This window comes from Eumetopias jubatus, unplaced genomic scaffold, assembly GCF_037043125.1.
Source record: "Eumetopias jubatus isolate StellerSeaLion01/CBP00866 unplaced genomic scaffold, mEumJub1_p1.0 scaffold_7, whole genome shotgun sequence".
Classification (NCBI taxonomy): Eukaryota; Metazoa; Chordata; class Mammalia; order Carnivora; family Otariidae; genus Eumetopias; species Eumetopias jubatus.
Window position 1 is genome coordinate 61,615,798 of NW_028274813.1, and position 139,646 is coordinate 61,755,443.

Below are 139,646 nucleotides of genomic sequence, written 5' to 3' on the forward strand. Positions count from 1 at the left end.
GAAGTCCAACACAGGTCTCACTGGGCAAAAACAGGTGTTGGTGGGCTAGGTTCCTTTCTGGAAGCCTCTAGGGGAGAATCTTCCCTTCCCTCTTCCAGCTTCTAGAGACTACAGAGTTCCTTGGCTTGTGGCCTCTTTTTTTCTATTCCAAACCAGCAACATCTCTCTAGCCTTTCTTCACTTATGTCATCTGTCTCTGACCACACTCACGAAAACTTCACTTTTAAGGACTCAAGTGATTTGATTGGACCCACCTAGATAATCCAGGAATACCTCCCCATCAAGGTCCTTAACCTTAATCACATCTTTGAATTTCTTTTGCCTTGTAAAATAACACGTTCACAGTTTCCAAGGAATAGGCTGTGGGCTTCTTTGGGGCTATTATTCTGCCTACAACACTGGAACTGAGAGTGTGGTCTTTCTTTTAAGAGGGAAATTTGAAATGGGAAAAAGAAAGATGTTTAGTATTTGTATTTTATTCTTGAAATAGGCAAAATGCTTGCTCTGGTAGATAAAATGGTTTCTAGATGTCAGGTACGTAGTGTCTAGATGCTAAGAAGTTATTGAGAAACAGTTTGCTTGTAGCTTAGAGTGAAATTTCAGTTATGCTAAGGAAATAAGAGATGGGTGTTTTGACCTAAACATTTAGACTAGAGAAAATAAGGTAGTAACCTGTCTCCTGGGTTCGAGGTATAATGATGGCAACAGAAATAAAAGGGAGAAAACCCTAAATATGTTCGCTTATAGGACCTGTAGCATTAGAACATGCTTCAGCAGGAATTCTTAGATTAGAATTTAGCGATCTATTCAAAACTGGTGTCTGAATTTTAAGTCTTAATCCTCTTTCTTCAACCATAATTGCCAGGTAGTCTATACATACATAAAATATGGGGTTAGTTAATTGGTGTCAAACTTGCAGTATTTATAATACCATGCTTCAATCACATAAGATAATTGGTTAAAAAAAGATACGGTCCTAAAAAAATTGATATGGTCCTAATTATAAATATTACAAATTGACTATTATAAATATTACTTAAATATTATAAGAAATAGTAATACAAAAGTGAAAGATCATAATACTTTTCTATATTATTATATCCTATTACTATTATACTATTATATTTTGAGGGCCTGCTGTGTTCCAGGCATTGTAGTATATATTTTTTAAAAGATTTAAAAAAAGATTTTTTAAATTGTATGGTAATACTTAAAATGATATCTGAGAGTAGGTTATAGCCTGAGCAATAAAGGAAAGGTGAAAGAGAAACAAAATATATTCCAGTATTTTATACTCCAGTATTCACAGAAATTAGTCAGTAAATGAGATGATAAATACTAGTGCAACTTTTATCTGATGGCTAGTTTACAGATAACTAGTTTTAGTTTACAGATAAACTAAAACTTAAAAATTAGTTTTGCAGTTGGTAAAAATAAGAAAAAGAACCCTCCATTTCACATTTTAAAACCTTCTACTTGTTCTTTATATGTCTTTTTAAAAACACTAATAAACTATTTGACTGAACATAGTATGATCTGTAAATTGGTATATAACTAATTATTAACATAAACATTCTAGAGAGACTTTTTTTGGTAACATATAATCTAAATTCTATCTCCACATTAAGATGAAAGCAGTCATCCATCCAACTCTATTTCTTTCACTGTAATCAAATGAAATTTGTATTTTATATATCCATCTAACCATTATTCATCCAACAAAAGTGTGTTGAACTCCTGTCATGGGAAAGGCACTATGCTAGTCCCTGTAAAATATTTAACATAAATATTTGTACTTTTTATTTGCAGTTCTAAACTTATTTCCAATTGTGAGTGAGAGACTTTATTATATTACATCAGCTATCTGTCCCAACCTGCCTCCTTACCATCTAATCTCTGTATCTTACACATTTTTATTCATATTTCTACTGTGAGAAGTCTCTCTTCTATTCCTGTCCCCTGGCAAATCTTCTCCCAGAGGGAACCAGTATGTTATTTTTCTACATATCCTTCCAGATGCATCTTATGCATCAAGAAAATGCATATACATATTAAACTCCCCATACATATTTTTCTGTACCTTATCTTTTTTTTTTCAACTCCCTCACTCTTTCTTACATCTGCATACTATTCCATTGTATGGACACATCGTTTACTTAATTATGGGTATTTCCATTAATTTCAAAATATTTAATTTAATTTTAATATTAGTCTATTCCTAACAAAGCCAAATAGTCTTATATTCAAATATATTTGTGGATATCTTCCTAGAGATGGAACTTGTAAGGTACGTACAAGTATTTACTTGTAATACATTCCTAGAGATGTATTTGTAATTTTGAATAAATATTGTCAATTTGCCCTTCATAGAGGTTGTGCAGTTTCCCCACACACTTACCAACAAATGATGGTGATCTTTGCAAATCCGAAGGATGAAAAATGTCATCTCGGTGTAGTTTTAATTTGCATTTATCTTATGATGAGTGAGGTTGAGAATCTTTTTATATATTTTAAAGCCATTTGTATTTCCTTTTCTGTTTCTCTTGGGTTGTTATACAATAAGGCAACAGGAAATTATTTACGTATTAGGGAAATTAGCCCTTTGCAAGTGAGTTGCAAATATGTAATTTTTTCCCAGTTTGATAATTGTCTTACAACTTTGTGGTAGCTTTTGTCATGCAAAAATTTTTAATTTTTATTTTATAGAATTATTTTTATAGATGGGCTTTGTGTTATACTCAGGCTTTCCCCACTCTGAGACAATTTTTAAAATTCTCCATGGAGGGGCGCCTGGGTGGCTCAGTCGTTAATCGTCTGCCTTCAGCTCAGGTCATGATCCCAGGGTCCTGGGTTCAAGCCCCACATCGGGCTCCCTGCTCCGCGGGAAGCCTGTTTCTCCCTCTCCCACTCCCCCTGCTTGTGTTCCCTCTCTGGCTATCTCTCTCTCTGTGTCAAATAAATAAATAAAATCTTTAAAAAAAAATAAAAAAAATAAAATTCTCCATGGATTCCTCTAGTACTTTTCTTTTCCTCTAGTACTTTTATGATTAACATACATTCTTAATCATTACAAGTTCTAAATTGTTTAGTGCATAAGATCAAGTTCCCTGTTTCAATTTATATCTGAGCTAGATTACCAAATCAGTCCCATGAAATATAGTAGTAAGGAGCGTGGACTTTGGAGTTGATAATTTGGGTTTTTCTGCTTCTGGGCTGTATGATATTGAGTATGCTACTTAATTAACCTCTCTGAGCCTCAACAGCTTCATCTGTAAAATGGAAATGATAAATAATACTTAGTTTTTTGTGAGAATCACGAGATGATTCATTTAAAGCCCTTAGGTAGGACAATGCTTCACAAGCTACAATCATTCATTAAATGTAAACTATTGTGATAATGATGATGGCCATAGACTATTCTTTCAATTGCTATTACCATCCCATAATTCATGACTTTAATCACAAAGGGTTGAATAAAAAAACGCATCCCAAATTTGCCAACATTACCATGTTAGTATCCAATCGCCTCTAAGCATAGTTCTCAACTTTGGTAGGATATTAGAATCACCTGAGTAGATTTTTCAACTCCCAATGCCTGGGTCCCTACCCCAGGTATTGTTTTAACTGACCTGATGTATGGCTCAGGCATCAGTGTTTTTCAAAAACCCCTCTGGTGATTTCAATGGGCAGCTAAGGTTTAGAACCATTATCCTAACATGAGGCCAGTGGTTTCAGATATTAAGGAAAACATGTTCATTGCTTCTAAAGAACAATACATGGAAATTTTTTGTAAGTCAAATGCCATGAATTAGTGAGGAAGACATTAAGAGAACATAAAGAGTTGAGACTGATGTCAGATACAGATATTGAGGAAAAGAGTAACAAAGTTGAAAATATTCCTTGTATATACTTCTAAGACCTCTTTCTCAGAAGAGCTCAGGGCAACTATACTTAAGTACTTTTAATAACTGCTCCTTAGAGGTAAGGGATATAAAGTGTTTATACTTGTTAGGTGTGTTAACTGAAACAGGGAGATAGGACTGGTCAGCTCTTCAAAGTTAGGATTCTCATTATCCCCATTCTCAAAGATAAATTCTTGGATAATTCTCAAAAATAAATTATTATCTCTGATCATGAGTAATATAGCTTATCCCCTTACACATTTTAACAGTTTGGGAAGGATTTGGAATGGTATTTTAGCTCACTTATAGATACAGTGTGAGATGGGTATACAAGAAAATTAGATATTATCAAATCCAAGGGGAAAAGCAGTGTGGTCTAAACAGACTGGACAGAGTCAAGAGGCCTAGATTTTATTTCCTGAGCTTGAGTTTCCTCAGCTGCAAAATGAGAGAATTAAGAGTTCCCAAACAATTCTTTCAGCTCTAAGTAATTACTGTGTCACCAAGCCACCTAAGTACAGCCTTTCTTAATCAGTCAATAGATGACAGGAAAAGTATTCTAGCTCAAGCTTTTAAAATAGATATTTCGTAGATTTGTCTTGTTTTTACTTACATAAGGCAGTATGCTTTCTCAAATATTAAACTATGTCTTGATGATATTAGGCTAATATATGTCCTGCCTAACTTGCATATTTACATTTTACATTTAAGCAGGGGCAATTGGTGTCTTCACCCAGAGGGATGACTAATAGAGGGTGGGGGGCTGCATCCTGAGACCTGTGAGGAAATGCTGGAACATGAGCTTTCTGTTGTCTTTCAAATCTTGCGCCGTATAAGATGACTTGATTTGAGACAGATCCTGGGTCCTCCTTCTATACTTTCTTCTAATCTTTTCTACTTCTCTTTTTGCATTATATTACTCATGATCGTTAGTACTCACACGATTCTTGTTTTTGTCTTTCCTGTAAGATGTACATTTTTTAAAAATATTTGATTTATTTGAGAGAGAGTGAGAGAGCGTGAGCAGTGGGAGGGACAAAGGGAGAGGGAGAAGTAGAGAATCCCAAGCAGACTCCATGCTGAGCCCAGAGCCCCGATGCAGGCTCAATCCCACAATCTGGAGATCATAACCTGAGCCGAAACTAAGAGTCTGACGCTTAACTGACTGAGCCATCCAGGCGCCCCAGACTGTACGATTTTTAAGGCCAGGATATATTTATAGTGTATCCCAGGAGCTAGTAGTGTCTTAGCACATAAGAAAAGCCTGATAAATGTTTAATTAAATTGTTAAAAAATTAAATGATTTTAATTTCATTGCTTTCTTTTTTATGTGATACTTTAATTTTCAGTTTACAATATTTCCAATTTTTTGTTACACAAAGTCTTATTTCATGACAGTATCCTTAACTACCTCCTGAAATAGCAATGAGCTTTTCATTCTCAAAAGCCTAGAAGTAGTAATAAAGAAGTAATCATGATACTAAAATATGAAATAAATACTTTAGGTAAGCTTTCAGTAATAAATGTGTAGGATAACTTTAAAAGAAGTATTATTTTGAGGTAACTTAGAAAGGCTATCAATTTGATCAAGTAGTATAAATACACCAAAACTAAACTAATGTTAATTAAAATTTACTAAACTTACATTATTTTGAATTAACAATTAACAACTATATAACATTATTAAATATCACAAATCATTAAGATAAATCCTATGTATGTAACTCAGAGAATTGAGTTATGATGGTATGACTATTGAAATCTGCATATGGTAGTAGGGAAATAGTATTATGATCAAGTAGAATAAAATTTCAATTTCAAATTAGTACTAAAAAGAATCCAATTGTTTAAAAATTTATATTTAATAAAAATAAAATCAACATTTTTGATCATGATTTTAACAAAATTTTAACACCTTATCAAATAGTGAGCTCTAAGACTCCGGGTGAGGTATGGAAGTGTTGAATCATGATATTGTACACCTGAAATATTACACTGTATGTTAACTAGAATTTAAATTAAAACTTAAAAAAATAGTGAGCTTTAAAAAATACAAATATTATATATTCAGAGAAAACTTCCTCTGTTTTTAGCTTACCAGTTAAGTTGGGATTTTGAATTGTGAGAGTAATGCTTCATTAGCACTTATAAATTTATCCATCCTCCATGATCCTCTTTTGAGATTACCTTTATGGGTTCTAAATTTTCACCTGGAAAATCAAATACTTTCTAGGTAGGGAATTCTAAATTGTCACTCAAGTACAAGGCCAGTTTAAATGAGTGCATAATTTTTTGGAGAGTTTATCCAGACTAAAGAATATAGTTAGTACTGAGAACATTTCCAAGCCTCTGCGATTTCTATATCCGTACAGTAAGGTGCATTAATTTTACTAATGATTTTTAAAACACTCAAAGTATATTGTGTCTTCCACAAATTTTATTTTGCTAGCTGTCATAAAAGTATCTTGAAAGAAATTAAAAAATTATAACTTGCAATTTGAATAGATCCCTTACATTTTCTGCTCCAATGTACACATGTACTTAATTTGAAGATGTAAAGATGATCCCACATTGTTTCTATAACTGTGATCATTTCAGTATTGGTACTTATGTCCTTCGTTGAACGACCGTTCTTCAAACCTACCGTCTTAATAGATTCATTCTTACATGTTAATCCACAAATAAGCAAATGTCAAGGGCAGTAGCAAAAAAGACCACTTAAAACAAAGCTGGCAAACATTTGGAATTATTTGTAGTTTCAAAAATTCCTTTTAATTCAAAAGTCACATGTACTATGTGCATTAAAATTAGTTTCACAAATGGAAATTGTGGATATGGGAAAGTTGCTTTAGGGGAAATTTCACTAGTAAATCCATAACCTTCAAAATTCTGTATGACTGAATTGAATATTGATACTTTGCAAAATATTTCCAGCGGCGTATTACAAAATTACTTTTTTTCAAATATTACTTTTTAAAGGTGTGTTTTTTCAGTTTTAAATGTGTGGGGGTCCTACAGGCATGATGACATTTTCTAACATACTTTTTTGGTCTTTTCCTCTGCTAATCTTTGACTGAGTTGCCCTCTTTAAATGTTAACGAGAACTGCTGTCAAGAAAGGTATTTTCTTTTCAAGGAGGATGTTTACACAAGCAAAATATTTTTTTAGACATGAAAATTCTAATTTGGAGTTAAATATCAAAATACTATTTTTTATTCCTCATTTCTCTTCCCATCTTTAAAATAAAAGTTAAATCTTAATTGGAATCCTTTCCCCACCGTGAAACCAAGCGATGGTGCCAGACTTGAAGATGAAGGCTTTACTTTGTTAGCCATGTGTTTATGAAACCCCAGCGCCTTCCCTAGATCTCTTGGCTGATAATCTCAAACATGGAGGATGCTTCTGATTCTACACAAGGGGTTGCTCCATTAATTAATAATGTAGCTCTCCCAGGCTCTCCGCCGTCTCTTCCTGTATCAGTGACAGGCTGTAAAAGTCATCGAGTAGCCAATAAAAAGGTAGAAGCGAGAAGTGAAAAGCTCCTCCCAACAGCTCTTCCTCCTTCTGAGCCGAAAGTAGATCAGAAACTTCCCAGGAGCTCCGAGAGGCGGGGAAGTGGCGGTGGGACGCGATCCCCCGCGCAGAGCCAGGCCGTGGCAGCGGGAGAAGCGGCGGCTGGCGGCGCGGCGGGGCCGGCGAGAAGCGACCCCCCGGGAGGACAGAGACTCCCCTCGCCCACTTTGTAGTTGAAAAGGTGGAGAAGTGGCAGTCGGCGTGCTCGCAGGTGAGGGGCTCCGTGTGGTCGTTCGGGAGCCGGCCGGCGCCGGCAGGGAAGTGTAGGCGAGCGGGGGAACAAAGCGGAGCGGCGCCGGGGTCCGCCCGCAGCGAGCTCCTCGCGGCGTCGGGCCGGCCGGCTGCGCGCCAAGCACGTTGCGAGCCCGAGGCGGCGGCGGCGGCGGCGGGCTGGGAGCCGGCGCTGGGGGAGGGGGCCGTCGCCGTTCCCGCACCGCCCGCCCGCGGCGGGGCGTGCGGCCCCATTGTGAGCCGGCAGCCGGGCGTGCGGAGGTGGGGCGCGCTGGGAGGGCATAGGCGGCGGCTCGGCTGGCTCAATACCCCAGTAGCGGCAGGAGCGACCTCGGCTTCGGTGGCAGCCGCGGGCGCGTCAGTCACACAAAAGGCAGTCGAGCTTCCCCCGGCGCGCGGACTGGCCCACGCCGCCGCCGAGCGCTCCCCACCTTACCGGCTTTCCTTTCCCTCCAATTTTGATAGGGAAGCGGGGCCGACGCGGGCGGCCAAGGGTCCGGGTGAGCCCGCGGGCGGACAGGAGATGCCGCTGCTACACCGAAAGCCGTTTGTGAGACAGAAGCCGCCCGCGGACCTGCGGCCGGACGAGGAAGTTTTCTACTGTAAAGTCACCAACGAGATCTTCCGCCACTACGAGTAAGGGCCGGGCCGGGCGCGGGGGGTGCGAGGGAGTGTGGGGACTCCCTCCCCAGCGTCCTTTTGTCTCTCTCCTTTTCCTCGCCTTGGGCTTCTGGCGGGGCGACTTGAAAGTGACGGCTGACCGCGGGCCCGCGTTTCTCTGTCCCCCGAGCCCGACCCGGTGACTGCGCGGGGTCCCCGGGCGGCGCGACCGGCCGTGGCGCGCGTGGGGAGTGCGGGCCGGGGCCGAGAAAGCTGGGGTCCTCGGCCGGCCGTGGGGACCGCTTCTAGCCGCGGCTGCCGCCCGGCCGCCAAACAGCGGAAACTCCCCGCCTCGCCCCTCCCCGCCTCGGCCACACGCGCACTCCGGGGCCAGTTCCGGGATCCCCGCCCGGCGGCCGAGGGGATCCCCGCTCGGGTCAGTGGCACGGGGCCCCCGTCCCCCGGCCGGGAGAGGGAATCCCCGCCCCCGGGGGCAGGAAACGGCCGGGCTGGGCTCGTCTCCTCGGTCGACAGTGGAGCCTGACGTTGGAGCTGCCTAAGGGAGGGGAGGGGAGCGAGGGAGGAAGGGAGGGAGCGGAGTTGAGACTCCGGGAAGGAGGGGGCTCCCTGGCGGGCCAGGGGCAGTGGGGCCCGGGACACGAGAGCCTCCACTGGCGGCCTCTCCGTCCGGTGCGGCTAGGCCTCGGAGTGTGCGACGCGAGCTGAGTGCTCTGTCACCACCTCTTCTTGGTGACTAACTCCCTGCCCCGGAGAACTCAGCGTCTCCGCCTCCGGGAGACCTTGGTGAGGAAGAAGTCGGGTTCGGGCGGGGGTGGGGGGGTGTGGAGAGAAGGGGGAGAGAGCGGGGCACCGGGCGCCCGTAGTTATCACTTTCGCGTAGTACCAAGGGCGGCGGTGGCTGTTGGGGGAGGGGGTTAAGACAAGTTCAACTCCAGCCTCAGCCAGTCTCCTCTTTTTATCCCCCTGCGCATGTGGGCTGCCTGACATGTGCCACTCGCTATTGTTTTGATAAGAATCCGGGAGCTGCTGCCTGTGTAGTTTCAACTACTAAATCCTCAGCACCTCGCCTGGTTTATCCCAAGAGATCCCCTTGTCCTGTGACACCAAATACTGGGGTGTTTTAGAGATGTGTGTTTAAACAGGATCTCCAAGTGAGATCCTGAATTGGTCGATCAATAAAACAGCCTGATCTTCCCTTTTTCTTGTGCTTTTTATCCTCTCCGCTCAGAAGGAATCCCTTTGTGGCTTAGAAACCAAATGTTATAGCGACGAAATAAATTGTGTGTAGGAGACACCTTTTCTGAGAGGGGGCTTGATCGAGGGAGGGCTTTAGGCAAAGGCTGCACCTGTCGGAGAAATGAGCAGTGAGGTTAGAAAAGTCAGTTCCTTTGAGCTTTTAAAGTAAGGCTGCTTTTTCTTTAGCTCCACAGAAAGAGTTACACATAAACTTGTTATATCTGGAGAAGTTTTTCAGCCGACTGTACTTTTAAATAGGAGTGCACATCTTAACTCTGCTCCTGTACAGACTTGTTTTGTTACTCAAATAGAGTTCACTCTTGTAACTACTTAAGTGAATTTGGATTAGGTAACTTGACAAGGATGATGTCTTTTTTTAAGTTTAAATTAAAATCCTCGGTAATAATTCCCAATTTATATTTAAGAATGCCAACAAAATAGAAAACAGGCTTAAGTTTCAAACTTTGTCCCTTCGAATTAAGCAGTCTTATCTGTTTAAGAGACTTTTCTCACGCTAGAAGGGTACATGAATATGGGCTGTATCCTTTTTTTTTTAAAGATTTTATTTATTTATTTGAGATTGAATTAAACTTTTTGTATACTTTGGTTCTTGATGACTTACTATAATCTCCACTAGGATGTGGAGAAATCTGAAAAATTTGAAATGCCAAAATAAAGGAAGAGATTTTTGGTATTCCAAACCTACTGCCTTCCACTGATATTAAGGAACTGTGTCCTTTGTAGTCTTATAACACTAATGAATTTTTCTAAATAGTTGGTTTTTTTGTTTTTGTTGTTTTCTCTGTGATGAAGTATGTGGGTTTTTGGAATTTCACAGTTCTGGAAAGGCAGTTGGTTTGGGAGCAAAGATATTTAATCATTTACCCTGAACAAAACAGAGCTACTAGTGTTCGTAGGTATCAATTTTTGTGACTTTGAATTGGCAAAAAAGGAAGAAGACTGACATTTAATTATGTTAAATTTTGGATTACTTTCTCTCTCTTAGATGATTACAGAGAGAGCTTTCGAAAACTGCATTCATGGTGTATGGTATACGGTGATCCTTAGTATTATGGTAATCTGACCCTTGGCACAAGTCTGGGAGAAGGAAACCTCTGTTTTCACTCATTCATTAAATCACCAATTGGTTTATGTGAATTTGTTTGAAGATTACCCTTTAAGTGCATTATATGAATATTTGTCTTTTGTAGGGGTGTGAAGACCACTATGCTCATCTATTTGCTCAGGTTTTGATTTCTCCAATATAACCTTTTTAACCTTAATCAATCTCAAAGAGATTTTCTACACCTCCCTGCCTTGTTCCCTTTGCAACACAATGCAAAGTAAATTTTCCCTTTGATTCTGGATCTTAGAAGTTGCCAGTGACCTTTTAATTGTTAGTTTTCTGTCTTTATCTATGTGATATAATAGCCTAACACTTTCTCCTTTGTCCTAGGCAGAAATGATCATCTCTCCATTTTGTCTAGTGTAAGATGGTAGTTATTGCATGGTAATGCAATACATTTGTTGCCTCAAATTTTCTCTTTTCCTAGACGCTGAATTTTTTGAGAAAGGGACTGTGACCAGGATGGATCCTTAGCGATTATACAGTACAAACTCCTTTTTCTGTTTGTTTGAACTACATGCTCTTTAACTAATTGCTAACTCTTGTTCGACCTGCTTTCCATAAGTAAAGAAGACTCGTTAAAAATAGCACATTAACTGTAGGCAAATGCGTAAGCTAAAGCATAAAAGAATATACTGGACCACTGTTTTTGTGTTACACACAAAAATAAACTCAAAATGAATTAAAGACTTTAACGTAAGTTTTGAAACCATAAAACTCCTAAGCGGTAAGCTCCTTGACGTAGTTCTTGGCGATGATTTTTTTAATCTAACACTGAAAGCAAAAGCAACAAGAGCAAATATAAACAAGTGGGACCATATGAAACTAAAAAGTTTCTGCAGAGAAAAGGAAAACATCAAAACAAAAAGGTGACCTACTGACTTGGGAGAAAATATTTGCAAATTATATATCCAATTGGGGCTAATATTCAAATTATAAAGAACTCATACAACTCAATAGCAAAATAAAAAAAACAACTAAAACATGGGCAGAAGATCTGAATAGCTATTTTTCTAAAGGAGACATATAGATGGCTAACAGGAACATGAGAAGACGCTATACATCCTTAATCATCAGGGAAATGCAAATCAGAACCAGTGAGATCCCGCCCCACACCTGTTAGAATGGCTGTTATCAAAAAGACTAGCATAAGAGTTGCTGCCTAGGATGTGGAGAAAAGTGAACTCTTCTGCACTGTTGGTGGAAACAAATTGGTGCAGCCACCCTGGAAGACAGTATGGAAGTGCCTCAAGAACTTAAAAAAATAGAACTACCAAATGATCCAACAACTCTGTTTCCGGGTGTTTATCCAAATTTTAAAAACCACTAATTTGAAATTATATATGCACTCCCATGTTCATTGCAGCATTGCGTACAATAGCCAAAATATGGAAACACCCTAAGTGTTTATCAGTGGATGAATGGATAAAGAAATTGTGGTGGATATACAAAGGAATATTACTCAGCCATTAAAAAAAAAATGAAATCTTGCCATTTGGGACAAAATGGATTGACCTTGAAGTCATTATCCTAAATAAAGTAAGTCAGACAGAAAGGGAAAATACCAACAATCTCTCTTATATGTGGAATCTAGGGGAAAAAAATGTTACAAAAAATACTAAGCTCACAAAAAAACCCTCAATTCTATAGTCAGTGATGTTGTAATACCAGTGTTACGGGACAGATGGTAGCTACACATGTAGTGAATATAGCATAATGTTTAAGCTTGTCAAATCACTAAGTTGTACACCTGAAACTAATGTAACATCATTGTATGTCAGCTGTACTTTATTTTTTTTTAGATTTTATTTATTTATTTGAGAGAGAGAATGAGCTAGAGAGAGAGAGCACATGAGAGGGGGGAGGGTCAGAGAAGCAGACTCCCTGCTGAGCAGGGAGCCGGATGTGGGACTCGATCCTGGGACTCCAGGATCATGACCTGAGCCAAAGGCAGTTGCTTAACCAACTGAGCCACCCAGGCGCCCCTGTCAGCTATACTTTAAAAAAGATTTTATTCCCCCATCCCCCTCCAACACACACACACACACACACACACACACACACACACACACACACACACACACACACACACACAAACACAAACTAAGCTCATAGGCAAAGAGAGCAGAATAAAGCATGTGCTTTAATCTCTTAGATAAGATAAAAATTTATTCTGTAATTTGGTTAGCTGACAGTTTTTTATTTATTTATTTATTTAGGATTGTGGATTGTTAAAAAATGGAGCAGTCAGGTCTGAATACTAGGAATTCTAGAGTGGGGGGATAAGGAAGGTGGTTTGTTGTATTACTGAATGACTTCATTTCCCAAATAAAATAACTTATTTTTTTAGCCACTTAGACCCTTGGAATTGGAATGTTTTTACCATCTTCGAGTGAGTTACACTTTTCATACAAAATGTAGGAACCTCTTCATTACTTATAGTCCGGCTTATGTTTCAGCCAGGCTTTCTAGTGAAAGGTGTTTAATCTGATTTTCATAGTTAATCAGCTCCTCATTTGTTAATTCAAGCCTTTCAATAGCCCTCTTTTACAGATAAGGAAACCGGATTTGGTGTAAAGAGAGTAAGTCTGAGATCAGTGTCGAAAACCACCTATCTAGCAGTTGGTGACCCTGGACTTTTCACTCACATACCTAAGACTCTAGAGTTAATGTTCTTATTTACTATGCACATGGTACATATTATGGAGAATTTTTCCTAATATTTGTTGAAGCTTGCAGAAACATGCACCAAGAACATAGGGCACTGCTTTGAATCAAGCTCACTTCCTAGATCTTTGGGTAGGCACCACTCTGTTGTCTGCCCAGACATTTGACTTCTTTACTATGTCCCCAATGATTAAGCTCTAGATATTAAATACACAAACTAGAATGCCATTGGTTTACAGTCAGGAAAAATGTCTTTCATACAGACCAGTTCTCATACTGATAATTAGGTATGTGTGAAATCTAATTATTATCTGAAGGCCATTTGGTGAGCATGGAATTTTTAAGGAAAATCAGATAATCTTCATAGCTAGTATCTTCAAATTAGGTTTTCAGCTCCTCTTTAGGAATAAGTCTGCTACATGATCCCAATATTTGGGTCTATGAGTCTTTTTTTCTTAGATGGTGTAGCAGAGATTCCTAAATGCCTTTCCTTTAATTTTTATCCACTTAGTAGGCTACCATGTTTTGTGTTAATACACTCTTTCTTCAGACAGAATATGTCTTAACAGTTATTGTGTAACGAGCCATCCTAAAACTTACTGGTTCAAAATAATCATCCATTTTATTTGCTCACTGTTCTGTGGATTGCCAATGTGGTTTCTCCTGGCCTGTGTGCTCACTCATTTAGCTATAGTTAGCTAGAGGCTAGGCTGAGGCTGGATAGAGTAAGAGGTAGCCTCAGTCATATGTCAGGGACCTCAGCTGGGATGGCTTTTCTTTCTTTCATGTGTATGTGTTACCTTTTTTCCCCTAGCTTTATTGAAGTATAGTATAACAATAGATTTGTAAGGTATTTAAAGTGTACAATGTGAGGGGCGCCTGGGTAGCTCAGTGGTTAAGCGTCTGCCTTCAGCTGGAGTCATGATCCCCCGCATTGGGCTCCCTGCTCTGCGGGAAGCCTGCTTCTCCCTCTTCCACTCCCCCTGCTTGTGTTCCCTCTCTCACTGTCTCTCTCTCTCTGTCAAATAAATAAATAAATAAAATCTTTTAAAAAATAAAGTGTACAATGTGATATATTAATACTGAGATGGCTTTTCTTAATCATGTGGTTTTTCATCCTCAGAAGACTAACATGGGCTGCTTTAGGTGTTGGTCTCAGGGTTCCAAGAGGGTGAGAGCAGAAGTCTGTCAATGTCATTTCTGTATTATGTTGGTCAAAGCCAATCTCAAGGCTAGCCCTATTAAAGAGGTGGTAAAATAAACTATCTTCTTGTGAGAAACAAGTATCAATTATGTTGCTAAGGAGCCTCCATACCTTCAGCTCTCTTTGGAGAAGGCCTACCACTGAGCAACTGGTAAGATTTTATGCCTGGTCTTCCTGATTGGATTTTGGGAGTCCATTGGTAATCTCTCTGCAGTTAATCCCTCTTGGCTACCCTTCTTCCCAATGCCAAACTTTTTTTTCCAAAAATGCTCAAGTCTTTCATGAGTTCCTCTGACAATGTTCCTCTATCACCCTGGTTATTCTGTGTATTTTTCTAGGATCTCTTTGCAAATATGGTACCTGAACAGTTAGAATTGATGCTATTTATTGAGTGTACATATACTGGGCATACAATATTATTATCTTACTTAATTTTCATATTAACTATTCATGGAAGATATCCCCATTTTATAGAGGGGAACCAGGTTCAATGAGGTTGTGTAATTTACCCAAAGACACATTCTACAAGTGGTAAACTGAGATTCAGACACTTTTCTCTCCTTCACATTCATATGTATACTTTCTCTGTTTAGATACACATAAAAATAAATGTGGGCTGCCGATGTTAAAATACAAACATGTATGTTTGTTCATTACTCTTGACAATATGCTTTGGAGAGTCTGGAGATACTGAGATAATTTGTCCCTCTAGTGAGGAATGAATGTATAACACAATGGCATAAATCACGTGTGCTATGGAGCCTGTGTAATGGGACCATAGATAATGGAGCTGATAACTGCTGGGGAGTTGAGGAAGCGCTGGAATAAGGAGAGAACATCTGAGTTGGGTCCTGAAAGATGGAGCTATCAAGATACCGAATGGAGGGGCACCTGGGTGGCTCAGTCATTAAGCGTCTGCCTCAGCTCAGGTCATGGTCCCAGGGTCCTGGGATTGAGCCCCACGTCAGGCTCCCTGCTCAGCAAGGAGCCTGCTTCTCCCTCTCCCATTACCCCTACTTGTGTTCCCTCTCACTTTGTCTCTCTCTGTCAAATAAATAAATAAAATATTTAAAAAAAAAACCAGAATGGAGAAAAAGGGCATTCTAACCAGAGGATGCTCTAAAGAATACTTTTTAAGCTGAGGAAACTATAGAAAGGCATAGAAGTATGAATTTGCAGTTTCCCTTAAAATTTGCCTTTTTTACATTCATTGTTAAGCTAAGACTTTTGTTAAGCTACTATAATGTTTTACTTTTGTTGATTTCTATTTAGGGTTTTTTAGTCTCTAGATTTAAAAAATCTTTATTGCTATCCCCCACCTTAGGGTCATCTGCAGATTTTAGGAACCTGCCTTATATGTCATTATCTAAGTCTGAGGCAGCACTAAGTAAAGTGCAAAGTAATACGTCTTTAATGGTTTTTTAAATTAATATATTTTTAATTAATGTAACTTTCCTTCTGACCATTTATGAATAAATGTAATAAATGTAATTTTCATCTAGCTGATTTTTCTCTAAATAACATTAGGCATGTTAAGTCAGCCATGCCCAAGATCTCCTAATCTGCTCTATAGAGTTTAGTGATTCATCACTTAAATACAACACCCAGTGCTCAGCACAAGTGCCCTCCTTTTTTTTTTTTTTAAAGATTTTATTTATTTATTTGACAGAGAGAGACACAGCGAGAGAAGGAACACAAGCAGGGGGGTGGGAGAGGGAGAAGCAGGCTTCCCGCTGAGCAGGGAGCTCGCTGCAGGGCTCCATCCCAGGAACCTGGGATCATGACCTGAGCCGAAAGCAGACGCTTAACGACTGAGCCACCCAGGCTCCCCCACAAGTGCCCTCCTTAATACCCATCACCCATATAACCCAGCCTCCTGCCCGCCTCCCTTCCAGCAACCTCTCAGTTTGTTCTCTGTAGTTAAGAGTTAAAACTGGTTTGCTTGTCTCTTTTTTCCCCCCATGTTCATTTGTTTTGTTTCTTAAATTCCACATATGAGTGGAATCATGGTATTTGTCTTTCTCTGACTTATTTTGCTTAGCATACTATAGTTCCATCCACGTTGTTGCAAATGGCAAGGTTTCATTCCTTTTTACGGATGAGTAATATTCCAGTGTATGTGTGTATACCACATCTTCTTTATCCATTCATCAGTTCATGGACATTTGGGTTCTTTCCATGATTTGGCTATTATTGATAAGGCTGCTATAAACATCAGTCATGTATCCCTTCAAATCAATATTTTTGTATCCCTTGGGTAAATACCTAGTAGTGCAATTGCTGGGTCATGGGGTAGTTTTTTAGGAACCTCCATACTGTTCTCCAGAGTGGCTGCCTCACTTTGCATTCCCACCAACAGTGCAAGAAGGTTCCCCTTTCTCCACATGCCTGCCAACATCTGTTGTTTACGGTGTTGTTAATTTTAGCCATTCTGTATGTCATGTCATTCTTAATCTTATTCTAGTAGATTTTTGGTTTTCCAAATAACCCTGTAAGTTAACAGTATGTTGCCCTTTGATCCTTAGTTTGTTCCCCAGAGTGTTGGTTGACTTTATGTTAATTAAAGGTGTGTTCTTGCTGGCAGTCGAGCTGGTAACTCAGAAGCAATTTTTTTCTTAAGAAATAATGATAAAGAGCAGGTCATCAAACTTTTTCTTAAAGGGCCAAATAAAATCAAATTTTAGACTTTGTAGGCAGTGGTGTCTCCTGTACATACTGAACTCCATAGGACATAGTGAGAAAGCAATACATAGACAATACCTAAAGGTATGGGTGTGGTTGTGTTCCAGTAAAACTACAAAAACAGGTGGAAGGCTAGATTTGGCCTCCAGGCCAGTAGTATACTCATCTCTGGTAAAGAAGATAGTTGAAGGGGGGCGCCTGGGTGGCTCAGTTGGTTAAGCGACTGCCTTCGGCTCAGGTCATGATCCTGGAGTCCCGGGATCGAGTCCCGCATCGGGCTCCCTGCTCGGCGGGGAGTCTGCTTCTCCCGCTGACCCTCTTCCCTCTCATGCTATCTCTCACTCTCTCTCTCTCAAATAAATAAATAAAATCTTTAAAAAAAAAAAAAAAAGAAGATAGTTGAAGGAATATAGTAATAAATTGGACACATAATCTATATTAGCCTAAACATATTCATATAAAACAGTATTTTTTTTAAAAATTTTGTTCACAATAGTAAAATGTACTTCTTGTAAAATTTTCATGATCTTATATTCTTATAGAAATTGAGGAGGCACTGTTACCTACCCCCTAGAGTTCACTATTGTTAACAAAATCCTACATATTTGAATGTGTATGGCAAATGGATGGAGAGCAGAATTACAGAAGTGTGAGAAAGTGAAGGTATAAAATGTTAGAGATAGTGCCATGCTGGTAGGAGATAATGAATCAGGAGAAATATATTCCTTGGGCCTTTTTGCTTGCTTGTTTTTTTTGTTTTTCTTTTCTTTTTTTTTTTTTTTTGCTTGCTTGCTTGCTTTAAAATGACCGTGTCCTTGTCTCCCTCCTCCTGAGGGTAGATCTTTGTACACAGCAGGGCTATAATGTAACAACTTTGCAGGGTAGATAGACACAAGGGAAACAAACAGTACAAACATGTTGCAAGAGGAGGTGGAAACCTGGGTATAGAAGAAGAGCCATATGTACAACAATGGTTACTGACTATCTTATTTTTCTGCGTTGTAACACATGTTTAATGGAGGTTTGTGGCACTTGTGCCATTGCTCTCTGGTATTTTGAACAATGTCAACACATCTAAATAGTGCATCTATCTACTTATTGCATCTAAGTATAAAGTCTGTCTCCCTGACATGGCATGAAATACCCTAGGCTATCAAATACCAAATCACTATGGTTAGAGCCGTGCTGTCCAACACCAGAGCCATTACTTGGCCCCAGGGGTTATTAAGAACTCGAAATGTGACTAATCAAAATTAAGATGGGCAATAAAGGTAAAATACATACTGGAATCTGAATACTTAGTACCCCCCCAAATTTAAAATGTTTATTAAAGAATTTAAAATTGATCACATACTGAAATAAAGCATTTGGGGATGTACTGGGTTAAATTTAAATAAAATATGTAAAAGTAGTTAATATATAAAATTAGTGTTTCTCTTTAAACTTTATTTATTTATTTTTTTAATATTTTATTTCTTTATTTGAGAGAGCATGAGAGGGGGGAGGGTCAGAGGGAGAAGTAGACTCCCTGCTGAGCAGGGAACCCAATGTGGGACTCAATCCTGGGACTCCAGGATCATGACCTGAGCCAAAGGCAGTCGCTTAACCAACTGAGCCACCCAGGCGCCCTCTTCGAAATTTTTTTAATATGGCTACTAGAAAATTTAAAATTATATGTGTGGCTAGTATTTTATTTCTGTTAGCACTGGTTTAGAGACTAGTTAATGTAAATTTGAAATATATTTTTCTTAAACAGCATTAAATATAGTTTAAACTATCAGAAAACCTCACATACACCATGCGCTGATTCTGTGTTGGCTTGTTAACCTAAGTATTACAGATACGTTTGTCCCAATAATAAAAAGTCTTAAAACTTTTACAAAGCTTTCTAGTGAACTGCAGTTTTAGGCAGTAAAACTTAAGACCTCTTTCAAGATCCATCCATTCTTTCATTTTACTCTGCACCATTGATGACCACTTATTGGGTATATCTGTTGTCAATCTCTTAGCTAATAAATTGTCTATCTGATATAGATTTTCTTGTTTATGAGAACCATATTACATTCATCATTTCTCTTTCTGGTATTTCTCCCTACAACCCTACTTTTCCTTTATTACCTAACTCTTAATACCACTTCCTCCAAAAAACTGTTCTAGTATTTCTTGATCATTTTTGCCTGTCTCTCCTTCCCTTCTTCTCAACTCCCAAAGGATATCTACCTATCTTTTAATCACTTTGTAATTTTAATTTTAATGATATACATCCATTATCTCCTCTACTGAAAGGTACTACTCAAAGGATCTTTGTACTGAATTAGGCTTATGTAGCTTGGCATGTGCATCTACCTCTGTAGATCTCATTTATGTTAGGATATGATTAATTTCTCTATTTCCATAGATTTCATTTTTGTTTTTGTTGTTCTACAGATGAATATACAAATGAAACTATGTTAAAGTACACCAAAGTATAGAGGAAGGAAAGACATTTACCCCATATCTTACCACTTAGTGGCAACCATTATTACCCTTTTTGTGTACGTCTAACATTTTCTAAAATTTGTTGATTATAAAAATAATACAAGTACATGCTCATTATACAAATTCAAGCAATATAGACATATTCAGAATAACAGATTTTCCTTTTCCTTCCTTTGCAGTCCTTCCCTTTCTCTATAGGGAACATCTGTTTATAGTATTTGTATAAGTACACATTTTTGTTATTCTAATTAATGAACATGGGATTGTGTTATTCAGTGATTTGAGTTTTTTCTACTTAATGTACCTTAGAAATCTTTCCATATTATGGATCTCTTGCATTTTAAAAGTGACTGGATAGAATTTTTGAAAAGAAATAAATGCTCATATTAAGAAATTCCAACAGTGCAGAAAAGCACTCAGTATAATGGTCCCCCAGGCCCATCCCTACTCTGTAGCTATTGCCTTGTTTTTTGTATAACATTCTAGAAATCTTTTATGCTTCTTAGGCTATCTTTCTTTTCCTGCCTTCCTTTCTTTTTCTCTCTTTCAAGTGGGACCATATTATATATATTGTTTTGGTAAGGTTTTACTTTCAAAAATATAGGAGGAAATCAAACTGGAAAGTGGTTTTTTTTTTCCTGTGAACATGTTAAGAACTCTCATACTTTTTAATGCCTATGATTTTTCATTATATGAAGTACTGTAATTTACCTAAACTTTGTCATCATTAGATGCTTAGATTTGCCAGTTTTTCACTATTATGTTAGAGCTTTTTAAAGTTCATACTTAAGGGGCGCCTGGATGGCTCAGTAGTTGGGCATCTGCCTTCGGCTCAGGTCATGATCCCAGGGTCCTGGGATCGAGCCCCTCATCGGGCTCCCTGCTCCACAGAAAGCCTGCTTCTCTCTCTCCCACTCCCCCTGCTTGTGTTCCCTCTCTCGCTGTGTCTCTCTCTGTCAAATAAATAAATAAAATCTTAAATAAATAAATAAAGTTCATACCTAAGTGCTTAAATTGTCCCTAGTGTTTTGGCTGCTTTGGAACAAAATTTTGAAGATTAGAAGAAAAAAGAAAGGTTGAGTTTATTTTCAATTTCACTCCCAATTTCAGAAGTGATGGAAATTAAAGTCCAATTTTAGCTGAATGAACCTTAAAATTGCAAAATATAAATGTCTAGTTTAAATATACTTTTTCTTAGGTTTGTATTAGTGTGTAAGTTGACCAGTTAATAAATCCTTCCTTGTTCTATGATTCTATATAAAATTTTGCAATGAGGACACAATCGTTTATCAGCTTTTAATGTAAAATTTGTGAAATGATAGGTAATGAATGGATTTTTGTTTTTGTTTTTTAATCAGTGACTTTTTTGAACGAACCATTCTGTGCAACAGTCTTGTGTGGAGTTGTGCTGTGACGGGTAGACCTGGACTGACCTATCAGGAAGCACTTGAGTCAGAAAAAAAAGCAAGACAGAATCTTCAGAGTTTTCCAGAACCACTAATTATTCCAGTTTTATACTTGACCAACCTTACCCATCGTTCACGCTTACATGAAATTTGTGATGATATTTTTGCATATGTCAAGGATCGCTATTTTGTTGAAGAAACCGTGGAAGTCATTAGGAACAATGGTGCAAGGTAAAGTACTTTTTAATTTTTTCTTTCGTTACGCATACATTCACATTACTTAAAATTCAAAGTACACAAAAAGGTAAACTGAGGAAAGCTTCCCTTCTCTCCTCCCACTACTCTCTCACCCTCCCCACAGACAGCCCTAATGTTAGTATATTTTTCCCAAGTTTATGTCTATACAGACCACCAAAGACAAATACCTATGCATAGGTATTTGTACACATGTGTGCATGTGCACACACAGTCTCCCATCCCTTTTAATGCCAAAGGTAACATACTTGATACCTTTTTCATTTAAAATATCTTGAAGATCAGTCCATTGCTTTATGAACCGCCTTTCTTCTCTTTTTTGTTTATTGTATAGTAAGTTCCATTGTATGGAAATTGCATCTTTATTTCCAAGTTAAAAAAAAAAAAACCTTAAAGATACCTATTTTGTCCTCATTATGTTACCTAATAGTTTAAATATGCGTGTATTTCTTGCTGGGTTTTAGTAGTTCCTCTGATAATATGAGGACTGAGTTTTATATTCTCCACTGAGTTCTCTCTTACCCAGCTCTTCAAGAAAAAAATGAATTTTTCATATGCAAAAATTTTAAATGGCATTAAGTTAAAAATTATTACTGCTTTCCTAAAGTCTTAAGTATTTGTGATTGGCTAGTCACTAATATTTATCATAATAATCTTTATTTGCATTAAAACTTTTTATAGCCTCTTGGAATTATATATAGTATCCTGTGTTCTTTCACTTACTGTATTGTTTTCAAAGTTTATCCACATTGTAGCATGTATCAGTACTTTATTTTTATTGATAAATTATACTTTATGGATCTATCACATTCTGTGACAGACATTTAGGTTGTTCCCACTTTTTGGCTATTATAAATAATTCTGTTACAGGCATGCATGTACAAGTTTTTGTGTGAACGTATGTTTTTAGTTATCTTGGGTATATACCTAGAGGTAGAATTGCTAAGTCATATGGTAACACTATATTTAGCGTTTGAAGAACCTCCAAACTTCCAGAGCAACTGCATCATTTTACATTCTCACTGGCAGTGTATGAGAGTTGCAGTTTCTCCACATCCTCACCAAGACATATCTATGGACAGTTTGTTGTTGTCCATCTTTTTTATTTTGCCATCCTTGTGGGTGTGGAATGGTATCTTTTGGTAATTTTCATTTACATTTCCCTAATGACTGTCAAGCATCCTTTCATGTGCTTACTGATCATTTATATATCTTTTTTGGAGAAATGTTTGTTCTGGTCCTTTGCCCATTTTTAAATTGGGTTATTTATCTTTTCTTTACTGAGTTGTAAGAGTTCTTTGTGTTTTTGGATACAATCCCTTATATGATTTGCAAATATTTGCTTCCATTTATGAGTTGTCTTTTCACTTTCTGGATGGTACCATTTCCAGTACCATCTCCCTTTGCTTTTAATTTTTGTTCCTACTTATTAATAGTATATACCTTTTGTTTCAATCTCTGGTAGTACCTACCAATGGTCCTAAAGACTGCTTCATCCACCAGAATTAGATTTACTGGAAAGAGCATGCTAAATTACAGAGAAATGCAATAGAGGCCATTCTTAAGTTGAATTAGTCAGTATAGGTACTCTGGATCTTCTCACCTCAGTGTTCTTTTCTTATTGTCTCATTTACCTTTAGGTTTTCTTTCCCTCTTCCTTGTTGCGTTTTACAAATATAGGTTAGGTGCTTCCCTCCTTACCAAGACTTTCTGTTTTGGAAATAAGCAATCAGCTAACAGATTCTTCTAGAGATCCTTTGTCACTGGTATGGTAGAATAGCAAAGAGAACACCAGACTACTTGACTGAGGCAACAGTTGAGCTCTTTACCCTCCCAGTCCTTATTACCACCCAGCTTGCCTGCCGGTTGTGTAGACATTTGTTCTCTGCTACTTCCTTAGAGCCTACAGAAGTGAGAGAATCAGTGGTCTTATGTAAAGAACACTAAACTAGGATATTATATTATATTATATTATATTATATTATATTATGTTATATATCAGCAGATACGACCTCATTGTTTCCATTTACAGATGGGGAAATAGAGGTCCAAAGAAGTCAAAGGTTTTTTTGGTGATGTTTATCAAATATTACTGATCTCCTGCTTTTGACTTGCACTGTTCTAGACACTGGAGTTATAGCAGTGAACAAAACAGTCATGGAGCTCCCATTCCAGTCTTACAAGTAGTAAGTGGTAGGATTTAAATTCAAGTAGAGTTGACTTACAAAATCATTTCTTTCACTGTATCATGGTCTCCTTAGTTTCGGATTCTGCCATTTATTTGCTCTGAGCAAGTAATTTAAACTCTTTAAGCTTTAGTCTTTTTTCATCTGTTAAATGGACCCCTACCTTATAGGTTTGCCATAGAGGATGAAATGATACAATGAATGTGAATTTTTTTAAGCTGTATTACATAATATTGCCATTTGATACAGGTGCCTTGTTAGTATTTGAATGTGTATAGTGGGGCCACGCAGTTTGACAGGATTTTTTTTGTTTTTTGAGAGCTATCAGTAGTAATGTGGGACTACAGTAACTGCTTGGACCACTGTAACTAGGAATCCAGTTTCTCTATTGTAGTTCTGAGAGGAAACCCCATAGTTAACAATTTCACTGTCTAAGAAAGACATAGTTGTTTGTTTTTGAAGATAGTCATCCCACTTTTGTACGTGGTCTTCCAAAAAAATGCTACACAAGCAGTTTTAAGGCGTCTAAGTTTCAGTTAACTTTATCTTCTTTTTAACAGCCTTATTATCATTGTTCAGTGAAGGGTTGGGAATATGGTGACCTAGAACTCAGTGCTTACATGATAAATTTGTCTTCTCCACTCCCTGCCCACCCCACTCCCCCCACCCCCCAGGTCTGGAATTGGAGAATTTAATCAGGAAAAAGAAGGTGGGAATCACACAACAAATAACACATTTGGGATTGTTGAGTCCTCTCTCAGTTGAAGGACAGACAGGGCTAGAGTTTGAGAGAATCTGAAAAACTGAATCAGAATATAATTGTGTATTTGGCAATTTTTTTTTAAATTGGGCTTTGGGCAACTTGTTTTCAGACATTTTACAGTCACAGTCAAGATATTCTTGGAGTTCATAGGAGATTTGAAGCAACAGATATGAAGAGGCACCTCTAAAAAAGTAGGTATACTGACAGCAAGAAGTGGTACCTGATAGGAAAGAAGGAGATGGAATAAACATTAACAACTGGTTAATGGTTAAGTATACTGGCCTGACTTAGTATATAATTTGGTAGCATTAGAAGACATTGCATAATTGAAAGTATACTAGCATTTATTGAACCTTTCCTGTAAGCTAGGTACTGTGCTAGATGCTTTCATTTTAATTCTCATGATACTGATAGGTGACCCAGAATTTTCCAAAAGTTGTATACTCCTTGGTATTTACTCAAAGGAATTGAAAATTTAATGTCCACGCAAAGACCTGCAGTTGAATGTGTATAGCAGCTTTATTAATAATTTCCAAAATTTGGAAGAAACCATGTCCTTCACTAGGTGAATGGATAAATAAGCTGGTACATCCAGGCAATGGAATATTATTCAGTTATAAAAAGAAATGAGCTATCAAGCCATGAAAAGACATGAGGAACCTTAAATGAATATTACTGTGTGATAGAGGCCAATCTGAAAAGGCACATATGTATGGTTCCAACTGTAAAAGGCAAAACTACGGAGACAGTAAAAAGATCAGTGGTTGCCAGTAGTTGAGGTAGAGTTGGGGAGATGTGAATAGGTGGAGCACAGAAGGTGTTTAAGGCAGTGAAAATACTCTGTATACTGTAATGATGGATACATGTCATTATACATTTGTCCAAACCCATAGTGAAACACACCAAGAGTGAACTGTGATGTAAGCCATGAACTTCAAGTAATGATGATGTGTCAGTGTAGCAAATGTACCTCTGGTAGGGGGGATATTGATGAGAGGCTATGAATGTGGGGCAGCAAGAGGTATATGGGAAGTCTATAGATCTTCCTCTCAATTTTACTATGAATCTTAAAACTCTAAAACACTAAAGTCTTTACATTAAAAGTTATGTGCTCTGCTTATTAAGACTGAAGTTTATCATTTTTTAAATGTTTTTTTCCTATAAAGATTCATATATATCAAAGAAAATTATGAAGGGCGAAGTCCTAGAGTGCATTTCCTAAATGCTCCTTTCAGAGATAAGCATTGTCAAAAAATTAGTACATAGTTTTTTTTTCTATACTACACTAAATTTAAAAAAAAGAAATAGCAAGCAGCTTTTTCACTTAGTAGTGGTTTGGATATCTTCTTATATCAAAAGACATAGATGTGCATTTTTAATTGGTTTTGCATAAACTGATTAAAATATTGGTTCCTAAAAAGCTTACTTGCTTTTTCTGACGCTGGAGAAAGTTATTCCTTTTGCTAGCCTTATATGAATTTTTCCCTTTGAAAATTAAAAAAAAAAAAACTGATTTTTTTCCAAATAATCTCTGACCTGGGTGCCTGGGTGGCTCAGTTAGTTAAGCATCTGCCATCGGCTCAGGTCAGGATCTCAGGGTCCTGGAATGAGCTCCAGGTCTAGCTCCCTCCTCAGCGGGGAGTCTGCTTCCCCCCTTCTGCACCTCCCCTCAGTGTGTTCAGTCTCTTTCTCTCTCTCTCTCTCAAATAAATAATCGTTTAAAAAAATAATCTCTGACCCTTGACTGACAGACCTTTTACTCAATGTAGTTTAAATCAGTGAAATAGCAGAATTGGATTTGCACCAAAGAGTTTCAGTTATGGCCAGATTTTCCCAAATATTATCCCCATACTACTTAGGGATCTTTAAAATTTACAGTGTTACCTAATTAAGAAGCATAAGAGATTACAGTTCAATATTGTTTTTAGAATTGTCCTGTAAAAATTATAAAATTCTTTTTTTTTAAAGATTTTATTTATTTGAGAGAGAGAGAATGAGAGAGAGAGAGCATGAGAGGGAAGAGGGTCAGAGGGAGAAGCAGACTCCCCACTGAGAAGGGAGCCCGATGTGGGACTCGATCCCGGGACTCCAGGATCATGATTTGAGCCGAAGGCAGTTGCTTAACCAACTGAGCCACCCAGGCACCCAGATTATAAAATTCTTTTTAATCTTAGAAACTGGTATTGGTTTTGGCATTAAATAGTGACCAACCAACTAGAGATTTTAACTATTCAACTGTTGAAGTATATTCCCTGTAGCTTTCTATGTTTCATTGGTGGAATGCTTTAAGCACTTTAGTCTGATGAAGTAAGAGAAAATTAGCATTAAAACCTATACTATAGAAAGTAGGCACTTAGTATTTATTAGAAGTGGAAATAAGAAAATGAACTTTTAAATCTTGGGTTCTTTTTTTATATTGCTGGCCTAAATGGTATTAGTGAATCATAATTAAACTGCATTAATATTGAAGACAAAGAGAAATACTAAATATATTAAGATAGGATGAACATAAAAGATATAACTGAGGGCCAAATCTAGTGATTTTGATTTAAACATGCATGCTTGAATGTTAGTGACGTGATCCAGGTGGGATTAATCAAAGAGAAGTTTTTGGAAAAGGGTTGACTAGAAATTTGAAGGCAGAGAGAGAAAAATATAAATTAGTAAAAAAGGATTAAAGGAGAAAGACTTCTTATTTAGGTGTAAAGATAGTATAGAACTTTTATCAATGTGTATTAAATTTGTATTATAACTCTTTTTTTAAGATTTATTTATTTGAGAGAGCGAGCATACGCACACAAGGGAGGGGAGAGGGAAAGGAAAAGCAAATCTCAAACAGACTCCCCACTGAGTGGGGAGCTGGACTCCGGGCTCCATCCCAGGATTCAAGATCACAACCAGAGCCAAAATCAAGACTTGGACACCTAACTGAGCCACCTAGGCACTCCATGTTTTATAACTCTTTTTCAGAAAGAAGGCTTTCTATCGCTCAGCTTACACTACTGATCTTTTTTGTTTGTTTGTTTGTTTAAGTAGGCTCCACACCCAACATGGGGCTCGAACTCACAACCCTGAGATCCAGTTGTGTGCTCTACTGACTGAGCCAGACAGGTGCCCCAGTACTGATCTTTTAAGGTCAAAATTTCTGGTTCTCAGCCAAAGAGAGTCCTTAGCAACATCCCCAAATTGTTTCCAGTGACCCTCGTATGTTGATACAATTTTTAATACCAAAAAAAAAAAAAAAAGAAAAAGGCTGTTTGGGACAACTATTCTTTCTTTGGAATTCTAAGTTAAAGTGGAAACCACCTTCTTTAGATATATATTGTGTTTGTTGTATGTACCAAAGACCCAGACTTACAACCTGATTCCTAGATTGTCATTGCAAGTTCAACAGTTAAAATTTAGAATCCTTATTTACTTGCATAATAATGTAAATTAGGAGGACATCCTGGGAAACATTTTTATACTTTGAAAATCCCTAAGCAGTCACAAAAATAAATGAAAATGATTTTTTAAAGATTTTATTTATTTGTCAGAGAGAGCACAAGCAGGGGGAACAGGAGGAGAGGGAGAAGCAGGCTCACCGCTGAGCAGGGAGCCCGATGTGGGGCTCAATCCCGGGACCCTGGGATCATGCCCTGAGCCAAAGGCTGATGCTTAACTGACTGAGCCATCTAGGCGCTTCTGAAAATGAATTTTTTTTCTAAACAAGTTTATTTTAAATCACCTGTAAAGCTTATGTTGTATTTCTGTATGGACTCAACAAAATAGTTCAGCTCAACAAAATAGTAAAGTTTAATCATACAAACTTAACTCATTTTCTTTAGTATTCTAAGGGTCTTCAAGTTGCATTAGCCATTAGGAGCATCTGCCTAATGCCTTTCAAAAGTCTTTGAATGTTAAATGTTGTGGGTGAGGGTAGTTAGTCTCTGTGGCAACTTCTTTATTGATCCTTTGCACTAACAACAAGTACAGTCAGCTGAATCTCCACCAGGACTTACAGTCATTACTATGGGGGTAAGAAAAAATGATAAAAATGGGGAGTTGGTTAATAAATTGTGGTTCACCTCTTTCCTAACATAAAAGAGAATCAAATGTTTGTTTGCTTCAATTTGTATCTCAATGAACTGGTTAGTAGCAGGATGGTGAAGAAGAACAATAGTTCTGAAGTTCTTAGTTCCTTGTGGCGGGAGAATATTAGAGGCTAATATGACAAAAGAGGGGAGACTATGTTTATCTACTTAAGTGTCCTGAGATTGCTGTTAGAAATAAAAGGGAAGTTCATTTCTACATGGTTATTACACAGGTTCAGGTCTGAGAAATTTGAGCCTCTTCTAAATAAAATCTGTGTCCTGTATCTTTTCCTACCTACTTCGTGCTCTTTTTCATGTGGCCAATATAAGATCAGTTTTCAATGAACAGCTTACCTCATACAACAATTTGAATTTTTGTGAGAACAAGATAAAATTGTAGTTTGTTAATTTTCCATGCTGTTTTAGAGGCCAATAGTATTGTATGTAAGTGGAATTCATTTGACCTATGGTTCTGAATTACTATTTTAAAAATGGGGTTATCTATCTTAGACAAAGTCAGAGACCATCCAAAGATAAAAGTTAAAGGAGAAATGAGTGAAATGACATAAGTTAAAAAAACTTTTGATGAAAGGAAAAGGAGTGGTAAAAATACAAATAGAGGGGCACCTGGATGGCTCAGTCAGTTAAGTGTCCAACTCTTGATCTCAGGGTCATGAGTTCAAGCTCCATGTTGGGCTCCACACTGGGTATGGAGCCTACTTAAAAAAAAAAAGTACAAATACAATCTACTCATCACTAAAGGCCAGGCAAAATCCTTTGTTTAAATTAAAAACATATGCCAAGAGAATAATTCTGAGCAGAGTTCAGTACACTTTTTTTTAAATAAAGGGCCAGATAGTAAATATTATAGACTGTGTAGTTCATATGGTTTCAGTCACAGCCACCCAACTCTGCTGTTACAGTGCAAAAGCAGCCATAGACATAGAATGAGCATGGCTGTTTTCTAGTAGTTCTTTATTTATAAATACTGTAATTTGAATATCCTATTATTTTCACATATCACAAAGTAGTCTTCTGATTTTTATTTTAAACCATTTAAATATGTATAAATTACACTTAGCTTGCAGACCATACATACAAAAAAACAGGAGGTAAGTTTGATCTGGCCTATAGGCCATAGTGTGCTAATTCCTGGAATGAGGGAAGGGTTACTGCTTTAAATAAGGGTTATAGAATAAAATTCCAGAGATCCCCTTTTTGTTTAGAACCTCAGAGTTTGGCATGCAGAAGTGGCTTGGTAGGGTGGAAAAGGCCTTTGGAGCCAAACTGACTCTTGTTTCTGGGAATCTTCTTTCATAATCTGTAAAACTGAAGTAATATCTATATTCATATGGTGGCTGTATTAGCTTTTGCTGCATAACAAACCATCCCCAAAATTTAGTGGCCTAAATCAGTAAACATTATTCTCACAGTTGGTTGGCTGGAATGTTCTTATGGTCTGGGGCTGGATTATCAAGTCCTCTACTTTAGAATAGCCTTACTCACATGTCTAGGGCCTCAGACTAGGGTGGCTACTTTCATGCGGCCTCTCATCCTTCAGGAAGCTAATCCAAACTTGTTCCCAAGGCGGTAGCAGGGTTCCCAGCAGCAACAGAGGGCAAACTCCACTGTGCAAGCACATTTCAAGCCTTAGCACACTTTGTTTACTAGTATTGCATTGACCAAAGCAAATCACGTGAACAAATCCAGAGTTAATGTGGGAGGGATGGAAGAGGTATGATTCAATGGGGGCCATACCTGCAATAATCTGCCACAATAGATAGTATTTGTTAGTAGGCCAGCATAGTACCTGGCACATAAAGCACTCAGTCAGTGTTAGATCCTTCCTGTGCTTGTCAGAGATGAGTGAAGAGTCTCACAGCTGTGATGACTCATTTAAGTCAGTCCCTAATTTTCTTACATCATAGTCACTGTTCTTCAGAGTTTGCTACATATCATTTTAGGGAGATGATGACAATCCCTGTAAACTTTTGAGAGCTTACTACATGCCACACACTGTTCTAAGCTCTTTATTTATATGATATTTAATTCCCACAACAGCTTATGTAATAAGAGCTCATTTGCTCATTTTACGGTTGAGAAGTTCATACATAGACGTTAATTAATTAAAACTTGATCAAGGTCACAAGTGAAATTTCCACGTACAGGTAGTGTCAGAATCTGCTTCTGTTTGGGAGGAATACATACATACATACATAAATATTAAAGGATAGCACTTAAGCAGGATTAAAAGATTGTAGTTGAATGTACTCATTGATCACCCACTATTTACTTTTCCCTTTACCTGAGCATTTTATAATTTGTCTGAGTATGAAGAGAGATAGGATTATACATATGTGGTTAGATTAACTTTTGATCATTTGTTCTAAGAGTGATTGATACAGGTCATAAGGTTAAGTGTCTGAAAATCAGCATCATCTTTTGACCGTTGATTCAAAGGGGAAAAAAATTCTCAATATTTAAACAGGTTCCCTTGTTCTTTAAATTGTTTGTGATTGTTCTTGTCACAGGGTACCTTAATTTTTCTTTTTTAAGATTTTTTTTTTTGAGACAGAGAAAGAGCACAAGCAAGGAGGAGGGGCAGAGGGAAGGGGAAAAGCAGACTCCCTACTGAGCAGGGAACCCAATTGGGGGTGCAATCCCAGGACCCCAAGATCATGACCTGAGCCATAGGCAGATGCTCAACCAACTGAGCCACCCAGGCGCCCCCACAGGGTACCTTAATTATTTTACTTCTGTACTCCGAGCCGTTTAAGCTTTCTTCTTTTCAAATATTTTGCTTGCAGATGGAAGAATGCTATTTACTAACAACAAAAGGTGACTGCAAGCATAGGGAAGAATATAATTTTTATTTTTTGATTTTTCTATCTTTTCACATAGTTGCCAGGAATGAAAAATGCAATTATTTATGTCTTTTTCTTGGAGGTAGTAGGGAATATTCTAATTTAATACTTAAAGTATACACAAAGCTAAGTTTTATATGGTTCATTCAGTAAGCATTGTGTGCTCAGTTGTTACTCTTGTAGGTTTTGAAAGGAGGGTAGTGACTAAGACAAGAACTAGGGGCTTATGTTCAAGTGCAAGAGAGAGAAACACACAAATCAACATGATAATTCATTTGATCAGTGTTGTAAAGAAAATAAAACTTGATGGGATAGAATCTTGTGTCATATTTTTTTGTTTTAGCCAATTAAATTCAGTATTTTCTCCATAAACCACTGTGTTGGATGCTACAGGATAATCCAGTATGAGTAAAGCATTAGTACTTACTGTTCTCCAGCAGAACATAGGTAATAAGGATAGAGTTTGCAGGGCAAAGATAAGTGAAATACATATGACTGACCAACAAAGGATTGAATGAAAAATGCCATAAGGGACATAGAGGGGAGGAAGAATTGGAGGAAAGTAGTCAAAAGGTACAAACTTCCAGTTACAAGTTAAATAAGTACTAGGGATATAATGTACAACATGATTGTAGCTAACAACTGCTATATGAAATATAGGAAAGCTGTTAAATGAATACAGAAATCCCAAGAGTTCTCATCAAAAGGAGAAGACCTTTTTTGTTCTTTTTATTGTATCTGTATGAGATGATGGATGTTAGCTGAATCTATTATAATCACAGAATACGTACATCAGTTCATGCTGTACACCTTAAACTTCTACAGTGATGTATGTCAGTAATTCCTCAGCAAAAGTTGGGGAAAAGAGACATAGATAAGTTTTACTTTGTTAGTGAATATATCACTAACATTCAAATAGAATGAGTAAAAGATCCTGTAATGCCAAATTAATTTAGCACTCCAATAATAATTTGCTATGATTGGCCATTAGAATGGGCTGATGTTTTATCTTTTAGTTATCTTTATGAAGGTATGCTTGCATCTTCATCTGCTTCCAGTCAGTGAGTCAGTCAGTGTGTTGATTTTCATTGTTACCACATTAAGAATGTTATTGACCTGGGACGCCTGGATGGCTCAGTCGGTTAAGCGCCTGCCTTCAGCTCAGGTCATGATCCCAGGGTCCCGGGGTGGAGTCCCACATCAGGCTCTTTGCTCAGTGGGGAGCCTGCTTTTCCCTTTGCCCCTCCCCCTGCTTGTGTTTTTTCTCTCTCTCTCTGACAAATAAATAAATATATATATATATATAAATAATTTAAAAAAAAAGAATTATTGACCTTAAGGATAGTAAAAAAAAAAAAAAAAATTCAGGTTATTTCCTTTGAGCTTCCAGCTAGAATTTGGGAACACAGGAAGTAATTGGTATAATTTTGTCATCTTAATTTGTTAGTTGGGTATATAATAATTTCTTTGCCAATTCTTAGTTATTTTTTATGCACTGTATTTTGATGTGCAGAACCCATCTGACTTTGATTTGACTAACTCAAGTTGTAAGAGACAATACCCATATATTGAACTTCTTTTTTCATGAAGAATGGATTTTTAGATGAATTTTTTATAATTATTATGGTTGAGGTAGAAGCAAACTATAAAATAGGTGTTCTTTGACATAATTTTCTCATTACACAGAACTCTCTGGCCTTTCTTCTGATGAGTATCACAGGACTGATCCATACTTCACTGAGATCTAACAAGTAGACCTACTTCAATTAGCCTTTCTCATGTGCATTAATATTTTTAGAAAAACAATAAATGTTTTTCTTTTAAGCTAAAGAATAAATTAAATAACTTACATTCAGATCAGCCTTTATCCTAAGTAGTCTAAACTAATAAAGTTTTATTAAAGCACTACTTTACTTTCTTATGATAAAATTCATTTTTAAATGTATAGTTGTGACTTCTGACAGTTATGTAACCCACCACAATAAAACATAGAACATTTCTACTATTCTCCAAAAGTTCTGTTGTCCCCCTTTGTAGTCTACCCTTGCCCCCACCTCCTACCCTAGCCTATAGGACAACCACTGATCTATTTTCTGTCCTTGTAATTTTGCCCTTTCCAGAATATAAATATAAATGGAATCTTGGGCCTCTTTTTTTTCCCATTGATCTGTATGTCTATCCTTTTGCCAATACTACAGTGTCATTATTTACTATAGCTTTTTAGTATCTTATCGATTTTTTTCCCGTGATGTGAAATGAATGCTTTTAGGGTTAATATTTCCTAATGTTTATCATTAGTATTTTTAAATTAAACTTTCTATTTTGAGATAACTGTAGATTCGCATGCAGTTGTAAAATAATACAGAATTTCTCCCAGCGGCACTACCTTGCAAAATTATAGTACAGAATCACAACCAGAATATTGACATTGATACAGTCATGATAGAGAACATTTCTGTTGCTACAAGGATCCCTCATATTGCTCTTTGATCACCACAGCCACAAATCATAGATGTTATATTTATTTTCCTTCTTCAGGTTTTCAGTTTTCTGAAACAGATATGACTTGAAATCTGTATTGCCAGTGACAAAGTAACTTTCAAGTTTGAAAGTCTTTTTCAGCTTTATTGGTTGTATTGAAAAACACAGTACTGTGACTCAAAATAAATTTAACACAGATATAATGTTTATAAGCAGATCACTTTTTAATAAAAATACCTAGTACACCTAATAGATAGCTTAGTGTTTTTTCTTATCAGCTGAGATTTGACTTTGGTGCATATGATAGAAAGAATTTTAATGGCATAAGGAAATAAAAATTTTTCATGTAAAATTAAGTGCCAGAGTTACAATGGAGGGGTGGGATGCAAGTCCACAAAGTTGTCAGGAACACAGGTTTTTTCCTGATTTCTGCTCCATCATTCTAAGGTTGTGACCATTGTTTTCATTGTTCAGGGTGGCAGCAAGAGAGAGGGAAGGCAAGAAGCTTGCTTCTCTTCCTATGTCCATCCTTCACATTGCAGCCAATTTAAATGTTCTAAAATACGAAATGTTGGTGGAGTACCTGGGTGGCTCAGTCAGTTGGGTATCGGACTCTGATTTCGGCTCAGGTCATGATCTCAGGGTCATGAGATTGAGCCCCAAGTCAGCTTGAGATTCTTTCCCTCTGCCCCTCTCTGCCTCGAGCTCACACTCACTCTTTCTCTCAAATAAATAATTAAAATCTTTTAAAAAATAAATACTATATGTTGAAACAAAAGGTCACTTGCTGCTAAATCTGTAGTGGCACTTTATTGTATTTAATGTTTACTTGTCTCTGATCTTCATATGTTGGTCTTGCCTTCTCATAAGGCTGTCATGTCTTCTTACATGTTGGTGTCACTGTGCCAGGCTAACATAAAGCTGAGCACACAAACAATTTAAATGCCTGTTAATTTGAATATACTAGTTGGAATTTTAAAGTATTTTGGTGAATCTTTAATAAATTTGATTTATACTTCAGCCTAACTAACTCTTGTGGCTTTAAGATGATAATTTTGAATACTAAAGAGCTTAAATAGCATGCCGACAATATCCAGGTATTTGACACTTACGAGAAATACGTAGGATTTAACCCGTGTATCTTATAACCTAGGATTTTATTTCCAAAGATTTTCATTTGAACTATATATCTTTTAATAATAAATTTAATCTTTAATAAGAATATAATGATTTTTTTTTTTTTTTTAAGTAGGCTCCACACCCAGCAGGGCTTGAACTCAGTGCAGGGCTTAAACTCAAGACCGAGCTGAGATCAAGAGTCTGTCTGACTCTTAACGCACTGAGCGCCCCCGCCAGGCACCCCAAGAATCTGATGGTTCTTATTATCTTAATGATATTTAGGTTTACAATAGGTCAAATGCCAACTGGAAAGATAATAAGACCTGATTCTCTGGTCTATAAAGAGTCTCAGAACAGTTCAAAATGAAACATTCTTTGAACTACTCTGATCAGTATGTCTAAAAAGTGAGCAGTTAACAAAGCAACCTTTTCTGACCTCTTTTTCCCACTGACAAGTAATCAACATAATTCAGTCTTCTTGTTTGAAATAGCAGACATGTTGAGTGGTCTACTTTCCTCCACTTTAATTATCACATAACCACCTTAATTTGAGGGGTTTTTTTAAACTCTGAACTTCAGATTAAGCATATATACTCTGTTTCTACCTATAAAGTTGAAGTAAGTATCCAAGCATAGCATTTTAAAATAAATGTTATTGACACCTGTATTACAAAATAAAAGGTTAATGAGGCAGCACAGGGGAGCAGGTATAAAGTATGCCATATTCCATTTTTAGAGGAATGGAGAGAGAGAGACAGTCCCTTATGTCAAGTAAGTCTCCCCAAGTTTCTAATCTTCTTTTCTTCTGCTGTTGACTGTTTGTCTTCTACTCCAAGTACCTTGTAAAAACTCTGCATATGTTTCAATTGTAGAATGTTTTATAATTTTGCTTTAATGAATTTGTATTTTGAGATATAAATTGAACTATGACTGTTAAAACAAATTACTTTTAAAACAAAACCAACTTTTGGGGGGAAGAGGTATATACCATATTCTTATAAAAGGCTATTTCCTTGTTTAGTTTGTCACTGTTACAGGTTTATGGCTAACTTCTGCTGTGTCCTCATTCTGTGCTTACTGCTGTTCCGCAGACTTGCTTTCACTCTTAAAAGTGTTTAAGTCATAAGCACTTTAGGAGCCTCTTGACTGCCTGGGCTTTAAAGCTCTGAAATACCCTTGGGTCAATACAGTGTTTCTGTCTACCCGCCCCCCTCAACTCCAGTAATAGAGTGGAAGATTAGAAAATATATGGGCTTCAGAGTCAAAACTAAAGTTTTGGCTGTATCATTACTGATTGTATGATCCATGAGCAAATGATTTCACTTTTTTGACCCTAAATTTTCATCTTCTGGAAAATGTATAACTTGTGGAGTTGGTATGAAGACAGAAACATGTTTAAATCATGTACTTATCTAGCATACAGGAACTCTAATTATAATAAGAATCCTCTTTTGATTGACAGACTCCTCTTTGTCCTCAAATAATGGAGCATAACTTTAATTTAGAAAGTTTCTTTATCCTAAAAGACCCACTAGCTAGGTGTAGATTCGTGATTCTTTAACCTTTTTTACATTCCAATCTTCTTTGGACTCGCTAGAACCAAGAAATTGTAGCAAATGGATTTGAAAGACATGGACTAAGCCTAATTAGAAATCTATTAGAAGGTATTGACTTGACATCTTGAATAGTTAACTGAAGTTTAGCTTAGCACCAGCGAGAGGCCTGGCCTTGATTAGATTAGCAAGAAATGCTAAACCTGTGGTTTGTGCAAAGTTAATAACATTGCTAATAACTAGTATAATTTATGTATAAAACATTTCCTACATTGGCAGCTATGTCTCTATACTGTGCTGGTTTGCTTCTCCCTTATTCTGTCAGGGAATTATATTTCTGTTATTTTTCTGTTGTTTTTAAATAAATTAGTTGTTGAATTATTGTAGTTCTGTGGGCCCTACTGGGGACCATAGACTGTTCCCTTCAGTAGACTGTCAGACCATTTTAGGCACCACGCCAATCATACCTGAGCCTGGAGCAGACCCATTTCTTTGTTTTTCCTTCAACTTAGGGCTATTCACCTGGGCTCTGCCGGTGAAAACAATTTCTTTGTAACTTGAAGAACCTTGTCATAAGTTCACTGAAGAGCTTCCTTCATCACCACAGGGAACTCTGAGCAAATCATCCCTGGATGATACCCAGGCCCTTCAAAAGTAGGTCCATTTGAGGTAAAGGGTGTTAAGAGATGCAAACTTCTAGTTATAAATAAGTCACAGAAATGAAAAGTGCAGCATAGAAAATATAGTCAGTAATGTTGTAATAGCATTGAATGGTGACAGATGGTGACTACACTTACCATGGTGAGCACTGCATAATGTATAGAATCGTTGCATCACTATGTTGTACACCTGAAACAAATATAACATTACATGTCAACTATACCTCAATAATACATTTTTTAAAGTGGGTCCATTTAATTGATTCCTTGCATATTTTTGTGCAATTCGTGTCACTAAATTAGAGAACCTTTTTATTATTAGGCTACATAATTACCTAACATTTTTGATAGGATTTCCTGTAGTTGTTCCTCTTTAGAAACACTGGTTTATTTCTGCCAACCAATGGTGAAAGTCAGCCTGCAATTCTTTTTACATCATTTGCTTTTGCTACCAATTAGGCTTGATAATTGAGCCTTCTTAAGCTTTAGTGTTAGAACAGAAAAAAATTATTTAAAAAAAATGGTAAAATCAACATAAGATTTGCCATTGTAATCATTTTTAGATGTATGATTTGGTGTCATTAAGTACATTCACAATGTTATGTAACCATCACTACTATTTCTAGAACTTTTTCATCATTCCAAACAGAAACTCTGTACCCATTAAGCAATAACTCCCTATTTCTCCCTCCCTCCAGACCCTGGTAACCTTTATTCTACTTTCTGTCTATGAGTTTTCCTGTTCTGGGTACTTCATATAAGTGGATTCATACAATACTTGTTATTTTTTGTTTGGCTTATTTCACTGAGCATAATGTTTTCAAGGTTCATCCATGCTGTAGCCTGTATCAGAATTTCATCCCTTTTTGTGGCTGCTGAGTATCCCACATTTTGTTTCTCCATTTACCTATTGGTAGACATTTAAGTTTTTTCCACCTTTTGGTCATTGTGAATAAAGCCCTTATGAACATTGGTATACAAGTATCTGCTGGGTTCCTGTTTTCAATTCTTTTGGGTTTATACTTAGAATTGCTGGGTCATATGATAATTCTGTGTTTAATTTTTTTTTAGAACCACCGTATTGTTTTCACAGCAACTACACCGTTTTATATGCCCACCAGCAATGCACAAGGGTTCCATTTTCTCCATATCCTCACTAACACTCGTTATTTTTCATTTTTTGTTCTTTTAATAATAGGCATCCTGGTATAAAGTGGTATCTCACTGCAGTTTTGATTTTGTATTTCCCTTACGATTAATGATGGCTGAACATCTTTTCATGTGCTTATTGCCATTTGTATCTTTCTTGGAGAAGTGTCTGTTTAGATCCTTTGCCTGTTTTTGAATCAGGTTGTTTGTTTTTTGTTGAGTTATAAGAGTTCTTTATATGTTCTGCCATGTCTTTGTCTGGTTTGTGTATCAGGCTAATGTTGGTGTTATAAAATGAGTTAAGTGTTATATCCTCTTCAATTTTTTGGAAGATTTTGAGAATTGGTATTAATTCTTAGAATGTTTGGTAGAATTTACCAGTGAAGCTATGGGTTCTTCTTGTTGGAAAGTTTTTGCTTACTCATTCAGTCTCCTTACTACTTTGGATCTGTTCAAATTTTCTATTTCTTCTTGGGCCAGTTTTGGTAGTTTGTGTGTTTCTAAGAATGTCCATTTTATCTAAGCTATCCAATTTGTCAGCATACAATTGTCCATAATCTCTTCTTATAATCTTTTTTAGTTCCAGTAAAATCACTAGTAATGTCTCCACTTTTACTTCTCATTTTAGTAATTTGAGTCCTCTCCCTTTGTTCTCAATTCTTTAAGAGCAAGTTGTAAAGGAGTCACGTATGATACTTTTAATTGAACCTATGTAACACTCAGAATGAGGGAAAATGAGCCAAGAAAGATGATGATTTGAGGGCTGGATTTACCTACATAGTCTACATTTTGTCGATTCTTAAATCTTGGGGTGGTATAAAACCAATTGCTTTCTTCAATTTGGGTATAGTGCAAATATTTCCTAGCAGGAAATCCATGGTCCTTGTTTTCTCTGTGCCTAACAGTACTATTAGATATTTTAGAGTATACTAAAGATGTACTTCTAATGGAGAGTTAATAAGTACGTGATACAATGTACACTAATGAAAATATGTGCTATTATTTTATAAAAATTCACCAGCTTCCCAAAATGAGTCCACTCTGAATATACTGTTTGTCTTTCTGGAATTGTATGATTCTCTTTATTTTGGCTGTAAGTGACAAAAATTAATTTTGAAAAAAAAACAGAGATAAAAGGGTCAGTTATCAGTTTATTGAATCAAAGGAAAGATTAAATAGCTAAACCTGAGATGAGCAAAGCACAGCTAAGTCTGAGGAAGAACAGGAATAAGAGAATTGATTGCCTCTAATATCTTTGTCATCTCTCCTCTCTTCTCTCTTGTTGGCTTCATCTTCTCACTGCAGTTACATGCTTCTCATGGCAGGAAACATGGCTGCCAACAGGACTGATTTTTGCTTTCTAGATTCCAAATTTTAAAATCTTGGAAAAGATTGGGGCGCATGGGTGGCTTAGTTGGTTAAGTGTCCAACTCTTGATTTTGGCTCAGGTCATGATCTCATGGGTTGTGAGATCAAGCTCCATGTCAGACTTCATGCTCAGTGGGGAGTCTGCTTAAGATTCTCTCTCTCCTGTCCCTCTGAGCACCCCCACACACACACACATGTGCTCTCGCTCACTCTTCCTCTCTCTGAAAGTAAATAAATCTTTAAAAAAATAAAATAAAATCTTGGAAAAGATGTATTGGCTCAGCAAAAAGGTACCCACCCAATATCAACTAACTCTGGCCAGGACCCTGTGGGAACATGACGGCTCTACTAGCAGCCATGTGGAGGGAGGTGGGGTATGGGAAGAATGAAGTTCCTGGGAGAATGGGGATGGTGACTAGACAGGCAGTTTTATGAATGCCCACAATATATCAAAACTTGTTTATGGTACGTAGGATGACCAAATGAATGATACATAGCTAATTGTCTAATCTTGAACCACTTTTTCTCAGAGAAAAGGGATTTACCCCATTGGTAAATATAGGTGTATATATACTTAAGATACTCTTAGTTAATAAAACCTCCCCCTGGATTGCCTAAGAGTTGTTTTCTCTTGCCCTCTTCTCTTTTCTGCCCCCCAGATCCTGGCAACCGATTATCCACTTTCTGTCTATGGATTTGCCTATTCTGAATATTCCCTATAAATGGAATCATATACTATGTGGCCTTTTATTTCTGGTTTATTTCATTTAGCATAATGTGTTCAAAGTTCATCTATACTTCATTTTAATTTTTGTATTGAATAATATTCCATTGTAGATATACTACATTTTAATTATTGCAAATTGGCATAGTAAAAATGGGATAGAGAAATATTTCAATTGTGGTGAATATGTCTGAAGTTGCAGCCCATAAAATCCAGATAGAGTGGGCAGAGGTTAGGGAACTCAAACTAGAGGCAATAAAGAAATGGGCAAAAGAAATGAACAGACATTTCTCCAAAGAAGTCATCCAAATGGCCAAGATACACATGAAAAAAATGCTCAACATCACTCGGCATCAGGGAAATACAAATCAAAACCACAATGTGATACCACCTCACACCAGTCAGAATGTCTAAACTAACAAGTCATCTAACAACAGATGTTGGCGAGGATGTGGAGAAAGGGGAACCCTCCTACACTGTTGGTGGGAATGCAAGCTGGTGCAGCCAATCTGTAAAACGGTATGGAGGTTCCTCAAAAAGTTGAAAATAGAGCTACCCTACGACCCAGCAATTACACTACTGGGTATTTACCCCAAAGATACAAATGTAATGATCCGAAGAGACACCTGCACCCCAATGTTTATAGCAGCAGTATCCACAATAGCCAGACTATGGAAAGAGCCCAGATGTCCATCGACAGATGGATAAAGAAGATGTGGTATATATATACAATGGAATACTACTCAGCCATCAAAAAATGAAATCTTGCCATTTGCAGCAACATGGATAGAACTAGAGGGTATTATGCTAAGCGAAATAAGTCAATCAGAGAAAGACAATTTTATGATCTCACTGATATGTGGAACCTGAGAAACAAAAGAGAGGATCATAGGGAAAGAGAGGAAAAAATAAAACAGTAGGAAACCAGAGAGGGAGACAAACCGTAAGAGACTCTTAACCATAGGAAACAAACTGAGGGTTGCTAGAGGGGAGGGGGGTAGGGGGATGGAGGAACTGGGTAATGGACATTAAGGAGGGCATGTGATGTAATGAGCACTGGATATTATATAAGACTGGTAAATCACAAACCTGTACCTCTGAAACCAATAATACATTATATGTTAATTTAAAAAAATAGAGGCAGTAGAACTAGTGAATAGGAAATTTTATAGAGATCAGAAATGCCAACAAAAGCTACAGTGAGAATAAAAAAGGTTATGATCAGGAAAATTTCAGAATTTAAAATGTTGGATGCTTTGAAAAACTGTAAGATCCAATCCGTATAATGACATATTATGCCAGTATTTGATTTTCTAACCAGTAACTTTAGTTGTTAAGAATATAATTGCTGGGGGCGCCTGGGTGGCTCAGTCGTTAAGCGTCTGCCTTCGGCTCAGGTCATGATCCCAGGGTCCTGGGATCGAGCCCCACATCGGGCTCCCTGCTCGGCGGGAAGCCTGCTTCTCTCTCTCCCACTCCCCCTGCTTGTGTTCCCTCTCTCGCTCTGTCTCTCTCTGTCAAATAAATAAATAAAATCTTTAAAAAAAAAAAAAAAAAGAATATAATTGCTGGGACACCTACGTGGCTCAGTCAGTCGAGTTTCTGCCTTCAGCTCAGCTTATGATCCCAGGGCTTAGGATCGAGTCCCACATCAGGCTCCTTGCTCAACAAGGAGCCTGCTTCTCCTTCTTCCTGCCTGCCTCTCTCTCTCTCTCTGACAAATAAATAATAAAATCTTTTTTAAAAAAAGGAATATAATTGCTAAGAATCTTGATAAATTGACGTTTGCATTATTTTAAATTGTAGCTAACCTTTGCTTAAATTTGATGTTACAGATTTTCTATTAATTTGGTTACATCAATGAGTCAGTTTCTACAAAACAAAATATCTTTTCAGGAAGTTGTTCAGAATAATTAGATTGTTCTGAAATGCTTGATTATAAATATCAAATAATTTGTGTTTTTTAATGTATCATTTTCTTTCAGGTTACAGTGTAGGATTTTGGAAGTCCTCCCTCCATCACATCAGAATGGCTTTGCTAATGGACATGTCAGCAGTGTCGATGGAGAAACTATTATCATCAGTGATAGTGATGATTCAGAAACACAAAACATTTCCTTTCAAAATGGGTAAGTGATTTTTATTATTTTTTTAAATGTATATCAGATTGGCTAATGATACCCTATTGAAATAATTTTCTCTTTAATCCTTCCTTTTTTCCTTTGTAATCATAGAGTGTAAAATCCATCTAAGTGACGTGGTTCAACAACACGTGTTAGAATTTGCAAAATTGAAAGTACCTAGTTAACTCTAGTCAGCTGCATAGGAGCAATTGAAGTTCACCTCATTCAGTTACACTTAAACATTCCAATTTGGTTTACTTGGGAAAATTAATTCTGTGCTTTATTATACTTAATCACTTATGGTGCATATGGTAGAGAAACTAACCTTCTGCAATTCAGTTAGTTGACAGCCTGGGTCAGCTGAGCGCTCCTGGAGAAAAATCACACAAGCACATGTAGATTGGCATTGTCTACAGGTAAATTTAAAATCTGAGCTAAGTCTTCAACTGATTAAAAGTCTTCTTACATGCTTTAGCTCCACTCCCTCTGTTCTCCACAACTATCTAAATCTTTATTGCTCCATTCTGTTCCCTCTCTGCCTTTTAGGCACCTCAAAATTAAAAATGCTTTTTCCAGTCTGTCTTGTGTCTTTTTCTTCCCTATTGTCAGTGAACAGTACCATAATATTCTAATCAGAAACCTAACCCGAGGCTGCCTTTTTTTTTTTTTTGAGCATAGTTGGCACACAGTGTTATATTAGTTTCAGATTTAAAACAGCAGTTCGGGGTTCCTGGCTGGCTCAGTGTGTAGAGCATATCACTCTTGATCTCAGGGTCGTGAGTTCAAGCCCCACATTGGGCATAAAGCTTACGTTAAAAAAAAAAAAGACATAGTGATTCAACATCTCTCTATACTTATGCTCACCAGAAGTATAGATATCATCTGTCACCCTACAATGCTATTACAGGACCACTGATTATATTCCCTATGCTGTGCCTTTGTATTCCTGTTACTTATTCATTCCATAACCGGAAGGCTGTATCTTCCACTCCCCTTCACCCATTTTGCCCATCCCCCCCATCGACCATCAATTTGTTCTCCATGCTTAGGTCTGATTCTGCTTTTTATTCGTTTTTTAGATTCCACATACAAGTGAAATCATATGGTGTTTGTCCTACCCATGTTGTCACAAATGGCAAGATCTCATCTTTTTTATGGCTGCCTAAATTCCAGTGTGTGTGTGTGTCTTTACTCATTCAGTGGAGTAAATTGAGTTGCCATTGATGGACACTTGGGTTGCTTCCATATCTTGGCAATCATATATAATGCTGCAATAAACATAGGGGTGGGGTGCATATATCTTTGTTAATTTATGTTTTTGTTTCCTTTGGGCAGATATCCAATAAAGGAATTATTGGATCATATGGTATTTCTGTTTTTAATTTTTTGAGGAACCTCCATACTGTTTTCCACAGCGGCTGTACCTGTTAACATTCTTCTCAATAGTGCACAAGAATTTTTTTCTCCACATCCTCACCAACACTTATTTCTTATCTTTTTTATTTTTGCCATCCTGACAGGTGCATTTCCCTGATTGTTAGTGATGTTGAGCATTTTTTTTTAAGTAGGCTCCACGCCCAGTGTGGAGCCCAACGTGGGGCTTGAACTCATGACCGTGAGATTAAGACCTGAGCTGAGATCAAGAGTCACACTGCTTTAACCAACTGAGACACACAGGAGCCCCAGATGTTGAGCATTTTTTTTTAAAGAATTATTTATTTTTAGAGAGAGTGTGCATGCACGAATGGGGGGGAGGGACAAAGAAAGAGGTGAGAGGGTCTCAAGCAAACTCCCTGCCAAGCAGGGAGCCTGACTCAGGACTTGATCCCAATACCCATGAGATCATGACCTGAGCCAAGATCAAGAGTTGGACGCCCAGGTACCCCTTGAGCATTTTTTAATGTGTCTCTTTGCCATCTATGTGTATGTGTTCTTTCGAAAAATTTCTGTTCAGGTCCTCTGCCCATTTTTAATTGGATGATCTGGAGTTTTTTGGTGTTGAATTGTATCAGTTCTTTATGTATTATGGATATTAACTCCCTGAGGCCACTCTTAACTACTTTCTTTATCTCCTTTGCATCTGAAATATCAATAACTATCAAATTCTGTCTTACAGAACCTTGTAATTCAACTTCTAACTTGAACTATAGCATTTGAGCATTTGCTGTCCAGGCATTGTGCTAATTAGTCACTCCTGGAAGAATGTTGTTATCCTTATTTAACAAGAAGAACCTGAGCTTTAGAAATGTTAATTGGGGGGGCTTGTGTTCCCTCTCTTGCTGTCTCTCTCTCTCTGTCACTCACTCTGTCAAATAAATAAAGGGGCGCCTGGGTGGCTCAGTCGTTAAGCGTCTGCCTTCGGTTCAGGTCATGATCCCAGGGTCCTGGGATCGAGCCCCACATCAGGCTCTCTGCTCCGTGAGAAGCCTGCTTCTCCCTCTCCCACTCCCCCTGCTTGTGTTCCCTCTCTCGCTGTGTCTCTCTCTGTCAAACAAATAAATATAATCTTTAAAAAAATAAATAAATAAAATCTTTAAAAAAAAAAAAGAAATGTTAATTGGTATTGCACAAGGTCATCTAACTAGTACTCCAAAAATGATTTTTAGGTGAGTGAATGAAGCATGACATGGTCCTATGTATTAAGTCTTTTGATACATCTCATTTGGATCATATGGTATTTCTATTTTTAACTTTTTGAGGGACCTCCATACTGTTTTCTACAGAATAATATATCTCATTTTTTCTTCAGTTGCTACTTTATTAAGCAGAAAAAGAAATTTATAGGTCTTTTGTTTGTGTCCCTCATTGAATATAGGGTTTATGATGCAAAATTATTGAGTATTAGCAGCTCTGACAGTAGTTCATGTGTTTTGTTTGCAGTGTATGAAAGATTATATCCCTTAAATGGAGTTAATAATGTATGAGTTTTGAAGGGTTAAATATAGATTTGTACATAAGAGACATTACTTAAATTGATGTTTAAATATGGTAAGCATTGGGGTGTCTGGGTGGCTCAGTTGTTAAGCGTCTGCCTTAGGCTCAGGTCATGATCAGGGTCCTGGGATTGAGCCTCACATCGGGCTCCTTGCTCAGCGGGAAGCCTGCTTCTGCCTCTCTCTTTCTCTGTCTCATGAATAAATAAATAAAATCTTTAAAAAAAATAAATATAGTAAGCATTTATTTTTCTAAATTTTTTCGTTTTAAAGTGATTTATCATTTAAGCCTATTTTGTAGTAACTTTTTATTTTTACCTTTATTTTTTTTATTTTTTAAAGATTTTATTTATTTATTTTGGCAGGGAGAGAGACAGCAAGAGAGGGAACACAAGCAGGGGGAGTGGGAGAGGGAGAAGCAGGCTTCCCGCTGAGCAGAGAGTCCGATGTGGGGCTCAATCCCAGGACCCTGGGATCATGACCTGAGCCGAAGGCAGACGCCTAATGACTGAGCCACCCAGGCGCCCCATAATTTTTTATTTTTTAAGGATTTTATTTATTTATTAGAGAGGGAGAGCACAAGCAGGGGGAGAGGCAGAGGGAGAGGGAGAAGCAGGCTCCTAGCAGGGAGCCTGACATGGTGCTCAATCCCAGGACCCTGGGATCATGACCTGAGCCGAAGGCAGGCAGACACTTAACTGACTGAGCCATCCAGGCGCCCCTATTTTGTAGTGTCTTTTAACTTAATCTTCTAATTCTTGTAGATGCTGTGAGGTGCTTTAGGATGAGGAATGTCTAGACTCTTAGGTTCAGCACTCTATTATTCAGCTCATTAATGTCCTTTCTCTTCCTTTTAGATTTGAATATGAGCTACATGCATAGTTTGTAGCTAATTTGTTACCTTGAGTACAAAGCAAGTTAATTCATAATCCCAATTAGTAATAGTAAATATTTTACCTGTTATATGTGGCAATATATATTCTTATCAGTTCCACTTCTGCCACTTACAACAAGCTTATCACAGAGTATTATTGAATTTGACCCATAATTTCCTGCCTAAATAGGTTGTGCCTTATTCCATGAATATAAGTACTTGGGATAGACCCTAGGTATAGGAAAAGTGAGAAAGCTAATTAATTACTTTATTCACAGATATTGTAACCTGTTTGTGATTCTCAAAGAATCTGAGCCTTCTCTATACATCAACATCATAAAATGCCTACTTGTTTGTACAGTGCTACTGTATCCTAATATACCAGGAAGAGTGAAACATAATCATCTTTGGACCTCTGTTCTGTCATTTCTATTAATTCCCTAACCTAAGTGAGTAAGAAATTTACTTCTAGGTTGTTCCCTGACAACAAAATGTAATCTGGAATTTCTCATGTTTCAGTAGGTAGGTTGAAGGGATGAGAATGGAACAGTTACTTCTTGGGCATTTTCCATTAGTTGAGCTGTATAACAGCACCCACATAGATTCTCTTATTTTATTCCTCAGAACCATTCTATAAGGGTAGATGGTCATATTCTTTTATCACTGAGGAGAAATGGAAGTTCAGAGTTAGAAAAATTTTCCAGCATCACCTAGTTCATAATATCTGTGAGACATACTAAGGCAGCATATTTAGAATTAAGCCTAGGTGCTCAAAATGGTCACCAGCATTCCTGGGTTGGGGGGGGGGCATTAAAATGTATATAATATAATATTTTCTGTTTTAACCTTTTTAAGTGTATAATTCAATGGCATTAATTGCATTCACAGTGTCATACCACTATAACCACTATTCCCAAAAACTTTTCTTTACCCCAAACAGAAACTCTGTACCTCTTAGGTAATTATTCTACATTTTCCCCCCTCCATCTCCTGGTAACCTCTAATCTGCATTCTGTCTCTATGAATTTATGTACTCTAAGTATTTCATATAAGTGGAATCATACTGTATTTGTCCTTTTGTGTGTGGCTTATTTCACTTAGTACTATTTTTCAAGGTTCATCCATGTCGTAGTATGTTGAGATTTACAATAGAGCTTTTTGATATACCTGTCTGTGTTTTAGAAAGAGATGAGGGCATTTGTTATAATCATTCCTTTTTATGGGTGAATATTCCATTGTATGTATATACCACATTTTGTTTATCCATTCATCTGTTGATAGACACTCGAGTTTTCACCTTTTGGCTATTATGAATAATGCTGCAATAAATATTGATGTATGGCCTCCTATTCAAGTCCCTGTTTTAAATTCTTTTGGTTATGTACCAAGGAGTAGAATTGCTGAGTCATATGACAATTGTTTAACTTTTTGAGGAACTGCCAAACTGCTTTTTACAGCAACTGCGCCATTTTACATACTTGCCATCAATTTTTAAGGATTCCAGTTTGTCCACATTCTCACCATCACTTACTGTTTTTCGAGTTTTTTGATTATAGCCATCCTAGTGGGATGGCTAGTATCTCAATTTTTAAATTGGGTTATTTGTCTTTTTGTTCAGTTTTGAGAGTTCTTTATTTATTCTGGTCATCAGAATTTTTTAAATAGAATATTTTGATACATTTGGGGGAGCATATTGATTATTTTTTCAAAGTCAATTTTACATCAGTAAAAGTAAGAAATTAAAAGCTTGACTTTTTATAAAGTTGCATTCCCTCAGAACAACATATTATTAGCTTACTCATCAGTCTGGGCACTTACTGCAGAATCTGATTGAACTAAGCAGTAACTATGTATTTACCTTTGTAGGTCCGCTTTTGTTGATGGGCAGCAGTCAAGGTTTTAGGAAGCAGGTCACTTATTTATTTTGGAAGATGGGTATTAACACCTTAAACATGTGCTGCTGCTTTTTTTTTTTTTTTTTAAGATTTTATTTATTCATTTGAGAGAGAGGGAACACAAGCAGTGGGAGTGGGAGAGGGAGAAGCAGGCTTCCCGCTGAGCAGGGAGCCCAATGTGGGCCTTGATCCCAGGACCCTGGGATCATGACCTGAGGCTGACGGCAACCGCCTAACCAACTGAGTCACCCAGGAGCATCCTAAACATGTGCTTCTTAAACTAAGTTTGTGAAAGAGACTATGAGAAAATTATTACTCTTCTTATCACAAAGCCATGGACAAAGTCATAAACATAGCAGCCTTGGACATTTTAGTGCTCTCTGAATCTCAGCATTCTTGAAGTACTCTCCAATATCTTTGCCAGAACGGAGTTCTAGAGTAACATATGAAGTCATTTTCTCCTATCTAGCTGTTTACCATGGGATTTATGACAGAGTTTTGAATACCAATCTAAATATACTTTTTTAAAAAATTTATCTGAGAGAGAGAGAGAGAGCGAGCACAAGTGGGATGGAGAGGGAGAGAGAACCTGAAGCAGACTGCACGCTGAGTGCAGAGCCTGACGTGGGGCTCAGTCCCACGACCACGAGATCGTGACCTGAGCTGAAACAAAGAATCGGATGTTTAACTGATTGAGCCACCCAGGCACCCCCGAAATATACTTGAGAATGAAATGAGGCTAATTTTTGTACCACTAGGATACTTTGTGTAGATTGTATAATAAGGAATACTGTAAATTTAGAATTACTCATTTATTTTATGTATGTACAAGCAAATTTTATTTTAAAAATTGACTTGCTAGTATTTATAGCACTAAATAAAAGATTGGACTATGTTTTAGAGAAGATAATTTGCATCATATAATATTGAAGTAAAGAGATTTAGGGTTTTGTCTATAGTCGTACTCTGAAATATACATATTGTGTATCTGCTCTCGATGTTCCTCTCTTTACTCATCTCTTATGTTTGCCCATCAGGAGTGGGTTAAGTAAGGGTGCCTGGGTGGCTCAGTCAGTTAAGCGTTTGCTTTCAGCTCAGGTCATGATTCCAGGGTCCTGGGATCGAGTCCCACATTGGGCTCCCTGCTTGGCAGGGAGTCTGCTTCTCCCTCTCCCTCTGCTTCTCCCCCTGCTTGTGTGTGCTTGCTCTCTCTCTCTCTGTGTCAAAATAAATAAAATCTTAAAAAAAAAAAAAAGAATGGGTTAAGTAGTTATACTTATGTCTGCTGTTGTTCCTTTCCCTCCAAAATTACTAATAGATACAAAGAAAATTTATATTTGAAAATCCTCACTTGTTAAAATCACAATTTGTATAACTACTTGATACAGGTTTCCTTTATTTGAGAGCAAGAGAGAGCATGCAAGAGAACATGAGCTGGGGAGGGGCAGAGGGAGAAGCAGACTGCTTGCAGAGCAGGAGCCTGATGCTGGGATTGATCCCAAGACCCTGAGATCATGACCTGAGCCAAAGGCAGGCCCTTAACTGACTGAGCCACCCAGGCACTGCACAAGTTTCCTTTCTTTTTTTTTTTTTTAAAGATTTTATTTATTTGACAGAGACACAGCGAGAGAGGGAACGCAAGCAGGGGGAGTGGGAGAGGGAGAAGCAGGCTTCCCCCGGAGCAGGGAGCCCAATGCAGGGCTCGATCCCAGGACCCTGGGATCATGACCGGAGCCGAAAGCAGACACTTAACGACTGAGCCCCCCAGGTGCCCCCCACAAGTTTCCTTTCTTAATGAAAGAGCCAAGTAGTGAAGTTCATTTGCAATCAGAAAATTCTCTGAAAATTTAACTAAATTGATAGCCAGTACTGACTGAAATAGTCCTGACAGTCCTGAAAATACTCACTAGTTTACCATCTGATTTCAGTATGATTCAGGTATGCCAAGTACTGGTGAGTGTGTCTAGTTGCTTTTAGGATTTGTAGAAGAAACTATGGTATTTGTAGCAACTCAGGTTGGTAGATAGATAACACTTTGTTAATAATATACTCTGCTGTTGTGATTTAAGGCTATAAAAATTTAAGGTCAGACTGCTTTTATCCTCTACAGTGGATCAGAGTTTTATGGAGTCACCTGTAGGCAGATGCTGTTTAAAGTTTAAAATATCATAAAAATATTATCCTAACCTAAAAATAGTACATGAACAAGGATACATTTTTTTTTAAAGACACATTTATTCAGTGTCATGATCAGACTATTACATTTAGCAATCAACAGCATGGGTGCAAAAAAAAAAAAAATCTACATTAAAACCCTTTGTTGGAATGCTTTACACTTTCCACAGAACAGAAACTAAAATAACCTGTTATACAATTAGTCACAAATACAGTCCTCGAGTTCTTTGCCCATACACATGAGTATTGTCTAAAGCATGTCTTCTTTGTAGCGGCGAGGCCCTGCCACCACTGTGCTTGGCTGAGTTCACAAATCTGTTGTAACCTGTAGCTTCCCTGTCACTTCTCTGGCTCTCCTCTCCTGCTAAGCTTTGTTTCCTGGCAGTAATTAAAACCTTCTGCCACTGCCCTAGCTACTGCTGCTGCTGGAACCACCATAGCCACCTTGGTTTTGTGGTTTGGCAAAGTATTGGCCTCCACCACCATAGGGGCCAGAGCTTCTGCCTCCAAAATTTCCTCCTTTCATGGGTCCAGAATTTGAGGATTGATTGTTGTAATTGCCAAAACCATTGTAGCTTCCGCCACCTCCAAAGCTGCTTCCATCATTACCAAATCCGTCATAGCCATCCCCACGGCTACCATATCCGCCACCACCTCGACTGCCACCAGAGCGACCTTGCCCACTGAAGTTCCCTCCACGACAAAAGTTGTCATTCCCACCAGAACCACCTCCACGACCACCACCAAAGTTTCCAGAACCACTTCGACCTCTTTGGCTGGATGAAGCACTGGCCACCTCTTGCTTAGATAGGGCTTTCCTTACTTCACAGTTGTGACCATTCACAGTATGGGATTTTTGAATGACAATCTTGTCTACAGAGTCATGGTCATCAAATGTTACAAAAGCCAAACCTCTCTTTTTGCCACTGCCTCGGTTAGTCACGATCTCGATCACTTCAATTTTCCCATACTGTTCAAAATAATCTCTTAGATGATGTTCTTCAGTGTCTTCTTTAATGCCACCAACACAAATCTTTTTCACAGTTAAGTGGGCACCAGGTCTTTGAGAATCTTCTCTTGAGACAGCCCTCTTTGGTTCCACAACTCTTCCATCCACCTTGTATGACCTTGCGTTCATGGCTGCATCCACTTCCTCCACAGTGGCATACGTGACAAACCCAAAGCCTCTGGAGCGCTTGGTGTTTGGATCTGTCATTACCACACAGTCCGTAAGCGTTCCCCATTGCTCAGAATGGCTCCTCAGACTCTCATCGGTTGTTTCAAAGCTCAAACCTCCAATGAAGAGCTTCCGCAGCTGTTCAGGCTCTTTGGGAGACTCTGACTTAGACATGACGGCGATGGGAGGGGAGACTTGAAAGATGCTTACTCTGCAGCATCCACGGGCAGAAAGGAACAAGGATACATTTTTGGTAACATCTTATATCCTGGTGGTAATTTGCAAGAGCACAAGGAAAACTAATTATTTTAGGAACCTCAAAGAGTATATTGTGAAATACTATGCAACTGACTTCCTTCATGAAGTGTAATCTGGCTGTAATGATGATAACCTGCTTAATTATTAGTAAGATTATGGAATCTGAGTGTTACTTTTAAAGAAGTAGACCTAATTGTTTTGCTAATTGTAGTTCATATATGAAATTTTATGTATGAGAGGTCAGTTTAGCATTTTAAATTCCACAAACAAACAAAACACCATAAGTAACTATTTCTGCTAAAAACTTAACTATTTGGTCCTTTGTCATTTCTATTTTACTGCTATAGAAAAAAATTATAACTGCCTCTTTAGTATCAAATATTGTCCATGGGATAGCAACAAAAACAGTTACCATTATGAGAAAATAAAAGTGGAAATTAAATTATGTATATAACTAGGCGTATTGGGGTGCCTGGGTGGGCTCAGTCAGTTAAGCGTCCAACTCTTGATTTTGGTTCAGGTCATGATCCTCAGGGTTGTGAGATTGAGCCCCATGTCTGGCTCCGCAATAGAGCCTGCTTGGGAGTTCCTCCCTCTGCCCCTCCCCCCCCAAAAAATGTATGTATAACTAGGCATATTGAAATATGGTGTATTTATAAAATAAGTGATAAAATTTTGTGAATAAATCATTGGAATTGCAATCTAATTTCTATAAATATAATATTTGATGTTAATGTACCAGTGTAGAGCTAGTAACACTTGTTATTAGAAAATCAGTCTCTTAGTCACAGTCATGGCTAAGATCACTACATTCAATTTAGTATTCCAGCTATTTAGGCCTAGGCTTTAGGAAGCAAGGGAGAAAAATTATTAAAATGGGATTTCTTTTTAATACTATCTTTTAATTCTTATGTTATAGGTGAATCCTTATGACAAGCAGTTTGTGTTGGTCTCTAATAGCTGTACTTCCTTGGAAATAATCCAGTTATGATTTTATCCTATATAGAATTTATGTAAGAGTTATAGCAAAACCCCCATAAGAATATTTTCACTGATTGGAAAAAATGATTTTAATTCTGTTATGTTTTCTCTTCAGAAACGAATTTCATGATATAGCAAGAAAAAACAAAAAATAGTTTTATGTACACACAGAAATCACATTTTTATAGCCTTAAATCCATTAAGATAAACTCCATACACAAGTTTTCTATAAACAAGTAATATATAAATATATTTATGCCTTTATAATTGTGACTTAAAATATAATTATATACTGCAACTGGTAGTAAATCTTTTAAGTGCAATCTATATTATACTTGATCAACCCCTTATATGTATAAAATGGTAGTGATTAATTGCTAAGTTAGCACCAATTCAAAAAATGATATCAAGGTAAAAAATCAAGTCTGTTCTTAAACAACTGCTGTTGATTCATCAAAACCCATTTTTCTTTTTCCCTCTTTTCATTCCAAGAAATTCCTTTATTGGGAACTCACATCAGTATTGCTCTCTCAACACTTAGACTTCTCTCTTTTTTTTTTTAATTTATTTATTTGACAGAGAGAGAGCAAGCACAAGCAGGGGGAGTGGCAGGGAGAGGGAGAAGCAGGCTCCCCACTGAGTAGGGAGCCTGATGTGGAACTCAATCACGGGACTCCAGGATCATGACCTGAGCCGAAAGCAGACGCTTAACCGACTGAGCCACCCAGGCGCCCTGAACACTTAGACTTCTCTCTTTGATCGCTTCTTTTGGGACAGTGCTTTTCAAACTGTAGGTTATAGCCTCATGTAGGTTGTGAAATTAATAATGAATTTTAATAGAAGAGAAAATATTAGACTGCATTCCATATAGTCAGGTTGAAGGATTAAATATATCTCCTGTGTATACTGGGTCTCAATGTAAAGATCCTTGGTGCTCCAACTAGGAAGTTAATGCTGTTAAAGGTAAATACTTCAGTTTGTTTGTTTGTTTTTTAAAGATTTATTTATTTATTTGACAGAGAGAGAGAGACAGCGAGAGAAGGAACACAAGCAGGGGCAGAAGGGAGAGGGAGAAGCAGACTCCCCGCTGAGCAGGGAGCCCAATGCAGGGCTCGATCCCAGGACCCTGGGACCATGACCTGAGCAGAAGGCAGACGCTTAACCGACTGAGCCACCCAGGGGCCCCAGATACTTCAGTTCTGTGTGATTGTCTCATACATCCCTTCCATGTTGAATTTCTATAAAGACAGTGTATACTGTATTTATCACACTTTGGCCATATCTGACCCTCATTGCTAAATGTTTCCTTTATCATCCTTTCTTTTTTTTTTTTTTTTTAAGATTTTACTTATTTGTGGGCGCCTGGGTGGCTCAGTTGGTTAAGCGACTGCCTTCGGCTCAGGTCATGATCCTGGAGTCCCTGGATTGAGTCCCGCATCGGGCTCCCTGCCCAGCAGGGAGTCTGCTTCTCCCTCTGACCCTCCCCCCTCTCATGTGCTTTCTCTCTCTCATTCTCTCTCTCTCTCTCTGTCAAACAAATAAATAAAATCTTTAAAAAAAAAGATTTTACTTATTTGTTTGACAGAGAGAGACACAGCGAGAGAGGGAACACAAGCAGGGGGAGTGGGAGAGGGAGAAGCAGGCTTCCCACGGAGCAGGGAGCCTGATGCAGGGCTCAGTCCCAGGGCCCTGGCTGGGATCATGACCTGAGCCAAAGGCAGACGCTCAAAAACTGAGGCACCCAGGCGCCCCTTTTATAATCCTTTCATATCATTTTCTTCTCAATAACCCTTATTTACACCCCCATTATATATGCACTTGCATTCACAGAGGCAGCTTTTCAAGAATCCAACCACTTGTCTCTCTGCTGCCCCCACTACCACCGTAGTCTGTAACTGCCGTCAGTTCTCACTTGGTTCATTGCACTAGCTTTCTAATGGATGTCCCTGTTTGCACTCTTGCCCCACAGTCTGGCAGCCAGAGTGACCTTTCTGAAGTGTAAGTTATATCATTATCTCCCCAGTATTCAGTATCCTCTAGTGTCTTTTCAGAGTAAAATCCAAAACCTTTATATTGATGGCCTATAATCTGGCCCTTCTGCTTCCTCTCTGACTGGATTTTTTATTCTCCTTATTTATTCTGCTTCTTGTGCAAGCCATGCCTATTTCCACCTCAGGGCCTTTACACACTCTTTTCTCTCTTCCTTTGAACTCATTTCCCCAAGATTTTCTTGTGAGTTGCTCCCTCTTTTCTTTCAGATCTCTGCTTAAATGTTAACTTCTTATCAGGCCTGTCTTGTCAGTTTATCAGGATTGTCACTATATAAAATAGAGTACTTCCACCCTGCACTGTATTCCTTTCATAGCACTTACCTCCTACCCTGTTGTATATTTTTGTTTGTTTGCTTGCCTGTATCTCCCCCACTGTATTTCTATTTTGTTCACTACTTAATCCTTATTGTTTAGTTTTTGGCATATTGTAGTCTCTTAACTATTTATTGGACAGATGGATGAATGCATCCTCAAAGGAAAAACAAGATGAGAAGTTGGTGGAGACAAGGATTAAATGTATAGCCTCTGCCAATTCTTAAAACTGGGTAAACTACATTATCTCCACTTTTGCTCTTGCTTTACATAGCTATTAAGAAAAAAGCTTAGGGCGCCTGGGTGGCTCAGTTGGTTAAGCGACTGCCTTCGGCTCAGGTCATGATCCTGGAGTCCCGGGATCGAGTCCCACATCGGGCTTCCTGCTTAGCAGGGAGTCTGCTTCTCCCTCTGACCCTCTTCCCTCTCGTGCTTTCTATCTCTCATTCTCTCTCTCTCTCAAACAAATAAATAAAATCTTTTTAAAGAAAAAAGCTTAAAAGCGATTCCAAGAGCTGTTTGTTTACAAATCTATCTTACCTAAACTGGGTACTTTACTTGTGCTTATTCATCTTCAGTTAATTTCTTCACACAGGAAAATTCATTGAATGAGTAAAATACCTACCTAACATAAAATAGTGCTTTGTACTATTTTGGCTGATAGAACAGTGAGGGATGTCAGTAACTTATAAAATCCTAGTTAAACTAAAAATGCATTAGAATCTGTTACAGTGTGTTCTTAGAAACTATATTTCTGTTTAAAAATCTCACATTTTCAGGGGCGCCTGGGTGGCTCAGTTGTTAAGCGTCTGCCTTTGGCTCAGGTCATGATCCCAAGGTCCTGGGATCAAGCCCCGCCATCGGCTCCCCGCTCAGTGGGAAGACTGCTTCTCGCTCTCCCACTCCCCCTGCTTGTGTTCCTGCTCTTGCTGTCTCTGTCAAATAAATAAATAAAATGTTAAAAAAATAAAATAAAATCTCACATTTTCAAACAAATTATTGATTTGTATCTTTACTCTTTTTTAGGAAGAAAAAAGATGCAGTCGATCCCTTATTATTCAAGTACAAGGTGCAACCCACTAAAAAAGAATTGTATGAGTGTGCTGTTGTTAAAGCAACACAAATCAGGTAAAACTCGGTTATCTCATCTATGCTGGTTTCAAATAGAATAATTGCATTCAATTAAGATTTGCTATAGAACAGTGTTGCAAGTGATTGCTTCCCTTTTTAAAATAAATGTACACTTATAGACTGATTAAGTGAATCCTAATGGACTCCATGAGCCCTTTGTAAGTAATCCCAAAGAGTCTTCAGTCTAAAAAATTAAAAAGGATCCTATTTATGAGGCACTTCTCATGAGAGAACTCAGTTTCCAATGCTGAGAAGTCTGATGGTACTTACAAACACATCACATTTGTAGTATTTTATTCACTGGACACAGACATCTGATCAGTCTCTTCCATTCCTTAAAGTTAAATAATAACAATTTAGTATCTTTGAAAACTCCTGTTTGAAGGGTGCTTGGGTGGTGCAGTCAGTTAAGCGTCTGATTCTTGATTTCAGTTCAGGTCGTGATCTCAGGGTCGAGAGATTGAGCCCCAAGTTGGGCTCTGTGCTCAGCATGGAGTCGGCTTGGGATTCTTTCTCTCTCCCTCTGCCCCTCCCTTGCTCGCGCATATGCTCTCTCTAAGTAAATAAATAAAATCTTTAAAAAAAAAATTAAGTAAATAAAAAAATAAATTCCTGTTTAAGTCCTAATCAAAAGAGGGGTGATGAGTGGTTAATATTTAAAGGAATTAACTTTAGGTTACACAGATCTATTTTAGGACAATCCCTTTTGTTGCCTGCTGAGGTTAGGCCCTTAGTCACCTGAAAGTAAATTGACGTTATCAGCCAACTATCAACTTACCACCCAGTAGTCAATCTTGCATTTCATTTGATGTAAAATGCTTTTACTTGGGGTGCCTGGGTGGCTCAGTCAGCTAAGCGTCTGACTTCAGCTCAGGTCATGATCCCAGGGTCCTGGGATTGAGCTCCCCATCAGGCTCCCTGCTAAGCTTCTGCCTCTCCCTCTGCCTGTGGCTCTTCCTGCTTGTGCTCTCTATCTCTCTCAAATAAATAAATAATAAAATCTTTAAAAAATAAAATAAAATGATTTTACTTATTCTCATGTACCTCTTGCCTCATATATACTGATGAGTCTAAAGAAAAGTGGTAATAACATAAGTGTTGAGTGAATCCTGAGTCAAATATATTACTTTCTATAACTATGAGGAGGTATGTGTAGTTTTTTGTTTGGTTGGATCTTGGGGGTCCATCATTAAGAACTCTGGAGTGTATTGCATTTTATTATATGCTGAAAAATAGTATTCCCAAAATAATGCTCATAGATTATTCACACTTTTTTTTAACTTTTTTTTATAAGTAGGCTAGTGGGTGCTATGTAGGACAATACAATTCTTGAGGACTAGTATATTTATTCAATAGTCAAGAAATAATTAACCTTATTGTCATCTACTCTATGTATGGTGGTGGGATAGCACAGTAAGCCAATCCTTTCTCTCATTATGGTCCTTTCTCTAAGAAAAGAATATACATTTTTGAGGAGACTACTACTTTAAAACTCCTTTATTGTTTATGCACTCTTAGAAGTCTTTAACTTGGCTTTTCTTGGAAGGAATACATAGAATTCAATTAAAACATTTACTTTCTTTCCAGAACTTTTCCAGAAATACTTGGGTGTTTAGGGGTATTTTTTTTGTTTGTTTTGATTTGTTTTTGGTTGTGTTTGTTACCATTGTGGTGGTGGTTTTTGAATTTGGGGGCAAGGAAGAATCAAAAACAGCATATTTTTGGAATCTTAATTCTAATTCTCTTTCATTTTAATCCCATGAATTTGTTGGCTGCCATACGAAGTTTAAATACAAAATATTTTAGAAATTGAAACAACCTATGTTCAAGAACGTTCACATTATCCATTTGAATATTGACTTAGTGTTATGTGATATCTTGTAGCCTGCTGATTTTAATTTTTTAAAGAATTTCATTGGTGATATTTCTAGGAATGATCATCTAATTTTTTAAAATTAGGTTTACTCTGTAGTATATTTTCCTTGAGGTTTATTTGATTTCTAAGTGATTCTTATGCAAAAAATGCGTATACTATGTTTGTAATGGACATTTATAATAAATCCATTTAAGTTGATCTTATAACATTCCACATAAATACTTATGTATAAAGTTTCTCATAACTTATACATAAATACTATTGGAAAAGGAAATCTCTTTCTTTTCCTAAGCTTGAAATTGAGGTTATTGATTTTCGGAGAGTATAGAGTTCAAGTTGAATTTTTTGATACTAACACTTTACTCTTTCTCCTCCTTTTTCCCCTGGCAGTCGGAGAAAACACTTATTTTCTCGTGATAAATTAAAGCTTTTTCTGAAGCAACACTGTGAACCACAAGATGGAGTCATTAAAATTAAGGTAATCAGAACAGTGAAATTATTTATTGGAAGGAAGAAAAAAAGAGATAGATTGTTATAAACTTGAAATATTGCAGAAATGTTATTTCAAAGTTGGTTGAAAATAGTTCTCTTTTTATCTGGAGCCAGTTTTTAGTAATCTTCTTTCTATTTATTGAATTAAAACTATTTTTGCAATTGCTAGAATTGCTAGATGGCTCAGGTACTGCATTTTTTTTCCCCTTGTAAAAAAGATCAACCAAGACATGTAAGAAGAGATGGAAAACTTGGAAAAAGAAAATGTTACAGGGGAAGGGAACATCTGTATTTTTCTAAGTGGGGTCCTGGCTCACAAAAATAAATTCAAAGAACAATGCTAAAATAGATCCTACTAGTTAGGAAAACAATTCATATAATAAAAAGAACATCAGAGACCAATACCAAGCAGATGGATTATATTTTATTCATAATCATTAAGAGGGGGAAAAAAATGAAGTTTAGAAACCTCACATTGTAAAATAAATAAAAAGTTAAAAAAAAACTAAGACTAATTTTTTTTTAAAGATTTTACTTCTTTGACACAGAGAGGGTGACAGCTAGAGAGGGAACATAAGCAGGGAGAGTGGGAGAGGGAGAAGCAGGCTTCCTGCTGAGCAGGGAGCCCGATGTGGGGCTCGATCCCGGGACCCTGGGGTCATGACCTGAGCCGAAGGCGGACGCTTAACGACTGAGCCACCCAGGTGCCCCAAGACTAATTTTTTTTAACAGAAATATTTAACTCATATTGGGAGAAATACTAAGTAAAAAAGGAGTAGAATGGGTAGAGAGATGTATGCATGTGTCAGAAATCAGCTATATGCTTAAGATTTGTGTATTTCATCAAAAGGAAGATTTGTGTTACATCAAAAGAAAAGAAATGAAAAAAAAAAGATATGAGTTTATGTGAAAAGTACCATTTCAAGTCTCTAGAGACCAAGATAGATTATTTAACAAATAAAACTGGGACACGTGGTTAACTTTGGAAAAACAAAGTTAGAACCAACTCGAAGGGGGAAAAAAGGAAATGAAGTAATTCTTAATGTTATGCATTCTAAAGTACTTAGAAGGAGCAAGAGAAAAATACCAAGGATAAGACTTATCTGACAATATAAACTTAATGTAGGTTAAAGGGGACCTGGGTGGGCGCCTGGGTAGCTCAGCCAGTTAAATATCTGACTCTTGATTTCAGCTTGGGTCATGATCTCAGAGTAGTGAGACTACTTGAAGATTCTGCGCCCCTCCCGCCCCCCCCACCCCGTTGCACGTGCACGCATGTGTTCTCTCTGATAAATAAATCTTCAAAAAGAAATAAAAATGAAAATGTCATGAATAGATTTCAAGGGCAAGTGCTAAAGGAAAAATACTTTCAGTGAATACAATGAGGAGCTCAAATCAATTAGAAAAACATAAATATCCTAGTAGAAAAATAGACAAATAGGCATGATCAAATTCACAAAGGACGAAATACAAAAAATTGAAAACATAAGATAGAATCATCTGAAATAATTTTGTTAATGTGAGCATATTTATGTATTTGTCTTGATAAGAGGAAAAAGCTTAAATTGTGCTCAATCTACAGCATTGAAAATCACAGATACCCAGGTAAAAAGATGCTTACAAAAAGTAAAGGATTCAAATACTGTGAGAAGTGGCTAGAACAGTGCTGGCACTGGTAGGCAATCAGTCAGTATATGAAATGAGTTCTAGTACGTGTATTATAAATAGCAAGTTGACCAATTTCCCTAATTTACAGAAGTTTCTTACATATCAATGAACAAAAACAACAATTGGGAAAAAGTGGTAAAAAGTATCAGCAGGTTTTCATGAAGGAAAATAAACAGTCAGTAAACACAAACAGAAATTAAACTTTACTTAATAAATAAGTGAAAATTGGGACACCTGGGTGGCTCAGTCAGTTAAGCATCTGCCTTCGGCTCAGGGCATGATCCCAAGGATCCTGGAATTGAGTCCCACGCAGGGCTCTCTGCTCAGCGGGGAGCCTGCTTCTCCCTCTGCCTGCCGCTCCCCCTGCTTGTGCTCTCTCTCAATCTCTCTCTCTATTTCTGACAAATAAATAAAATCTTTAGAAAATAATAAATAAATATTAAAGTGATAGTAAACATTTTTCTCATAGAGTATAAAAAAATTATTAGTGGATAGTCTAGTGTACTTGCACACAAACCCAAAAACAATAGTTTAATACCCAATGTGGTGAGTGTGGTCTGCTATTAGGAGTACTACAAGAACACAAAGATGTATTTGTTTATTGTGTTATGTGTGTATGAATAAGGAACATTGGCAATTGATGTATTAAAATCTATTTTGACCTTTTTTGAGCATATATATTTGAGAAGAAACCACCCATATGCTTTATATTCATATTTAAAGGGCAATTCTATATATCCAGGCGTTATTTATATAGGATAGTCGACAACCATCTTAATAGACTTTAATATAAAATCTTAATAGATTCTTGATTTATTATGATGGCCAGAACTGATTGAGTTTTAAATGTTAAAAGTTAGGTTCTACCATGATTACAATTATCACACAGAAAATTTAATTCCTAATTGAAGTGTTTTTGTTTAATGATTTAAATTTTTGTATCATTATTTTCTTGTATATTTTCTGAAAGATACTTCTGTAAATGGCATGTTTTCTTAGAAAGAATGATGATCTTGGCTATTAGACCAAAAATAATCTTCAGAATTGCTAGCCAAAAATAAAAAGTTTAGAGTTGGACATGGATGAAAGGTGAACAAGTTTTGAAACTCTTTTGGATTTAGCAATTATCCTAAAACCACACAACTTCTGGTAAAACTGAAGTTGACTTTGCTGAACTTAAATTCTGAGTTGAAATTTGATAAGAATTTATCAGCATTTCTCCTTTTTGCCAGATCAGCTTTAAAATTTGATACATAAAGTCTTTAAGTTAAAAAAGTCTTGGGGCACCTGGGTGGCTCAGTTGGTTAAGCGACTGCTTTCGGCTCAGGTCATAATCCCGGAGTCCTGGGATCGAGTCCCTCATCGGGCTCCCTGCTCGGCGAGGAGCCTGCTTCTCCCTCTGACCCTCCCCCTCTCGTGTACTCTCTCTCTCTCTCATTCTCACTCTCTCAAATAAATAGATAAATCTTTAAAAAAAAAAGTCTTTATCACCCCCAATTGCAGGGAAAATCTAAATATTCAGCAGTTAGGAAATGGTTGAGAAAAATTTATTGGGTTAATACAGTGGACTTGTAAGGTTAAATATATGGATTATTTACATAGAAAATTCCATACAAAATTAGTCAAAAGCAATGCAAACCAAAGACGATTATCATATAAACATAATTTTGAAATAGTTTTATAATTTAAGAAACTGTTGAAGCATTCTTGCATATTTTATGGGGGGACATTCCTCTGAATTGTGGTTTTTTATCTTTCTGGTAAAGCTGATTAATAATAGATCAAGTAAACCAGCTAAAATGTGTATCACTGGATAAAGAATATTGGTGTGTGTATGCATACACACACACACACACACACACACAATGGAATATTACTTAGCCATCAAAAAAGAATGAAATCTTGCCATTTGCAATGATGTGGATGGAACTAGAGGGTATTATGCTAAGTGAAATAAGTTAGAGAAAGACAAATGATTTCACTCGTATGTGGAATTTAAGAAAGAAAACAGATGAACATAGGGGAAGGGAAGCTCATGACCTGAGCTAAAGGCAGATGCCTAACAGCTGAGCCACCCAGGCACCCCAATCATAAGAGATTCTTAACTCTTGGAAACAAACTGAGGGTTGCTGGAGGGGAGAGGAGTGGGGGATGGGGTACTTGGGTGTTGGGAATGACAGAGGGCACTTGATGTAGTGAGCACTGGGTGTTATCTGCAACTGATGAATCAGTATATTTTATCCCGAAAACTAAAAACAAACAGGAACATCTGGATGGCTCAGTTGGTTAAGCGGCTGCCTTCAGCTCAGATCATGATCCCAGAGTCCTGGTGTCAAGTCCCACATGGGCCTCCTTGCTCATTGGGGAGCCTGCATCTCCTTCTCCTTCTCCCTGCTGCTCCCCCTACTTGTTCTTTCTCTCTCTCTCATAAATAAATAAATAAAATCTTTAAAAAAAATAAAAAATAAAATAAAAACCATAAGGGAGAGAAAATTTTTAAATGTGTGTTACTGTTTATTAACACATGAAATTCTAATGTTTTTGACCTTGTCTTTAACAGCAGTCCTATGACATTTTAGAGCACATCTATATGTGGTTTCCTAATGGTGTTATTACTGTACCTTATGTCTTTTTTTTTTTATGAAGGCATCATCTCTTTCAACATATAAAATAGCAGAACAAGATTTTTCTTATTTCTTCCCTGATGATCCACCCACATTTATCTTTAGTCCTACTAACAGAAGAAGAGGGAGACCTCCCAAACGAGTATCTATTAGTCAGGTAAGTAGAGAATGGATAAAAACTGCATTGTAGCTCTTAATAAAATTGTTCAAAATCAAGAGCAGTGTTTGGCTCCCCTTGTGCACATAGCCTTAGGAAGGAATACAGTCCTTTGTATACAATGTGTGTGCTGTATGTTGATAACTACTTAGCAGTGAGGCTTGTAGGAGTTTCAAGTGTGAATTAGACATAGCTTTAATGCCACAGGGATTTTATACCAAAGTGGAAGCAAGCATATAAGCAGTTACTGAAATGTAAAGCAGGAGAAATACAGAGGATAAATTATGGGATTGAAATGTGAAGAGCATTTAAAAGATAAAAGATAATAAAAACATACTAAGCAGGTTATTACAGACCATTATTCTCCCAAGAAATAGAGTAAAAAAATCGTTTGGCATTATTTAACATTGACCATAAGAATGCTTTTGACATGCACCTTTTTCATATTTGATGTCTACACCATTTAGTTTATAAGGTACCTTGGAAAATTTTTTTTGTTTTTCTAATGCATATTTCTAAGGCTCTCCTTGTAGATCACTGGTAGTTTTTCCTAGAAGGTTTTTGAACTAATTTGTAGAGCTATAGAACTAACTCATATTCTCTATGTTACTATGATTAAAGTTATTAAAAGTTCAATTATGCTTAGAATAAAACCTTATTGTATAAAGGAAATATTCTTGATGGGTTTTAAAATTTTTATTACTGTAAGAACAAGGCAGACCATCAGTTTGTAAAAGTTGTGGTGTTCTACAACTTTAGTTTCTTGGCTTGTTTTTTAGGAGGACAGCGTTGCTAATAAACAGACTATTGCAGGTTATAGGAACAAAGCTATTAAAGAAAGAGACAAACTTTTGAAACAAGAAGAAATGAAGTCACTGGGTGAGTTTAACATTCTCTCCAAAAACTGTTTACATACAGGAAAGAATATTTCTCTGTGCTTGTTAGGGAGTGTTTCTGAAATGACATATTTCTTTTATTTGGGTTTTTTTTTTTAAGCATAAATAGTTTTCTCCCCTCAGGTATCTGTAGATTTTTATGATAAATGAGACCTGTGTTCATCTCTTAAAACAGTATTTGAAGGTGTAACATATCTCCTATTAAACCAGCCTAATGCTAGATTAAGCATAAATTGGAGTTTCTATGGCTTACAGACTGTTTGGGGCCACTTGTTTGATTCACACAGCTTTATAAAACATTGCTTTCCAGATTTGACTATATATATGAATCACTTGGGAATCTTACGAAGATTCTAAATTAGTAGGTCTGTGTGGGAGAAGAGATTCTGCTTTTCTAACAAAATGATACTTTGCTACTGGTCTTAGGACCACACTTTGAGTAGCAGGGCTTTGAAAGGCAAGTATATGTTTGTCCCAGTGCAGTAGTTTGTCTTAAACCCAGCCAACTTGCTTTCCCATTTTAATCACCTGCTGGCTTCCTCTAGCAATTTACAACCCCTGTGAGTCTCTACCGATCATATTTAACCATAAAATATTTTAGGGATTCTTTTTTTACATTAAAAAATGTGTTGTTTTCTGTCTGTGAACAGATCTAAGTTTGATCTTCTCCACAGCTTTTGAAAAGGCTAAATTAAAAAGAGAAAAAGCAGATGCCCTAGAAGCAAAGAAAAAAGAAAAGGAAGATAAAGAGAAAAAGAAGGAAGAATTGAAGAAAATTGTTGAAGAAGAGAGACTGAAGAAAAAAGAGGAAAAAGAGAGACTTAAAATAGAAAGGGAAAAGGTATTCCTTCAAGTATATTAGCTATGCTCTCTATATAAAAAAATAGTATGATTTACATATTTAAATTCATGGGGGACATCTGGCGGCTCAGTCAGTTAAGTGTCTGCCTTCAGCTCGGGTCATGATCCCGGGATTCAGGGATGGAGTCCCTCGTCTGGCTCCCTACTTCTCCCTCTGCCTGCTGCCCCCCCTGCTTGTGCTCTTTCTCTTTCTCTCTCTCTCTCTCTCTGATGAGTAAATAAATGATATCTTTGGGGAAAAAAAATAAATTTATGGTTAATTTTCAAATGCTTTACACTTTGACATTTCTAGTTGTATAGAGCACTGATAAACAGTTATTGGTTTCTCTTTTGCTTTGGAAAATTTAATGAATAATTTAAGGTTCAGCATATATATACATGCCTTTACACCCCAAAGCCTCTTAAGTACAATTCGTTTTTTTTATTCTGTTCCATTAGCCAACATATAGTATATCATTAGTTTGGTTTTTTGTTTTTTTAATTTTATTTATTTATTTGACAGAAAGAGACACAGCGAGAGAGAAAACACAAGCAGGGGGAGTGGGAGAGGGAGAAGCAGGCTTCCCGTGGAGCAGGGAGCCCGATGTGGGGCTCGATCCCAGGACCCTGGGATCATGACCTGAGCCGAAGGCAGACAGTTAATGACTGAGCCACCCAGGCGCCCCTAGTATATCATTAGTTTTTGATGTAGTGTTCAAAAATTCATTAGTTGCATATAACACCCAGTGCTCATCAGTTCTGAAGTTGATTTTCTTCATTATTTAGACTTGCAAATTTAGGGAAGATGATATGCATAAAACTCACAGAAGTAAAATATGTAATTAGAAAAATACAGTAAAATCTACAAATAACAAGAATCATTAGTGTTCTTTTTTTTTTTTTTAAGATTTCTTTATTTGACAGAGAGAGACACAGCAAGAGAGGGAACACAAGCAGGGAGAGTGGGAGAGGGAGAAGCAGGCTCCCTGCTGAGCAGGGAGCCCAACACGGGGCTCGATCCCAGGACCCCAGGATCATGACCTGAGCCAAAGGCAGACGCTTAACGACTGAGCCACCCAGGCGCCCCAAGAATTATTGGTGTTCTTATTCTCCTTGAAGAATAGAGTATCTGTAAAAATAGATTTTTCAGCAAATCTTTTATTATAATCTTTAGTGGTAGATATTCTTTAGAGAATTCTGTAGCTGGCTTTCTCCAGAGTCAGTAAGTGTCATTGGTTTTCTGGGCTATTCACAAGTAGCCCTAGCTAATCCTGTTACACCCTGTGCTCATTTAAATTGCCTATAGTTTCTTGAACTATTTCAGATAGGCCATTGGGATGGGTGTGGAGGTATCTAATACATGTACACTCCAGAAAATGTAGAGGACAAGAAAACCACGTGTAATCTAAATGTGATAACATTTAGAGATAGCATTTTTTTTAAAAGATTTTATTTATTTATTTGAGGGAGAGAGAGAATCTCAAGCAGACTCCCTGCTGAGTGTGGAGCCCAGCTAGGGACTCATTCTGAGGATGCTGAGATCATGACCTGAGCCAAAACCAAGAGTCAGATGCTTAACCAACTGTGCCACCCAGGCGCCCCTAATTTATTTCTAATCTTTATTCTGGGCCTTAAAAAAGAGATGTAGCATTCATAATTTTGTAATTTTTTTTGTTTTGTTTAACATTATTGAAATAGTCCTTCATGTTATTAAGTAATAAGTAAAGTCGGAGTTTTAGTGACTGCATAATAGTTAATCAAATAGATACAGGTAAGTGCTTTATAATTTTTTGCTCATAAATAATGATATCCTGTTCAAATTTATGAATAAAAGTCTTTACTGGTTTTGGATTATGTCCCTGGATAAATTTATGGGAAGTAGAATAATAGGTCAAAGGCTGGGAACATTTTTAAAAAAACTTTCTTTACACATACATAAGTATATGTTTGCTAAACATGTGCTTATTTACACTCTTAGCAAGAGTGAAAGAGAATACCCATCTTATTACATGCTACAAGAATTATTTGGGGCAGGGAGGGAAGACTTACTATAGCAGACTGTTAAAGCACAATTAATAAGTTCTGTAACTATCGTTATATGTTGAAAATTTGATAAGTGCCCATCTGTTACCACCAGTGGTCCTAAATTTCAAAGGAAGAGTATAACATTAACGTATGTTAAACATTTATTGGAAAATAATTATAAACTATAATAAATATAAAATATTTTATTTACACTCTGCTTTATTGGAGACTTTTTAGGGTCATTATTTATCTTCCAGTGTCAAATATCAGAACCAAGAAGTAAGTGTATCAAAAGACCAAGTGAGCAAGAGAAGTGGCCTGGATTGAAAGAAAAAGAAATCCACCAACTGTGTTCTGATATTTCTTTTACTTACTGGTCCCTCTGTCCCTAGGTTGTTAGGTTTAAATGAATCTTGAAAATAACAACTATATGACAAATATAGGGGGAGGTTTTATTTTAGGTACTCTAATAATTTGTTACTTTACTTTGTCAAGATTTAATTGATTTGAAATAGGAGAGCCCCTATAGGCAGGGTTAAATTGAATTAATATTTATCCATGGGCTCTTACGTATGAGACATTTTCCATCTTTGTAGCAGTAGTGTTAGGCAAGCATTGTTTTGATCAGTGATTCTAATACTTTAGCATGCATCAGAATCACCAGAAAGACTTATTAAAACATCAACTGCTGGATCTCAACCTGAGAGTTCCTTGTTCAGTAGGTCCAGGTTAGGGCCCAAATATTTGTAATTCTTACAAGTTCCCAGGTGATGCTGATGTTGCCTTATAAAATTCTTATAAAAAATTTTATTAACCTTTTGTTTTAGGAAAGAGAAAAATTACGTGAAGAAAAGCGAAAATATATGGAATACTTAAAACAGTGGAGTAAACCTAGAGAAGATATGGAATGTGACGATCTTAAGGTATAAGTATGTTACGTGATGTTTCACACCTATGCTCTATGTGCCCTATGTGGCTTTGCTGATGAAATTTTTCTTTTTAGGGGCGCCTGGGTGGCTCAGTCGTTAGGCGTCTGCCTTCGGCTCAGGTCATGGTCCCAGGGTCCTGGGATCGAGCCCCGCATCGGGCTCCCTGCTCGGTGGGGGCCTGCTTCTCCCTCTCCCAGTCCCCCTGCTTGTGTTCCCTCTCTCGCTGTGTCTCTCTCTCAAATAAATAAATAAAATCTTAAAAAAATAATAAAAAAAAATAAAGTGGAGATATTAAAAAAAAAGAAATTTTTCTTTTTAATAGTGGCTTCATATTTAACTAAGAGGAACTAGCCAATTAAGCAAATGCTATAGTTAGAGTTCCAAAGCGGCACTGTTAGTATTTTATAACAGACTTTGAAAATGATTCTCATTCTGTAGACATAATTGGTCATTTGTATGATCGTTGATAATCCAGTATTATCATTCATCTCAGTTTGTATGGAACCACTTGTAAATTCAACAGATGGATTAATTCTATTCCATATCCTAAGGAGATCCTGCAATAAAGATAATATTGACGCAGCTAATGCCTTGATCTCAGAATCTAAGTTAAAAGTCCCTCTTAACTAGAAAATGTAGTCAGTAGTATACATCAGCCCAAAGTTGTTCTTAGTTTGATAAAGAAAAAAGTCCCTAGTGACTATAATTTAGTAAGGCTGGAATAAGGCCAAGACATCTATAATTTTAAAAGTTCCAAAGGTGATTGTGATAAACATCCAGGGTTGAGAACCACTAGTCTGCCTGAAATAAATCTTATTCAGCAAAGTGTATATATCTACCTTTTACAATTTTCTGCACTTGGTTAAAATAGTTATATAAATTGTTTAATCTTTCAGGAACTTCCAGAACCAACTCCAGTGAAGACTAGACTACCTCCTGAAATCTTTGGTGATGCTCTGATGGTTTTGGAGTTTCTTAATGCTTTTGGGGAACTTTTTGATCTTCAAGATGAGTTTCCTGAGGGAGTAACCCTAGGCAAGTGCTATTGCTGTGTTAATAGTTCACCCTCATATTAGTGGTTTAAAACAAAAAATTAGTATCTCTCAGAGTTCTGTAGAGTCACTGGACCTAACTGTCCAGCCCTTTCTTGGAGTCTCTCATGAGGTTACAGGAAGTGGCTGGGACTGGAGTCATGTGAAGGCTTACCTGATTGGGTGTTCAAGATGGCTTCCTCACACACATGCCTGGTGCCTCAGTGCTCCTGATGTGACATCCCACTCCATCAGGGTAGCCTATGCTACTTGGTGGCGGCTAAGGGCTCCAAGAAGAGGAGGACAGAAACTGCCAGCCTTCTTAAAGGCTAGGCTTAGAACTGGCAAGTCTTATTTCTGTCATACTTCTTTGGTCACGCCTGCTAGGTAAATTTAAGGGCGTGAAGGAATAGATTCCTCTTCTCAAAGGTGTCATGGTTTATGTAAGTGTGAGAAAGGAAGGAATTGACATCAGCTGTATTTAGAGATAACTTATTGCCAACCTCTAATTTGTGATTCTGCTTTGACTCCATACTTTTACTTTGTATAAACATTATAAGAACTACATTAATTGAGAAGGGCTTTGGATCTCATTTTGGATTTTTAATTGTCAAATAGCAAAATAATTTTCTTAAAATCAAAATAAAGACCCTCAAAGACAGAATTATAATGTCACTGTTATTTTAATAAAAGTGTATTCTTCAGGAGGGCTTTCACATTCCTTCAATGTGAAGGACCTGGGTGAGGCATGAATCATTGTGCCTTACAGATCAAGAAGGTCTAGACTATGCTGGTTTAGGTAAGATAAATTAGATAACATTTATGATTTGGATACAATATTAAGATTATACCTCACACTTATGATTCTCTCTCCTACGCGGTAAACATTAATGCCCCACATAGCTCTTGAGAACAATGGGGCAACAATAACAAATCTTTGAGTTGTTATTCATATTAGAATAAAATGATAACTTTTAATATGTGCCTTAATTACACCTGAAATTTAAACTTAAAAGGAAATATGGTATTGATCTGCTGAGGCTAATTTGACTTTCTTGAATGTAGTGATTTTGGCTTATGATTTTATTGTGTTTTATTATAATCATTATAAATCGTTTTTTGATTTTGCCTTGGATAATACTCTACTTTGATAAATGGACACTTAAAATAATTACACAGGCTGTTGTTTGATTAAAATGTTTATTCCAATGGAGTTGTTTTTTCAGTACATGAACAGAACTTTAAATTCATTTTAAACATTTTATTCACAGAAGTGTTAGAGGAAGCTCTTGTAGGAAATGACAGTGAAGGCCCACTATGTGAATTGCTTTTTTTCTTCCTGACTGCCATCTTCCAGGCGATAGCTGAAGAAGAAGAGGAAGTAGCCAAAGAGCAAATAACGGATGCTGACACCAAAGGTCAGAATTCAGTGTTATTGCTGATTGATAGTAGCTTTGTAGCTTTGGAACTGATTTTTGAAGGTTATCTTAAAATTAACCTCACTTTTACAATTATAAAATATAGCTCTTCAAGTCCCCCAGTTCTTGAGTCATATATGAACAATACATTATCAGTTATTTTATAAAAATTTTGGTTTAATGCACTGTTTCTGATGACCTTTAAAGTATCTGCTCTCCCCCCCCAAATCTATCTTGCATTTTATTCCTTTAGATTTCTCCTATGATTTAGGAACATTACAGATGTCATTGACCAGTATCTAATTCCAAGAGAGTCTGCTAAATGGCACTGATTTTTTTTTTTGCCCCCACCTAAGGAAATACTTAAATAATTGTTACCAATACTTAAACTGAAAATACTCTTGTTGATTTCATTTGAGATGTGACAGTTTATAGATCAGAATCAAGTAAAATTTAATTTTTTTATTTCATCAACAGTTTGAACTAGAAATTTTGCTGTTTAAATTCTGTGCACTTAAATATCTAAAGTCAGCGTGTGGTACATATTAACGTAGAAATAATTCTTGGAGAAACCCTTTTTTATTTTTAAAACAGAGTATGTTCTCTGTTTTGTTTAGGACTTACCTTAATCAGAGGAATTGTTAAGCATGTGTAGTAAAAGATTGATTTGGCTTCCTGAATTTATACTCTCCGTGAACTTTGTCACATAAGAGATTTAGGATCAGAAGCCTTATTAAACAATACTTCAGTGTACTGCATAAAAATTCACAATAAGAAATAACTTTTGGGAGACATTTGGTTAGTAGTCTTGATACAAAAAGGTGTGACATTCTTGCATTCAGATAGTATTGTTGACCTTAGGTAATTTGAGCTCATTTTTTTTATGCCTAGTCCCTGAAGCAATAGGATAATGATAAGTATGAATCTGATGTTGGTTTTCTTTATATTTTACAGTCTGAGTTCAAACAAAATATATTCTTGAGTGCTAATCACCATAGGTCCCTTATCAAGGTCATTTTAACAGCATTGTCCCTTTGTCATCTCAGATGACTTAGTCCATAAAATGAGACTCTACTAAAGGGAAGATGGAAGAGCAAACCATTTATAAAAGTCTAAAGATTTTCTGAGATAGCAAGTACCAGCACTAAAGATGGATTATCCAAGACAGAAAATATGGCAAATATTCATTCTTTTAGCCATTAGACTGTCTTAATGACCAATAACATCACAGGGTTATGAACCAAATTCTGACCTGACAAAAAGTGGGGTGACAAGGAAATTATGTTGGAAAATCAACTAGTGTAAAGAAAATATATGTGTACTGGTGTTTGTATTGCCATTGCAGTTTCCTTTCATGATTGATCTGTAATTTTTATAGCTCTAATCCTGTAAAGGACTAATCTATACATACTAATACAAGGTCTACCTCTGAATAAGTATTGGTCATTAAATAAAGGTTTTAATGCTCCTTTTGAAGATACTTATTTAAATGTTAAGGGGAAAAAATATGCTTTGGAGTTTTTCACCCTTCTCCACTTCCCTGTTGTATTGACTACATTTTTTTTTAAGATTTTATTTATTTATTTGACAGAGAGAGACACAGCGAGAGCGGGAACACAAGCAGGTGAATGTGGGAGAGGGAGAAACAGGCTTCCCACTGAGCAGGGAGCCCAATGCAGGGCTTGATCCCAGGATCATGACCTGAGCCGAAGGCAGATGCTTAATGACTGAGCCACCCAGATGCCCCTGTATTGACTACATTTTACATAATTATTTCAGTTACAGTAAGGATCCTAGACTATTCTCCCAGGTTATTTTACCCATGTTCGCCTATCTCTGTAACAAAAAAGCTTTCCCACAGTTCTTTCTGAAAGCAAGTGATATAAGACATTATATATATATATAATTTCATTTAATGATCACATCATCCTTGTGGCATAGATAGGTAGGCATAGTAAACTGGTAGATTATTAATACTTATTTTCTGCCTTTACTTAGAAAAAAACTTAGACTTGAGGAGTTTAATTAACTTGCCCAAAGAGACATGGCTAATAAAAAAAAGTGATGGGATACAGACTCAGGCAGTCTGCTCTGGAGCCTCATACTGGCTATGCTATATTACCTCATAATATGGCAAAGATGTTGAAAATTTGAGTATTTGTTTCCCTAACATTGCCTATAAAATTATCCATCTTCAAGAAGATCTAAAATCTTTGGCCTCCTTTCTTTTATATCAAATCTTGGAAATTTGGACCAAGAATTTTTTAAATCTTACATTAAAAATTTCAGTTCCTCTCTTCAGTCTTATATGATGAGCTTAATAAATATAGGAAGAAGAGTATCCTTACATAGCATAGTTTTGTGTATTTGCTAAAGTATCATTGTTTAGTGTTGAAATTGTAGATTCTAGGTTACTGTGATAAATGTAACTTTCAGATAATCATAACATACAGTTCAGCTGTACAGGTGACCCTTGAGGGGTTAGGAATGCCAACCCTCCCCACCCCCAACCAAAAATCCATGTATAACTTTTGACTCCCCGAAAACTTAACTATTAGCAACCTACTGTTGACTGGCAGCCTTACTGATAATATAAACAGTCAAACACCACATATTTTGTATGTTATATGTATTATATGCTGTTTTCTTACAATAAAGTAAGCTAGAAAAAAGAAAATGTTATAGAGAAAATACATTTACAGTACTGTATTTTTACAAAAAAAAAAAAAAAACTACTTATAGGGGCTCTTGGGTGGCTCAGTCAGTTAAGCCTCCAACTCTTGGTTTCAGCTCAGGTCATGATCTCAGGGTCAAGAGATCAAGCCCCATATTGGGCTCCGCACTGAGCATGGAGTCGGCTTGAGATTCTGTCAGTCTCCCTCTGCCCCTTCCCCTGCTTGCTCTCTAAGTCTCTCTCTCTCAAATAAATAAATACAAAAAATCTTTTTTAAAAAAATATACTTATAAGTGGTCCCGCACAGTTCAAACACGTGTTGTTCAAGAGTCAACTGTATTCTCTTGGTATGATGTACCCAAGTGACTGTCTCTAAGCAAATCCTAGAGTAATAATACAGTTTCTTGAGAGTGCCATTTGATAGATAATTGAGTTAAAGAATACATATTTTGGGGCGCCTGGGTGGCTCAGTCATTAGGCGTCTGCCTTCAGCTCCGGTCATGATCCCAGGGTCCTGGGATCGAGCCCTGCATAGGGCTCCCTGCTTGGCGGGAAGCCTACTTCTCCCTCTCCTGCTCCCCCTGCTTGTGTTCCCTCTCTTGCTGTGTCTCCCTCTGTCAAATAAATGAATAAAATCTATAAAAAAATAAAATACATATTTTAACATGCCTAGTTTACAATTAAACAATTAAAAGTAAACTCATTTTGTTGGTTGTCCATTTCCTAAGGCCTTTATAACTGTCCTAGGAAGTTAAAAATTACTACAGATAAAATAGGTTGAATGTGGTGATTGGTGCAAAGGAAAAGGGCCAGTCCACTTTTACAGTTCTGTAACGAAGACTGGTGTTAATTTTAGAGTGCCTATTAATTTTCTGTGGTTTTCCATATAAAATGAAAATTGAGGAAGTTTTAGCTCTACTATTTCCATGGTAAGAAGGAATATAATGTCTTGCATTTGGACTGGATTCAGGGCCTGGTAGGAATAACTTTTGCATATATGCAATGTTCAGTCAGATAACTTCTGTGTGGTAGTGTTTATGCTTTAACTGCTATGAAATTGTCAATGATTGTAATCAGACATGATCCCAGAGCTGCCTTTTTCCTTTTAGTAAAGGACAGTAGTTTTTTTCTCTGAGGTTCATTTTGTCAGCTTGTGAACTTTCAGAAGGGAAACATAGTAGAAGGTTAAGGAACCACAGAACCAGTTTCGCCTAGCGATTTTCCCGCTCTAATCCATGGAGTACTGTTGAGTTGTAAAGGGATTCCTTGGTGCCACTGCAGGAGAATTGGAAAAATGAATGGGCAAGATTATCATCTCCATATCCCACTGAACAAAGGGAAGTTTTATCTCTTTTGTATTGGACTCCCAAGACATATCTGAAGAATTTAAAAACTACTGATCGAGACTCACTCCTTTAAGAAAAATGAAGCCAATTAAGTGATTTGTCTAAAGGCTGCACAACTAGGAACTAGGGGGCTGTCAGTGTTGAGACTAGAATATATATTATCTGACTCAGTCTGAAGTTATGCCTACCATTCTATAATATAACAAAAGGTTTTTTTGTAAGCTTAAAGTTTTTTCATAGTTGACACTTTAATTTTTTTTATCATCTATGTGTTATAATTAGGAATAATTACGTATGCTAATGCTTTAAATACAATTTGTGCCAGTAGATTTACTCTGTAGTCTTGTTTGTAAGCTAGGTATGATTTTCAGAGTTAGAAAGCAATTTACTTAGAAAATGCAGGGTAATCTTCCTGTTGTTTCTTAGATTGGAGAGTTTTCAAAGTAAAAACAGGAACTTTCAGTGAAGAGGATAAATCAGTGGTTAAGAGACAGCTATCTTTAAGTTGTTTTAGTTCTTTTTCTGTGCTGGTTTTGTGATGATTATAACCCTACTTTGTTATGATTCAATCTTAAATATTTATAAAAGATTGGGGATCTTCAAATAGATTCTGATTTTCAAAGTAGACTTTTCTAAAGTTACATCGAGTGAGATTTGTTTTTAAAAGTGTATTTTACCATTTTGGGGGGAATGTTTATGTGCATCTTGTTGGTAACTTGGAAATTGTCTTCTGTGTTAACTAAGGAAAATATGAGTGTGCAGTACATGTCTTGGGATTCATAGTTTGAGGTGGACACTAGGCAGAATGTGAATGATGCTTGTTGTACCTAGTGTTGGTTCTTTTGCGGTTCCTGAATGTTAAGCTGTTTGCTGTTTCTTTCGTCATTTTAGAAGGGCGTTATTCCCAAATATCCCAGTTTTGATTTGCACTAGAATAAAGTATTTATTTCCTTAAAGATTTAACAGAGGCTTTGGATGAAGATGCAGACCCCACAAAATCTGCACTGTCTGCAGTTGCATCTTTGGCAGCTGCGTGGCCGCAGTTGCACCAGGGTATGTGTGGGTTTTATTTTGGTTTTGTTTGGCTTTTTATTTTTAATTTTATAAAGGTACATTTTACATTGCTGAGGACTTATGGCTTGTATTCTAAATGACAATTTCATTTCTTAACAACTATAGGCTGCAGTTTGAAAAGCTTGGATCTTGATAGCTGCACTCTTTCTGAAATCCTCAGACTGCACATCTTAGCTTCAGGTGCTGATGTAACATCAGCAAATGCAAAGTACAGATACCAAAAGCGAGGAGGATTTGACGCTACAGATGACGCCTGTATGGAGCTTCGTTTGAGCAATCCCAGTCTAGTGAAGAAACTGGCAAGCACTTCAGTGTATGATTTGACACCAGGTAAACTTTACAAGTTGGAATTTGGTTAACTTGCCCACTTCCGTCCCTCTTCTATCTCTTGAGCCCAGAAAACTAGGTCCTGATGAGAAATTTTAGATGATAGCCGTTTTAAAAGAGAAGGAGAACCGTCCTTAAAAACATTGTTGGAATACAAATAGTGACCCAAATGGAGACTACTGTTATTATTCATATTAGCTCTGTTTCTGATTTTCTTTTCTTTTTCATTTGGATTTCCTATTACTTTAAAATTTTGTGGTTAATCTACTAAATTTTGAAGGATAAGTGAGAATTAGCTAGCTTTCTTATTTGTCATTGTATCAGAAATCTAAGCTGTAGCTGCTAAATTCTAACATTTGCTTAAATAGTGTTTGAGGTATGAGAAATGGTATATAAAGTTAAGATGAAGTTACTTTTCACTTCCTTTTTTTAAATAAAAAATTACAATGCACAAATATGTAGGGCTTATTTTAATATGCTTGTTTAAGAGGACATATAATAAAAGTAGAGCGCCTTCATTCCAACATTCACATAGTTTTTATAATTTATAGTAGTGTTTTTGTGCAGTATTTTCAGAGTAGTGATTTGCCTGTTGCCATTTTTTTAATTCATATGGTAATAATTGTTTTTATTTGAACTTCCTAAGTGAGCCTAAAAATTAAAACTTGAAAAAAATTCTTTGTCATTAGAAAATTTTTCATGTCTATTTAACTGGTCTATATGGTAGTTACTTGTATTTGAAATGCCTGTATGTCACATACCTGTTAATTTGGATTCAGAGGTGCTTCTTTCTGAAGACATGCCATTGGCATGTTTGATCTTGAGACTTTTACCTATTCTTTAGTAAGCATTTTCACGTTGAGCCACAAACTAAGATTTTTCAAACAACTCCTTTTTGTCATTGATGATACAGAAGTTATTTACCAATTTTTGACAGGAGAAAAAATGAAGATACTTCATGCTCTCTGTGGGAAACTCCTGACCCTAGTTTCTACTAGGGATTTCATTGAAGATTACGTTGATATATTACGACAGGCAAAGCAGGAGTTCCGGGAGTTAAAAGCAGAACAACATCGGAAAGAGAGGGAAGAAGCAGCTGCTAGGTAAGAGATAATTATAGGCAGTTGTACTAATGAAGGCTGTTTATTTCTTTGCATCTAAAACGATATTTCACGGGGCGCCTGGGTGGCTCAGTTGGTTAAGCGACTGTCTTCGGCTCAGGTCATGATCCTAGAGTCCCAGGATCGAGTCCCACATCAGGCTCCCTGTTCAGTAGGGAGTCTGCTTCTCCCTCTGACCCTTTTCCCTCTCGTGCTCTCTATCTCTCATTCTCTCTCTCTCAAATAAATAAATAAAATCTTAAAAAAAAAAAAAAAACACGATATTTCACATTGGGCTGTAATGTGATATTGGCTCACACTGATGTTTGATGGCTTAACTAAGGTTATGAATAAATTACTACATTATAACTTGTGGTAACATTTAGAGCACTTTCCATAATTTTATGATTAAAGCAATATGCCAAAAGTTTAAAGTATCTTCCATCAGATAGACTATAATATTTTATGTTAACTTTCAGAATTCGTAAAAGGAAGGAAGAAAAACTGAAGGAACAAGAACAAAAAATGAAAGAGAAACAAGAGAAACTGAAGGAAGAGGAGCAGAGAAATTCAGCTGCAGATACATCTGTTGGGTATGGTTTGAATTAGTGCTCATTGGGCTTTACATAAAGAATAAAAATTAGAACCTTAAACTCTAAAATGCTTTTCAAAAGTTTTAAAAACTAGTTTTCTAGTTTTTTTTATTTATAGGTACATAATAATTATACCAGTGGGCCTATGAAATTTACATATATACAGTTCTCAAGTATGTATGTGTTATGTTAAAAAATACTTTCAGGGACTCTAGAATTCATTTTCTCATGGAATTAATGTTGTAAATGATAATTGCCCAGAAAACCTTTCAATAGGCTATTTTTAACCAGTAATACATTTCTAGCATTAATAGTGGTATCTCCCCCCTCCACCACCACCACCACCACCACCACCACCATCAGAGTTGTACACTGTGTTTCACAAAGCTCCTCTGAGTTTGAGGAATAGGGATGAAATTGGAGGTTTTAATAGATGGCATTGGGAGAAGATGGAAGCACCTTAAGTATTCAGTGACTTAAGTACTCTGTTGCATTTGAAAATATTTGGGATAAAAATTGGCTATGAAGACAAGTGGGAATTTTTGCATACTGTAGTTGGCAAACCATATTCAAATTTTGCAGAAATAATTTTTTTATGAAATCTGCAAAGGAAGGTTCTAAAAATCTCAGTATTCTGAAATTCGTAATTGACTTTTAGTTATACTTGCATACAAAAATACCTAATAGTCTTAAGGCCATAGGTCACAAACTTGTAACAGCTGTTATTTTATATGGCCTTCAACAATATTTTAAGAAATGGAATTTGGATAGCTTGGTAAAGTTAATATACCTAAAGCATAAGCAATCAAAGAAAAAAATAGATAATTGGAATTCTTCAAAATTAAAAACTTTTGTGTTTTGAAGAACACTGTCAAGAAAGTAAAAAGACAACCCAGTGAATGGGAAAAAATATTTGCAAGTCTTGTATCTAATAATAGTTTAATATGCAGAATATATAAAGAACTCATATAACTCAACAATAAAAGAACAACCCAATTAAAAAATGGGCAAAGGATTTTAATAGGCATTCCTCCAAAGAAAATAGATATACAAGAAGCACATGAAAAGACACTCAACATCATTAGTCATTAGGAAAATGCACATCAAAATCACAATGAGATATTCACATTCGCTAGGATGGCTGTAATCCGGTTAAGGCACAATAAGAAGTATTGGTGAGAATCTGGAGAAACTGGAACTCTCATGCAAGTGGAGATGTAAAATGGTGCAGCTGCTTTGGATAAGTTTGGCAGTCTCTTAGACAATTAAACCCTTTGTTACCGTGTGACCCAGCAGTTCCCCTCCTAGGTATATACTGAAGAGAATTAAGAGCATATGTTCACCCAAAAATGTATATACAAAAGTTCATAGCATCATTATTCTTAATAGCCAAAAAAAAAAATGATAACCCAAATGTCCATCAGTTGATGAATGGAGAAACAAAACGATGTATTTCTTTGGCGGTATATCCATACAACACAATGTTGTTCAGCAATAAAAAGAAATAGAATTCTGAAACATGCTACAATGTGGATAAACTTTGAAAACATGCTGAGTAAAAAAAGCCAGTCACAAAAGACCACGTATTGTATGATTCCATTTATATAAAAAGTCCTGAATGGGCAAATCCACAGCAAAAAGTAGATAAGTGGTTACCAGGGCAGTGGGGAAAAGGAAATGGAAAGGGACTTATTAATGGCTATGGGGTTTTTCTTTTGGGATGATGAAACTGTTCTGGAATTAGATAGGGGTAATGACTGCACAACCTTGTGAATATACTAAAAACCACTGAATTTGTACACTTTAAAATGGTGATTTTAGGATATGTGAGTTATAGCTCAATTTTCTTTTCACATTTTATAAACCTTTTCCAGTTCTATTGAAATATAATTGACTTCTAACACTGTATTAATTGTTTAGGGTGTACAACATAATGATTTGATATATGCATATGTTATGAAATAATTACAGTAAGTTTAGTTGGTATTCATTACCTCCTATAGTTACAGATTTTTTCCTTGTGATCTCTTAATTTTGAAAAAAAGAAAAGTAAGCACATTATAGATTCTCCCATTTCATATTTTTTTTTATCCTCATCTAGCCTCACTCATTTAAATTATCTCTCTGGCTCCTAAACACATTTGAGTTTGCAAACCTCTGTTTGGATAAAGAACATAAATGGTGGAACTTATTTCAAGGTTAATTTGGACAGTATAATGAATTAGATAAAACATCCATCTTGTGTTCATTCAGCCTACTTACTATATCCGAAATTCACCTACTCTCCTCAACTATTTGTTTACTTTCTACTCTGAGCCAACCATCACCTCCCAGCCAGCTACCTGGACTATTATAGTGGCCTCTTGTCTCCCCTCATCTACTTTCTCACCCAGATCATTTTCCACATAGCAACCAAAGTGCTTTCTAATCCTATCATTTCCCTTTTCTAAACTCTTAACATTTTTTTCCCATTGCTTTTTGAATAATGCCCTACAAAGCCCAGTATGATCTTTACCCTGCCTTTTTCTCATTCATATCTTGGATTACTTCTTTTTGTTTTATATTTTTCTCAAAATGATAAGCTCCTTCCTTTTCTCTTCAGCTCAGAGCCTTTGCACATGTTACCCCCTCTGCTAGAAAGGAGATTTCTTCTCACCTGCCACCTTACCCCTCCCCAGTCTCCCTAGTCTCACAGTTTAAATGTCACTCCTTCAAGCAAGGTTTTCTTGATCCTTGAGACTAGATTTGGTTCTTCTTGAAATGCTTTCATAGCAACTTGAACTTCTCATTTTTTAATAGTTATTACATACTTTAATTTTATAATTGTGTTATTACCTGTTTTCTCTGTGATAATATAAACTCTCTTGTCATCTTGTCCACTACTTCCTAAACATAATGGCTAGCACTTCATAGGCAGGCAATAAATACCTCATGAATGGAATTATATATTCATTAATGAAAATAATCTTTGTTTTTTTCCTTAAGGGAGGAAGAAAGAGAAGATTTTGATACTAGCACTGAGAGCAAAGAAATAGAGCAAAAGGAACTTGATCAAGATACAGTCACTGAAGATGAAGATGACCCAGGATCACATAAAAGAGGCAGAAGGGGTAATACAGAAATTTCTTAAGGGCATGACTGCTTGTTTTTAATTAATAAGGCACTTTATAATTCAGCTATCCTGAAATATGTATTAGGTTACTTCATTTGTGATTCCAAGGTGTGTTTTTTTTTTTTTAAGATTTTATTTATGTGAGAGAGAGAGTGAGAGAGAGAGAGAGAGCATGGGGGGAGGTCAGAGGGAGAAGCAGACTCCCCGCCGAGCAGGGAGCCTAATGTGGGACTCGATCCTGGGACTCGAGGATCATGACCTGAGCCAAAGGCAGTCGCCCAACCAACTGAGCCACCCAGGCACCCGGTGTGTTTGTTTTTTAAATACCTAACTCGTAGCTGCAGTAAGTTTTTTAAATGGTAACCATTTTGTTAAAAAATGCTGTTAGAAGTTACATTCAGTCTTTATTCTCATGTCAGTTATACTTGAGGGAGGAGCAATAATATTCATATTGTTTTTATAGGTCAGTTTCTCATAACTTCAACTTTTGGTTGGCGCGTTTTGTTGAGTTTTTGTATTTACTATTTTATATTAGGCCAAATAGAAATTTTTACCCTATAGCATACTCAACATGCATTAAATGCCTTTTAGATGCTAGAAATACAAAGGTCAGTAATGCTTATAATTGGTACCATATGGCTGAGAATGGAAATCAACTACCTTAGAATAATGAGTTGCTGGATCAAAGGGAATATATTTTTTGAAAGTTGTTGATGCAAATTACTCTGAAGATCTTTAACCATCTTCATTTGACAACTATTGAAGGAGATTTTCAACTTTATTCTGTGCCTATAATTTCGATGGTATCTTTTTTTTTCTATATTATTTGCTAAATAGTTATTATAAGTAGACAGAAAATCTGTGTTTTCTGTATTTCTGTATTTTGGAGACTACATTTTCTGATTATAATGCAATTGATTTAGAAATCCAAACCAAAAAGCCTCATTTGATTAGAGTTTTAAGACACACTTCTAAGTAATAGGTCAAAGTAGAAACCATAAATGGAAACTAGAAAATATTTAAAACTATACTGACAAAAAAACTAATCATACTATACATTAACACTTGTTGGATACAGTCCCTCAACTTAGAGGAAAATTTCTAGTTTTAATACATATTAGGAAAGAAGAAAGGCAAATTGAGCTAATCATTCATTTAAGAAGTTAGAGGTAGAAAACAGAATAATCCCTCCAGATAAAGGGAAACAATAGATACAAGTGGAAATTAATAGAAAGTAATAGGACAAGGCCAAAACTTTATTCTTTGAAAAAGATACAAACTAGACAAACCTTTCTTGAAATTGATTTGGGGGCAGGGGAAGGGGAGTCACAATAAGGTTAAGGCTCAAAAGGAAAGCAACATAACTACAGATAAAGTAGAAATTTAAAGATAAGGGGATAGCATATACAGTTTTATGGCAATTACTTTGAAAGTGGAGGCAAAAATAAAATCCTAGAAAAATGCATATTATAAAAATGGATTCATTAGAAAATTTAAAATGTGAACGGTCCTAAACCATTAGATCTTGAATCAGTGTTAAAAATCTTTCTACAAGGGCACCTGGGTGGCTCAGTCCGCTAAGTGTCCAACTCTTGGTTTTGGCTCAGGTCATGATCTCAGGGTGGTGAGATCGAGCCCTGTGTTGGTCTCTGCGCTGGGTGTGGAGACTGCTTAAGATTCTCTCTCTCCCTCTCCCTCTGCCCCTTCCCTGCTCTGCTCCCCCCATCCACTCTCTCTCTCTGAATTTAAACAAAAAAAAAAAAAAACTTCCTACAAAGAAAACTTTACTTCTAGACAACTTTATAGGTGAATTTTCCCAAATTTGAAAGCAGCAGATAATTCTAATCTTCTATAGACCCTTTCAAGCAGAAGAAATAGAAAGAAGAAATAACTCCTCAGCCATCTAAGCAATCTGACAAGTGTTTGAAACGGGACAAGTTTAATTCTTCAACACATCATAAAAGGCCAGGCAGGGCACCAGGAATCCAGGCCCTCTCTGTCTTGTTTGTACTGCCATCCTTAGGGTTTTGCTGCCACCCTCATGTTCCAAAATGATTTATCCCCATGGCTCCATTCTGGCTAGTTGAAAGAAGGAAAATAGAAAGAGGTACAACCCAGAGGTTACATATAATGCTTCTACTCCATCTCTTTGATCAGAAGTTTCTCATGTAGCCATACCTCCTGGGGAAACATTTCCTGCTGGGAAATGTCCTTCTTTTGAATTGCTAGGTACCCAACTAAGCATTAGGGGTTCTGTTACCTTAAATCAGTGGTTAGTAAACTACAACCCATTGGCCAAATCTGCCCTGCCTGTTTTTATATAATCCAGTTAAACTGGTTTTTACATTTTTACATTTTTAAATAGTTGGGGGGAAAAGAATGATATTTTGTAATATGAAAATTATATGAAATTCAGATTTCACTGACCATAGTTTTAATTGAACCCAGCCATACTTGTTCATTTACATATTGTCCGTGGCTGCTTTCATGCTACAATGGCACAGTTGAGCAGCTGTGACAGAAACCATATGGCCCACAAAGCCTAAAAATATTTACTAGCTAGCCCTTTATAAAAGTTAGTTTGCTGACTCCTGCCTCCAAACTGAACATATGTTGCAGAAGGACAGACTCTGCCTCACTCTTCAGTATGGAGATTGCAGTTTTTTGTGTGTCCCTTGTATTTAAGTGTACCGGTTTCTTACCCGCGTAGTGTATTAGTCTATTCAGGCTACCATAAAAAAATACCACAGACTGGGGGGCTTAAACAACAAAAATATATTTTCTCGCAGTTCTGGAGGCTGGAAGTCCAAGATCAAGGTACCAGCAGGGTTGATTTCTGGTGAGGCCTCAGCTTGCTGTAGCACCTTCTCGCTGTGTCCTCACACAACCTTTCCTCTGTGCCCACAGGTGAAGAGAGTGAGCACCTGGTCTCTTTCTCTTCTTAAAGGGACACTGGTCCTGCATTAGGGTCCCACTCTTTGAACTCATTTAACCTTAATTACCTCCTTAAGGGCCCTGTCTCCAAGTATGTCACACTGGGGTTTAGGATTTAAACCTATAAATTTTGGGGGCATTCAGTTTGGTCCATAAGACGTAGTAACTTGGGATATTTTTAGATATTTTTCTGATGAAAATTTAAAATATGATGGTGATGATCAAATGTTTAAACTATAGGGAAAAGGGGACAAAATGGATTTAAAGAATTTACAAGACAAGAAGAGGTCAACTGTGTAACAAGAGAGCCTCTTACTGCTGATGAGGAAGAAGCTTTAAAACAGGAACATCAACGGAAAGAGAAAGAGCTCTTGGAAAAAATCCAAAGTGCCATAGCATGTACCAATATCTTTCCCTTGGGCCGAGACCGCATGTATAGGCGATACTGGATTTTCCCTTCTATTCCTGGGTTATTTATTGAAGAGGATTATTCCGGTCTCACTGAAGACATGCTGTTGCCTAGACCTTCATCATTTCAGAATAGTGTACAGTCTCAAGATCCTCAGGTATCCACTAAAACTGGAGAGTCTTTGACGTCTGAATCTACCTCCAACATTGACCAAGGTCCATGTGATGATTCCCTGCAGCTGCCAAAACCAGTGCATAAGCCAAATCGGTGGTGCTTTTACAGTTCTTGTGAACAGCTAGACCAGCTGATCGAAGCTCTTAATTCTAGAGGACACAGAGAAAGTGCCTTAAAAGAAACTTTGTTGCAAGAGAAGAGCAGAATATGTGCACAGCTAGCCCATTTTTCTGAAGAGAAATTTCATTTTTCAGGTAAATTTTCATTGAAAACTGTTTCTTTTGCTCTCCTCATAATCTCTGGTTCAGGTTTAAACATTTGTCAAACTTTTAGAGCTATATTTAAAACACCGTCTCTTTCATTTGGACGGTGTTCTCAGTTTGCAAGTTAGAGAATGTTTACCAGTTAGAGAAACAAGGTTCTCTCTAGGATTTCACTGGGCTCCATTTGGATTATGAGGAATGGCAGTGTGCGAAGATCCATACTCTTCCGGCTCTCATTCCCCGATCAGTAGACTCAATACCCAAGGCACTAAGGTTAACGTTAGTTTTAGACATTCGACATGATAGTGAGAGTTCAGTCACTAAGGGTTAGGGTCCAGGGACTGGTTCCCTTAGTGATCACTTCTTTGGAGATCGGCTGCAAGGGCAGATCAGGTAGCAGCATCTCCTATATGATGGCTGGTTCATTGATAACAAGTTAAGAGAAAGCAGTAAGGCATTTTGGGGTATAAGTTTTCATTATTACTAAAGATTCTCTAGGTAAAGAACTCTTAAATTTAGCGGCATATTGTCATGACTACTTTAGTTCTCTTCAGAATTAAAAACTGTAGATCACAATTCTTTAACAGCTTTATTGAGATTTAGTTCATACACCATACAATTCACTTATTTGAAGTGTACAATTAAGTGGTTTTCATTATATTCATAGATGTGCAGCCATCACACTGTCATTTTTAGAACATTTTTATCACCTCAAAAAAAAACCCAAATTTGTTTTCTGTCTCTGTAAATTTCTTTGTCTGAACATTCTATATGAATGTGATCATATACTATATGGTCTTTTGTGACTGGCTTTCACTTAGCATAATGTTTTCAAGGTGCATCCAAGTTGTAGCACATGTCAGTACTTCATACCTTTTTATAACCAAATAATGTTCCATTATATAGATATATAACACATTTTATTTAACCATATGTTAGTTGATGGGTGTTTCTGTTGTTTCCATATTTTGGCAGTTATAAATAATGCTGCTGTAAACATTTGCGTACAGGTTTTTTGTCTCAACATAAGTTTTCATTTCTCTTGGGTGTATACATAAGAGTGAAATTATTGGGTCATGTGATAATTCTGTGTAATCATTTGAGGAACTGCCATACTGTTTTCCAAAGCAGCTGCACCATTCTGTATTCCTGCCAATAGTGTATGAGGGTTAAAATTTTTCCACGTCCTTGGCAACACTTATTGTCTGACTTTTAGATCCTAGCCATTGTAGAGGTATGAAGTGGCACTTTATTGTGGTTTTGATGTGAATTTCCCTAATGACTAGTAGTGTTGAGCAACTTTTCATGGTCTTACTGGCCATTTATATGTCTTAAAGAAAAGTCTATTCATATCCATCCATTGACTGTTCTTCTTATTGGAATGTCTTTTTATTGAGTTGTAAGAGTTCTTCAAATATTCTAGACACAAGGTCCTTATAGATATCTGATGTGCAAACATTTCCACCCCCTTGTTTTTTGCATTTGAGGATTTACTAAGTGTTTTTGTATTAGTTATCTCACGATCATACCATCACATTGGGGAAATTATATTTTTTAGTAAGAAAATCATAATAAAGGTATTGATAACTATTTCAGACAAACCTCAAACTGATAGCAAACCTACATATAGTCGGGGAAGATCTTCCACTGCATGTGATTCAGCTCAGATGTCTGCAGAAAGACAGCTTGAATTGAGGCTGAGAGATTTTCTTTTGGATATTGAAGACAGAATCTACCAAGGAACATTAGGAGCAATTAAGGTTTGTACCTCTTCCCATTTTTAGTTTACCTGATCACCAAAGTTTTGGTCATATTTGTTAATTTATTTGGTATAGGCAAGGCATGTGTGTTTTGAGTAAATACATGGGAGTGATATATTTTTTATGAAAACTAAGTTTGTTCCCCTGTATCAAAATATTTATATATGGATAGAGATCTTTCTTAAATATACTATATGGCTATCTGCTTTCTTAAACAGAATTTAATGAACATAATTGGCCTTTTTAATACGAATTTTTAGTAATTTTTAAATATCTGTTTTATGGTATTTTCATCTGAGATGTTAAAATGTGTAAGGATATTTTCTTCTTCCTTGACTAGCTCCTGCCTGCTCTGCTGAGTCTGGTTTGTTTATTGGTTTCTTTGTTACCTTTTTAAAATCTGTAAGTAATTCATGCTTGATATGTGTGTTCTGTTCATTCCTTTGCTATCATCTGTCACTTTTTTGCTACTATCAGGTGACCAGTCTTAGAATTGCTTATGATTTCCCTATATAGAGAGTGAGGTACTAAAGCTTCCATCTATGAATGATATGAATTTCATTTTGGCCACTTAGTAACCTTATTTTTAGATCCCTTTTTGATTCACAATCTGTTCTAGAATATTCATGAATTTTTCATATGTATGTCGAATCTCATACTTCTTAGGAACAACATATGTTTATTACAGGTTACAGATCGACACATCTGGAGATCAGCATTAGAGAGTGGACGGTATGAGCTGTTAAGTGAGGAACACAAGGAAAATGGGATCATTAAGACTGTGAATGAAGATGTAGAAGAGATGGAAATTGATGAGCAAGCAAAGGTCATAGTAAGAGACAGGTACAAAAAGGATTTTTCTAAAGTAACTGTCACTTTTCCTTGCCACTTCAACTGTATGGTTCTTTTTAGTAAATGTTTCTTTTTCTTTAAAAAACTGTTTTAAAATCTTATCATGAGGACTTTTAATACTTGTAACCACTGAAATGATCATTTTCCTCAACCTCAAGCCCTCTTTTACTCTACTTTGTGCTAGTGCAGCCAAAAGACAGCTAGTTAGGATAATAATTTCTCAAGTTAAAAAAAAAAAGTCTTTGAACTTAAGGTTTTAAAGTAACTTTATACTACCCATTTTTCTTTTCTGTAGGAAAACTTAGTAAATTGTGGTAGGCTTAAATATTATTTGAATTATTAATCAGAACCTACATCTGTATATCTATAGTTAGATACTTTGACTTTCAGAGTTATTTTTGGGTAACTTTCCTTAAGGAGTTCATCTAGAAGGAAAGGAGATAGGATGCTGGGAGGGAAGATGTACTACTGAAGGCTTTGAGTGAATAGGTTTGTACGTTTAAATGATCATTTTACCTGCAATATGGAGATTTATTGCAAAGGGAATAAGACTGGAGGCTAAGAAACTACTTAGGAGGTAGCTATCAGTGTCCCAGCCAGTAAAAGTTGAAGCAAGAGAAAAAGAGAGCGAGGTAAGCTGCCTGGGATACTTATCATTAAGGCCCATCACTGGGTCATCTACCTAAAACCTTTCCCCTAAGCCTTGTCTCATCCACCTTCCCTCCAACTATTTGCCCTTCTGACCTCCTTAAATGACTTGGTATTTAGTTTAGCTCCTGATTCATGTATTTATCTCCCTTTCATACCGGCTTATGTGATCCCCTGTGAGATTGAGGGAACTGTTTCTTACACAGGTGTAAGTAAGCATTTGGAGGAATGGACTCGAGTTTTTAAGTACCATAAACTCTTGCATGTTTTCATTGTAGACTTTTGGGCATAAAAACAGAAACTCCAAGTACTGTCTCAACTAATGCAAGTACCCCCCAGTCAGTGAGCAATGTGGTTCATTATCTGGCAATGGCGCTTTTTCAGATAGAGCAGGGCATTGAGCGGCGTTTTCTCAAAGCTCCACTCGGTAAGTACCGGTTTTTACTTCCAAACATTAGTTATATTTTAAATGATTCTGAAATTGCCCTTTAGTAGAAATATATGGGCTGACACAGTAAAATTGGCAAATCTGAAAAACTTGAGATTGTATTTTCATTTCAAAACATGGGTTCTTTCAGGTGAGATTTTTTTAAAATAGTACTTAAGTACTTTTTACTCTAAATACTCATCTTTAATGACTGTCTTTTTTACTATTTCTGTCAATCTTTTCTTTTGTGTTTCATCGAAAGAAAGATTACCAAATCATGTGACTAGCCAGATCCTACATAATCAAAAATTGTATATAAATATTTGTTACCTAAAACAGAACCCCAAAGAAGCTACTTAAATGTCCACCATTAGAGGTATGGTTTAATAATGTTGTCACTGGGGCGCCTGGGTGGCTCAATTGGTTGAGCGGCTGACTTTATTTCAGCTCAGGTCATGATCTCAGGGTCGTGGGATTGAGCCCCACTTCAGGCTCCCTGCTCACAATAATAATAATTGGATCACTAACCTGAGCACTGTATAAGAAGCACTAAGTCAGAAATACCACGTGTTAAAGGGTACATAAATGAGGAAATGCTCTATAATTTATGGTAGGATGATAGAAGTAATACTGTCTGGATCGTGTTTTAGCAATTTATGAAGTTAATACGTTTTTAGGGACTAATCTAGGGACATAATCACTGTCTTTAGGAAAATATGTTTCAGGTTCCAAATCAATTTTCATATCATAACTGCCTCTACTTCCCTGTGCTCTGATACATTAATTTATAATTTATCATATTCAAGTTAGTTTGTATCTCAGTAGTAGGGTGCCAGAAGAAACAGTTTTTAAAACCGTATCTTGGGGCACCTGGGTGGCTCAGTCATTAAGCGTCTGCCTTCGGTTCAGGTCGTGATCCCAGAGTCCCGGGATCAAGCCTGCATTGGGCTCCCCACTCGGCAGGGAGTCTGCTTCTCCCTCTTCCTCTGCCCCTCCCCCTGCTCATGCTCTCTCTCCCTCTCAAATAAAAAAAAAAAATCTTTAAAAATAAATAAATAGGGGTGCCTGGGTGGCTCAGTCTTTAAGCGTCTGCCTTTGGCTCAGGTCACGACGAACCCCGTATCGGGCTCCCTGCTCCGCAGGAAGCCTGCTTCTCCCTCTCACTCCCCCTGCTTGTGTTCCCTCTCTTGCTGTGTCTCTCTCTGTCAAATGAAGAAATAAAATCTTTAATAAATAAAAAAATAAATAAAACCCTATCTTTTTGGTCTCCTATTGAGAGCAACTTGAATAGACTAAAATCCTTTTTAAATTATTTGAATGTCACTTGTTTGAGTAGTAAGAACAAAGTTTTCATAAATATCTGGTGCTATCAGAATGTGAATATATTTGTAAAATGTCTGTTTTGAAATTGAAGAGTTTATGGCCAGTATCTCATTGTTCTAATAAGCCTATTCATATTTTTATAAATTGATAATTCTACCATGAGCTCAGTGACTCACTTTTCAGATTAGAAAGTAGTAGTTGTAGAAATAAATATGTATGGTCATAGCTCACAAAAATATTAGTTTGTATTTCCTATATCACTCTTATTTCACAGTCTTCAATATTTCTTAATATTTTCTGTGCCTTGGGGCGCCTGGGTGGCTCAGTCGGTTAAGCGTCTGTCTGCCTTGGGCTCAGGTCATGATCCCTGGGTCCTGGGGTCGAGCCCCGGGTTAGGCTCCCTGCTCGGCGGGGGGTCTGCTTCTCCCTCTGCTCCCCACTTGTGCTCTCTCTATCCCTGTCGCTATCTCTCTCTCCCAGATAAATACATAAAATCTTTTAAAAAAAATTTTCTTTGTCTAAATCGAATTACATATACAAGGGATCCCTCTCTATTATTACAACCACGTGTGAATCTACAATTACTAAAATTAAAATTTCAATTAAAAGTTATTTGTAAATTATGTAGCCTTTATGAATATTTCACTACTACTCATTAATTCTGTGGTTCCAAAAGAGAGAAAATGCAATTCTGCTGATTTTTCCACTTCTGAAACTGCCATCAGTTAGTTATTTACAAATTCAAGGGAAAAAAATCAGATTGTTTAGTATGTCCATATTTTCATCAGTACATCTTATTAAATATTGAAACAAAAGGGAAAAGTTAACACTGGGAGATGTTACAGCTTACATCTAGTAGGTTATATGAGAGCTGAGAGCTATAGTGTTCTTTATGCTGGGTTGTATACAGCAGTGTTGGAACATTCGTTTCATCTGAAGGGATATAAAAGGAACAATTTCAATTTGAGGTCTTAAAAGTGAAATAAGAAAAGTTCAATTTACTTTGGTGGTAAATGTTGATCAAAGTTTAGATGTTGATCATTTATAATATGGATATTATCATCTACCATTGTTGCCCCATAAAAAGTTAATAGAATAATTGATGTCTGTAGCTTTTTATATCATGTTTAAGCCTTTGGAGGATCTGTTTTGAATGGGACAACAAGAAATAGAGGTGCCTCTGCGGTTTTAAGGTAATCTAAATAGTTAGAACAACGTAATCAAGAACATCCTTAATCTGGGAGAGAAATGGGATTCCATTTTATGAATGTTTGAGATAGAATATATATTAAAATTCTCCATTCTTTTGATTATTTTTCAGCATAGCAAATTAACAAAGCAATTACCTGTAGGAATTTTCCCAGTTTAGCTTCAGGGATTACTTCAGTTTCTTGAGGAAGCAAGTAAGAAATAAAAATTCTACTTATATTCCACCTTCCTTAGGATGTCCCTTTTATTCTAGCAGTTAATCACATTAATAAAACTAGGCTTTTTTTAACTTGAGGAAGATATATTTGAATAATTTTAGGTATATGTGAGAATTGTTTGTTTAGGTTGGTAATTTCATCATTTATAAAGTCATGCTCATGATTAAACCCTTAAGCTATGAAAAAAATCCTTAAACTAACTTTATCAATTTGAAATTAGGTAACACAGAAATTAATAAAGATCAAAGGGGAGATAGAAAAAAAAAGGACAAGAAAAAGAGAGAGGAGGATCAATCTAGTGTGAGAGATGGTAAATTTTTAACTTTTTAAAGAATATTGTCTTTTTGAAGAATTATGGTTTTACTTTCTGTGTTGCTGAGTACTGGTTTGAATATTTAGCTTTTGACAGAAAATCTTGAACTTAATTTTTTTGGAAAGGAATGAGGTTGGGGACAAGCTTATAAAACAATATCATCTTCCTAGCATTTTTCTTCTACATTGCACACCTCAGCTAATGAAACTTTTAAAAATTGGTATATAAGTTGACATTGTGAATCTTAGTATACTTAAGTTATTAGTGAAAAAGAGGAACAGTGATGAAGGTATGTTTACTTACTTTGCATATAGTATTTATTTACCACTTTCTTTTTTTCTTTTTTTTACTAGCATAGGGAGAGTTATAGGGTGGGAGTTTCTGTATTGTTTTATCTCCAGGAAAAACCTACGTAGTGTGGTCACATGCATTACTATGTAGTGGCAGTTAACAATATGAAATCTCCCAGTGTAACATTTGATCATATGACTACCATTAATTCATATTAGTAAAATCCTAATTCTAATTTCTTGAGGAATTTATTTATGCTAGCATGATGGAAGATAAAAGAGAAAAGACATTTCTGCCCTTTGAGAGTTTTATAATCTGGAGAAGAAGCAAGACAATTAACAGAAAAATGGAATCAGTAGTATACACTGTTTTTTATCCTTATTTAGGTACTATAAAAAATGTGAGGGGCGCCTGGGTGGCCCAGTCGTTAAGCGTCTGCCTTCGGCTCAGGTCATGATCCCAGGGTCCTGGAATCGAGCCCTCCATCGGGCTCCCTGCTCTGCAGGAAGCCTGCTTCTCCCTCTCCCCTTGCTTGTGTTCCCTCTCTCGCTATTTCTCTCTCTGGCAAATAAATAAATAAAATCTTTTAAAAAAATGTGAAAATGTGAACATCCATTTAAAAGTAGGTGGGATAGGGACGCCTGGGTGGCTCAGTTGGTTAAGCCTCTGCCTTCGGCTCAGGTCATGATCCCAGGGTCCCGGGATGGAGTCCCGCATCGGGCTCCTTGCTCAGCAGGGAGCCTGCTTCTCCCTCTGCCTGCCACTCCCCCTGCTTGTGCTCTTGTTCACTCTCTTGGGCGCGCGTGCACGCTCTCTCTCTCTCTCTCTCTCTCTCTAGCAAATAAAAAATAAAATCTTAAAAAAAAAAGTAGGTGGGATAAAAATTGGACCTTGAGCTGCCGTTGATTTGGTCAAAACCCATAATGTTTCACCAACCTTTGAGTTAAAAATCATTCAAACTGGGTGCCTGGGTGGCTCAGTTGATTGAGCGACTGCCTTTGGCTCAGGTCATGATCCCAGAGTCCCAGGATCGAGTCCTGCATCGGGCTCCCTGCTTAGCAGGGAGTCTGCTTCTCCCTCTGACCCTCTCCCCGCCCATGCTCTCTCTCACTCTCTCTCTCTCAAATAAATAAAATCTTTTAAGAAAAATCATTCACACTGACTTTCAAGGTTCCAAAGTCTCTGTCTGCACAATTTGTTTTTTCCTTCCACTCTTCCACATTGGCCTGTATGCAGCCTTATTTCTTGCCTTTACTAATAAGAATGTCCTCTGATTTATCCAGAAAGATTTCTTCAAGATCTTTGAACTAGCAATTTTTGTTGCCTCCTTCCTTAGAGGTCCTGCTCAGGCCAGAACTTTTCATGAAGCTTTATATCAAAAAACCATGGTAAATAGAAAACACAAAATGAGAGGGTGGAAATAAATCAAATGGACTGTATTATTGCATTTATTTCCTACTTTGCTAATATTTCTCTTTAGCTTTACCTGAAGAACCATTTGACCCATTCATTTTTTCCTTCTCTCATTGAGTTATTACTCTCAATTATTTTTGGAGGTTCTTATGCTTTTTCAAACTGCTTGGTTACTTACATTTTCAAACATTTCTTAAAACATATTAAAATAGTTATTTTATATTCTGCGTCTAACTCTAATCTCTCAGGTCTTTATGGGTCAGATTCTGCTGGCTCTTGCCTGTAATGTTTTGTTTCCACATGTGCATTGTGGGTTTTGACTATTAACTTTCATTCCTCACAACTGGATCTATGGAAATTTCTTTAGAGAGAATTTGCAATGATTTGTACTTGTTTCTGTCACTCACCTGAGGTCACTACCAATCTGGACGACTTTAAAAATCTTAGGTATTGGGGCACCTGGGTGGCTCAGTCGGTTAAGCATCCGCCTTCAGCTCAGGTCATGATCTCAGGGTCCTGGGATCGAGCCCCGAGTCGGGCTCCCTGCTCAGGAGAGAGTCTGCTTCTCCCTCTGACCCTCCCCCCTCTCATGCTCTCTCTCTCTCATTCTGTCTCTGAAATAAATAAATAAATAAAAATCTTAAAAAAAAAAATCTTAGGTGTTTTCAGGTTTTAAACTATTTAACGCATTGCTTGTAGTTACATGTTCTCAGGGTAGATTTATTTTCCCTTTCCACCCAACTTCAAGGTCCAGAAAAGCAGATTTCCTGGCTACTTTCTTTCTTCATGGTACCCTTTTCCACCCTGATGCTTGAGGGTATAGCCTTTTGGAGTTCTAGCTTTTCAGAAAGGATTCAACACATTGGGTGAGCCCTGGATTTCACGTCCTGTCTCTCTCATCCTGCCCAACAAACAGGAGCTCAAGACTTACTAGCGTTTGGCAGGTCTGCTCATTTATGACTTCAATTCCTGTGTATATCTTCACTCTCCCAGCTATATAAAAAATTTCTTAAATGTAGGGACCTAGAATAGACTTGTTTCGTATCTTCTAAATTGTTGCACATAGGAGCGACAGTATAAGGCAGGAATAATGGTAACAGTAACAGTATTTACTCCACGACAGGCATTTTACTTGTCTTTACTTAATCTTCCCAACAGCCCTCAGAGGTAGATGCTATCTACATATAACTGTTGGGGAACCTGAGGCACAGAGGAGTTAAGTAACTTGACCCAGCTCACTCACCTAGGGGAGCTAGTACTTACCTCAAGGCAGACTGACTCCAGAGCCTACATTCCTTAACCATTATGCTACTGCCCAAGAGGACTTTTTTTGAGGATAATAGTAGGAAATATGTCATAATAGAAACAAACTATATATGGAGTCTTATATACCTTGTAGAATTTTGACATTATGTGGTAGTCTGGTAGTCCCTTCATAATTAAGCATAATGTCAGGAAAACTAAAGTGGTAGCAATAATTGAAGATTAATTGAAGAGAGAAATCACATGCCAATGTAAAATGATAGACTGGCTAGTTAATGCCATCTAATCAAATGACTCTTAATAAGCTTTTTTAGTCCAGAAGACAAAAGAATAATGTTATTAATGAAAGAAAGTTTCAAATGTTCTTATGTAAATGTTGGTGCTGAACGTTCTTTTGGGAAGTGTGGGGTATTAGCATTTTTTTATTTACCTCATTTAAAAAATATTTTCTTAGAGATAGAAGACAATAGAGTTGGCATTTCTACATAATTGATATTTTCAGTAATAGCTGTGTTGAGATATTCACATATATAAAATCCATCCTTTTAAAAAGTGCATAATTCAGTGGGTTTTAATATATTCACGGTTGTATAGCCATTCACCATAATCTAATTTCAGAAAATTTTCATCAGCCCCAAAGAAACCTCAGACATGATTGATGTTTAACTTAGAGAGTAGTCCATCTTTTATCTGAAAAGAGGAAGCAATATTCTTGATTCAAATGGATAATAACTGACTTGTAATCATATTTAGCTAGTTCTCTAAGTCAGGTCAAGAATTGATAACAAAGACTAGCTTGAGAACATATTGCCTAAGTTATTTTTCTCTTTTTTACTATTGGAATCCCAAAGCTTTTGATTTATGGATTTAAGTAATTCCTTATGTCACAAACAAGGTGTGGCTCAGCAAATATTTTCTTGAACATGAGGTTTTGTTTTTAATATCAACACAATCTTTTTATTGAGTTTTAGAAGAATTTTAAAATCTAACCTGTTTAAAATACCAAGAAAATAGGAGATATCTAAGGTTTGCCTAGAAACTTAAATCACTTTACCTTTTCGTTTAAGATGCCAGTGACAGTGGGCGTTCTTACAAAACAGTCCTGGACCGTTGGAGAGAGTCTCTCCTTGCTTCTGCTAGTCTATCCCAAGTCTTTCTTCATCTGTCCACCTTGGATCGTAGCGTGATATGGTCTAAATCTATACTGAATGCTCGTTGCAAGATATGCCGAAAGAAGGGTGATGCTGAAAACATGGTACTTTGTGATGGCTGTGATCGGGGTCATCATACCTACTGTGTTCGACCAAAACTCAAGGTAGTTTTTCCCTCTTATACTTCTTAGATTAGAATTGAGTGGTTGAGGTTTTGAGTGACAGATGACTAATGATCATTTCTGTGATTTGTCAAGACTGTGCCTGAAGGAGATTGGTTTTGTCCAGAGTGTCGGCCAAAGCAACGTTCTAGGAGACTCTCCTCTAGACAGAGACCATCCTTGGAAAGTGATGAAGAGATGGAAGACAGTATGGAAGGTGAGGATGATGAAGTTGATGATGATGATGAAGAGGGTCAAAGTGAGGAGGAGGAGTATGAGATAGAACAAGATGAAGATGACTCTCAAGAAGAGGAAGAAGTCAGGTAAGTCCTAACATGCAATAAAATGAGTTTGTGAGTCATAACTAGACAGTCTCTTGACTACTCAAATACAAATGGAATGATTGGGGCCTATAACTTTTTTTTTCTTAATTTTATTTTATTATGTTATGTTAATCACCATACATTACATCATTAGTTTTTGATGTAGTGTTCCATGATTCATTGTTTGTGTATAACACCCAGTGCTCCATGCAGAACCTGCCCTCTTTAATACCCATCACCAGGCTAACCCATCCTCCCAGCCCCTCCCCTCTAGAACCCTCAGTTTGTTTCTCAGAGTCCATAGTCTTTCATGGTTCGTCTCCCCTACGATTTTCCCCCTTCATTTTTCCCTACCTACTATCTTCTTTTTTTTAACATATAACCTATTATTTGTTTCAGAGGTACAGGTCTGTGATTCAACAGTCCTACACAATTCATAGCGCTCACCATAGCACATATCCTCCCCAATGCCCCATAACTTTTTAAAAACTGGTGTGTAATATAGTGGCCTAAAGTTATCCTTGCTTTAGTATTCTGAGCATTTGAAGTTATTCCTGAGGGAGTGTAGTACGTTTGTGAGTTTAGCCAGATCATAAAATCAAATATGAGTTCACATTTGGACAGGAATACCAATTCAGACCCCCGTCAAGTTTGATTTTACTTAATTTTATGCCTAAAGCAGCAAATAAGCGTTCCAGAGGATATTCATGAGATAAAGATGATTGAATGCAGCTTCCCAGTGCCCCTCTTGCTTTCTCGAGGAGTTATACTCAAATATTGGTGATCTTGGCACCTGCAGAGAGAGAGAGAGAGAGAGATGCCAGTAGGCACATGGTATTGTTATACTCCTTCCACATTAGCATCCAGAAGCAACTCCTGTCCTACCATATAGCCAGGTATTTGGCAGCTTAGCAAGCTGTGTCGCCAGGCCTAATGAATGTGGCTACTCCCATGCGTGGCAGCGCTGGAGTATTCTCCCCTTATTTGTCCCTAAGACCTCCCCACCTTTTTAACATTTGAACCCCATTCATGTGGAATCAGAAAAGTGGATGTAAAGCAAGGGCAACTTTGAACTGACAAGGTACAAAAAGGCCAGTCTGCAGAGGATAAGTAGAGAGAGCTACCGCATCCGCTGTAAGCAAGTTGTTATTTTTTTACTCACTCCAACTAGCAGGAGCCGTCTTCCTTGTAGATTATAAGGGCAGTATTTATGTTAAACATAAAGATGATAAAGAATTTGGGGTGCCTGGGTGGCTCAGTCATTAAGTATCTGCCTTCGGCTCAGGTCGTGATCCCAAGGTCCTGGGATCGAGCCCTGCATCGGGCTCCCTGCTCAGCGGGGAGCCTGCTTCTCCCTCTCCCACTCCCCCTGCTTGTGTTCCCTCTCTCACTGTGTCTCTCTCTGTCAAATAAATAAATAAAATCTTAAAAAAAAAGAAAAGATAAAGAATTTGGAAAATTCTTGGAAATCCTTTAGGTAAACTGGAAGTCCAGGTATGTGGGGAGATGGATAAAAAGAGGCTTAAAGGGGTTGTTTCATCCTTGTCTACAACTTAAAGGCAATTAAAAGATCAAACCTAGGGGTGCCTGGCTGGCTCAGTCAGTGGAGAGTGTAACTCTTGAGCTCAGGGTCGTGAGTTCTAGCCCCACGTTGGGGGTAGAATTTACTAAGAATAAAAGTAAGATAAAAGATTGAACCTAGTTTTATATTTTACAGTAAGAATCAGAAGATGGCAAAGAGAGTCTTAGCATGGTATTCAGGAACCACAGGTTTAGGGCCTACTTTGACCAAGCCTGTAGGTTACCTCAGCATCGGTGGTTATGAAGAGTGATGGTCTCCTGTAGCATAAGGACACCAAAGAAATGTATGTAGAACTCACTGGCTGAAGAGTAGAACAAGGGGAATAGAAATTATCTATGGGCATCGTTTCTCTGTACAGTAATTATGTTTTCTAACAATATTTACAGCCCACCAAAACGAGGAAGACCGCAAGTTAGATTGCCAATTAAAACAAGAGGGAGACTTAGCTCTTCTTTCTCAAGTCGTGGCCAACGACAAGATCCTGGAAGATACACTTCAAGGAGTCAGCAGAGTACACCCAAAACAACTGTTTCCTCTAAAACCACTGGTAGAAGCCTTAGAAAGATAAAGTCTGCCCCTCCAACAGAAACTAAATCTTTAAGAATTGCCGGTCGTTCTACTCGCCAGAGTTATGGCCCACTGCAAGCAGATGTATTTGTGGAACTACTTAGTCCTCGTAGAAGACGCAGAGGCAGGAAGAGTGCTAATAATACACCAGAAAATAGTCCCAACTTCCCTAACTTCAGAGTCATTGCCACAAAGTCAAGTGAGAAGTCAAGATCTCTCAATGTTACTCCAAAACTTTCTCTCCAAGATAGTGAATCCAAGAGAAGAGGAAGGAAAAGACAATCTACAGGTATGAAGAAGTCTAATTTAAATTATTCTTACCTAAGAAAATGGAATCATTTGGGAAGATTGAGTGTTGAGATATTTTGCATCATTTTTTAAAGGCTGTGACTAAGATAGACTATGTGACTAGGGAGCAACCTGGCCTGAAGCATAATATTCATCAAAAGGGCAGCTATTTGGGGAATAAGGTAAATTATGAGTATTTTTCTAGTAGGGTAGCAATGTAGTTGTGAGAAATTTGCAGTGTCCTGTTTCTAATGGATAGATTTGGCCAACATTTCAGTAGTGTCAGTAGAACCCATTATAACACATTTCATTCAGTTCTACCCTTTCCTCCTTTAAAATACACCTACTCATCATCACCTAGACAAGCTACTTTGGGTTATTTGGGAAGGTTCCTATCTGACATACTGAATTTGGGGGCGGGGAAGAAATGGGGGAGTAATATTGTTAGGGAGTGATCATTGGCTATCTTTTTAATTCTGATAATTGTTGTTTATAGTAATCTTTATCCAAATAATCTCTTTATTTATCTCTTTGATTCTATTCTTTTTTCTTTTAATGTCAGTAGTTATAAAACTTTAATAGTTCCAGAAAATGAAATTAGGCATAAAAAATGATACTGTTCCTTGAAGAACTGTAGGTAGGTTGTATTGCATTATTCAAATACATGACAGGATTAAGGAGTTCATTTGGTGAAAGAATGGAAGACAGTCTGTTTATGCAGTCACTAGATTGTCAGGATGGTGGAAGGGTGTTGTATCAGGTAACTTGGCACCAAGATCTAATTTAGCTTTTCCTATCCCCTTACCTATCTATTTTGCTCTTCTTCAAGCTATTTGGAAACATAGTATACCTAAAACATTTGTATTCTAAAAAACTCTAAGAAAAAAAAATTTTTGATTGATTTATAAAATTACTAACCTGGTTCCAGTGACAAACGAAGGGGGAAATGTATGCATTTACATTTAAGTAGAGAATTTAAACACCTGAATTCATAATATGAACTATGCTACCCTTTTATACTAATTCATACACTTTAGATTTTGTTATATATACCTTAGGTTTTTTGAGAAAGCATTTTGCTTTAAGGAAGTCCCCATATGAAATTAAGATAAGAGGGGCGCCTGGGTGACTCAATCGGTTGAGGGACTGATTCTTGATTTTGGGTTGGGTCGTGATCCCAGGGTCGTGCAATCAAGCCCCACCTCAGGCTCCATGCTCAGCGTGGAGTCTGCTTGTCCTTCTCCCTCTGCTTCTCCCCCCACTTGCTCTCTTTCACTCTCTCTCCTTCCTTCCCTCTCCCTCCCTCAAATAAATAGGGAGATTATCTTTAAGATAATCTTTTACTTCGTTATTAAGCATTACATTTCTCTTATGCAAGGTAATTTATAAAGAGGCCTGCTTGCTAGATCTTTGCTTTCCTAAGGATGTGTTTCAGGAAATTCTGGAGAATTGCTTGCTTTCTTTTTATTATAGTTGAAAAAATATTTTTAATAAAATGGGCTAAAAAATAATCTATAGACTTTGCTCTAAGAACTTTCTTTTATAGTACAGTGTTTTTACTTGTTCCCACTGAATGTTTAATTAATTTGGAAATTTTATGATCAAAAAGGAAATAGTGGGGGCACCTGGCTGACTCAGTCGGTGGAGCATGCAACTCTTGATCTTGGGGTTGTGAGTTCAAGCCCCACATTGGATGTAAAGATTACTTAGAAATAAAATCTTTAGGGGTACCAGGTTGGCTCCGTCGGAAGAGCATGCAACTCTTCATCTCGAGGTCGTGAGTTCAAGCCCCACATTGGGTGTAGAGATTACTTAGATAAAAACTTTTTTTTAAAAATTGCTAATCATAAAAATAATAAAAATAAATAATAAAGTCTTTTTTAAAACAAAGGAAAGAGTGAATATTTATTCCAGATTTTCATGTTTCAGAATGTAAGTTAATTTATCTCACTATATATCGAATGTCAATTTTCTGTTTGAATTTAGGTTGTGTTTTTATACCCATTTAGCTTGTAGTGATCAAATATTTTGCTTTGTCATCACCTAAAATTAATTATTTATTTAGAATCCTCTCCTATGACCCTGAGTCGAAGGAGTTCAGGCCGACAAGGAGGAGTTCATGAATTGTCTGCTTTTGAACAGCTTGTTGTGGAACTGGTACGGCATGATGACAGCTGGCCGTTTTTGAGACTTGTTTCCAAAATCCAGGTAATATCATTAAACTTGCACATAATAAAATAAAATTACATTTAAAAAAAAAACTTGATAAAATGTATTCATGTATATTACCTGATTTAGTCTGCTTGGCAACTTTGAGGTAGTCAAAACCACGTTAGTTACCATATACTTTGTTTTTAAACACTTGGAAAGTTAGTTTCTACACTGAAAGCAAGGACATTTCAGAGCATTCTCTCCTCAGCCCCTTCCAACCCTGACTGATTCTCATGCATGATGACAGTAATGTTGAAATAGCTTCAGTGTGTTTATTCTGTGTAATGAGTATGAGTAGATTTAATTCAACTGTGTGCTATTATTGGTACTTCTGTTATGCAAAACAGCTGTTCTCAAACTTCAGCATACACCAGAATCACCTGGGCGGGCTCGTTAAAACACAGGTAACTGGGCCTCACCCCAGAGTTCTTGATTCACTAGGTCTGGAATGATGCTGATGGCGCTGGTCCAGAGACCACGGTGTGAAAACAATAATGTGAAAGATAGGTACTCTTAGAAAACAGATGGCCTAAAACTAAGGCATTTGAGATGGTGTTGGAGTTATTCATATACGGGAAGCAGAATAGGACAGTGTTACAGTGCTGTGATAGAAGTTCTTTTTTTTATTAATAGAATCAGGTTAGTTTATTTTTTTATTATGTAGCCATCATATAGTACATCATTAGTTTTTGATGTCGTTTTCAACGATTCATTAGTTGCATATAACACCCAGTGCTCATCACCACACATGCCCTCCTTAGTACCCATCACCCGGTTACCCCGTCCCCCTGTAATAGAAGTTCTAACGGACTTCCAGAAGTAGAGAAGAAAAGGAGATTGATTTGAGCATTTTGGAGGGAGGGAATAGCAGGAATGTAAAAGTTTTTAATGGAAGAACTGTTTGGTCTGGTCATAAAAGATAGGTGGAATATCAACAGTGAGAAATGAAATAAGGACATTGCATGAAAAGGGCAATTTTTCTTTCCTAAGTTAAAGACCCAGAAGTGAGAATATGGGAAATGATGGGTAGTTTGAATGGAACACCAGATGTGTTGGAGAGGCACAAGTAGATTATAAAGGGTCTCACTTGTTAGGTGTGTTAGGTGAAGGTTTCTGAATGAAAAAGTTATACCTTAATGTGAAGGATTAATTACCATTGAATAGCATCCTATAAAAATTAAATCTCGGGCACCTGGGTGGCTCAGTCGGTTAAGCGACTGCCTTCAGCTCAGGTCATGATCCCGGAGTCCCAGGATCGAGTCCCACATCGGGCTCCCTGCTCGGCGGGGAGTCTGCTTCTCCCTCTGACCCTCCCCTCCCTCATGCTCTCTCTCTCTCTATTCTCTCTCTCTCAAATAAATAAAAATCTTTAAAAAAAATAAAATAAAAAAATTAAAATTAAATCTCAGTTTGACTCTAACTCATTTTTCCTGAGTAGTTTTTGTGCTGAATTTTTTGTCACATACATTTTATTATTACAAATGCAATAATGCTCATTAAATAACTTTATAGATACATATTTGTATCTCTGTGGAGAGAAATAGAGACAGAAAGAGAGCACAAAGCAGAATCATAAGCTTTTTCTTTTCACAATAAATTGTCATTTTTTATAGTATCAAATAAGCTTCTACAACATTATAGTGACTGAAAGATATTAAGTGGTTTTAATGGAATAATAGTATTCAGAGATTAACATTCAGTTGCTTTTAAGTGCAGAACCTTCACATATTTGGCCACTTATCTCTGATAAATTTTCTATAGGAGAGATATATTTGAATTATTTTACAGGTCCCAGACTATTATGACATCATCAAAAAGCCCATTGCCTTAAATATAATTCGTGAAAAAGTGAACAAATGTGAATATAAATTAGCATGTAAGTAATTTATGTTTTTCTCTGATAATTATTTTTGTTTAAAGAGGTAACTGCTGTTTTTCTTGTTATTTAAATGATGTATATTAACGGATTGTGTAGATGGCATCCCAGGAGGTCTCTAAAATGCTTGTCTATGTAGATGAAAGATGGATAGGGACTTGAATGAGTTAGATATTTTGTAGAATCTGATCTTAATAGAAGTGCACAATTATGTAACATTCCTAATTACATAATTGCATAGTTTCAGTAGAGCAATGTTAAAGCATTTGTAGTTAAACAGTTTTAAGCTTTAGATCTGCTACCTTGTTTCAGAGGCTTCAATTTCTAAAGAAAAACGTGGGCTTCCATTTTCTTAATAACATTTCTAGATATATAAACAAAATACTTTTATGTACTTTTATTTTGTACTTTTAATCTCATTTGGTTTTTTCTTTCTAGCGGAATTTATCGATGATATTGAGTTAATGTTTTCGAACTGCTTTGAGTACAACCCTCGTAACACAAGTGAAGCAAAAGCTGGAACTAGGCTTCAAGCATTTTTTCATATTCAGGCTCAAAAACTTGGACTCCATGTCACACCTGGGAATGTGGATCAAGTTAGCACACCACCAGCTGCAAAAAAGTCACGAATCTAATTTTGTCCTTCTAAAGGATATATTTGAGGAAAACAAATTGTTCACGAAAATGGAACATTAAATCATGCTCTAAAGCAGACATATATATATAAAGCAATAACAACTGATTGACCACACTGAAGTGTGGCCTGCACTATATTCTCAATTTTAATATTAAGCACTCAGGAGAATGTAGGAAAGATTTCCTTTGCTACAGTTTTGTTCAGTATCTAATAAGTTTGATAGATGTATTGGATACAGTACTGGTTTACAGAGGTTTTTGTACATTTTGAGATCATTCATGTGTCCCAATATCTTTGAAAATATTTTTTCACCTGTGATTTATTTTGTCATTGATTTTTTTTTTAGAAGTGGTATTAAGGAAGATTTATCTGTATACAGATAAATCTATTATAGCACAGTTTAGAAAAGTATATATGTCTAAGAATTGTTTAATGAGCACATTCTTTCAACACTACACATGAATGAATCCAATTTTATATCCTTGAAGTGCTGTACCAGTGCTGGCTGGAGGTATTAAGTCTGAGTTTATTAACTAGATATTTATTTAGCATTCAAAATAATTTGTGAATTTGTTTTGTATTTATAAAATTTGTACCTGGAAAATGTTCTTTAATTTTTTAAACATTTTACTGTGTTTTTGTTTTCTTTCTCTAACTTCCTTAATGATCAATCAATAAAAGGTAACACCGCTCCCCTTCTCCCTGACAGTTCTTCCAGTTTTTTTAGAACTGTATTACAACTTTCTATGTACAACTTTTTAAGTGTACAAATAAAATGATACATGTTTTTCAAGTATTCTGAATCTGGAATTTTTACAAATCAGAACTGAACTATTACACGTGATACATACCGACCATAGGAACTAATAGTTTATTATACCTGAGTCTCTATGGCAGTGATGTGCATCTTTTTTGGCCCAAACCCTTGGAGGAGTAAGATACCTCCCATTAGGAACAGTAGCAGTCTGTGACAGGGATTCTCAGTAAAAGGAAGAAAGAAAGTTTGGAATGTGCCTACCTGGTTAAAAAACACCACTCAAAATTTTTTTAAATAGAAAGTGCTATTTCTTAGGTGTAGAAGATATAGAGGGGCCTCAGTTTCATAGGAGTAGCTGTTCCTTTTAGGATGCAAAAGACAGGTGTCCTCCCTTTTTGGGAAGCAGTAGAGTGATCCCTCTGTTTGTTCATCTAAATCTGGACAATACTATATTCTCATTTAGTTAGGTTTGTTTATTTGGGTAGTTACCCCTCTTTCATGTCTTTCTCTTATGCCTTGAGATGATCAACTCTCTGGATTCTTTGCATGAATATGTTCACAACTATAACTTGGTATTTTTGTAATCATTTCATATGCTGATAACCAAATTTCTTAGAAAATTTTACTTTAGGGGCACGTAGGTGGTTCAGTCAGTTAGGCATCTGCCTTTGGCTCAGGTCATGATCTCAGGGTCCTGGGATTGAGTCCCGCATGAGGCTCCCTTGCTCAGTGGGGAGTCTGCTTCTGCCTCTGCCTACCACTCCCCCTGCTGTGTGCTCTCTCACTCTCTGTCACATAAATAAATAAAATCTTTTTTAAAAAATGAAAACTTTAATAGTATATTAAATATTCAGGAAAGAATTCTAAAATATAATTACACTTTAATAGTAAATTACCTGATTACTTAATATTCTTCACTTTTTAATACTAATTTTTATATATTTGCTTTTCTTGTAGACTAAATACTAAGAAGTAAAATTCTGGCTAACTACTAAATTACTGAGTTTGAAAGTCTGTCTTAATGTCTTAAAACTTGGCAATTTAGGGGCGCCTGGGTGGCTCAGTCAGTTAAGCATCTGCCTTCGGCTCAGGTCATGATCTCAGGGTCCTGGGATCGAGCCCGCGATGGGATTCCCTGCTCAACAGGGAATCTGCTTCTCTTCCCTCTGCCCCTCCCCCAACTTGTTCTCGTTCTCTCTCTCTCTCTCTCTTTCTCTCTCTCTCTCTTGCTTGCTCTCTCTTAAGTAAATAAAATCTTTTAAAAAAAGAAAATGTAGACTGGAGGGGTGCCTGGCTGCCACATTTGGTAGAGCATACCACTCTTGGTCTCAGGGTCATGAGTTCAAACCCCATGTTAGATGTAGAGATTACCTTAAAAAAATAAAATCTGAAAGAAAGAGAGAAAGAAAAAAAAAGGAAGGAAGGAAGAAAAGGGAAGGAAGAAAGAAAGAAAGAAAAAATGTAGCCTGGAAAAAAAATTTTTCTAAAATGTCCAAAAACCTATAAGGAGGGGAAAAAAAAACTTTAAAAATGATCCTTAGGCAGACTTCTACTTCTGGGATAAAGAAGTAAGTATAAGCATCCTTTTCCCTAATCCTCCTGCTATAAAACTAAAAAGCCCTGGATATTATGTATAAAACAAACTTAAGCCTGAAAGTTGGAGAGGAGGCAGACTGACTGGGGACCTTGGGATCTGAGGAAAGAGTGATGACTTCCCTGGGTTTTCTTTTTGGCTCATATATCCAGATGATACTGAAGAAGCCGGCAACTGGAAATTCTAAATGGCACAAAACAAAAGCCACAACAAAAGCTTTTCCTAGCTGAAGGACCAGCAAAGGAGCAGCCTAGTAAGACAAAGCATTTAGACAATAACCACTCCATTCCAGCCAAACACCACAGACAAAAACTGGCTTTACCCACACACCCAGCAAAAATCAAATGGGGAGCCTAGACTTCCACCCTCATTAGGATAAAATGAGGCGCCCCAACACCCCCACTGGAGTGGTGTGAGCAAAAGACTCAGAAGGGAGCCTGGACTTTAATCCCCACCAGTCAGTAGTGACGTATTTCCCTGCTCCCCCACAGTGTCAGTGGAGACCAGGAGGCGCCTAGACTCACACCACTGGCCAGCAATAATGGGAACCCCATTTCTGGTGTCATAAGAGGCTGAGTGGGAAACTTGGCTTTCTACAGCATCTGGCAATTACAAGGCGTTCCGGGCTTTCCCCGCCAGTGGGATCAGAGAAAGCCAGCGAAGAAAGAAGATTTAAATAAGGTCCAGAGTCTTATAATACGAAAATGTCCATGTTTCAGTCGAAAATTACACCACGAACTAGGAAGATCTCAAACTGAATGAAAAAAAAGGTGCCAACACCAAGACGACAATTAAAATTATGTGACAAAGATTTTAAAGCATCCATGATAGGGGCACCTGGGTGGCTCAGTTGGTTAAGCGTCTGAATCTTGGTTTCCGCTCAGGTCATGATTTCTTGGTGAAGAGGTCGAGCCCCGCATGGAGCCGCACATTGTGCTTCTTCCTCATCCGGAAGTCTGCTTCCCCTTCTTGCCTCCCCCTGCATTCTCTCTGTCTCTGAAATAACTAAATCTAAAAAAGAAAAAAATAAAGCACCATGATAAAATTGCTTCAATGAGCAACTACAAACACACCTGAAACAGAGTTTCAGTTTTCTATTGCTGCTGTAACAAATTGCCACAAATTTAGCAGCTTAGATGATGCAAGCTTGTTAGTTGTGGGTTAGAAGTCTGACACAAATCTCACGGGCTAAAATAAAGTTTTCAGAGAACTGCTTTTCTTTCTGAAGTCTCTAGGAAAGAACCATTTCCGTGCTCTTTCCAGCTCCTAGAGGTCACCCACATTCCTTGGCTAATGGCCCCCTTCATCTTCAAATCTACCAACAGAACATTTCTCTGTGCCTTTCTTCAATAATCACATCTTCCTCTAACCACTGCCAGGGAATTTTCTCTGATTTTATGGACCCATTTGAGTAGATTATATCTGCCCAGACAACTCAGGAAAATCTCCCCATTCAAGGTCCTTGAGTCAATCGCATTTTAGAAGTCTCTTTTGTCATGTAAAGTAACATATTCATAGGGATTCCAGCGATTGGGACGTGGACATCTTTGGAGAAGGAACAGAAAAGAAAAAAAAAGGTAAACATAAACCCTAACAAATCAATAATTATATGACTTTTTTTTTTTGGACAGAGGCTGCGAGAGAGGGAACACAAGCAGGGGGAGTGGGAGAGGGAGAAGCAGGCTTCCCGTGGAGCAGGGAGCCCGATGCGGGGCTCGATCCCAGGACCCTGGGATCATGACCTGAACCACCCAGGCTTAATCTATACCGATTAAAAAAATAGAACAACAAAAAAAATTAGCCAGGGCTGGGAGGAAGAGAATAAAAGAGGCTTGGATGGAGCACAGGGGCTTTTTAGGACAGTGAAACTATTCTATACGATTCTGTAATGGTGGCTACATTTCATTATAGATTTGTTAAAACTCATAGAATGTACAACACAAAGAATGAATCCCGATGTAAACTATGGACTTTAGTTAGTAAGGTATCAACATTGGTTTATCAGTTATAACAAATGTAGCACGCTAATGGAAGATGTTACTAAGAGGGAAAACTGGGGGTGGGGATTAGGAAGTATATGAGAACTCTGTACTTTCTGCTCTAGTTTTATGTAAACCTAAAAGTGTTCAAATAAATAGTCTAATTAAAAAGAGATTGACAAAATGAATTAAGACATATGGCCAAATTATATGCGGTCTACAAGAAACTCACTTCAAATTTAACTATATGGGTAGCTTGAAAGTAAAAGGATGGAAAAAGCATGCAAACATTGAATAAAGAAAATGAGGAGTAGCTATATAAATCAATATCAGGTAGACTTAAGAACAATGAAGGTTACCAAAGACAGGAAGGGACATTACATGATAATAAAGGGATCAATACACCAAGAACGGTAATTCTAAATGTGTATGCATTTAGGGATGCAAAACATGTGGAAATGAAAATTGATAAAACTGAAAGAAATAGACAAATCCACAGTTACAGGTGGAGTCTTCACCCCTCCTCTCTCAACCATTAATAGAACAACTAGGCAGAAAATCAGCAAGTATATAACACCATCAATCAATAGGATCTACTCAACATTCATGGAACCCTCTGCCCAACAACAGTGGAATACATATTCTTTTCACATACTCAAAGATAGATCATATCCAGAGCCAGAAGCCTCCATTTCAACTCAGTTTTTTTTTTCTTTCTAAAATCTAAACCAACTCTGTCAGAGTCTGCAAAGTACTCTCTTTGTTTAACTTACTGGGTGGCCTAACAATGCCATCTTTTAGAACAAAGATAAATCGTCCACCAGTCCAGACCGTCTCTTGACAATTTCTTGGAGAGAAACGAGCAAACTACAAATCAAAAGAACATCTGGAAATCCATCCTGTATAATAGAAAGCAAGAGATCTATAACTACAGCAAGTTAGAAGTTGATGGTCTCGCTATGGCTACATCTGGTAGAATTAGAGAAAGTGTGTTGAGAGTTCACATATGTTAGGAATCCCAGCAGATCAAAGACTCTTAGCTTGAACTCTTCTACTGGATCTTAAAACATCTACCACTGCCCCCACCCAAATGTGAAAGAAGCCCTTTGTCTCTAAATGTGCATGTTACTTTGAAGGTAGGAATTCCAAGGGCGGAATCTTAAAGAGCTAACTTTTTGAGATGAAGCTTTAGCAAAAGTATTTTAGATAAATAATGCAATTATCACATTTTTTTAAATGTTCTGACCTATGGCCCAAAAATAAATGACCAAGAAGAGCAGGGTCTAAAAATCTTTTAATAGGGCGCCTGGATGGCTCAGTTGGTTAAGCGACTGCCTGCGGCTCAGGTCATGATCCTGGAGTCCCAGGATCGAGTCCCACATGGGGCTCCCTGCTCACTCAGTGGGGAGTCTGCTTCTCCCTCTGACCCTCTCCCCTCTCATGCTCTCTCTCTATCTCATTCTCTCTCAAATAAATAAATAAAATCTTTTAAAAAAATAAATAAAAATAAAAATCTTTTAATAAATGTAAAATACTCCCTTGGTTATTCTTATTTGTAGAAGATAATGGGCCTCATTCTTCAAATTTAGGTCAAAAAGTATGCTTCCACATAGCAAAGGCTAACTGTCCTCATTGGTTTGGAAAGAACTTTCCTGGGATAAAAATTGTCATAGGACACAGCCAACCACACAGGCATTCCTTCTTGACCATCTTTGGATAGCCCAATAAAAGCCTGTTCTCTGGTGCTCTTCTCTGGCAGTCTTTCAGAGTCACCCAGGGATTAGAAGCCTAAATACAAAGAATAAAATTTTACAATTATTTGAAGAATATATAGGAAAATATTTTTATATCAAGATTGAAAAGGAATTCATCTCTCTATATATTATATATATGCTTCTTTATAATGGGCAAATTTTAACATATACAAATTAGATAGAATGAACTTCCATGTAGGGCACCTGCATGGCTCAGTTGGTTAAGCGTCTGCCTTTGGCTCAGGCCATGGTCCCAAGACCCTAGCATCAAGTCCTACATGGGGCTCCCTGCTCAGCGGGGAGTCAGCTTCTCCCTCTGCCTGCCGCTCCCCCATGACTGTGCTCTCCTGTTCTGTCTCTCTGACAAATAAATAAACAAAACCTTAAAAAAAAAAAAGGAACCAACTTCCGTGTACCTATTACTCAGCTTTGACAATTACCAACTTGTGACCAATCTTGCTTTATCTGTCTCCCCTTCCTCATATTATTTTGAGGAAAATTCCACTCATCACACTACTTCATCTGTAAATATTTCAGAATGTATCTCTAAAAGGAAAGGGACCCTAAACAAAAATCACCTCAATATCATTATTACATTAAAAAGACTAATACTGATTCCTTGAGCTCATCAAATATCTAGTGGGGAAGGATTTCTTGAAAGAAAGGAGAGGGTGCCTGGGTGGCTTTGTTGGTTGAGCTACTGCCTTCGGCTCAGGTCATGATCCTGGAGTCCCAGGATCGAGTCCCGGGATTGGGCTCCCTGCTCAGCAGGGAGTCTGCTTCTCCCTCTGACCCTCCCCCCTCTCATGTGCTCTCTCTCTCATTCTTGTTCTCTCAAATAAATAAAATCTTTTAAAAAAAGAAAGGAGAAAAGATGGGAAGAAGGAGGAGGTAGGGAGGAGAAGGGTGGGGGGAGGAAGATGGGAGGGAGGGATCAAGGAAGGAAGGGGGAAGACAAACCATAAACATAAAAGAAAAGGCACAAACCTAAAGGAATAACTTGATACATTCTTTTTTTGTTAAGATTTCATTTATTTATTTGACAGAGAGAGACAGAGCGAGAGAGGGAACACAAGCAGGGGGAGTGGGAGAGGGAGAAGCAGGCTTCCCGCGGAGCAGGGAGCCCGATGCGGGGCTTGATCCCAGGACCCTGGGACCATGACCTGAGCCGAAGGCAGACGCTTAACGACTGAGCCACCCAGGCGCCCCTGATATATTCTATCACATAATTTTTTTAACTTCTTAGGAGACACCAAAAACAAAATGAAAAGATGGCCCAGAGAATGGGAGAAGATAGTGGGGCTCCTGGGTCTCTCTGACAAAAAAAATAAATAAATAAATCTTAAAAAATAAAATAAAATCTTTTAAAAACAAGATGTTTGCAATGCATATTATAACAAACAAAAACCTGGTATACTGAATACATAAAGAATTGCTAAAAATAAGGAAAAGAAAAATAACCCTACAGAAAATTTTATAAAGTATGCGAGCTGGCATAAATATGTAGACAGAGTTTGGGGAGGGAGAAACAATTTAAAAGTCATTGAAAGACACTTGCTTCTGCTTTGGTTCTTTTTTTTAAGATTTTATTTATTTATTTGAGAGAGAATGAGATAGAGAGAGAGCATGAGAGGGGGGAGGGTCTGAGGGAGAAGCGGACTCACTGCTGAGCAGGGAGCCCGATGCGGGACTCGATTCCAGGACTCCAGGATCATAACCCGAGCCAAAGGCAGTCGCTTAACCAACTGAGCCACCCAGACACCCTGCTTTGGTTCTTGATTGGTCTCTAGCCTTGGGGCAAAATTGTCTGTTAGGGAGGAAAGCACAGGAGTCCCTAATTAATTAGAGTTTCAAAATTTAAACCTAAGACGTGGTAATTAAACAAGTAACTGATAGAATCACTTTAGGTTAAATGTCTAGATTTTTTAACTATTATTTTACTAGAAGATATTATAAAGCCTCCATGTCACTCTCCTTATTTTAAACCTTTTAACAGCTTCCTGTAACACAGAATAAAGCCCAAAGATCCTTAACAGTAGAAGCTGCCAAATTTTCTCTGTTCAAGGTGCCTTTGGTATCCCAGTAATTGTTTTCAAGGTGCTCTTACGCCCAAAGAAATACCTAACAGTTCTGTTTATTAAGTAAAGTCCAAGCGACTTAATATGTATGTCTTAACAGCGCCTTCTGGGCGCTACATAACTTCTCAGACCTTGGAATCAGATTGTCCACAACCACCCATTTCCTGCTCCACATGGATTCTCTCGAGGGAGTAGCTTTTTAATCACACCAACAGCGGAAAACTCATCCAAAGGAATCGCGGGATCTGAAGTTCAAAGTGTAAACCAGCTCGAGTTGGTAAGTTCCCGCGGTGTCCGAGAGATGTCGCTGTGTTTCCCTTAAAACCGAAAGCATCCGCCCCTCGCCCGGGGAGTTTGCTGGGACCCCGCGGGAGCTTCAGCCCAGGGTTTGGGACAGGTTTATAGCTCCTGCATTAGTTGGCCCCTAACCACTTCAGCCTCGTTTTGTTGTGCTCTTCTTGTCTGCTACACTGTAGTTTCACTGGTTCTTTCTTTTCCCCAAAAGACGGAGCCTCTTTTTTCACGCTGTTGTCTTTGTTCGGAATGCTCTTCAAGATGAGTAACCTTCCTTAAGTCCCCTGCTATTTTTTCAATAGACTTTAAGCTGCATGAAAGCAGGGACCATGTTTGTTTTCTTCATCTTATATCCGGTGCCTAGCACAGTTCTTGGCACATACTTAAAAACATCAAAAAATAAAAACAAAACCAAAAAACTATGTATGTTCTATTGATATTTTTTCAAGAGTTTGTTTGTTTGTTTGAGAGAGAGAGAGTGCACAAGCAGGGGGAGGAGTAGAGGGGGAAAGAATCTCCAGCTGACTCCCCTGCTGAGCTCCAGGTCCCCCACACCCTGAGATCGTGACCCGAGCCAAAACCAAGAGTCACCCAGGTGCCCCTATTGATATATTTATTTAGAGATTAATTTTAAGACCTGCAATCAAGGTGTGAAAGGCAAGAGAAATTCCTTTCTTACTAGTTCAATTTGTCAGTAAGCAATTATAAATCTAAAAATTGATAGCGGTTTTTAATGTGATTGCTAGTGTACTTATAAAGGCATTTTAAAAAACAAATTTGAGATCTACATGTAAAGCTGGAATTACAAAACTTTTTTTTAAAGATTTTATTTATTTATTTGAGAGAGAGAGTACATGAGAGGGCGGAAGGTCAGAGGGAGAAGCAGACTACCCGCCGAGCAGGGAACCGGATGCGGAACTCGATCCCGGGACTCCAGGATCATGACCTGAGCCGAAGGCAGTCACCTAACCAACTGAGCCACTGGCGCCTGGAATTACAAAACTCTTAGGGAAAAAATGGGAGAAAATCTTTATAAAGATTTTTTATTTATTTATTTATTTGAGACAGAGAGAAAGAGAGAGAGAGCACATGAGAGGGGGAGGGTCAGAGGGGAGAAGCAGACTCTCCACCGAGCAGGGAGCCCGATGCGGGACTCCATCCAGGGACTCCTGGATCATGACCTGAGCCGAAGGCAGTCGCTTAACCAACTGAGCCACCCAGGCGCCTTAAACATAGATGAGGTGATGGTTTCTTAGATATAACACCAAAAGCACAGGAAACAAAAGAAAAACTAGATAAACTAGACTTCATCACAATTTCAAAGTTTTCCGCTTCTAAGGACATCACTGAAAAGCTGAAAAGACAAACCACAACCCACAGAATGAGAAATTTTTTTGTAAATCATATACCTAATAAGGGACTTGGATCCAAAGTATATAAAGAACTCTTACAACTTAATAAAAAGACAAATAACCAATTTAAAAAATGAACTGGGAGGTCAGCACGCAGGTGGCTCAGTTGGTTAAGCGTCTGCCCTCGGCTCAGGTCATGATCCCAGGGTCCTGAGACCCAGCCCCGCATTGGGCTCCGCACTCAGCGGAGAGTCTGCTTCTCCCTTTCTCTCTCCCTTGCCTATCCTCCTGCTTGTGCCGCTCTTTCTCTCAAATAAATAAAATCTTTTTTAAAATTTTAAAAAATTAAAAATGAACTGTGGGTATTAAGAGATATTTCTCCAAAGAAGATATACAAATGGCCAATAAGCACATGAAAAGACACTCAATATCATCAGCCATGAGGGAAATGCAAATCAAAACCACAAGGAGTTACCACTTCACACTCACTCAGATGGTTAAAATAAAAAAAGACAAACAAGGGGCGCCTGGGTGGCTCAGTTGTTAAGCGTCTGCCTTCTGCTCAGTTCATGATCCTTGGGCCCCGGGGGATCGGGGGATCGAGCCCCGCATCGGGCTCCCTGCTCAGCGGGAAGCCTGCTTCTCCCTCCCCCACTCCCCCTGCTTGTGTTCCCTCTCTCGCTGTGTCTCTCTGTCAAATAAATAAATAAAATCTTTAAAAAAAAACACAAACAATAACAAGTGTTGGTAAGGATGTAGAGAAATTGGAACATTGTGAATGATTATAAAATGGGGTGGCCACTTTCGAAAAGTTTGGCAGCTCCCCAAAATGTTAAATGTGAAGTTACCATACGACCCGGTAATTCCACTCCCAGGTATATACACCAAAGAAATGAAAATAAATAAATGTTCACACAAAAATGTGTACATGAATGTTTATGGCAACATTATTCACAATAACCAAAAAGTGCAAACAGCTTAAAGGCCCATCAACTAATGAATGGATAAAGGAAATGTGTTATATCCATACAACCACTATTTGACCCTAAAAAAGAACAAAGTACTGACATATGGCACAACATGGATGAACCTTGAAAATGTTATTTGAAGTGAAAGAAGCCAGTCACAAAAAACTATGTATTATATGATTGCATTCATATGAAATGTCCACAAGAGGGAAATCCTCCCAGATTAGTGGTTGCCAGGGGCTGAGGGAAGATGGGAACGTGGAATGACTGCTCATAATGGTTGTGGAGTTTTCCTTTGGGATCCATAAAAATGTTCTAAACTTAGATAATGTGATGGTTGCACAACTGTGAATATACTAAAAACCACTGAGAGGGGCACCTGGGTGGCTCAGTCGTTAAGCGTCTGCCTTCGGCTCAGGTCATGATCCCAGGGTCCTGGGATCGAGCCCTGCATCGGGCTCCCTGCTCCGCGGGAAGCCTGCTTCTCCCTCTCCCACCCCCCCTGCTTGTGTTCCCTCTCTCGCTGTCTCTCTGTCAAATAAATAAATAAAATATTTTTAAAAAAAGGTACAGTTTAAAAGGGTAAATTTTATGATATGTGAATAATATCTCAATATAGCTGTTATTAAAAAAATAATTGAAAAATCTTTGTTGTCTTTCTCATTGTCTGCAGAATACTGTTGTGGCTTTGTACATTCAGTTCCCTCTGCTTTGCATGCCCTTTATCCTATCTGCCTAGTGACCTTGCATTTGTCCCTTTGGACCCAACTCCCTCCAGACTGAGCTGGTGGCCCTCCTTTGTGCTCCCAACCCATGCAACTCTTCCATAGACATTGGCTGCCTTGCTGTAATTTCACAGAATTGACTCTTTTCCAGACGGGAATTATGTTATTCTTATCTCTGCATTCTCGGCTTCTAGCAGAGGTCCTCAATAAATGAAACAAAAGAATGAGTGACTGAGTAGGCTTTTGTCATTCTTGACTTAGTTTTTGTTCTCTTGCCTACTCTTATTCACGTCTGTTAACATATAGTTTTCGGATGGAATGCTTTTCGTGTCTATATGATTTCTGTGATTTAAAACTCTACAGCTTTGGTGGGGGCACCTGGCTGGTTCAGTCAGTAGAGCATGCTACTCTTTTTTTTTTTTTTTTTAAGATTTTATTTATTTGACAGAGAGAGACAAAAGGAGAGAGGGAAAACAAGCAGGGGGAGTGGGAGAGGGAGAAGCAGGCCTCCCGCCAAGCAGTGAGCCCAATGCAGGGCTCGACCCCAGGACCCCGAGATCATGACCCGAGCGGAAGGCAGACGCCCAACGACTGAGCCACCCAGGCGCCCCGAGCATGCTACTCCTGATCTCGGGGTTGTAAGTTTGAGTCCCACATTGGGTGTGGAGATTATTTAAAAATAAAATCTAAAAAAATAAATAAAATAAAGAATAAAAATCTATAGCTTTTGTAATAAAGTACACTAAAGAAAGGATTTCCACCTTAAATAAATTACAAGCATGTTTCTTTTCTCAGATTCTGTTTTAGTAGGTGTTGTATAATTTAGGTAATCAATTGCTACTTATTCTCATGATTCGATTAGTAGCAAATCAGTGATAGATGAATCTGACAAATGTGTCTGTGAGTTAATAAATTGAAACTAGCGGGGCGCCTGGGTTGCTCAGTCAGTTAAGTGTCCAGCTCTTGATTTCAGCTCAGGTCCATGATCTCAGGGCTGTGAGATTGAGCCCCACATCCAGCTCCACGCTCAGCAAGGGTCTACTTGAGATTCTCTCTCGCTCTCCCTCTGCCCCTTCTCCTGCGCACACACGTGCTCTCGCTCTAAAATAAATAAATCTTTTTCAAACATACTTTAAAATAAATAAATCGAAACTAGCATCTATCAGTACAGAGTTTGCAACTGTTTCAAACATTTCACTACTTCCTGCCCTGCACTGCGGGACTCTCTACCTCACTGCCTCATCATGTGACATAAACTGCTAAGTTCCTTTACTATGAGGTCATGTTCCTAAGTTAGAAAGAACTAGAAATGAGATGTGTAAGACCCAAAGTGAGTTTTGTGGATCAGAGAGTGAGTCACAGAGATCAGACTCTGACACACATCTCCCACTATGTTTATTTTCTCCTTTTAAGTTCCAACTCAAATTCAGAAAAATACTTGACTTGCCTCCTTACCAGTCTTTTAGCTCAGGCGTGGGTTAGGAGAGATGTCAGAATAAAGAAGGCATGTGGGTAGAAAGGTACATTTTGAAGTGGCAAATGTCTTTACGCTTACATTTGTCTTTGTCAGGAAGTAGCTGTGGGAGCTGAGTGTGATGTGTCTTGACAGTGAGTGGGGCCAGGATAGAATTTTTCTGCATAATCTTTCAGATTCATTGGTTTCGACAGGACTTGAAAATGACTCTAAACTTTTATATGCCACAGAAAATCCGACTAGTTTGTTTCTTGGGAGAATATGCATCAGGGGATGTTCACTTTTCCGATTTTCTAAGGTATCTTGAATAAACCAACTTAAGCTGAGCCTTACAAATCAATACCCATGAGACCTGGGATTGCTTCATGACTGCCACCTGTGAGTTGGTATAGGGCAGGAAAACTTCCTTTCTCCCCTTCTAGATTCTTTGGCTGGCCTAATCATTCAATGGACATAAAACAGGTTAACAAGAGAAAAACAAACTTAATTTCATACACAGGAGCTCATAGAAATGTGAAACTCAAGGCAGGCAGCTTTCATCTCTTTTAAGCAAAGGAATAATAAATGTGTGAGGAAAGACAAAGGAAAGACAAAGAAGCGTGACCTGAGGGTACTGAACTAGTGAGGAAGTAACAAGCGTTGTTCATACAGCTTTCTTGGCCCTGAATTTGCTATCTCTGGTGATAGGATGTCTCTTTACCTCCTGGTACAGGAGGGGTACCTTTCACATAGGAGATGTATTTCCTGCCTTCAGGGGGACAAAGGATGATCACTGCATGCTGTTTGCATTGGATGTTTCTTAAGTAACTTTAACTTAAAATAATCAATATGCCAAAGTGGCATATTTGGGGGCAGCCTGCCCTGAACCCCATCATTGGTAAAATCATGCTCTCACCTTCACTCCACACTGCTGCTAACAATGGCCGTCAGGGTTCCTATTCTCGTACTGGAAAGAGTTTTACATACTTTATCTCACCTGATCCTCACCGTAATTCCGAGAGGAAGGAGATGACATAATCCCCTTTTCATGCAGGAAGAAACAGCCTTAGAGCAGCGAAGTAAATGGCCAAGACTGTGCCACTACCATGTGTCAGAGCGAAGATTCCACTCAGATCCGTCCTCTGTGAGGCCACTCTGACGTAGGCCTAATGCAGCGCGCCGCTGCCATCCATGTGTGGTCCAGCAAATGGAAAACTGGAGCTGAGATGTGAGTTCTAGAACTGGATTGTTTAGGGTCCTTCTGTCCCACCTGTTATTTGTTTGGGCTTGAAATTGCTAAAGGGAACAGATGTGGTGTGGTAGGCAGAATAATGGCCCTGGTTAAAAAACAAAATTCAAGGGGCACCTGGGTGGCTCAGTCCTTAAGTGTCTGCCTTCGGCTCAGGTCATGATCCCAGGGTCCTGGGATAGAGCCCCGCATCAGGCTCCCTGCTCCGCGGGAAGCCTGCTTCTCCCTCTCCCACTCCCCCTGCTTGTGTTCCCTCTCTCGCTGTGTCTCTCTCTGTCAAACAAATAAAATCTTAAAAAAATTTCAAGTAAGTTTGAAGATCTAATTGGCTTTATTAAATGATTCATGAATCCGGCAGCATCCCTCTAGCAAGTAGAGAGATGCTCTGCGTTGTATAAAGTGGAAGGTTTTTACAGAAGAAAGTGGGGCAAGGGAGTTATTAGCAAAAGAAAGGTCTGTTGCAGGCCAGGACATCTTCTGGGGGCGGGGTGGGGGGGACGGGCGGGGGGTGGCCCACAGTAGGATTTTTACCATGCAGACCACCTCACTGGTGCTAATCAGAAAATTTCAGATTGACTTTGAAGAGTTCATATTCCTGGGATAGGTTGAAACCGTAATTCTTGGTTTGCTGTCACAGGATGCGGGGGGGGGGGGGCAAATGACTCCATCTGGGGCTTGTTGTTTCTTTCTTTTTTTTTCTTAAACATCCCCAAAGGATGGCCCTGTTTTAAGTCCCAGAACCTTTGACTATGCTACTTTAACATAGCAAAAGAGGCTTTGCAGATGTGATTAAGTTAATGATTTTGAACTGGGAGATTATCCTAAATTATCCAGCGGGTCCAAAATAATCACAATGGTCCTCAGAAGTAAAAGAGGGAGGCAGGAGAGAATCAGAGATGTGATGACTGAAACTGTCTGGGGGCCATAAGCCAAGGAATGTGGGCAGCCTCTAGAAGTTGGAAAGGACAAGGAAACGGATTCTCTTGCCGTGGCTCCAAAAGCAAGTAGGGCTGCCTTCACCTTGATTTTAGCCCTGTAGGACTCATTTCTGACTTCTGACCTCTGGAACTGTAACACAATAAACTTGTATTGTTTTAAGCCACTAAATTCACAGTAGTTTGCTACAGCAGCCATGAGAAACTAATACACATTGATGTAGAAAGATGTGAGGGTTCAAAGCCCATGGTCAAGAACACATTCTTGAGGTGTCTTTGGTGCAAAGAGGTGGTTTTATTAAGGCACGTGGGCAGGAAGAGCTGCACCGGGGTCAGGAGGAGCCGGCCCATTATACACTTTCAAGTTGGGAAAGGGTTAGAGATAGCGTTAAGTCTCTAAGGAATTCTGGAAGCAAGGTTTCCAGGACCTTGAGGGGGCTACCTATATGCTGGGAAAAGATCATTTTTTAAAAGATTTTATGTATTTACTTATTTGAGAGAGAGAGGGAGTGTGCGCACGCACATGAGGTGGGGGGAGAGAGAGAAGGAGGAGGGGGAGAGGGAAAGGAGACTCCTCGCTGAGCAGGGAGCCCAACGTGGTGCTTGATCACGAGACTCTGGGATCATGACTTGAGCGGAAGGCAGACGCTTAACCAACTGAGCCGCCCAGGCGCCCCAGAAAAGGTCACTTATTACTGTCTAATAAAACCTGAGTCATGGTGTATATCGGTGGGTGGTATGCCTGGGGGATGATTGCCAACATGTATCTTGGGAGGGGGGCAGAGATAAAGGAAGTGTCCAAAGGAATTTTTATATGTTAAAGTAGACTTACAGGATCCTGGGGGTTGGGCTAAGATTGCCTTTTGCCCTTAGCAAAGTATTAACACTGAAGCAGCTGAGTCCCTAGAGGAATGTCACTCGGCCTGTTTCAAGGATGTGTCAATGCGCTGTAAGTAGTAAGGAAATTTAATAATTTTTTCTTCTGCCTTTGTTTCCCACATACATGATGTCTGACACTCAGATCCCTCCACTACACAGGATCCAAAATTCATGCAGCAATTCTTGGTAATGCTGTCCCTTTACCAAGTGGTGATAGGTTCTGGTTATAAATAACAGGTATGTAGAAAAGGAGTTGCTACTGGCCCTGAGCTTCTAAGTGCCAGCCTCAAAAGGGCACATGGAAAGACCTCACGTCTTCAAGAGCTTCCTTTTTGTTGTCTTTATAGCACTAAAGCATCTTTTTTTTTTTTTAAGATTTTATTTATTTGACAGAGCGAGACAGAGCGAGAGAGGGAACACAAGCAGGGGGAGTGGGAGAAGGAGAAGCAGGCTTCCTGCTGAGCAGGGAGCCCAATGTGGGGCTCGATCCCAGCACCCTGGGATCATGACCTGAGCCAAAGGCAGACACTTAACCGACTGAGCCACCCAGGCGCCCCAGCACTAAAGCATCTTAAATATATTACTTCATTATCTATTGAGCACCTACTATATTCCAGGTTCCAGAAATTCAAATATTGAGTAGGACTCAGATCCTTAAGGAATTTAGAGCCTAGCTGTGTGCGGAACACATAAACTAGTACAATGCAACAAGATATGTGCAAAGACAAAAATATCTTTGGGAAAAGAATCCTAGTGTATGGAAAATATCAACTCTGCCAGTGGGTGGTGGGGTGAGGGGGGAGGGAGTAAGGGTTTGGAAAGGGTTTGATGTCACAGCTGGGGTGACTAGCATCTTTGGAATCCCCAATTTTGATGGGAGTTCTGACACCTAATTTAGGTCCCTGTCTCCAGACCTGGTCTCTGTTAGGGTTGTAGCCTCTATGGAATCTCTTTGTTGCAAATTTCAAGCTGTGGAGGGAGGGAGATGCTGAGAGGAAGAGTCCAGGAAGGAGAAGAGTGCCTGATACCCAGACAGAGCAAATGTTTGGAGCACTGGAGATCCATTCTCCATGATTTCCATGGAACTTCAAGAGAGATAAAGAAAGGGAAAGGTTTTGTAGGCATTCAGAATAAGTAGCCCCAAGATGTGCCGCTTTGGCATGCAGATTATTTTGAGCTAAAAATAATCAAGGACCAAAAGACACAGGAAGAAATTCTGAGCTTCCCCTCTAGCTGCCTAAAGGAATTTAGACAGAGGATCTACTCAAGGAACAGAGCCATCACCACGGAGAACTACATTAAAATATGAACTAGGCGTAGTAGAGAGAAAACTAGCAAGGCCTATTTAATCAAAGCCCTCTCTCTGTCCCATTGTTTCTGGATGGCCCAGCAACCTTTTTTTTTTTTACACTAAACATTTACTCTTTCTTTTCTTCCTGTGAATTGTCTTCCTTTCCTTTGAAGCCCCAGACTCCTACCCCTTCTCCTTAGTTTAGGATGACATATATGCCTCCATTTGGGGGCACCTGGCTAGCTCAGTTGATAGAGGATGAGGCTCTTGATCTCAGACTTATGAGTTCAAGTCCCACACTGGGTGTCGAGCTTACTTAAAAAACAAAAACAAAAACAAAACCCAAAACATATGTACATCATTTTTCCTGACTTGTCTTTGGAATCTCACGTTTATTTGGATTCCCTCATGTACAAAATGAGATTTGACTTTCCCCTGTTAATCTGTCTCTTGCCAATCTGATTTTAGACCAGCCAGAAGACCTTAAAGGGCAAAGGAAAGTTTTTCTTCCCCAACAGTTTCACAAATTGTAAAGTATCAGCTAAATATAAAGTATTGTATCCACTTGCTTAGGATTCATGCTTACACACTGGGAAATTCTGTCTCTAAACTAAGTCAATCTTTCCATTAAGAAAATACACACAAGCTTGCAAGCAACACTGTGGCAGATGATGGAAGTTGTCTGACACAATTTGAGCTTGCTACAGCAATAAAGTCTAACCTATTCCAGTATTCTCCTCCATGAGACCAACTGTTATATAGACTTAAACAGTGTTAAAAAAAAAAAAAAAAAGGGCGCCTGGGTGGCTCAGTTGGTTGAGCAACAGCCTTCGGCTCGGGTCATGATCCTGGAGTCCCGGGATTGAGTCCCGCATCAGGCTCCCTGCTCCGCAGGGAGTCTGTTTCTCCCTCTGACCCTCCCCCCTCTCATGTGCTCGCTCTCTCTCTCTCATTCTCTCCCTCAAATGGATTAATAAAATCATTAAAAAAAAAAAAAAAGAAAGAAGGAAAAAGAAAATACACACAAGGGTCACCTGGGTGGCTCAGTCAGTTAAGTGTCTGCCTTCAGCTCAGGTCAAGATCCAGGAGTCCTGGGGTTGAGCCCTGCATCACATCAGGCTCCCTGCTCAGTGGGGAGTCTGCTTCTCCCTCTCCCTCTGCCCCTACCCCCTCAGCTCGTGCTCTCTCCCCCTCTCAAATAAATAAATAAAATCTTAAAAAGAAAGAAAGAAAGAAAGAAAGAAAGAAAGAAAGAAAGAAAGAAAGAAAGAAAGAAAAAGAAAGAAGAAAGAGAAAGAAAGAAAGAAAGAAAGAAAGAAAGAAAGAAAGAAAGAAAGAAAGAAAGAAAGAAAGAAAGAAAGAAAGAAAGAAAGAAAGAAAGAAAATACACAGAAGGGCGCCTGGGTGGCTCAGTTAGTTAAGCGACTGCCTTCGGCTCAGGTCATGATCCTGGAGTCCTGGGATCGAGTCCCGCATCGGGCTCCCTGCTCAGCAGGGAGTCTGCTTCTCCCTCTGACCCTCTTCCCTCTCGTGCTCTCTATCTCTCATTCTCTCTCTCAAATAAATAAAATCTTAAAAAAAATACACAGAAGCTGTGGACATAAAAACTAGGTCTACGTTTGCTGGGCAGTACCTAACATGGTTCATTTAAAATACATTAAATTCTGGGGCGCCTGGGTGGCTCAGTCATTAAGCATCTGCCTTCAGCTCAGGTCATGATCCCAGGCTTGTGGGATCAGGCCCCGCATCGGGCTCCCCACTCCACGGGAAGGCTGCTTCTCCCTCTCCCACTCCCCCTGCTTGTGTTCCCTCTCTCGCTGTGTCTCTCTCTGTCAAATAAAGAAATAAAATCTTTAAAAAAATAAATAAAATACATTAAATTTTGGACACAAGGATTTATCACACAAATTAGGGCATAATCCCTCCTCATTATGACTTTCCATCCCTAAATTTACTTAATCCTGAGAAAATATACACACCATTTCCTGAGAAACACTGATATACTAGGAAACTGGATTTTAAAGCTGGAAAGGACTTTAAATATAATTTAATGAGAGCTTTTATTTTTAATGAGAGATAATTTAAAGATAATTTAGTGAGATGTCGGTGGGGTTGAAAGTCCTTCGAGGTTATAGAGATGGGGCAGTGCCAAGATTAATACCCAAGTCTCCTAACTCCCAGCCCAAAGTTCTTGCCCATGTGCTGTACTTCTGGCTTAGTTTGTGTCAAGGTTTATCTGGACTTACTATTTTGTTCCCAACAGTTTTAGGCAATAACAAGCGTGCTTTTTTAGTGCAAGTCTCTTTCACAAAATAAGTTTAACTATCAGAGCTTTAAATTTCTTTTACCAATTTTACAAATGAAGAAAGAAACAGTAAACATTCAGGAGAAAAGGTAGCATAAATCAACCCAAAATAATTAAACACTCTATTAAATCTTTCTTTCATTATAGATAAGTACATAAAGTGTTTCATTTATAATATTTTCATATAAACTCATGAAGCGTTAAATCTTTGTGAAAATTTTCCTCAAAGTATAAAGTGACATTTTTCTTTTTTTTTTAAGATTTTATTTATTTGAGTGAGAGAGAGAGAAATCACGAGCAGGGGGAAAGGTAGAGGGAGAAGCAGACTCCCCGCTGAGCCAGGAGCCTGATGTGGCGCTGATCCCAGGACCCCAGGATCACGACCTGAGCCAAAGGCTGACTCTTAAACGACTGAGCCACCCAGACGCCCAAGTGACATTTCTTCTGTGATAAATAGGATACATGTGTAAGTACCAAAAAGGTTTAGTTAGAGAAGAGGCTTGGCTCAGTTATGCGGGCTTTGCTAGAAGAGGTTGTGATTGCCAAGAAGGAGGAATCTCTACTCTTGGATTCATTTGATATCAGCTGTCATAGCGGGGGCTTCACGAAGGAAAGAGTACATCCGTATCCTATTAAGTCTAACGTAAAAGGATATTACCAAGGGATGTTACTACCCAATTTTCCCCCTATTGTTATTATGTCAACCACAGATTCTGGGAAAGTGATTTTCCACTTCAGTTTATCATATTGTTTTTGCTGAGTAATTCAGTCAACGGGGGTAACCCCTATAGTATTTATTCTCATTTAACTGGAGGAAAAAATCTAAACAATTCACGACGTCTCTTAACGTGGGTTTTCCAAAAAAAAAAAAACCAACTCAAAACGCTGGAATCCAGCCCCTTTCGATGGAAACCACAGGTGACTGACTAAAACAAAGACACCTTGGCGCACCGTTCCCCTCGCCGGCCCCCACGCTCTGGAGCAGCGCCCTCGGGGAGGCAGTGCGGAAGGGCCCCTCTGGGAGCCGAGCGCCCTCCCGGCCGGCTGACCAGTGGTGGTGCCCCGGGGCTGGAGGCGGCTGTGCCAGGCCCCCGGCCCCCTGCCACCAGCGCGAAGCCGCCGGGGTCGACTGGGCGCGCGGCGCCGGGGTCAGATCGAGGACGCGGGCGGGGCCGGGAGGCGGAAGGGCCGGCCCGGGGCGTGCCCACGTGACCGCCCCGCCTGCCGGCTGCAGCCCCCCAGCCGCCGCCGCCTCCGCCTCTCGGGCTGCAGCTCCCGACGTGCCCCGCACTCGCCGCTGCCCGCCGGCCCCTCCCTCTCCTCCTACCAGTGCCACAGAGCCGGAGTCCGAGCCGCCGCCGCAGCCACAGCCGCGGGCACTATGGTAAGGCGGGCGCGCCGCCCCGGGGGACCGAGGGCCGGGACGCGTCGAGCAAAAATCCCTGCGCGGCCCTGCAGGGCCCTGGGAGTGAGGCCGCCATTTTAACCTGATGTAGGCCTTAAAGGTGCGGGCTCCAGCGCCTGCGGCCCCGCTGCTCTCTTCTCCAGCCAGCTGGCCGGCCGGGCCTCCCGCCATCAGGCCGGGCCCTGCCGCTCTTCGGATTCCTGAGGGCGAGGAGGGCGCGGGTCGGGGGCCGGGGGCCCGGGGCCGGGGCCTAAGCCGGACAGGAGGCGTCTGGAGAGGTCGAGGCACTGGGAGCGGCGGCCAGGGGCGCGGGCGGGTCTGCGGGGCTCGTCCCGCGCATGCAGCGTTTGCGCGGGGCTTCCTTATTTTACTTAGCGCTCGCCTCTAAAATTGGTAAGTGCTCTAAAGCCCCGCCGAAGGCTTTCGGTTAAGGGTCTTGGTGGCCTATAATAAAACCCCTAAGAGGAGATTAAGGAGGGGAGAAAACGCTTCTTTAAAATGCTTTTTCGCCGTAAAAAGCTTTTACACTAGCTCCGTTAGTTTTGAAGTGTCTGCGTTTGAGCTGTGAGGCAATTATGTTGTAGCCGTGGGCGGTTTGGAGTTCACACTTGATTCTCTTTCCTTATGTGGAAACGGCACTGGCTAGGATGACTTTAAAGAAAAAAAAAATAGTAGAAGCTTTAACTGAAATCCAAAAGTGTTTTTTTAAGGCCTGCAGAGTTGACACAATACAGAAGGTATTTTTGCTGTTGCTCCTGAAGCTCTGACATCACCCAGTGAAATAGGAAACATTTCAGCGATGGGACAGCTTGTATTTGTCCTTTTCCCTCTACGTTCCATTTACTTCAACCTCCAAACCCCTTTAAAAAGAGTGAATGGGGAAGGATGAATTAGAATCCTTCGGTGCATCTCGTATAACTGGTATTTAAAATGTGGCAAATCTGATTGGACTACTTGCGTGGTACGATGCAGTTTTTGATGTCCAGATTAAAGTGAATCCTCTCTAGGCAAACAGTAATTTTGGTTAAAACCGAAATACTTGTTCTGAATTACTGTTCTTTTTTTATTTCAGGCTTCTGGAGTTACAGTGAATGATGAAGTCATCAAAGTTTTTAATGATATGAAAGTAAGGAAATCTTCTACACAAGAGGAGATCAAAAAACGAAAGAAAGCAGTTCTCTTCTGTTTAAGCGATGACAAAAGACAAATAATTGTAGAGGAAGCAAAGCAGATCTTGGTGGGTGACATTGGTGATACTGTAGAGGACCCCTACACATCTTTTGTGAAGTTGCTACCTCTGAATGATTGCCGATATGCTTTGTACGATGCCACATACGAAACAAAAGAGTCTAAGAAAGAAGACCTAGTATTTATATTCTGGTGTGTAAAAACAAAAGAAAAAGTACTTTTAAAATGCAAGGATTGTTATTAACATGGTCAGTTTTGCGTTTGTTTTTCTTTTAAGTGGGATTCAACAATTGTGTTTTTTTTTTCTGTAGGGCTCCTGAAAGTGCACCTTTAAAAAGCAAGATGATTTATGCTAGCTCTAAAGATGCCATTAAAAAGAAATTTACAGGTACAAACATGAAAAATTTTGTGCAGAGGAATTACTCTTTCTTAATTATAAGATAATGGGATAATGTTTTTCCTTTTTAGGTATTAAACATGAGTGGCAAGTAAATGGCTTGGATGATATAAAGGACCGTTCAACACTTGGAGAGAAATTGGGAGGCAACGTAGTAGTTTCACTTGAAGGAAAACCCTTATAAAATGACAGTCAAGTGCCACCCGGATCTTAAGGAGCTTCCATTTCTCCAGCTCAATCAGTTGAAATAGTATTAGGTGTTTGTTTTTTTGTTTTTTGTTTTTTTTTCTTTCTCTTCCCACTGGGTCCTTCCAATACAGTGAATGAAGGAAATATCATTCATGTAAGCAGCCTATCAGTGATTGCCATTAGACTGTTTAATACTGTTATTTTTATGTAGAACCCAAGGAATGCCTTCCCATCATATTTTAGCCAAAACAACTGGTTATATGCCTCCCTTGCAGCAAGCACTACAATGAAAGTGATTGTCAATGTGAATAGCTTAGAATACTGCAAAGGGTAAGCTGATTGAATGCCTTGAAAGTATTATCCACTGGGCAGATGGTGAACTTTATTCAGTATTATTATTTATAGTTGCACTTGATTGCAGTTCTGTGAGGCTCGAGCATTCATACACCTCACCTGCCTTGGCAAGCCTATTTTTGTGACATGGCAGCACAGATATAACACTATGCATTGAAAGCACTTTTTTTGTAATGAGTTTAACCCCCTACCCCCCCCCAAAAGGATTGCCAATTAAGTTTTGTTAACTGTGTCATCAACTTATCCTAGTACCTCAGTATTCATTCCTGTTACCTGCATATCTTAAAAGAAATAGCTGTTACTAATGCCTTTTTGTTTTCCATTGAGTGTACACTACTGAATAAGTGTAGGAGTTTACGTTTACCATGTAAGTTTTGCAACACTAAAAATATTTTGAATATCAGTCATGATGGCAATTTCTGTGTAAAAGAGCCTTAAATGGAACATTGCTTTTGAGATCAAACTCCCCACCCTCACAATAATGGCCACGTTGCAATAAAAATTGTGGCATATTACAGAACGTTGCCTTGTTTTCCTTGGACATTTTGCAAAATGTTATGTGAAGCAAATTTTAGGGTAAACAGCTATTACTAATCTTTGCACTGGTCATTTACGAATTTTTTTGTACAACATTCATGCATGATATTTTCCAGTTTGTTGAGTTTAAAAAATATTCTAAAGCCAATTAATAGAAAATGTTGTTATAGAGGGATACTTTTATAAGCATTAGTTTATTTATTTCCTTATATGTTAATATGAAGATCAGAAGTTATTTTTTGCACTTTGACATAAATATTCTTCAATACCAGGTTTGTTCTCTGGGTAAATTAGGGTAGTTATTTTTTAATTCACGTTTACATTTCTGAGTAATTGAGTAGTAGAAGCAGGGAGCTCTTACTGCATATTTGGTCATAATGAATATAATTTATAAAATGTCCTTCAAAAGTTAATACTTTTCATGTTTAGGAACTTTTATTTCAGCTATTCTTTATTTTGCAAATTGGAAAAAAAATGATGTAGCAGTCTTAAACATTAGTAGTGGGATTTGGCTGTGGTCCAGAGTGCTCTCCTTATAGAGAATTTGATCTGCTCAGTGTGAGCAGTTTGCTGTTAGCCAGAGCTATTTATGGCAAACACATGCTTTTGTATCTTGTCATAGTTATCCACAAATGGCAAAACTGGACTTGATTCTACTGGTATGCAAAACAGGCATGCTAGTAAGCAGTCAATCGTGGCTTAGAACTTAACCCCATAGCTCTCAAGAGTGCTCTTCTCAGAAAACAGGAAACAAAAACTCTCCCTTTTTTTTAAATGTGTGAAAGTGATTTGAGTATAATTAGATATTTTCCCATATTTTCAGAAGATTTTTTCAGGTGGAAACAGAGGAGTTAAATGTCTAGGCTTCCATTTAAAATTATATGAATGGCTTGGGATCTTTTGCACTGAGCCATCTTATTTCAGGCTTCCAGCTGTCCCTGTGAGTTATCCTGGACGTTTGTCATGGCTTTTTGGTAAGGCTAAACTCATAAGGAAAGTATGACAATAATGACATACACTAAACCGTATGTATAACTGATTCTTATACCATGGAATTTTTCATCATTTTCCTCGTTCTAAAAAATAAGGGACTCTAAGTTATGTAGTATCTTTATTTTTATAGCTGATTTATCAGCTTTCTTATATGCCTCATATAATAGTTTCAGAGATCAAATATTGCTTTAAACTGTGGTACTTTGATTTGTTCGATTGACAGAACTGATACTAAGCTCATTTTTGAAATACATCTTTGTGCATAACGCCAAAAATAATGATAAAAGTAATGGTTCACATGTTACTTGAGACTAATTTGGCATTTGAAGTGATCATTTTATTTCACAGTCATTTACAATGAAACAATGTTCCAGTTAGCTTTAAAAGGTATACGGTGCTAATTAGTAAAATATTGCCCTCAATATTTTACTGCTAGCTTGCAAAATTATAAGTGTTTAAAAAAATAAAATGTATGAAAATATATAAAGCTGTTGAGATGTGTTCACTTATATTTCAGAACATTAAAATTTTAAAAATTAATGTTGGAGATCAAAGAGGCACCATTATCTTTAGTCTTTTTTAGGATTTTAGTTGGTATACTTTGTCATTTGCAGATAACAGTATTCTTTGAAAATTTGTAACTTACAGCGATTAATTTTAACATTTTCAGACAAATGGGAACAGTTGGCATTTGTCCCAAACTGGCTATCATCAGCTGTTGTTTTCAATCATTATCTAAAATAATGTGCCAGCATTGTGTATTTAATGTCCCTTTTTAGTAGATTGAAAGAAAAGCCTCATATGTTTGAGTATCCTGATATAGATCCTTTGTAGCAGCTAGTTTATGAAATCTAGCAAATGAGTTTTGGGAGAAAATCATTTTAAGTGTTTCCTTATTAAGGAATAATCTCAGTAATGGTCAATCATAGAAGGGTTGGGAACACCCTTCATTGGGTTTGCCACTCTGAAAAAATAATCTGGTTCTGCTCTTCATAGGTCCTGTTTTTGCTTGTACAGTTAATAATAGTTTGAGATCAAACAAACATGAATATTAAGTTTTCTATGAATATTAAAACTATTAGAGATGTGCAGGCAGGCTCCAATGAATATTGCTTTTTCAGACAGCTTGAATTTACACGTTCCATGTCTCATGTCAGCCAATAAAGAAGTCTGAGGCTTTTCTTTTGCTCTAGAACATCCAAATTGCTTTTTTCCATGTAGAATTGGGAGTCATCCCTCCACTTCAATTTCTTGTCATAAAGCAATTGGGCAAATTATTCTTTCTGAGCCTCAGTTTCGTTTCTTTTAATAATATAAGAATAATATTCATCATACCTCATTGTAGAGGATCAACTATGGAAATTACTTTTGGAAAACGAAAATGCTATGTAAGCAATTGGTTAAACCATTCTACGTGTAGTTAAATAGATAACCATGTCAAAAATAAGATTTATTATAAGTCAACCTCTTCATTTTTGTAATTATTCCACTTCATCTCACAGTTTAAGGACAAATTAGCTGGTATGTGGCATTGGTTTTTCAGAATGTGGTAAAGTGTAGCCTCTGAGTTGATGTTCGTGACTGCTCTTAATCTTTTGAGTGTAGTTTTCTTTTTCATGTATGACCGATCCATTAACTACTCTTTTCCCCCAAATAATTTTGAAGTAAAAAATGAAAGGAAATAAAGCTAGAGAAATATTGGTATGGAATACTTGTCATGAGTCATGATCCAGCTTGTTGAAAACCTATGACTGTTTATTACTAATATCCTAAATTTATATAGTCCTTTGTATTTGTCAAGACACCTGAAATTCATCTAATCCCCTTAGGTCCTCTTAACCAGCTAACCATATTCCTCTGCTACACATGAAGAAACTGAAGTCTGGAGAGGTTAAGGGACAGCTCAGCTATTGAGTAGCAAAGCTGATTCCGGTCCAGTATACTTTTCACTCTGCATTTATGTAACATACAGTGAGTTACTAATTTTCTGTTTTTTAAAAATGGAATCATCTGATTTTTTTCAACAGGACATAATTATTCAGTATGTTTTCAAAGTAGTGTCTCAAGAATATTTGAAAAATAGTCTTGGAATTTTTGTTTCCTAAGGAAGCCCATGGTCATAAAAGTCTGAAATAATTTTACACTTCAAAGATTTTCTTAGATATCTGTTTCAGTATTGTAAGTTTATGGAATTGTGGAAACCGTAGGATTGGATAAACACATTGTCCAGAAAGCTGATACCTCTTGTTTAAAAAAAAAAAAAAAAAATTTAAGATTTTATTTTTAAGTAATCTCTACACCCAACGTGGGGCTCAAACTCACTACCCTGAGTTCAAGAGTCAGATGCTCTACTGACTGAGCCAGCCAGACACCCCAAGGCTGATACCTCTTATTCTTTTTCCAAAACTTGGATATCTCCCTCCCTATGCTCCTCTACCCATCTTTCTAAGGAGAGATAGTATGGTGTATCATAGTGGTTCAGTGCTAGAACTTTGGTATCAGACTGCTTGGGTTGTTCACATACTGGTCTTTAACACTGACTAATTGAGTGATTTTAGGAAAATCGACCTCTCAGAGCCTTAGTTCATGTATAATTATACTCTCTCATAAGATTTGAGGATAAATGAAAGCACCTTGAGTAGTTACTGGCACATAGAAAGTATTTTGTAGGATGATCCTAAAATTTGCAGCCCAAACCAGGACATTTCTTGAGAGTAAAAGGGAGAGTTTTAATAATTATGCCAGGACAATAGGCTTAAGTTGCAACAGTCTCCAGCAAACCAGATGTCGTACTATCAAAAAGTAGGCTGATGTCAAAATGTAATACTTAAATAGAGGAAATTGCATGAAAGACTCAAAGTCATTAATTTCATTTTTTTTTAAGATTTTATTTATTTATTTGACAGAGAGTGAGAGCAGGAACACAAGCAGGGGGAGTGGGAGAAGGAGAAGCAGGCTCCCCGCGGAGCAGCGAGCCCAATGTGGGGCTCCATCCCAGGACCCTGGGATCATGACCTGAGCCAAAGGCAGCTGCTTAACGAGTGAGCCACCCAGGCGCCCCTAATTTCAATTTTATAAGGTAGTAGTATGCTGACTAAGATTCTCCTGAAGTATATGGTTACTTGCAAGTAATTAGCCTCAGAACAGTCAACTTTGGATTTTTTTATGCTTTTTTTTTTTTTGGTAACTATTTTTCTTTTTTCTTTTTTTTAAATTGAGAGTGAGAGAAGCAGAGGAGGGGCAGAGGGAGAGGGAGAGAGACAATAAGCAGGCTCCACACCAGGTACGGAGCCCAACGCAGGGCATGATCTCACAACCCTGAGATCATGACCTGAGCTGAAATCAAGAGTCAGCCACTTAACCGACTAAACCACCCAGGTGCCCCTTTAGCTTTCCTTTTGACTTTAAAACTTGTAAACTCTCAGATACTGCATTTTGCTATTAACACTATCCTTTACTTATACCAGCTTCTCTTAATGCTTTTCATCTCCTGTGGACTTGGAAAGCCAGTTTATTTGAATTGTGTGTAAGAAAGTGAATAGGCTGATTGTGGGCTTGAGAGCAAAATGCCTGAGTGTATGAACCTTCTAACATTTCTTTTGGCTGTTTAAAGAACTTTGATGTACTTTCTGGGTTTTTGGTATATATATATTTTTTTGTTTGTTTAAAGATTTTATTTATTTATTTATTTGACAGTGAGAGAGACAGTAAGAGAGGGAAATACAAGCAGGGGGAGTGGGAGAGGGAGAAGCAGGCTTCCCCCTGAGCAGGGAGCCCGATGTGGGGCTCCATCTCAGGACCCTGGGATCACGACCTGAGCCGAAGGCAGACGCTTAACGACTGAGCCACCCAGACGCCCCTGGTTTTTGGTATTTTAATAAGTATGTAAGATAACCGAGCTGTAGATAAAAGAGGCATGGCATCACTGTATCCCTGTGAGGTGTCAAAAATTCATTAATATTTTTTTAAAGACATTTATTTATTTGAGAGCATGAGTGGGAGGGGCAGAGGGAAAGAGAGAGAGAGAGAGAATCCCAAGCAGACTCCGCTGAGCAGAGCCCGATGCAGGACTCAATCTCACAACCCTGAGATCATGACCAAGAGTTAGAAGCTTAATGGACTGCACCACCAGGCGCCCCTGTCATTAATATTTTAAAAGGTCATTTTTGTCTTTGACAATACTTGTTTCATTAAAGGCACACAAATGAATTTGTTCCCGTTAAGAGAAAAGGTTTATTCTGGGATTATTGAAACAATGGAATATGAGAACAGGCACTTGATAAGCAAAGTAATCTTTAAAAAATGTAAATGCCAGTTGATTTTTTTTAGCTTATTAGGTTTTTCTTACATGTTCCCTAGATGTGTTCACTTGGAAGTAGCTTTGATTACTCTTCATCTAGATATATAAAAACTTCCATTTACTCTTGAGTTCTGACAGCTAATTTGATTATGTGTACACAGTGGTTTAGTAGTTTATTTGGCATAACATGAAAGTTTAGAACAGATAACATGAAAATTTGGAACAGATTTTTGTTCAAATGTATAATTTTTATTTATTTTTTGTTTAAAGATTTTATTTATTTGACAGAGAGAGACAGTGAGAGGGAACACAAGCAGGGGGAGTGGGAGAGGGAGAAGCAGGCTTCCTGCTGAGCAGGGAGCCTGATGTGGGGCTCCATCCCAGGACCCTGGGATCATGACCTGAGCTGAAGGCAGATGCTTAACGACTGAGCCACCCAGGTGCCCCTCAAATGTATAATTTTCTAACATGAAAAAGCACTTAATGGTACTATCTTCTTGTACTTTTTCCTCATTCTATATATTCTTAATAGTGGAATTTCAAATATTTCCTTTGGGAAGTTGATAGTTACTGAGTGAATCACAAAATTCCTGGGCATATGTCCCATAGTTTCTATGTATTTCTGTGAGCTGATGAGGCCTTTTTTTATTAGCAGCAAACTAAATCACCAGATAAAAAAGTCAGTTCCCAAATTGGCATAATTAGTTTTATCAAAGGTAAAAATGGCAATAGAGTACTTTGTTCTAGAGATCATAAAACTTTGCTATACTGTACAAGGAATAAGATATGAAAGAGTTGTAGACTTCATGAAATAAGTGTAAAAGTATTTTATGTGAAGATTAATGTGTAAACCTTTTGTGTATAAAAAAAGCTATGGATCAGGGATGCCTGGCTGACTCAGTTGGTGGAGTGTGTAACTTGATCTTGGGGTTGTAGGTTCAAGCCCCACACTGATGTAGAAATTACTTAAAAATAAAATCTTAAAAAAAAAAACAAACCCAAAACTGTGGGGCACCCGTGGCTCAATTGGTTAAGCGTCTGACTCTTGATTTCAGCTCAGGTCATGGTCTCAGGGTTGTTAGATCACCTGGTGTTGGGCTCCGTGCTGGATGGAGAGTCTGCTTGAGATTCTCTCCCTCTGCCCCTCCCCTGTGTGCTCTCTCTCTAAAATAAATAAATCTTTTTAAAAAAATAATAAAAAATAAAGCTATGGATCAAAGAACTAGAAAGATAGAGTGACAATCCCTTTACTCATTACTGCTTATTGATAATTGTTTTATGAACAGATGCATAGTTTCTTTATAGTTTCCATTTCAAAAAGTCATTTACATGAGGGGGATGGGGAACTAACAAAACTTGGTGTTAGTAATTTTCCTAATTTGCAATATATTTAGGTTTTAGAATGTATCTGGGTTTTTCAGGCCTTGGTTTTAAAAGCAAAATTGTTGATTTACAGTTTTTAATACTATTGCATATTGAGTCATGTATACATTTTGAATAATTGCTGCATTAGAATTAAATTTGGTATGAGGTTGATTTAGCAGTATTTACCTCCTAATTTTGGCTTTGTTTTTATCTACCTGCTAAAGAAAAATGCCTTGTAGTTATCACTGAATAGCAATTTTTAATAAATACCAGGTGATTGAATTAGATAGATAATCTTGTGTCCTGGCTATAGAAAAAAGTTTTGGGATTAGTTGAAGTGTCATTCAGTGTGATTGCCACTGCAAAAAAAGATTTTCTTTTCTGAGCTGGATATTTTATTTCATTCAGATTTTCTCTTGGCAATATGTAAAATAATGAATAGAATTCTAAAAAACGAGCCTTCGGTAAAACAGAAACTCTAATGACATTCTCATAGAAAAACCCTAAAAAATGGGCTAGGCTAACATAAGTTGACACTTTTCTGCATAACTTTTTTAAATGATTATATTTTTATTTCAAAAATAATGTGTTTAGTGTGGAATCTGCGAAATACAGAAAAGAGCAAAGTTAAATCGAGCAAATTTTAAATATTGCAGATAAAATTATTTGTTAAGCTATTATGACTAATACGGAGATATCTGTAGCTAAAACTAGTTTTTAAGTCATTTGTGTGTGCTGCTAAAAGGGAAGACTTTATCTTTCAATATTGTTTGTGTAAATTCCTTAGTATTTTTTACCCCAGAAAGAGAACTTTGTTGTGTCTGTAGTCACAGAGGAGCAGATTTGGATCTAGAAAATTATGCATCCCACCTACCTGAATGCTTGCTGTATGACTTGGTGCAGTCTACCGTAAATACTTGAAGCCACAGAATTTCCCTGTATTTTTTATGCCATTTAGTTTGGTTTCATTGGGACTTGATTATAGGCACCCCTTACATAACTTTCATATAGTTTCCAATATATCAGGACTCTACTTTTCTCCTGGTATGTGTATGATAAGGGTGAATAAATACTAGTTCCTAGTACACAGTGTAAATAAACCATCCTTTACTTTGTATTCTGCTAAAAGACTTAAGATAAAACATAATGTATGTATTTTGCACTAAGCCAGAAGCTATCTATATTTAAGCATTTGTGTTCTGTGTGCTATTCCAAGAAGGTCTGGTAATCCTTGTGATTAAAGAACCGTAAGATTTATGTTTGCTGTGGAGAAACATGATCATCCTGGCCACTATGAATCATTCTGGAAACATCCCATCTCTGTTTCCCAATTACTCAGATCATTAGATCAAATTTAGTTCAATTCAACAAACATGAAGCGCCTTTCACGGTCTCAGAAAGTCTACGGTGATACAGGAAAGGCAAGCATTTAAACAATTACAATGCCATGTGGTAAGTATGATGATATGTTACAAGACATAGAAGAGGGATGATTAACATTGAAGTTGGATGGGCTTCAAGAAGGCTTTATAGAAGTAATGTGTGAGCTGGGTTGTGAAGTGTGATGGAGTTGACCAGAACTCAGTGTGAGAGGATTGCTCTGGGGAAAGGAAAAACCTTGCAGAGGCCCTGCAAATAGTTCCTCACGGCTGCTTAGTTTAGCCTGAAGCCCTGTGATGAGAGAAGTCCAGGAGAGGTGAGTGTGAGCCTTATCATTGAGGGCCATGGATACCGTGCTAACGAACATGAAACCTGTGCCTGATAAGGAGCCAGTGCAGGGTTTTAAGCAGAGGAGTGTCATGATCTTTCTGAAACCCAAGTCTGATCGTTTTATGACCATGTTGAGAATGTATGGGAGGGTGAGGAAATTGGAGGCTGTTAGGAGGCCTGAATTAAGGTAGTGGCAAATGCACTTGGAATGAGTGTATTTAAGAGGTATGTAGAAATGACAGGACTTGATTGATTTCCAAATTAAAGGTTAATTAATGGTTAAAAAAATTAACCACTATTTGGAAATTGTTAGCTATATTTTTAGTATTATTGACATTTAAGATCATTTAAACATCAGATTGGCTCAGAAGAGACTTAATAAGAAATTTGTAAATGTGGAAGGAAAAAATATTAACACCTTTTTAATGAAAGTAGCATTTTGAAATAAACCATTGGTTAAAAAGTCAGAGTTCTACTTGAATTTAGATTTACAAACCTGATTTGCAGTAATGTTCATAAAACAATGGTTTCAATAGATAAGAAAAAATTAAAACTACCATAGGTATAAATAACATCTTTGAAGTAGAATTTATCTTACAGTTTTAAAAATCATGGCTGAATTCCTGGATCAAAAAGAATTTAGCAATATTCATATAATCTAGTCATTAGAGAAAGCCTGTCCCACTCTGCTGGTGATAGAAAATGGAATTTTCAGATTATCTGAAAGATCACTTTTTATTAAGGAAGATTTTTAATTCTTACTAGTAAATAAAAGCTATTTATAAACATATATCTTAATTCCTTTCACAAAATATTATCCAGAACCAAAGATTCCTCTTTTTTCAGCACCTGGTAATAAACATTGCTTAACCATATTGGTTTTTATTTTTGCTTTTATGGTAAATAAGTTCACTTTTGTGAAAGGCCTTATACACATCAGGAAACATTTATTGAATGTCTATTTGTAGAACACTGTTCTCGCCATCCTGAGAAATAAACTTCTCAAGGGCACTTTTATAATCCAGTTGGCAAGACAAAATAGACCTGTGAACTAATAAGTATTCAGTGATAAACAATTGAATAAGCATTGAGGGAATACAGGAAAAAAGAATTGAAAGAGAAAAAATTTCATAGAAGTGTGCTTTAAATAGCATTTAGAGAAGAATGTTTTTTTAAAAAATCAAGACATTTTCCCCTCAAATACAGAATTATTTGAAATGAGATTCCAACAGCTTCTTTCTTCACTGAATATCTCTTTAAAATAACAAAAAGGGCCTTTTTATCACCACTTCCATTACATCCTTTTGGAGAAGGATTAGGGCCAAAGTAGAGAACTTACTCTGGGAGTTATGTGTTCCATGTGGGTAATTCTCACAGAACCCTGAGTTTCTACAGGGGTTCTTAGCCTCTTCTTGCACCATGGATCCCTACTTAGGATGTTTTAAAATTTATATATACGTATGTATTTATATATATAAAATATACCCATCAAAAATGATACCTTAATATATATGCTTCTTTATTAACACATTATATAAGTGTGTAGTGGCAATATAATAACTACCATAATATGTAGTGATGAATGTAAATGATACTTTGAGATCTGCGATAACATAATATGACTTGAATGTGTGATTTCTATTGGTGACGAACCTATAAGTACTGCTGATAGTTCTGTGGTTTATGGTCTATATTCATAATTTTTTTTTTGGTCTATATTCATAGTTTAAGGAAGTAATAGATTTCAAGTAGTGGTTAGTTAAAATAAAGATGTAATTTTTCAGGGCACCTGGGTGGCTCAGTAGTTAAGTGTCCGCCTTTGGCTCAGGTCATGATCCCAGGGTCCTGAGATTGAGCCCCCTGGGCTGGCTCCCTGCTCAGTGGGGAATCTGCTTCTCACTCTCCCTCTGCCCCTCCCCTCTGCTCGTGCTCTCTCTCACGCACTCTCTCTTTTTCTCAAATAAAATCTTTTTTTAAAAAAAGATGTAATTTTTCATAGATCCCCTGAATTCTTTCCATGGATCCCTTGGGCATCCAAAGACCCCAAGTTAAAAAACCCTATGGTAGGGGTTCCTGGCTGGCTCAGTCAGTAGAACATATGACTCGATCTCAGGGTTGTGAGCTCAAGCCCCATGTTGGGCATGTAACCTACTTTAAAAAAAAAGAGAAAGAAAAGATACCCTGTGGTTTAGCTATTACCTGAGAGCCCCAAGAAGTAAAGGTCTAAATGAATAGGGCTCACATCCATTTCAGAGAAACTTTTATTTTGTTTTGTATATTATAGTTTCCTATATGATTTCATTTGGAATAAAAATGGTTTCTGGGGCTTAAGTAATACATAATTTTTGAAAATAATTGTAAAAGAAAAAAGATTCTCTGTTTATCTTGCTTTTTTAACTTAAACTGATTTCTTTTGTAAATATTCTAAGCACATTAGTGTACCACCAAGTTTATAACCCTGGAAATAGAGATTTAGAAGTCAACAGTGTATAGTCGAAACCATGGAACATCAGTAAGATTGCCCAGCAGTAATCTGTGTGAGTGTAACTTGAGAAGAGAAACAGGCCAACGAGTAGGCAGAAGAGAAGCTTGGACAGAAAGGAGGAGTTGTCGGCAAGGTGGGAGAACACAACTTCCGTAATGTTACAGAAACAAAGGATGTCAAATGCTGGAGATGTCACATACCATGAGGACATAAAAGAATCCACCAAACTTGGCCATAAGGAGGTCAGTGACATTTCCTGTGGCATTTTCAGCATGGTGGGGAGGGCTGATGCCAGTTTGAAATGGCTTGAAGAGTGAACATGTGATGAAGTGGAAACAGTATGGTATAGACCAGTGCTTTTCGAATGTCTGTGGTGAAGCACAGTATCTATAATTTCTAATCTGACAGCAGTCCTGCTGTGCGTGACTAGTATGTCGCTTGCACCAGGTGCAAGGTACCCTGAGAGTTGGATGACAACCTAACTGGTCTACACTCTGTTCAACAAGACAAGTACACTGATGACAGGCTTGGAGGTCATGGCCATGTCAAATTCCTATAAAAGTTTCTAAATGTTCATTCTTAATTCTGTACAGAAGTAGAGGTATAGATTATTTTTTTTATACATTTTATTTGAGAGAGTGTGTACAAGCGGGGGGGAGGGGCAGAGAGTGAGGGAGAGGGAGAACCAGACTCCTTGCTGAGCAGGGACCCCCCCCCGCCCCCCCCCCCCACGGCTGGATCCCAGGACCCCAGGATTGTGACCTGAGCTGAAGGCAAATGCTTAACCACCTGAACCACCCAGGGCACCCCTACATTATTCTTTCAAAAAGTTATCTGTCAAGGAAGAAAAAGACTAGTCAGTACTCTGTGGAGCCTTACAGAGTTGGGAGAAAGGTTTCTACCCATATTATTTCTTGCAACTTTCTCCTCTGAATATTTCCTGATGTTCTTCATGCTTCACATTCTTTTAGCCCCTAATTTGGATCTCCAGCCCCTAAAATAGTTCCTGGTATATAGAAAGCATTTAAATTAAAAGGTTGTTGAACAAGAGAATGAACTTTCATGTCAACTGTGGAGGATCCAAGCAGTCCTGTGCTTCCGCATTTTACAGTAGTATATCCTGCCTCATTTAATCTCTGGATATTTATTTTGCCTGTAGTCAGGGAATTATCAGGGAGGCTAATAATCTTCATGGTCTTTGAGTGCATTAAAACGTTATGTCATCTTTAAAGATGACGTCACTGACTTTTACTTAGTAGAACCTGTGTTTTGAGAGTCTTCCCTCCCCCTCAAAATTGGTATTGGATTTCCTTCTTGCATTGCGTTCCCTTCCCTCTTTAAGGGCATACATTAACAGAAGATGACAGGTTTAGGACCATACCATGGCCACAGAGGAAAGAGAACTAAGTTGACCTGCACAGAGCTCAAACCCGAAGATAATATTTTGCATAAAAAAGCTCTGGTCTTTTATAAATCCCTTCACTTTCCTTTTTCTCTAATTGGATGGATTTTCAACGATCCCTCTTATTTTTTCATCTAAAGCCTTGCCCCTAGTCCCCACAGTGGAACTCAAATCTGTACCTGGGAAAATGAGAATTCTAATACAAAATGTGGGCAAGATGATTAGGAGCCAAAGAAAAGCAGACAATTTCATTCATTCATACAGAAGACGTTTACTACATGCTTAGTATGTGCCAGACACAGCCCTGAGTACCACGTATGCAGTTGCCATCCAGGAAGGTGTAGAACTAAGGTCTAGTTGGCTGTAGCAGGCTAGACTTCTTTTTAAATACTCAGCTAGACTGGTTTCCTATGGTAGCTGGAAGGCTTTTCGCAGTGTGTACTACTTAAATACAATTCTAGTACATTCTACACTAGATTGTTAATCAGGCATTGTTTAACAAATATAAGGAAGAAGCAAGAAAATCCCAGCTGTGTACATGTGTATGGTTTTGGGAGAGGGGAGTAAAGAGGGAGGTGATTAAATGGGAACTGTCAGTACTTTTGGAAATATGTGGTAGTTCAATTTATAGCTTAGTAAGAGTTATTAGGACTTTTTGTCCAGTTCTGGGATGAGGAATACCTTAACTCTTTAGTTGTAAATCTTACTCTCCATCCGGCCCTTAGCATGAAGTGCACAATCTGTAGGAAAGTATATTGCCAGTATTAGAGCCAGTGACTGTTAAAGTGTGTGGCTCGCATGTATTTGTTCATCTTTTTGTTCATTCACTCACTCGTTCAAAAACAATTAAATGGGGGTGCCTGGGTGGCTCAGTCATTAAGCGTCTGCCTCCAGCTGAGGTCCTGATCCCAGGGTCATGGGATCGATTCCCACATCCGGCTTCCTGCTCAGTGGGAAAGGGGAAGCCTGCTTCTCCTTCTCCCACTCCCCCTGCTTGTGTTCC

The 139,646-nt window shown here is 37.9% G+C and overlaps 2 protein-coding genes and 1 non-coding gene across 6 annotated transcripts; all 3 read left to right on the top strand.

The window, feature by feature from the left end:
• Window positions 1–7,455: 7,455 nt before the first annotated feature.
• BAZ1A (bromodomain adjacent to zinc finger domain 1A) lies at window positions 7,456–103,501 on the top strand. 4 transcript variants are annotated; one of them, XM_028114759.2, is made up of 27 exons: window positions 7,456–7,686; window positions 8,172–8,342; window positions 21,079–21,357; window positions 42,306–42,449; window positions 56,126–56,227; window positions 58,497–58,584; window positions 62,913–63,047; window positions 63,827–63,926; window positions 64,594–64,784; window positions 67,636–67,731; window positions 68,634–68,772; window positions 70,040–70,186; window positions 75,164–75,259; window positions 75,386–75,610; window positions 76,545–76,710; window positions 77,187–77,300; window positions 80,286–80,410; window positions 83,587–84,183; window positions 85,789–85,952; window positions 86,641–86,795; window positions 87,731–87,879; window positions 94,977–95,224; window positions 95,318–95,544; window positions 97,513–97,982; window positions 100,047–100,189; window positions 101,981–102,068; window positions 102,507–103,501. In XM_028114759.2, exons 2-27 carry the CDS (start codon window positions 8,230–8,232, stop codon window positions 102,701–102,703), a joined length of 4,698 nt encoding a protein of 1,565 aa, XP_027970560.1. In that variant the 5' UTR covers window positions 7,456–7,686; window positions 8,172–8,229; the 3' UTR covers window positions 102,704–103,501. The 4 variants fall into 4 exon arrangements, with proteins under 4 accessions (XP_027970560.1, XP_027970561.1, XP_087880766.1 ...); XM_028114760.2 differs by having other exon boundaries at window positions 64,618–64,784; XM_088024640.1 differs by lacking the exon at window positions 7,456–7,686 and having other exon boundaries at window positions 8,158–8,342.
• Window positions 103,502–120,664: 17,163 nt separating this feature from the next.
• On the top strand, window positions 120,665–120,786 carry LOC114218007 (small nucleolar RNA SNORA28). Its single transcript, XR_003611090.1, has one exon. It is a non-coding gene; the product is annotated as a small nucleolar RNA SNORA28 (small nucleolar RNA).
• Window positions 120,787–123,576: 2,790 nt separating this feature from the next.
• On the top strand, window positions 123,577–126,552 carry CFL2 (cofilin 2). Its single transcript, XM_028114805.2, has 4 exons — window positions 123,577–123,702; window positions 124,796–125,103; window positions 125,223–125,299; window positions 125,380–126,552. The coding sequence occupies exons 1-4, from the start codon at window positions 123,700–123,702 to the stop codon at window positions 125,490–125,492; spliced, it is 501 nt and encodes a 166-aa protein (XP_027970606.1). The 5' UTR covers window positions 123,577–123,699; the 3' UTR covers window positions 125,493–126,552.
• Window positions 126,553–139,646: the final 13,094 nt, after the last annotated feature.

Bases quoted from the DNA above. Each gene is read 5' to 3' on its own strand.
- CFL2 (XM_028114805.2), top strand. The intron at 125,104-125,222 runs GTGTGTAAAAAC...TTTTTTCTGTAG, and splicing joins GACCTAGTATTTATATTCTG to GGCTCCTGAAAGTGCACCTT. The intron at 125,300-125,379 runs GTACAAACATGA...TTTCCTTTTTAG, and splicing joins CATTAAAAAGAAATTTACAG to GTATTAAACATGAGTGGCAA.
- BAZ1A (XM_028114759.2), top strand. From the start codon at position 8,230: ATGCCGCTGCTACACCGAAAGCCGTTTGTGAGACAGAAGCCGCCCGCG. The intron at 76,711-77,186 runs GTAAGAGATAAT...GTTAACTTTCAG, and splicing joins AGGGAAGAAGCAGCTGCTAG to AATTCGTAAAAGGAAGGAAG. The intron at 80,411-83,586 runs GTAATACAGAAA...TTTAAACTATAG, and splicing joins ACATAAAAGAGGCAGAAGGG to GGAAAAGGGGACAAAATGGA.